Genomic DNA, 140,630 nt, shown 5'->3' on the forward strand with positions numbered 1-140,630 from the left:
TATAAATATTTTTATATTTTACATATTTATTTATACACGGATTTTTGGTTATATTTAAATGTTACTAATAATACTAATGATCTTTTCAAACTTGGAATTGTTAATGGATTTAGTAAACACATGTATGAAAGTAAGAGGATGTTTAATTTATTAACTTATTATAATGTTTAATAATTAATCTATTGATTAATAAATTATTTAGAACCACAAGTTTATTTTATATCAAATCTGGTAAATTTAAATAGCAAACTTCATCAATTTCAAGAAAATGACATAAATAGGTAAATGAATGTTATACATTTTAAAAATTGAGGTAAATTTTTTAACTTTAAATTTCTTAGTTTATCAGAAAAGATAATAAATTCAAAAAATGAAGAACTTCATTTGAATTTGCCCAGGCTACATTTTAAGCTGTGGGATTATGGAATTATTTGGAAAATAAATGTTAAAGAAATACTAAATAAAGATTGTTTTATAAAATTTATAATTAAAAGCACTGTAAGTCTTATTAATTGCTAAAATCTTTTTTTACTATTAAAAATGTTATTTTTAATTAATATATAGATTTATTATAGGATTCTGAATGGGATAAATATCCTGATCTAGTAGAATATCATGAATATGTGTTAAAATATGAAGATGTGTTAAAACTTGAGGGATTAGGTTGGATTGAATATCAGCTTCCAATAAGTGTATTTGGATCTTATGTACAACCTTCAATTGAAATAAATGGTTCTATTAATATGGTATGTTTCTAGTATTTTACTTGTAACTTTTTATTTTAAAAGAAAATTGATTTAAGCAACTCATCATTATTATTTATTCGCATAGCAAATAGATTATTTTCGACGTGGGCATAATAAAGAAGAGATAACTTATATTCCTACTAGCATTTCTAGCATGGGTGATTTATTACCAAATTTTCATAAAATTTGTCCAAATGTTCCAGAAACTTTTAAAGATAAATATTTTTCAAGAAAAGTAATGGAAAATTTGCTTGAGCTGAAAGATATAATTAACCACCTATGACTGTTTTTTTAAAATTAATACTGTTTTATTTTTTTCATTTTTTTCATTTTGCTTTTATTTGTAATATTTTAAAATTAATAAATTCATTTTATTTATTATAAAAAAAAATTCAATTTAAAAATAATTAAACTAATATTTTAAAACTTTAGACATCACTGACCTTGACCAAAACCTAAAAGGTAAAAGAACAAAAAATAATAGAAAGAAAAAAAATAGTAAAAAATAACTAGGGAAAAAAAATATTATTAAAATAAAAATTGGAGGTATTTACTATAACATCACAGCATCTTTCCGATCACTGATCCAATATTAAATATTAGCAAAAAAAATAGAGATAAAAAAAAAATTATTATTGAAAACAAGGATTGAAAAAAATGTGCTTACCATAACAATCCGATCATTGATATAGATTCAAGTCAAAAAAAAAATATTAATTAAAAATGTACTTATATAACAATAATAGAAAAATAGTATATAAAATTAAATGAAAAAAATCATATAAAAAAATAGTATAGATTATAAAGGAAAAAAAAATAAAAAAAATTGGCTCAAAAAAAAACAAAAATTAAAAGAAAAAATTTTCAGTTTTAGAAAAAAAACCTAACTAAAAAAAGAAATTAAAAAAAAATCAGTTAAAAGAAAGCCAAAATAAAAAAAAATCGGTTTTAAAAATAAAATAAAAAAAAAGGAGAAAAGGATGGTTAAAAAAAAAACTGAAAAATAAGTTTATAAAGAATTTCGAATCATTTATTCATGTACGATAAAAGTTATATATTAGACTTACTTTATATTATTAGGATTAAGAAAAAATAATTTTATAAGCGAAAATCCGTTGATATAAATAGGTTATAATATAATTTTTTTATCATAGTTGTTCTTTTATATGACTCATTGATCCATCCATGTAGCTGTAGATATTAATCCTACTAAAATTATTAAAAGAATTCGAAATAAAGAAGAATTATTATTTTTAAACTTTTCAATAAAAACGCCAGAAAACCGCCGGTTAACTCATTAAAATACTTATATGAAAACATAGTCATAACAACTTTTTAATATATAGTATATATAAGTATATATATGTATATGAATACTATATAAGAGAGGATTTAAAAAAAACATAAAATATTCATTTATATATTCACCATATAATTACAATTATTTCATACTAAAGAATTTTTATTAATTAATGAATTTATTTTTAAGAATATTTTTCTTTTTCTTGCCTAAAGCAGGACATGTAAAGACCAATATAATAAATATTGTACCTATTAAGCCTCTTATCATACAATATTCTCTTCTTTATTTAACGTGTATATAATATATACAAGTATATACTGTATATGTGTATGAATGAATGTACATAACGTAAAAGTTTGTAACTAAAAGTGAATTGTTATACATAATTTATTATTAAAGTAATAATTTCGTTATTTCTATTTTTTTTAACTACGTATTGTAAGCCACTTTAGATTAGCGATTTTCTTTTTATTTACTTTTTTTTATAGCTGTATATACACAAAATAAGGCTTAGTAGAAAAAGAAAAAATTTATAAATTCGGTATTAATTTTACGCGTTTTCTATCAGGAAAAAATTCAAAAAGTAATCAAAAAAAAAAAATAGTAATGATAACAAAAATAAAAAAAAGCATAAAAAATGTTTTTTAAAAATAATTAAAAATTAATCAAAAAAAAAAGAATTTAAACAATAAAGCTCTATACGTTTTATCTAATTATGTTTATAATTTCATTTTCATAAAAAATTCGATAATTTCTATATATAATAATAAATATCGTATCGTTTATTTTATTTATTTATTTTAAGGTAAGCCAGGAGAATAATAAATACTGTATCGTAGAAATCTAAGCCTGAAAGTATTTCACATAATCCACGTGATAGACAAACCTTGGTGTGGCTTTGTAAGTAATTACACAATAATAGTCCTTTTAGTTAAAAAAAACCAAAAAAATTGTTACAAACAACAAACAAAATTAAACATTTTCAACTACAAATCATGTAGAAAACCCATAATTAATCTATAGAAATTTCTAGATTCTTTAATGAGATCATTAATCATTATCATAAAATAATAAAACTATAGATTAAAAACAATTAATAATAATAACAAAAATGATTTTATTTACCAAATTTTATAGATATAATAATATTCTATATTAAAAAAAATTTTTAGGCCTTCTCAATACTCTTAATAATATGAATCAATGATATTATTATTTATTTTTATAAATACTACTTTGGTCATAATTCCTTATTAAATACTTTCTAGTATATCTCATTGATACACATATTATAAAATGTGATAAATGCGTATCAGTAAATGATAAAATATTTTTACCTATATTTCTCAAATTTTTTATCAATTAAATTAATATACATCAAATATAAGTTTATATTCTATTATTTATGTTAAAATAATTATAGTCTTAATATTAAACTAGATAACTGTCAAATAAAAATGCTCTTTCATAATGAAATTGCCTAGTTCATAAATATATTTATATAATAGTATATTAGAGATACTCTTTTTTTCCTTTATAAATGGATATATTGAATTTTATTATATAGATTACAAAATGTATATTCTCAAAGAAGTAGGCCCGAGAAGAAAGGTATATCAGATAAAATTCAGCAACATAGAAGATATACTGGCCATTCATGTGAAAGAAAGTAGTGAAATTTAGTATAGGAATTTCATGTAAAAAAATCCGCATTACTATACAAAATACATTACGCAAAATCCACAAAAGATATATGGTTAACATATGGACACTTTTTATTCATTTATAATTTAAAAAGTTTAATATTATTATAGACATGTTAATATATTGAATAGATTTTATATATGCACTACTTATTCTAACTGAAGGTTTTAGTCTGAATCCTACAAATTAAAAGAAATAAAAAAAGAAATCTTAATGAATCATACATGAAAATACTGTATAGAACTGATGGAAAAAATTACTATTGACCTTTATTAGATACCTCCACTTTTCATCTACAGGATTCAACCTTCTACCTAAAGAATTAGTAGACAAATTATGTGCAAATTTTGAAAATTATGAATTAATGAAAGATTATTAAACTAATTAATGATGACCTAAAATATATAAATGAAGAATATATTTAAATCTATATTATTAATTTATATTATCTTCAAAAGTCTAAAATTTTGGATACAAATATTATAATAATTAAAATACCAATTATTTAATATATTTGAAACAATTATTATGCTTACAATATATTATAATAAATTATTAGGTTTATAAGTATTATGTATAAACCAAATTTATGATATATGCATGAATAAAAATGATATAATTTATTTTAATATCAAATATATAAAAAATACATAACAAACAACTCTATTTTCGGTATCAAAATATTCATAATCTATAATTGTAAAAGTTCAAGCAGGGACTGAATAGTAACAGTAATAGGGGATGAATAAATAAACTTGTCAGTCTTCTTAAAAGTAATCATAGAAGTATTGGGAATCTTAAATAAATATTATTAACAATAATAGAAAGCAATCACGATATCATATCATTGAAACCATAACAGATATCATATAATAATATAATCTATATCTTTTATATTAAAAATGATTAAAAAATTGCAAATAAAATAATTACAATATATTACGTATCTCTTTAAATAAGGCACATACAAAAAAATGCCATGATTACTTAAAGGAAATTTCATCAAACATAAGAGAGTAAAAAAATTATTATTTGCAAAATAATCTTTGAAATATTTAGAAATAATCTGTGGAAATTAAATGGTATAATGATATAATACCCTTTAATAATTGATCAGGAATACCTTTTAATAGTTAGCTGAATAGTAATTATCCAAGCCATTCCAAATTTTTATCATCATATACTTGAATGGATTATTAATAATACTAAATTCTTTTTCATATAAGTCAAAAAATAGTGATGACCATAATGAATACAATTCATTTTATAATTTATTTATATTAATACAATGGATTATTTATAATATGAAATTTATTTGTAATATACTGACCCAGTCAAACTCTTTTTTATTTTATAATAATCATTGAGAAATCAAAGAAGAAGATGTTATAACGATCTATAGATCAATTTATAATTTGTGAAGAATGTAACAAATATTAATAGATTACAATATATTTACTGATGGTAGTTTTTTAAAATTTTTTAATACTCTAAAATTAAATTTACATCTGGATAAAGTGAAGAAAACCATTATAGTCCATTTTGATGTTCTTCTCAAAGACAATAAAATTCCAGATGGATGTTTGTAGATCAACTGCTATTTTCCAACAAAACATTTATTATTTTTTAAAATTATATAGAAAAAAAAAAATAATAATTTATTATAATGATAATTAAGATTTAATTAAATTATAATCATAACAATTGTTGCAAAATACAAATCATTGTATATTAGAAAATAGAAAAATTTTCTCACAACACTTCCAGATTTCTTCTTATTGAATAGAATTAATTGTTATTATTATTATTATTATTAAGTTAGTATTATTAATCAAATTTAAGATTGTAGTAAAAAGAAAAAAACACTAAAGATTAGTAGTAGTGCTAATATAGTATTTAGCACTGCAAAATAACATTAATGGATGCTATATACTACTTGTTATTATAAACTATAAATTTAATTAGGTAATAATTAAATCTAACATTGCAAAAAACACAAGTGGGTATACTAATTGTTAATAAATTCACTACAAAAAAAAATTTAATTTTATAGAAATTATCTTTGAAAATGGATAAAAAGATTAATGAAGAAATATAACTATAACATTTTTATCTCAAAATTGAAAAATGAGCAATAAATAAAGTCATAATATTATAATTCTAATGACAATAATCAATTAATTTATGAGAAATTTAGTAAAACAATTTTTTCATAATACAGTATACTTATATATGTTTGATTATATTAGTTAATTCTATTGTGATCATACATCAATTTGTAAATTAATTTATTTTTATAGTAATAATCTTTAAAAATAACAAAAATCTTGAGAAAATTATAAATTGACAAAAGTGTGCTTTGAAAAAAAAAAAATTATCAAAAAACAAATCTATCAATTGGAGAATAACAAATATTTTTTGATTTTATAACATCACTGAATTCAATTGTTAAAATATAAATGTTAAAAAAAACAGATAAGAAAGAATATTAATGGATATTTTTAATATACATTACGGGCTTAATAATCATAAATTAGTAACTGTGAAAAAATATTAATGGATGTATTATATTTTACTCAAGATTGATAAATAGTGTAGAGTATGCACTTACTATGTGATATTCACTACAATATCATAATTTAACTTTTACTATGATGATTTTGGAACATATAGAAGATTATCACTAAAATATTTATGACTTCCAATCAAACATAACTCCATACAACACAATGGTGAGATTTAAACAATAACCTGATAATCAATAATATTAATAATTATTATTGATTATTAAAGAATATAATAAATATTTAATAATATATGTAGTTTCAAAATACAAGAATTTTTTAAAATTTAAATATATGAAAGAAGAAACAGAAATACAGAATATTGGGGGATAACTGGGTGTAGTAAAGTTGTGTTTTGGACAAGTGTGGCAGGGAAATTAATAGCAATTTTAGAACTTCTTTCACTAGTGTAGGGAAAAATTTCAAAATATAGTAAAACAAAAATAAGGCAAGAAAATTACAGAATGATATGATTTAATTTAATTATTCATTAGGAATTTAATTTCTACATTTTTTCATTGATTAGTTGATAAGGGCGTTCTTAAGAGGAGAGGGGCAGAAAGATTTTGAAGAACGGAGAAGTATATTATATTGACAAATCTATTTATGAAAGAAAAACCAACTGATATCTATAATTAAAAATACCATTTACTGTAGAGTATATAGTACTAGAATTTTGCATGATTTATTCATTACTCTCAAATATAAAAATTAAAACTTAATTCATCATTTAAATCCATTCGGGATCCTATCTTAGCATCAAATAGTCCAATTTCAATGGACTCTTTTTTATTTTGTAGCTCTTATTTAACTCTACAATTTAAAAGAGTTCATTCACTTGATGCTGAAATAGCAAAAAACAACTTTTTGAAAAGAACATAATCTTGTGAGATATTGAAAATATAAATTTATTATAATTAATATATACTATATTAAATGCTTGCTTTTCATAATATAAGTTTAAAGTCAATAAAAGTTTCTTTAATACTGATATGTCAAATGTTAAGGTGTTCTTATTATTGATCACTAAATGACTGAAAAGATAAATATATGTCCCATTGTGTCAAATGGCAATAATTTTGTGTCTTAACTCAATGGTAAGTATTGAACATTTACTGTATATGAAATTGACAACTGACCGAAAAAAATATAACCTACTGAAAAGCCATAAACTTACCAAAAAAAGCTGATAGAAACTAAATATGATACCAAAAACTTATCAGCAAAACACTCTAGTAAAAGAGCCAAGAAGAAAACGATTTAAAGTTGAAAATCATGCCATTTGAAAATCAAAATTCTCTTTCAAACAGAATACATAAACCGAACGGCATAACAGTAAATTCATAAGTATTGATTATTAAAAAAAATTCAATGGTTATGAAACGATGTAAAAAATTTACGAAAGAATTATTAGAATAATTTTATCACGAATTTTTCAGCCGCAAGAAGTACCTGATTCATTGATCAGTTGGACCCGGTTTAAGAAAAAATTTTTGTGCAGATTGGCAATAAAAATCTCTGATCATTATTATTGTGTGTTTTGATCTATAACTTTAGGCAAACCACATAAAATATTCTTGAACTAATCAGATTTATACATAAAATAATTAAAGATAAGCCAAATATTGTAATGTTACTTCCCTTTATCGGTAGGTTATTATATTAAGTGATAATACTGTTTCTACTATTTTCTCAAAATTATTGCCTTATTTTTAGATAGAATTGCTCGTTAATTATGACAAAATAAAGACATCCCGAGTTATCTTAGAATTAAACACAGAACTGGGAGAAACTATCAGATGAACTACTTGAGTCCGAGTGAAGTGCAAGAGGCACTACGTCTTTGAATAAAATTGATCAATTATAATTTAGTGAATTATTGTAATGTAAGCATATCTTATTATGAAGGTAAGATATTTAAAACTGAAATACTTTAAGATTTGACAGATTAGTTAATATTTGTGAAGACAATTATTTAAAAATAAACCTGAGTGGATAGAAAAATTTAGAAATTTGAATTTTGTTTTTGCAGTTCAGAGAATATTTTGCATAATAAATTTGCTAAAATTCTACATTTACAGAATATATTCCCACTAAAATGGAGACAAATGAATGTGAAGTGTTATTATATAAAGTTGTTTCTAGTAAATTACAATTTTAAATTCAAAATTTATAATCTAAATCAGTAAAATTATCAAATAATCCAAATAAAAAGATCAATGATCAGAATATTGCATAGCAGTAGTATATATTTAAAGTCAGGAATAAATACCTACTAAATGTTCTGTCACAAAATTTATAAAATGACATTTATATTATTTTTATATAATTAAAGCATTAATTGTTAAAATGAAGATTTTTTCCTAATGATATAATAATATATTTTATTTTTATTAAATGTGGTAAGAATCCAATATACAAATAAACCAGAAATTTAAAGTGCTTTTAAAATCTTTTCTTAAAAAAGTATATAGAGTAAATATAATTTAAAAAGTTAAATTATAAGATTGCACCTAAATAATATCATCTAATATATAGTTTATTTCCTTTTGATTTGGAATACTTCATAATCTTCCATAGAAAATGGATCCTTGGTTTCTCTTATATTTTTTTCATAACTACTAGTCCATTCACACGTAATGTAATTGTAATCCACAGATTCACTAGAAGCACATATAACAATGCCACTACCAAAACATGGACCATATTCTATGCTATAAAGTAATGCATATTCCGCATATTTTACATTACTAATAATTGTATCCTCAGTATTCTTATTTTTAAAAGAAAAAATAAAAGTTTCTTTAGTTTCAGCCCATTCGCCATAAGATTCCCATTTTAAGGGATTATAGCCACCAATAATTTCTTCTGTTCCTTTTATTTTAATAAAAGTAGCAGTATTATGTTTTCCATCACATAACTCATGGAATTTTTTAGGTGTAAAACCATCTCGGCTTCCTCTTAATAACAATTCAAATTTATAATCAAATTTGCTTTTAGCTGTTTTATCAATTCGACTTGTAATAGTTGAAACAATACTAGAATCAACTATCTGTGAATCAATAATTTGTTCAGTAGAGATTATTTTTCTAGGACGGTAAATGTTATAAATTGATTTACTATCGGGATCCAAATAAAAATTTAATAAATCTTCATAGAGTCGATTATTTAAGAGTTTTTGATATGGTCGAACTTTATGTGAAAATTCTTTAGATGATAAATGAAAAAATCTAATTGAAAGCAAAAAATTTTGTAAAGTAGTATGCATTTTCTCGAAATCATCATCCGTCCAAGTAATAGGATCTGGAATTAGAGTTGGATTTTGCGCAAGTCCCCATTTTAAAACATGTTCCCATACTTCAACCTCTTTCATTTGTAAATCATCACTCTTAACGAGTGAAATTAAAGAGTTTTCAGAAAGTGAAGTAAAATCGAATGATTTAAATATTTCTTCAGGCGATTGAATCATTAAATTTGTACAAAATTCTTGAAGTTCTAATAAATTATTAGATTGTGAACTTATTTGTTGAGTGAATCCAAAATGTTGTTTCATCCACTCAGACTTATTTTCGATTAAATATTTTTGTAAATAATTAACTAGTTCTTGAAGACAAAGTTCATCTGCAGCTACCAAAATTTTAAGATAGTCTAAAGTGTCTTGACCGTTCAACGAAAGAATACCGCCATAAATATATCTACAATAAAACAAGTGTTTAATAAATATTGGAAATTAAACTACAGAATATATTGAATTTATACTTACTCTAAAACAAACTGAAATATTTCTGGTGATATATTTGGTATTTTAATATGAACTAAGTTGTAGTCATTCTTTTTATTGGAAGTCAAATTTCGTCGTAAGTATGGAGAACGGTAACACAAAATGTTCATATGAGCACGAAATATTTTTACGTCAGGATCTTCACCGACTTCAATTGTAACATCATAATATTCATCATCTTTTAATAATTCAATATAATTTTGACTTAATTTTGAAAAAAAATTGGGTAGACATTTTTAAAAAATGAATAAAAAAAAAAAAAAAAGTTTAGGACAAAATACTTTATAACATGTATTAATTTTTCGGATGTGTCAGTGCGTTACGGCCGTTACGCCACATGCATGCAACGTTTTACATTAGTGACGTCAACAACTATCAGCTGGTTAGCTGGATGCGCAGCTAAATATTATAGCAATTTTAACATTTAATTATAACTATACATTATACATAATAAAAAATATATATATTTTAATACAAAAAATATATATAGGTGATATTACAAAGCAAAATAAAATGTAATAAATATTTCAATTAATAATTTCAGTTTGTTGAATTACTCCAACGTTATAGTAGTATATTTTATTAAAATTTAGCTATCGCTGTTTCCAATATTTTAAGAAGTTTACTAATAAATTGGAAATATTTGATAATAATGATAATATTTTGAAATTATTATTAGTTACTACCATCATTCTAAACATTTTATTTTAAATTTCTTAAGACAACGTAATATAATGCGAAAGATGCGAATTTATAAGGAACATTATTCACTAACGAAGAAATTGTACGGAAAAGGTTAGTTCTCTAAAATTTTTATCAATTTTTACACTTTCCGGATTTGAAGAATTTTTTACAACAATTATTGTTCAATCAATTGTAGCCAATTAAATTCTTTATTTTAGCTCTTTTATAAAATTAAGAAATCCTGTTTTTGGTTCAGACAGTAACAAAAGATTTTAGATTTATGTTTCCTGGATATTAAAATATCACACATCAGGCACAGGAACTGGGACCAATAAATATTAATTGACTAGGTTCTTTAAAAAACAAAATAACTATCAAAATAGTTAGGCATAAAAAACAATGTTCAGCCTACGATGAACTGATCTTAAGGTAAAAATCTTGAGGATAATGTTGATGTACGTTAAATATGTTACGTAAAAAGGTTTGAATAAAGTTTATTTAAAGCATTATCACGAGTTTCCATTAAAAAAAATTTTTATTATAAGCAAATTGCATTGTGCGACGTTTCAATGTACGTCTGACAATTAATATATGAAATTTTAATTCTTACATTTTTTAAACTAATTTATTTTTTATTTTTATAATAAAAAATGGCTTGCCAACTTACATCTGACTGTTTAAATAATATACTCATTCATGTTTGTTAGTTAGTAATCATCGTAAAGTTTCTATTAGAATTTATGACGAAATATTTGAATTTTATGAGTTATGTAAAAATGAAATTTTTATTCCAACGCTCACTTCTATTTAATTATGTAGCATTTTGCATAATTCCTTCAATCGATAATGTCCCTGGAGATGCGAAAAAGTAAATTTGTAACTATAATCATTATCAATATCGTAATAATTTTTATATTGTATCCCAAATTGTCTTTCAATTTTATTATTTAAAACGAGTTAAATGAATTAATTTCTTTACAGAAAAATTTGAAAAGTTAACTTTAATAAATTTTTATGTTGGGATTATAAGAAAAATTTGAAAATAATTAAAATATATGTAATTAAATTTAATATATATTGTTTAATTAACTATTAATATATTTAAATAATAATATTTATTAATGCTTTTTTCATTTCTTGTACTTCTTGTATTCATAATTCTCTCATAAATTATTTTTCATTTATGTTAGTTTAATAAATTGATTAATTTTATTAAACTATGTATTGAAATTATTTTTTTACGAAATTATTTTTGTGAAATATTTTTTTTTTTTAAAAAAAAGAAAAATTATTACAATTAAGCTAATTTTATTTTACAATACGATATCAATCTATATGAGTTTGTGGAAAAGATTTGTATTTCAATTACTTTAAAACAATTCAAAATTCCTAAATTCTCTCTTTGGATAAATATTCTAAAATACATTGAATATAATAGATTTCTTAAAGTTTAGCCTTCAATTACGTCAATAAATTATATTACCTACCATGATTTTTTCACTTGTTATTTGCCTTTCGTTAATTACTATATTTAGTTAAACTTTATTTATTTTATTTGTCATTTAATCTTACCTATGCCAAAATTGAATAAATTTAATTGCCGATCAGGATTGTTGTGTTTCACATGGTATTTTAACTAGTCTTTTTTGATAATTTTGTTGCCGATCTTGAAATCAATTGCAACATAAAATAACGTTTCAGTCGTTTCACCTCATTATTTTTTTTTTGTAATTTTTACATACGAATTAATAACATATTTTTTATTTAATAAATTATATTTTTTATTAAAATGGATGAAATTAAATTAAGTGATGATGTATTTGAACAAATAAAAGACTTCACATTTTGGAATTTGACTAAAAAAACTGAAATAGTTAATTGATAAACTAATAACAGACAAAGAATTAAAAGAACGTTATAAAATAAATGGTTTATGTAAACATTGTAAACAGCCTAATACTGATCGATATTCTTATTGTCAGCCATGTTATACTAAAAATTTTCAACAAAATTTCAAAAATTGGACAAGTGGAAATCATGACGTTGATGAATTTATTCAAAAAGCACAATTAAAAGTTGAAAAATTCAAAAGTGTTATAGAATGGATTGAATTTGATAAATTTGAATATGTTGAATATTTAGCAAAAGGGGGATTTTGAACTACTTTCAAGCAGTTTGGAAAGATGGATATATTGATGATTGGGATTATGTCAATAATCAATGGAAAAGAATTGGTGAAACAAAAGTTGCTTTAAAATGTTTACATAACTCACAAAACATTACAACAGATTTTTTAAATGAAGTAAGATGTTTTCTTATAAATCTTCATTAGCCTTTATAAATGTTAAACTAACTATAATTTCTTTTAAGATTGAATCTAATATTATAGTATGTAAACTTTCAAGTGGTCATGTAGTTCGTTGTTTTGGAATTACCAAAGATCCAAAAACAAATGACTTTATAATGGTGATGAAGTTAATAAATGGTAGTTTAAGACAATATTTAAGTAATAATTTCATTTCACTGAGTTGGAAGAAAAAATTGGGGTATTTAATTGATATTGCACATGTTCTTAGAGATATTCATAATAAAGGATTAATTCATCGTGATTTTCATTGTGAAAATATATTAAGCGATTTTAATACAATTGTTTATATTGCTGATTTGGGTTTATATCAACCGGCAAATGTCAAATCCTCTCAAAATAGTAATAAAAAAATATATGGAATATTACCTTATGTAGCTCCAGAAGTTTTAAGAGGAAAAGAATATACTCAATCAAGTGATATTTATGGATTCGGAATTATTGCATATAAAATTTGTACAGTATTATGATATAGCTCATGATAATTTCTTAGCATTGAAAATTTGTAAGGGTTTGAGGCCAAAGTCTAATTATAAAATTCCTCAATTAATTTTTGATCTTATTAATCAATGTTGGGATGCTGCTCCTTTAAAACGACCTAAAGCAGATGAATTACTGAAGTTATTAGAGAATTTATATGATGATATTATTGATAATGTTGAAGGTTTTGTGATCATTAAGCAAATTAAAGAAACAGATGAAATTAATAAAAAATCATCATTTTCAATACCGTCATCATCTACTAGTAGTACTCTCATATACTATATGACACATCCTCAAGCAATTTATACAAGTAGACTTTTAGATTTTAAAAATCTTCCCGAACCGAAAAATGCAGATAATGATGACTTAGAATATTCAGGTAATTTTAATTCAAAATAATTATTCAAATCTAATCTATTTGTAAATAATAATTATTCTTTATTTTACAGATTCCTTAAGAATGGATTTTACTAAACTTGATATTAATTCTAAAGGTAATTACTTTTTCACGTAACTTTTTTATTAAATTTTAATTAAACTATGTTTTTTTTTATTATAGATGAAAGAAATTAAATCCATTTTACTTTGAAGAAAATATTTAGTATATTAAAAAAAACATTACGGATATATTTTATTTTAAATTTAAGGATAATTGTTAATTTTATTCTGGGACATTTCATGGTAATAAGGCTCATATTTATCAATTTAAAAAAAATTGAAGATTAGCATTATAATAAATTTATAAATTATGTTTTTATTTGATCATATTAAATATCTAAAATCAATAATAAATAAATCATTAACTAACTTTAAGTTTACTGTAAAAATTACTTTTCAATTATACCTTATTGCAGTAAAATAGATAAAATAAACCACTAAAAGTTCAATATATTAAATATGACTTGAAAAGATATACCATGTGTACATTGTATTAGGTATGATTCTTTTGCATTATATAAATTGTGAAATGAAAAATTATTCTTTATAAATATTCATTACATAGTAATTGAAAACATAAAAAGAGGTTAAAATATTTTGAAGTTAATAATTTTTCAAAAATTTGATCATTCTATTTTTACCTTGTCCTTTTACTCGCTATATAAGTGAAATACAAAAATGAATATAACGAATGTAATAGTAATAAATCTAGTAATCTCGAAGAATTTGAATAAATTTTATGTTAGCTAATAAAGAACTTTTAATGGATCTATAAATAAAATTTACATATTGTTATTTATTTTTTTAAAAAAAAATATATATACACGTACATAAAATATAACCAAAAAATTTATTAAAGCTGACTTTCGTTTCTGGAAACTTCTATTAACTGGTTTACTTCATTTCTTAAATGCTTTTAAAGGTTGATTATTCCATTAATTAGTAAATATGTATAATTAATTTTTTTTATTTCAAAAAAAAAATATTTATTAAAATTAAAATAAGTTACGTACCATCCTAACTATCATATTCCTTATATTTATTTTTTAATTATCATAAATTTTTTCTGCAATATATGGAACTATTGGTGAATAATCACATAATATATATTTAAATTCCACACAAAAATAAACTCTGATGTACATTTTTATATAAATTAAAATATAATTACTGAAAAAATGGTTAAAACATCTCTTTTATTTTGAACTTACAGTAAGTGATCTATTTTTTTATATTTATTAATAAAAATAAATTAATAGGCTATTAATATTGAATGTCTAAAACCAATATTTTCAAAACACCTTTATTAAATGCATATTCACCATAAAAAATCTTTATTTTTACAAAATGATAAATTTCATACATGTAACATTGTAACATATTTATTAATCAACAAAACAATTAAATTAGTTTTTAACCATAACTTTTAGTAAACTACTAACAAAATCAAAGTTCCTCATATACAACTAATTAATTATATTCAATCATCTAACATAAATCTTATTGTATTAAAATATGTTCAAATATTTCATTCACAGTATAGAAATATTCTTCATCCAATAATAACCAGGAAAATATTTCAGATGTGGTCACTCGTACTTCTGCAATTGTTCATCATATCTTCTTTCACATATCAATTTTGTCTTATTTGAAGAATGTGAATTGAGTATATTTTATAGTAAATCTTTCAGCCAAAAAAAAAACAATAAAATATAAAAATTAAATCCAGGATAAGTCAGTTTATCATTCTGCCAAAGTATCAGTTTAATTGGAGAAGGCACATAACTAATTCCTCCTTCAAATCAGTGAAAAACTTGCATTTCAATAAAATTGCTTTTTTGGGTTTAAAGGCTCTCTTTCTTTCTTTATTTTGCATTGTAGTATTGTACTCATCATCACCTTAACTTTTGTACTCATTTCACTCATGAAAAATCCATCAAATCTGTAAGTATGCCCAAATAAAGTTACCTGAAAATCTCCATAATTTGAGTGCAATAAGGTAGATCCTCAAGTATTGGGCCTACTTGATTGTACAATCCCCAAATGTCCTATTTCCTTATGTGTTAATCCGATCAACTTCATTGCTATTGATTTTGGATTAACTGTACCCACTCACTGTCTTAATTTTTTTTTCATTTTAATATCTAATGCTTATAATACTATAATAAATAATGATGAGGATAATTAAGTTTATTGTTTATAAAATATTTAACTTTAAAATTTTAAAAATTATGTGGAAGTTGGGTGATATTGGGAACATCCACCTATGATCAACTGATACTTATATATATATTTATTTATTTATTTTGTTAAAAATTGTGGGATAAGGAATAATGATAAAATCGCAGATTTTATAAGTAGATAGTTGATTTTTTCTAATGCTAATTTTTTTCTTTTTTTAAAATTTGCTTTCTTCTTTTTTATAGTATTGTTTGACTATTAATTCTTTTTTTTTTTAAGAAAAAAAGCAATTCAAAAAAATTATTCATTTTTTTTTCTTTAGGTTCAGTTGGAAATCTTATACAAGCATGCTGTAACAAATCAGTAAATACAGGATTTTTACCTTTTTTTTAATGATAATTGATTATTAATCGATTTTTTTATTTATTTTTAAAAAAACTCATTCTATCATTAATATGTGAATATTCACATGAATATAATATTAGTAAAACCAATTAATTTTGCTGATGATCAGGAATCATTAAACCAAAAATGATTAACAAGTAACCAGTTATGACCCTTAAACATATTATTTTGGGCCTAGCCGACTAAGTCATTTAATGTTCGCGGTCAAATAGCTAGCATTTTTATGTACGTTTGGAATATGTCAGATGGCGGCGTAGCGGTTGGCGCAGCTACCCAATTGCGATTTACCCACAAAAATGTCACGTGATTTTTCGTGACATTTTTGTAGGGTACGCTGGGTAAATCCCAATTGCTAACGGAGACCTTTTTTTTAATATAAATGTCTTTATGGAAAAATATAACGAAATTGGCGTATTTTTGCCATGCTGTAAGTTTATTTAAAGTAGGTTGCTTTGAATTCCATTTATAACTAAATTAGTAAAATTAATTTATTCAATTTTTGAAAAGATCAACAAAGTCGACTCTTTTTCATATGTAAAAGTCAAAAAACGGCACTCAATGACTCAAAAGAGCCTTTACGTAAACTTGCAAATTTGGTCACTTCCAAAACGATTATAAATACTGTTCTCCATATTTAAAACCTTAATTTTTTTTTTATTTGTTTTTTTTTTAAAAAAAAAATGTCTGTAAAATTTTTTTCAAAATTAAGTCAAAATTATATTGAATTATTGAAAGATGATGAATATTATGATGTTACAATTGAAGTTGGCGAAGATCCCGACGTAAAAATATTTCGTGCTCACATGAATATCTTGTGTCACCGTTCCCCATATTTACGAAGAAGTTTGGCTTCTAATAAAAAGAATAACGACAACTTTTTAGTTCATATTAAATTACCAAATATATCATCAGAAATATTTCAATATATTTTAGAGTAAGTTATAAGTTTAATCATATTTAATTTTAATAAGAAATTTTCAATATATATTAAATATTTGTTTTATTATAGATATATTTATGGTGGTATTCTTTCGTTGAACGGTCGAGATATTTTAGACTTTCTTAAAATTTTAGCAGCTGCAGATGAACTTTGTCTTCAAGAACTAATTGATTATTTACAAAAACATTTAATTGAAAATAAGTCTGAGTGGATAGAACAACATTTTGAGTTTATTCAACAAATAAGTTCACAATCTAATAATTTATTAGAACTTCATGAACTTTGTACAAATTTAATTATCCAATCTCCTGAAAAAATATTTAAATCATTTGATTTTACTTCACTTTCTGAAAAGTCTTTAATTTCACTTATTAAAAGGGATGATTTACAAATGAAAGAGGTTGAAGTATGGGAACATGTTTTAAAATGGGGTCTTGCACAAAATTCAAATCTAATTCAAGATTCTAATACTTGGACAGATGATGATTTTAAGAAAATGAAAGCTACTTTACAAAATTGTATACCTTTAATCAGATTTTTTTGTTTATCATCTAAAGAATTTACACATAAAGTTCGACCATATCAAAAACTTTTAAATAATCAACTCTATGAAGATTTATTGAATTCTTATTTAGATCCCGATAGTGTATCAACCTATAACATTCTACGTCCTAGAAAAATAATCTCGACTGAAAGTACCGCTCGAATTATTGATTCACAGATAGTTGATTCTAGTATTGTTTCAACTATTTTAAGTCGAATTGATAAAACAGCTAAAAGCAAATTTGAATATAAATTTGAATTATTATTAAGAGGAAGTCGAGATGGATTTACTCCTAAAAAATTTCATGAATTATGTGATGGTAAATCTAAAACTCTTACTTTTATTAAAATAAAAGGAACAGAGGAAGTTGTTGGCGGATACAATCCTTTAACATGGGAATCTTCTGAATCTTCTGGTGAATGGGGTGAAACCAAAGAAAGTTTTATTTTTTCTTTTAAAAATAAGAATATTAAAAATGCAATTATTAGTAATGTAAAAAAAACAGAATGTGCAATATTATATAATAGTATAGGTGGTCCCCTTTTTGGTAGTGACATTATCGTAAAGGCTTCTAGCGAATCTGCGGTTTACGATATTATTTGGTGTAGAAAGCTTTATTATGAAAAAAAGATAAGAGAAACCACGGATCCATTTTTTATAGAAGATTATGAAGTATTTCAAATCAAAAGAGATAATTAGAGTATCTCTACATTAGGTGATATATATTCGAAACAGGAAAAGCGTTTTAATTACTTGTTAATTTTAAATTATATTTAAATATTATAAAGATGTGTCAATTACGCCAAATTTCTATCTTATTTGTATGTTGTGTCGACATTATATTTTATTTAATAAATTGTTTTTAAATTTTAAATTGATCTTATGACATTAGAAAAATTTTATGTTAATGCTTTAATTTCATATCACAATTCACAAATGTTTAATTTTTGTACTTTTCTATTTATACATTATTATAATACTAAAATATATTCTCCTATTTTGCGTAACAATTAAAATTACATTACTAATATTTACAGCCGAATGTGACTTATTATTAGTCTAAAGCCTGTATAAACTGAATTAATTTTATAGTTGATCATGAAAATTGTCTAATAGTGGAAAGATAAACATTTATTAGTTATGGCCTACAATTTATTTACAACTGGAAAAGCGTAAACAATATATATTAAACTGCAAAATGAAAATTATAAATATTAAAAAAAATCTCAAAGCAAAAACTTTCTTATGAATAAAATTAATAATTTTATTAATAATTACAAACTATGGTATGAATAGAGTTCGGTTTAAAACATTATGTTAATATGTCTTTAAATTTAAAAGTCGAAATTTTATGTATAAACGCCATTCAATATTTACTAATTAAATAATAAAATATTTCCAGGCAAAATTGTTAAAAAGATTAAATTAATCATAAGATTGTGCGGTAAATGATAATTCTAAAGATATAAACTATTGCATGTTCAAAGAAATGCGACGATAATCATGTGATGCGATTTTTATCCGCGAAGTTACGTCATTGAGAATTTAGAGAATTTAATTGAACGTGACTTAAAAAATGAATTACATAGATTTCGTGTTTTGATTTCTGAAATTTTACTAGTTGGAGTAAAATAACCAAAGTTTATCAGCATGAACTCCAACAAATCATTTTTCTTATTATTATTATAGATTTCTTGAGGTCAATATCATTATTCGTTCAATATTGAACTGATTGATTGGTGCAATTCGGTGGTTTTTAAGCAGAGAAAGTTTGAAACATGTTTCGATGACATCACATCCTTACTTTCTTTCTACACGGAAAAAGGTGATAAAATAAATTTATCTGAATCAAGTGGTTTGATTAAATCCTGAAAGTATAAATTAACCAAAAAAGCTTAATTTATCAGGCGATTTTACAAAATACGGACAATTTTAACAGTAATTACCATTGTTTCGTATTTAAGCTGCAGCAAGACAAAGGATGTTGCATGGAAGGTTATTATTTTTATGTTATAATATATTACGTTATAAAATACCATTAAATAATAAATTGACTTACATTTTAGTATTAACATCGTACAAATAAAACGTGTTGGTTCACTGATTGGTTTTTTTGTAAGTAAAAAATGAATCATTTTCTTGGTAGTTTTTGCTTGATAATAAAAATTGAAAGATCAATAATACGAAAACGAAAGAATTTACAATGCAATTTTTTATGTTTGTTTACATTTATAATTTTATTTATTAATATATTAGAGTGATTACGTTATCAATTTTGTCAATTTTCTGGTGAATTTGTCTTAAAGTCATCTCGATTTCATTCACATAAACTTCAATCATTTCAATCATTTAATCATTTAGAAAATACTCACTCAAAATAAGTATGAAATAATAATGTATACATTTAATTATCATTATAAACTCAATTATTTACATAATATCATATTGAAAATGAATCTTGCATAAATGCACAAAAATTGTACTAGAAAACGAAATAAAATTCTTTTATTCATTTATATAAATTTGATGTTTTTTATTTTATTTTTTAATTAGTACTTGAAATACTTCATAATCTTCTACTTCAAAATTTTCTGGGATTCCTATTTTAGGATAACGTTCTCCATTATCATAATTAGCGTAATACCAAACATTATTTTCACAGTATATGTTGCCCATAGTTGGTCCACGATTAGTGTTACAACAAACAGCGTAATTCCTCTTACTAACATAACTCCTTTTTGCGGTAGAAATATCTCTTCCATTTGTAAAATTAAACAAAAAACTGTCTGCTGTAGATTTCCAAGTCTGACTTTGATCCCAGTCAAGTGGATTATACCCACCAATTAATTGAGTAGAATTTTTAATTTTTGCGATCCAAATAGTAGCTCCTTTATTATCACAATTTCTATGAAATGATAAAACATCATTTCCGTCCTGACTTGAGCGATATAATAATTTTAAGTAATAAGGAATAATTTTTCTATTATAATGTGAAGAATCATCTTTTCTATCAATCCAAGAAGCAAAAATAGGAATATGGTCTGATTTAATCAAGGTTGAATCAAGTTGATATTTTGGTTTTCTCGGTGTCAGATGAGATTTAGGTTTCATATCGGGAACTATATGAAATTCTAAAAGATTATGAATTAAATCTTGTGGTAAGACATCCTTATAACAATAAACTTTATAAAAGAAATCTGTAGGTTCAATATCATAAAATCGAATTAAAGGAATAAATCTGTACAATGCCCTTTCAATCTTTGTAATATCTTCTTTATTCCATTTCGATGGTTCATTCTTTATATTTTGCTGAGCAAAACACCATTTTAACAAATTCTCCCAAATTTCAATTTCATCCATATCTAAATCATCTCTCTTTAACAATGATTCTAACAAAGGCGCTTTTAAATCAGTAAAACTATTAGAACTGAATAAAGCTTCAGTTTCTTCACAAATTTTTTCAAGACAAAAATTCCACAAATCTGTAAATGTTTCATGTTGATAAACAGTTTCAAGAATTCCAATTGGATTTTGGTATAAAAATTCAGTTTGGTGTTCAATCAAAAATTCTTGAATATGAGAAACCAAAGGATGAATATTGAGCTCTTCGACTGCTATTAACAATTTCAATACATCAGGACCTTGTAAATTCTTTAATTCAATATTTCCACAATAAATAAACCTAATAAATAATAATATAATATTAATTTGACTTTCTTTTTATAACATGAGGTTAATATATATATATGTGTATTATAAACATTATAAATACCTAAGAATAATATTAAACAATTGCGGAGAAATATTAGGCTTTTTTAAAATAAATTTTCCATCTTTTTTCTCAGCCCATTCATTAGAAAATGCTGAACGAAAATATTGAGACCTAATAGATAAAATATTTGAATGAGCATGAATTTCCTTAACATATTGTTCTTCACCAGCATAAATAATAACGTCATATCCAATTTCTGTCTCAAAAAGTTTTTCGTAATCATTAGATAATTCTGCCCAAAATTTTGAAGACATTGTTATTAATTTTTAATATTACTAATTCATAAGAATAAGCAAAAATGCCGAAAAAAATTTAAGTTTGAAGTGCAAACCCTTTTATATTTGTTTTTATGATGATCAATTTCTATAACCGGAAACATAGCGAGATGAACTCTTCCGGACGATCTTTCGGACCAAATTTTTTACGAAAGAAAAATTTTATTTTATTAAAACAAAACATATAATAATACACAAATACACATATTAAATATGGAAGAGACGCTCAAACAATACATAACAGAGTACTATAGAGGCTTTATAGGTTTTGAGATAGAACATATAGAAGACTTTTATCAGGCTTCCAAAACTTACAAACGTATAAATTTGGGAGACAGTCTTGGACAGAGATATATTATATCCACTAGGCGAAATAAGGATAGGAGTACGAGACGCAAGGTGTATGGCAACAAGGCCAGTCCAAAAGCACTTTTTAATGGACCTTGCCATCTTTACAATGAAACTAGGTGGCGAAACCGTCAAAAAAAATACTCCGTGAGAATCCTCGAGAAGGCGCAGCAAACGAAAAGATGAACAACGAATTAGATTCACTCAAAAAGAGAAGTTTAGAAGATAGTGAAAAAATAGAAGAATTGAAAAAGGAAATAAAAAAGGCAGAAGAACGAATAAAATTCTTAGAAAATGAGGCAATAAGTCAGAGAAGAAAATGACAACGGGCGAGATTGCCACTTCTAGTAAACAGAAAAGTAAGACAAAAAGCCAAGATCCGATAACAAAAATCAAAAAAGAAGAAATCATCGACACAAGATATCAAAAAGGGGAAGATCACCAAAATTCCGGTTCAAACAACTTCCGATGATGATCATTTGGAAAAACATTTTGCCAAACGGTCACGTGACTCGAAATTCTACGATTTTCCAGCTTATTGAAGGACACAGAAATTTATGAAAGCCTTAAAAAAGTAGGATACATAGAAAGGCTAGAAGTCAAATGGAATTATAAATATAGAACTGTTCGGGCTAGAATCCGCTTAACAAAAGAAACGGAAGAATCATTTATCAAAGGAGGATCCAATATAGTCATAGCAAAAAACGATCAGTACTATTTTTTTAGGATGTTTGACGCGAAGTTAAATGCCTCAGAATTAAAAAGAGATACGAATGGCAGGCGTATAAAAAAAATTAAACGAAGAAGAATGCAAGAAACAAGATTATGTAACGCTAAAAATGCATAAGTTCAAATATGGCGGTCATTTTTCAAAAATCATCAAAGCCAACAAAATTAAATACAGATGTATTTTAACAACGAAAATGATTTTCTACAAGCGGTATATAAATCAACAATGGATGAGTCATTAGGAGATGGATTAAAGATTAAAAGTCAACACGAGTTGATAGGAGTAGAGGGAACGTACAAGAAAAAATTTGGAATCAACAGATTTAAGCTGCCACAACAAGAAAAAACTTCAAAATCAAAAGACAAATTTTTTGACGCTCCTTCTGATCCAATTTCAACGATTCCCAGGACTTTGGAAGAACACAAAGAATTAGACAATTTAAATAAAAACTTTAGTAAAAATCTCGAAGAAGTTAATAAAGAGAGACAAAGCTTGCCATCAACGAAGGGAAAGAAAGTAGAAAGAAGCGAAGAAAATGAAGAGAAGATTAATGAAAACAAAAAGCGTATGGGCGTAAGCAGGGAGAAAGGAAAGATTCTGACACAGAATAAACAAATTATCCCAAAATTTCCTCACAAGTTTGGTAAATTTTCTAGGCGATCAACACTTGAATTTGATCGAAGATAATATAGGCCAAGAACATCGATTTGGACCAATTTCTTAGATATTTTCAATATATAGTGTAGTTTTTTTCTTTAGAATTGTTCTCAAATGTAAAAATTTATTGCTTAATTTTGAACGCTTTTTATATATTATATATTTTAGTTTTTATTATCTTTCTTCAATTCATAGATAGAATGATTAATATAGTAAAGCCTCAAAACAGATAAAACATTAAAAATCTAAAAACATCGTAAAATTAGTATAGTAACGTAGTTTAGAAACAAACAATATTAATTTTTAATCAAGCACAAAATTTAGTTAGATTTTAAATTAGTAATTTTAGATCCGAATACTTAGTTATAGGGTTTAGAAAGTTTTATCTTTCTTTGCTTAAAGTGCTTTTGTATTTAATTATCAGATCTTTTATGATCGTTTATAATTAATAAAGCGCGTTACTATTTAAAAAAAAAACCGGAAACATAGCGATTCGAAATGGCCGGCATTAGGATTAGGAATAGGCCTAAAACTACCCGTTAAAATATAGTACAAAGTATGTTGATCAAATTAAGTAACTCTCCGCAGCAATTATTCTTGGACTGGAATAAGGCATTGGAATTGATTCTACTAAAATCAAATTAATCGAGTCAATATCGTTATGGCATTGGATTTAAAGAAATATTAAAAAAAGAAATCTGCTTTAAAATTTTTTAAAATTTAAAAAAAAAAAATAAATTAATGTCTTTCTATAGCCGAAATAAAGTGTTAAGATAGAAACTAAATATATAAAAAAATTTTTTAAAAAAAAATCTGTTTTAAATAGCAACACTTAATCTCTTTTTAATACTTCATTCTTGTCTTTGCAACCTACCTCTCTGCAAGACTAGCCTAAGAAACATGATTGGAACATTAATTAAGGGCAAGATGCCACTCCGTCTGCGTATGTCCTTTTACTAATGTAACATGTGATTCTCAAAACTTATGCCCCGGCCGCTGCCACTGTTTATTTGTGAGGTTCTAATCAACCTTAATGTAACAGTTGCTGGAAAGAAACAACTTGAATAAAAATGATATGAATGGTGTTTAGGAAGTCAAGTCAATTTATTAAGAGTATTTTTTTTATTATGTTCTTATTTTTTATCATCATCAAAACATTTTAGGAATTATAGTGCTAAATTATTTTATTTTTCTCAATGTATTATAGACTGAATAAAATTTCTCTAGTCTATAGATGCAATACTATTAATGCAATTGTTAAAAAATTTTTTATTACAAGCTAAGTTAAATAAATTTGTGCGATTCTCAAATGTTTTTCGCTACGAATACAACATGTTTCAAATTACATAAAATTTATTTAAATTCTTCATTAAATTCGTGACCAATGGGTGAAGATAAATGTTATAATATAATTATTAATACTTTACTGTAATGTCTGGCACGTAAAGTTAGTTGTATTAATTCATACAGTAATTGGAAGATACTTCAAATCTCATATTTTTCCAAATTTCAATTAGTTAATATACACTATTATACATGAATGATAGATAAAATCATATTGTTTGAAATCTATCAAAACGTAATCCATAAGAAGAAAAATGAGTAGCGGTACTCAGATAGAGCAAAGCGTGAAAAACAAAATTATGCCTGCAGTCTTCTAGACCATAAATTAGTAAGTAATTGCAATCCATAAAAAATCAGTAATAATCACATCTAATTTAATAATGTAATCTTGATAATTACTCAATGTTTAATTGAGATGAATATACAATAAAAAAATTCGCACCACACATAACAGTTCATAAAAACCGGAATATTAAGAAATATATCATATGGAATCTTTCAAATCATTTAATGTAAATTCATAAATACCGAGCATAGGTATGCTATGATGATGGTATTCCCTCGTTGAATTAACAGATACTTCAGAAATTCTTAAGGATTTGAAGGATTTGGCAAACTTGTTAATTATTTAATTATTTGCAAAAATAATTTTAAAATTAAAAAATAAATCTGAGTAGATAAGAAAATTGAATTCGTGCTTTGCCTTTATATATTCCAACTAAGTGGAAACTAATAAAGGGTGAGGTACATAAAAAATTATAGTAAATGATAAATCCTTAAATTATCGTTCAAAGAAATCAATGATTCACGTTTAGCTACAAATATATTAGTAATATAATTGTTATTCAATGTAAAATAGGAGAATATTCCCACAATTGTAATGTATTGACCAGAGTACACGAACGAACTACTACGTTTAAAAAATAAAAATATTTAGATTTAAGATTAGGATGAGTACAACAACCGGTAATTTGAAAAAGTGCTTTCTATGCTTTGCCATATTTTATAAAAATTGCTTAAAGAAATATAAAGTTGTAAACATTGTTTTCGTTTACCGACGAATGTGTTATCATTTGACACGAATCGACAGTCAACGCCTAGATGGATGATTTACATGTTTAGTAATCACCTCCATGCGGGAGGTTGGGTTTTTTTGTTTCACATTTTTCCCATAGCAGTACTTTTTTATAGAATATAATCATTTATTTGCTTATTAAAGTTTTTTTTCTTCTTTTTTTTTGATTTAGATTGTTTTATTTTTTGTTTTAATATTCGCCACTATAGATTTAGATAAGACTGGTTACCCCTTTTGGTCTTGGTTAGTAATTGGAGGAACGACTCCCTTAGAGTGACTTATATATTGATGTAGTCTGCCCTTTTTGGGGTTAGCAATTTTTGTTTTGTACACTACTCTGTTCTTGTCGTAATATCAAAAATAAAATAAAAATAAAAAAGTAAAATAGAAGAATATAATTCAGGCTAAGAATAAATACCCGTGAGGAAGTGAAGGATTAAGAGCAAGTGAAAAACATCAAAGCATACCTACCTAGATCTGTTAAGATAATAATAAAAATAATAAAATCTTTATCATCATATAATGAATACTTAGTTTCATAAAGCGATATGTGTAGCTTATTTATTCATATAATAAAATTAAAGCATTAATATGTAATGAAATAAGATTAATTTCAGAAATATTTTAAATATGATAATAATCCAACATATAAATAACCAAAATTTTTAAGTGTATTTAAATTAACCAAATTGTAATCTGATATAAAAAACGTGCGCTCATTGCTTTTTAATTTGAAATACTTCATAATCTTCCATAGAAAATTTATCTGGTGTTTCCCTTATCTCTTTTTCATAATAACACTTTCTACACCAACTATTAGTGTAATCTACAGATTCGCTATAAGCCCCTATAATAATGTCACTGCCAAAATAGGGACCAACTGTACTATTATACAATATTGCATATTCCTCATATTTTACATTGCTAATAATTGCATCTTTAATATTCTTATCTTTGAAAGAAAAAATAAAACTTTCTTTAGTTTTACTCCAAGTACCACGATTAGGAGATTCCCATTTTAAAGGATTATATCCACCAATAATTTCTTCTGTTCCTCTTATTTTAATAAAAGTAATAGTATTATGTTTGCCATCACATAATTCATGAAATTTTTTAGGAGTAAATCCATCTCGGCTTCCTCTTAATAATAATTCAAATTTATATTCATTTACATTAGCAAATTTTTTGTCAACTGTTTTATCAATCCAACTTGAAATCGTTGAAACAATACCGGAATCAACTATCTGTGAATCGATGATTTGAGCGGTATTTTTAAGTGGTGGCGATCGTGTGACTATTTTTCTAGGACGTAATACGTTATAAATTGATACACTATCGGGGTCCAAATAAGAGTTTAATAATTCTTCATAGAATTGATTACTTAAAAGTTTTTGATATGGTCGAACTTTATATGTAAATTCTTTAGATGATAAACAAAAAAATCTAACTAAAGGTATACAATTTTGTAGAGTAACTTTCATTTTCTTAAAATCATCATCTGTCCAAGTAATAGGATCCGGAATTAAGGTTGAATTTTGTGCAAGACCCCATTTTAAAATATTTTCCCATACTTCAACCTCATTCATTTGTAAATCATCTCTTTTAATAAGTGAAATTAAAGATTTTTCAGAAAGTGAGGTAAAATCAAATGATTGAAACACTTTTTCAGGAGATTGAACCATTAAATTTGTACAAAATTCTTGAAGCTCTGATAAATTATTAGATCGTGAACTTATTTGTTGAGTAAATTCAAAATGTTGTTCCATCCACTCAGATTTATTTTCAATTAAATATTTTTGTAAATAATTAACTAGTTCTTGAAGACAAAGTTCATCTGCAGCTACCAAAATTTTAAGAAAGTCTAAAGTATCTTGGCCATCCAACGAAAGAATACCACCATATATGTATCTATAATAAAAATTTTATAAATATTGGAATTAAAATTATCTTTTATATAATATATTAAACTTATAACTTACTCTAAAATAATTTGAAATATTTCCGGTGATATATTTGGTAATTTAATATGAACCAAAAAGTTGTCGTTATTCCTTTTATTGGAAGCCAAATTTCGTTGTAAATATGGAGAACGGTAACACAAAATGTTCATATGGGCACGAAATATTTTTACGTTAGGATCTTCACCAACTTCAATTGTAACATCATAATATTTATCATCTTTCAATAATTCAATATAGTTTTGACTTAATTTTGAAAGAAATTGGGTAGACATTTCGTTTTTTTTTTTAAAAAAAAAGGATAATTCAGTATTTATAATTATTTTGGATATGGCCAAATTTGTACAGTGCATTACGCCAATCTGCGGCTTGTTCCACCATAAATTTTCATTTATGTAAACTCCTCCGTGATTGACGATCACTATTAAAATTGACCCGGCATACGAACTTGGCTGATTACGACATTACGGCGTTACGGCACGTGCCGTAACCGTTCTAACGGCACTTATAAAGTTATGTGTAATTATTTTTGTGATACCGTTACTCAAAATAACGCTCGGACCGTAGTTTTTCCGGCTGCAATTGTATTATAAATTCATACCGTAAAAAGTTTGTTATTTTCGGAAATTTAAAACTTCCATTTTTATTAAATATAACGATGAGTGGCATGGAATGTGAAATTTGTAGCAAAAAGTATACAATGGTGTTTTCTAAATGGTGTAAACAATGCGAAACAAATAAATTAAGAAAAAATTTTACAAACTGGACTAGTGGAAATGAGAAAATTGATAATTTTATCCAAGAAAAACAATTAGAGATTAATAACTCATGGAATATTGTATTTGAATGGATACCATATAATAAATTTCTTGACATCAAAAAAGTAGATAAAGATGATATTTCTACAATATACTCGGTAAAATGGGAAGATGGTCCATTAGAGTGGAATAATTATAGTAAAAAATATATAAGAAACCCAAAGGAAGTTGAATTTAAAGAATTAAAATTAAAATATTCACATAATTTACAAAATGTTGTTGAATTTCTAAATGAGGTAAAATTATTTTATTTGAATTGAAATTCACTTTTAATATAATACTAATTTAAAATTATTTTGTATTTTATAGATTAAAGTATATTCAACTAATTTCGAGATATTTGGCATATCTCAAAATCCACATACAAAGGATTATATTATAGCTTTACAAAATAATTATTCTTACTGTATAAAATGTAACTATAAGTATACTAATATAATCCAAGAATGGTGTAAACAATGTGAAACAAATAAGTTAATTACAAACTGGACTAGTGGAAATGAGAAAATTGATAATTTTATCCAAGAAAAGCAATTAGAGATTTATAGCTCACGGAATATTGTATTTGAATGGATACCATATAATAAATTTCTTGACATCAAAGAAGTAAATAAAGATGATATTTCTACAATATATTCGGCAAAATGGGAAGATGGTCCATTAAAGTGGAATAATTATAGTAAAAAATATATAAGAAACCCAAAGGAAGTTGAATTAAAAGAATTAAAATTAAAATATTCACATAATTTAGTTGTTGAATTTCTAAATGAGGTAATTTTATTGAATTGAAATTCACTTTTAATTAATACTAATATATTATTTTGTATTTTATAGATTAAAGTAACTAATTTTACGATATTTGGAATATCTCAAAATCCAGATACAAAGGATTATATTATAGTTTTGCAGAATTATTATCATTACTACTGTATAAAATGCAGCAATGGTATAATCCATGGGTGGTGTAAACAATGTGAAACAAATAAATTAAAAAATTTTACAAACTGGAGTAGTGGAAATAAAAAAATTGATAATTTTATCCAAAAAAGGCGATCAAAAATTAATAACTCATGGAATATTGTATTTGAATGGATACCATATAATAAATTTTTTAACATCAAAGAGGTGAATAAAGATGATTTTTCTGCAGTATATTTAGCACAATGGAAGGACGGTCCATTATATTGGGATAAAAATAGTAATAAATATATAAGAGAACCAGAAAAGGTTGCTTTAAAATGTCCATACGATTCACAAAATATTGATAATTTTTTAAATAAGGTACGAAATTTTTCTACTAAATAGAAATTCATTTTATTATAATAATTTGTTGTTTTGTATTTAATAGGTTTAAATATATTTAATGAAAATTGAAATATATGGAATATCTCAAAATCCAAATACAAAGGATTATATTATGGTCTTACAAGATAAGAATTATTGTTTAATATGTAATTATAAATATAGCGATATAAATTGTAAATGGTGTAAACGATGTGAAACAAATAAATTAATTACAAACTGGACTAGTGGAAATAAAAAAATTGATAATTTTATCCAAGAAAAGCAATTAAAGATTTATAACTCACGGAATATTGTATTTGAATGGATACCATACAATCAGTTTAGTGAAATTAAAGAAATAGGAACACATGATCATATTACAGTATATTCAGCAAAATGGAATAATGGCCCGTTAATGTATGACGCAAATATAAGGAAATATAAAAGAACTCCAGATGCGTTAGTTAGATTTAAATGTCTATTGTTTAAGCAGGAGTCATTAACATTTTTCGAAAACCTACTATTATTATTTAAGGAGCAAAATACAACTAATGAATTCTTAAATAAGGTATGAAAATTTTATAAACCTAATTTACTTGGTTCTTTTTTAATATTCAGTAGCATTTTTTCTTTTTTACTTTAATAGATTAAAAGATATTTTATGGTAAATAGTAATAAGATATATGGAATATCTCAAAATCCAAATTCAAAAGAATATTTAGTTATTCTTAATGGTGGTTGTGTAAAGTGTGGTGAAATATATACTAATATATTATATGGATGGTGCAATCTGTGTCATATAAGTTCTTTTAAAAATAATTTTGTAAATTGGAGTAGAAATGAACTAATTGATAATTTCATTCAAAAAATGAAATTAAAAATTAAAAAATATGATGATATAATATTTGAATGGATACCATACAATCAGTTTATTAATGTTAAAAAAATAGGTCAAAATAATTTTACTACAATATATTTAGCAAAATGGGAAGATGGTCCATTAGAGTATAATATAAATACAATGCAATATGAAAGGGATCCAAACAGAGCAATTACTTTAAAATGTTTAAATAATACACGAAATATGATCAATGAATTCTTGGACAAAGTATGTATACATAAATTTAATTTACTTGATTTACTTATAACTGATAATAATAATTATTTATCTGTCTTATATTATTAATAGATTAAAGTAAATTCAATAGTGAAGGGAAGTAATGTTCTTAATAATATATATGGAATCTCTCAAAATCCTGATACAGGTAATTATATTATGGTTCTCCATGGCAAATATTTTGAAAAATATTTTGAAGGACATTGTATAAAGTGTGATAAGATATATACAGATATACGTAATAAATGGTGTAAACCATGTCAAATAGATTATTTTAAAAAATTCTTTACTAGTATAAACAAAGAAATTGATAATTTTATTCAAGAAATGCAATTGAAAATCAATAATCATGATGATATAGTATTTGAATGGATACCATACAATCAGTTTAATGATATTAAAAGAATAGGTAAAGGTGGTTTTGCTACAGTATATTCAGCAATATGGAAAGATGGTTTATTAAAGTATGATATAAATAAAAACCAATATATAAGAAATTTTGATACAAAAGTTGCTTTAAAATATTTATATAATTCTCAAAATATTACCAGTGAATTTCTCCATGAGGTACAGTATGTAATTTTTCTATAAATAAACTAGTACAGTACTTTATATTGTATAATAATCAATTTTTTTTTTCATTAGGTTAAAGCTTATTCAATAAATAATTCTGGTAAAATACTTAAAGTTTATGGAATATCACAAGATCCAAACACAAAGGATTTTATCATGGTTCTTCAATATGCAGAAGGTAGAAACTTTGATTATTGGATATATAACAATTACAAATATTTTAATTGGTCAACTAAATTAAAAATATTAAATGATATTATTAGTGGCCTTAAAGAAATCCATCAAAAACAAATGGTTCATCATGATTTTCATGTAGGAAATATATTATTTAATGAAATTTTTGTAATTTCTTCAAATATTAAAATATATATTTCAGACATGGGATTGTGCAGAGAAGTTGGTAATGTAGATAAAACAACTATTTATGGGGTTATGCCTTATGTGGCGCCCGAAGTATTAAGAGGAAAACCTTATACTCTAGCGTCAGATATATATAGCTTTGGAATGATTATGTATTTTGTAGCAACGGAAAAACAACCTTTTGCTAACTGTGCTCATGACGAACTTTTAGCATTAGATATATGCAAAGGAATTAGACCCGAAATAAATGAGTCTGAGGCACCAAAATGTTATATTGATTTAATGAAAAAGTGTTGGGATACAGATCCTAACAATAGACCAGATGCTATTAAAGTAGAAGATTCTATTAGATTCTTATATAATTCATATTTTGGTCATAGTTCAATTAACAAAGATTATGAAATTGAGAAACAATTCAAAGAAGCAGAGACATATAGAAGAAATAATCTTTCATTTTTTAAATATAGCCAGTTAGATACTCATCCACAAGCTATTTATACATCTCGGTTACTTAATCCATTCACTAAAGTTCTTGAAAAGTATGATAAATCTGAATGTTTGGAATGTGAAATTATAAATTAGATAAAAAAACTTATTCATTAAAAAGATATTTCATTTTACTATCTCTACAAAAAAAATTCTAGAATAAGCTCCAATAAATGATCATTTTTCTAGTTTTTATTCCGGAGAAACTCAGACATGTGATGTACCTTTATGTAAATGCTATAATGTATTGAGCAATACAAAACGTGCTTTTGATAAATGGTATAAGATCTACAGTCACGTGATTAAAATTAACATATAAAATAAAATTTATGATTTGAGCCGAAATTAAGATCGGCGATTACGAGAACCATTTTTTTTTATTTGCTACGCCTTAGGCTGAAAATTATTTTTATTTGGTTTCATTCAATCCGATTGTTTATTGAAAATTTCCTTTTTTTTTTATGCCGATCAATAACGTAACAAAGTATTTTATTTTTATCAATCAGATTAATACTATATGTAGAATTTTTGTATTCAAAATTTTGGATGTTACACATGTTGCACAGAGGCTTATTTGTTGAATAAATTTATCCGAACTCCGTAATTTTTAAAAAAATTTTTTTTTTTTACGTTTCATTTTATTATATTGTTAACGTTTATCTTTGAATTTACTAAGTAAATTGTAATCTACATATACACAATCCAAATTAATTTAGTATGGGTATGAAAATATCAAAAATGAATCCTAAAAAAAATAAAAGAAATTTATGGAAAAAAAGTGTTGATAATGATAAATATCAGGTAAAACAATTCATTTTGTCACTTAATAATATAACATTATTGAATTTTTAATTTGAATAATAATGTTTTTTTAAATCATTTATTTTAAAAGTTACATGTTACAATTTCTACTATTGGTTCAACTACTGAATCAGCAGAAGAGATAGTTTATATGGAAGATTTAGAAAAAAGAAAACAAGTATATGGAATATGTGGAGAATGTAATGAACCTGGTACAGGATGGTGTTGGTGTCAACCTTGTAATGCTAAAAGATTTAAAGATAACTTTAAAAATTGGACTAGTGGAAATAAAGATATTGATGAATTTATACAACAATCACAACTTAATGCTGTGTATTATGGAAAATATCTTGAATGGATACCTTTTGAAAATTTTAAAGATATTACTTATATTACCAGAGGTGGATTTGGTAAAATCTATTCAGCTGAATGGCCTGAAGGATCTATTAGTTTCTGGGATATTGAAAATCAAAAATGGAAAAGGTATAGCAGAAAAGTTGCATTAAAAAGTTTGGACAATTCATCTTGTATAAGTGCAGAATTTTTAAATGAGGTAATTAAAATAAGAAATGTAATCTATTTACTTTTATTTTTATTTATGTATTACTTATAATATTAAAAATTTTCACTTTCAATATTTTCATTAGATTAAAACTCATCTTCAGATTTATCTTTATAATGTTATTCAATGTTATGGAATAACTCAAGATCCAAATACCAAAGATTATATGATGGTTTTAGAATATTGTGAAGATGGAAATTTGAGAAATTACTATCTCAATAATGAATCAGATTATTATTCAAAAATTGAAGAATTACAAAAAATTGCAAGAGGACTTTTAGACATTCATAATGCTGGAAAAGTTCATAAAGATTTTCATTCAGGGAATATATTACTTGGTAGGTATACACTTATAAGTGATTTAGGAATGTGCCAACCAGCAAATAATGAAAAGCAATCAGATAAACAAGAAGGAATTTATGGAGTATTACCTTACATGGCACCAGAAGTTTTACGTGGATATCAATATACAAAAGAATCTGATATTTATTCATTTGGAATAATGATGAATGAATTTATATCTGAAGAAACTCCTTATAATAATATTCCTCATAATCATGCTTTATCTATTAAAATATGTAAAGGACTTAGACCAAATATTTTTAAATATACACCAAAATTACTTGCAGATTTGATTACTAAATGTTGGGATGCTAAAGCAGACAATAGACCAACTGCTAAAGAATTGTATCAAACATTAAATAAATGGAAAAATAATAAATATGATGATAGTGATATTAAATCTTTTAAATCTCAAATGAAAGAGTATAATGATAAAATCAAATTAAACAGAACAAGTGAAAAAAGAGCTAACAACATTCAAACACATCCACAAGCAATCTATACTAGTAGACTTTTAAATTTCAAAAATCTTCCAGAACCAGTAAATTCAGGTAATTAATTTAACTTTACTTTGGTAACCAAAAAAAATGTTTACATTACTAATAACTTTATTTTTTAATAGATGCTACTAAAACAACATTACGTAAGTAATTATTTGTAACCAATATAATAAATAAATCTTTATATTGTTTTAATATCATGTTAATTAATTTATAGGTTCAGAATGTTTGGATTGTCAATTAGACGAATTAGGTAAAGATATTTATTCTATAGTTCTTTATTTTGCTAATACTTATTAATTTACTTATTTTTGTAGATCTTAACGAAAGTGATCAAGATGAAGAAAATAATACTGAATGATTTTTTTTATAAGAATCAAAGAATTTAGTTTAATTAAAATTATACTATTAAATTATTCTTTTATACTAGTTATTATTTATGATTTTGTATGTAATATTTGGTTTTAACAAAAATAAATTACAATTGGTTAGCTATTGGCTGTTCAATTTATGTAAATTAGTTTGATTATTTCTAACTATCCAGTAACTATTTTGATGCAAAAGATTTAACATACAGTACATACATACAGTACATAAAAGTAATATCAAATTAAGGCGATTCTGCCATTTTCAAAAATCTCTTTCAATTTTACCAGATAGTGATGTAATTGTGTTCAAGTAACAGATTCAATAATAATGAAATCAATAGAATTATGAGTTTGACATAAATTCATTTTTTTGAAAACTTGGATAAAAGTTAAAAGGACATTTGTTTAATTTAATTTTTAATTTTATTGAAGTTATAGAAAACTGAAATATAATTAAATAATTCTAAAAGTGATCCTGTAATTTTGCAAATATATATATATATTTTTTTTTTATTAGTAACATATTCCCTTTATTAAGCAAATATAAAAATAAATTTATACAAAATTAAGGAAATATATAGCAGTATACTACCGTGGCAGTAATAAATTAATCTACGATACACCATAACTAACTCCGTTTCCAAGAACGGAAAAAGAAAATTTATAATAGATTCATTTTGTATCTACTACCCTTGTACCCTAAAATCAAACAAAAACTCTACAAATTTCGTTTGGAAACCTTTTTACGTTAAATCATGTGACTTAAAACTGATGAAAAATAATCTTTGGCCTGAGTTATTTATAATTCTGCATAATGTTGGCCCTATTTTTCGGCGAAATGTACCGTAACCTCACTAATTAATATGAAAAGAAAATTCCCAGAAAAACTAATTATAAGGATTCTATTGTTATGAAAAAAAAAAATCCCCAGAAATATTAATTATAATGATCTATTGTTATAAAAAATAAATAAATAAGTCTATTATTGAGTTTGATACAGCCTAAAAAATAATATTATCATTAAATAATAAGAATTGGGAAAAAAGGCAATTGCCGTGGCACTGCAGCATTGGTCTAAACTTAAATGGTGAATGCATTTGGGAAAAAAAAATTCGGTTTGAAAAGAAAAGCCAAACCGAAAAAGGAAAAGGGGAAAAAAAATTTCGGATTGGAGAAAAAGTCATCCAGAAAAAAACGGAAAATAAAAATAAAAATAAAAATAATTCGAAAAAATAAAACGAAAAAAAAAATTTGGGGGAGGGAAATAGAGAAAAATCGGGTTGAAAAAGAAACCGAAAAGGAAAAAAGAAAAAAGAAAAAAAAATCCGAAAGAAAAAGAAAAAAAATACGAACAATAATTTGGAGAAAAGAAAGATAAAGAAAGAAATCAGTTTAAAAAAGGGAATTTTCGAAAAAAAAGGAATCCGAAATAAAATAGTAAGTACCGAAAAAAAGGACAATAATTCGGTCTAAAAAGACTGAAAAAAAAATTCAAAAAAAAACAATAGTCTAAAAATCGGTTTTAAAGGACCGAAACAATAGGATTATTTAACAAAAAAAAAAAAAAATTTTAAAAGAATGAGAAAAAACAAATTTTTCGGTTTGAAAAAAAGATGAAATATTTTTAAAAAAAAAGGAACCAAAAAATGCTAAAATATTTGAAAAGAAAATCGGACAAAAAAAATTAATAATAAAAAAAAAATTCAGGATTGGAATGCACACGGATCGATTAGTTTTTGACTATAGCCTATAGGCATGTCACGGGTTTTAAATCTTAATTATATGGCATGTGATTTCAAGTTACACAATCACGGAGACTAATCCATTAAATCCAAACGTCAGACAAATTTTTTTAGAGATAACCGGGAAAAAATTTATTGTTTTTTTTAAATACCTTTTTCTGGTTCTTATAGACCAAAATTTTTAAAAAATTTTTTTCAAACCGAAAAAAAATGAAATTGATTTTTTTTTTCGGATTTTTTTTCAAACTAAAAAAAAGATGATTTTAACTGGTTTCAATTTTTTTAAAAAATATTTTATTTTTCAGTTTCTTAAAGTTGAATTTTTTTTTTATTATTTATTCAATTTTTATTTACTTCTCAATTTTTTTTTTATTATTCATTTTTTCATTGTATTTATTTATTTATAATTAACATTAATATATCTAATTTACCTAAATATTGATTTGTTATATTTGATTTAAACTACATTAATCCTGTTGGCAACGGCAACTAGTTACAACCTAGTTATTAGGCTGAAAATTATTTTTATTTGGTTTCATTCAATCCGATTGTTTATTTGAAAATTTCCTTTTTTTTTATGCCGATCAATAGCGTAACAAAGTATTCTATTTTTATCAATCAGATTAATACTATATGTAGAATTTTTGTATTCAAAATTTTGGATGTTACACATGTTGCACAGGGGCTTATTTGTTGAATAAATTTATCCGAACTCCGTAATTTTAAAAAAAATTTTTTTTTTTTACGTTTCATTTTATTATATTATTAACGTTTATCTTTGAATTTACTAAGTAAATTGTAATCTACACATATACAATCAAAATTAATTTAGTATGGAATTATCAAAAATGAATCCTAAAAAAAATAAAAGAAATTTATGGAAAAAAAGTGTTGATAATGATAAATATCAGGTAAAACAATTCATTTGTCACTTAATAATATAACATTATTGAATTTTTAATTTGAATAATAATGTTTTTTTAAATCATTTATTTTAAAAGTTACATGTTACAATTTCTACTATTGGTTCAACTACTGAATCAGCAGAAGAGATAGTTTATATGGAAGATTTAGAAAAAAGAAAACAAGTATATGGAATATGTGGAGAATGTAATGAACCTGGTACAGGATGGTGTTGGTGTCAACCTTGTAATGCTAAAAGATTTAAGGATAACTTTAAAAATTGGACTAGTGGAAATAAAGATATTGATGAATTTATACAACAATCACAACTTAATGCTGTGTGTTTTAATAAATATCTTGAATGGATACCTTTTGAAAATTTTAAAGATATTACATATATTACCAGAGGTGGATTTGGTAAAATCTATTCAGCAGAATGGCCTGAAGGATATATTTATTCTTGGAATATTGAAAATCAAGAATGGGTAAGGTATAGCAAAAAAGTTGCATTAAAAAGTTTGGATAATTCATCTTGTATAAGTACAGAATTTTTAAATGAGGTAATTAAAATAAGAAATGTAATCTACTTACTTTTATTTTTATTTATGTATTACTTATATTATTAAAAATTTTCACTTTCAATATTTTTATTAGATTAAAACTCATCTTCAGATTTATCTTTTTAATGTTATTCAATGTTATGGAATAACTCAAGATTTAAATACCAAAGATTATATGATGGTTTTAGAATATTGTAAAGATGGAAATTTGAGAAATTACTATCTCAATAATGAATCAGATTATTATTCAAAAATTGAAGAATTACAAGAAATTGCAAGAGGACTTCTAGATATTCATAATGCTGGAAAAGTTCATAAAGATTTTCATTCAGGCAATATATTACATAAAAATTATCCACTTATAAGTGATTTAGGAATGTGCCAACCAGCAAATAATGAAAAGCAATCAGTTAAACAAGAAGGAATTTATGGAGTATTACCTTATATGGCACCAGAAGTTTTACGTGGATATCAATATACAAAAGAATCTGATATTTATTCATTTGGAATAATGATGAATGAATTTATATCTGAAGAAACTCCTTATAATAATATTCCTCATAATCATGCTTTATCTATTAAAATATGTAAAGGACTTAGACCAAATATTTTTAAATATACACCAAAATTACTTGCAGATTTGATTACTAAATGTTGGGATGCTAAAGCAGAAAATAGACCAACTGCTAAAGAATTATATCAAACATTATTTGAATGGCATAATAGTAAAAATAAAGAAGATAATGATACCAAATCTCAAATAAATGAATATGATGATAAAATCGGATTAAACAGAACAGATGAAAAAAGATCTAATAACATTCAAACACATCCACAAGCAATATATACTAGTAGACTTTTAAATTTCAAAAATCTTCCAGAACCAGTAAATTCAGGTAATTTAATCTTTGATAACCAAAAAAAAGTTTACATTACTAATAACTTTATTTTTTAATAGATGCTACTAAAACAACATCAATACGTAAGTAATTATTTGTAACCAATATAATTAATAAATCTTTATATTGTTTTAATACTATATAAATTAATTTATACTAGGTTCAGAATGTTTTGATTGTCAATTAGATGAATTAGGTAAAGATACTACTTATTCTTTGGTTCTTTATTTTGCTAATACTTATTAATTTACTTATTTTTGTAGATCTTAACGAAAGTGATCAAGATGAAGAAAATAATACTGAATGATTTTTTTTTTTGAGAATCAAAAGAATTTAGTTTAATTAAAATTATATTATTAAATTATTTCTTTTATATTAGTTATTATTTATGGTTTTGTATGTAATAGTATTTGGTTTTAGCAAAAATAAATTAAAAATTGGTTAGCTATTGGTGAATATATAGATAGCTATTGGCTGTTAATTTATGTAAATTAGTTTTATTTCTAACTATCTAGTAACTATTTTGATGCAAAAGATTTAACATACAATACATGAAGGTAATGCCAAGTTAAGACGATTCTACCATTCTCAAACATCTCTTTCAATTTGATCAGATAGTGATGTAATTGTGTTCAAGTAACACATTCAATAATGAGATCAATAAAATTATGAGTTTGACATAAATTTATTTTTTTTTGTGATAATGAAAACTTGGATAAAAGTTAAAAGGGCTTTTGTTCAATTTAATTTTTAATTTTATTGAAGTTATAGAAAACTGAAATATAATTTAAATTATAAAAATGAACCTGTAATTTTGCATATTCTCTTTATTAAGCAAATATAAAAATAAATTTATACAATAAAATTAAGGAAATATATACAGTATACTACCGTGATTATTCTACGATACTCCATAACTCCGTTTCTAAGAACGGAAAAAGAAAATTTATAATAGGCTCATTTTATATCTACTACTCTAAAATCAAAGAAAAACTCTACAAGAAAAAATTTTTTGTGCTAAATCGCGTGACTTAAAACTGTTGTAGAGTTATCTCCGAAATTTCAGCCGGAATTTCTGAAATTTGGCCGGCATTATTGAATGCCGATTTTTTTTATATTGACTTGAATTACTGGGAAATTAATACTTTTTCAGTTCTTATAACCGGAAATTTTATTATTTTTCAAATACTTTTTTCTAGTTCTTATAGACCGAAATTTTTAAAAATTTTTTTTTCGGATTTTTTTTCAAACTAAAAAAAAGATGATTTTAATTGGTTTCAATTTTTTTAAAAAATATTTTATTTTTCAGTTTCTTAAAGTTGAATTTTTTTTTTATATTCAATTTTTATTTACTTCTCAATTTATTTATTTTTTTTATTATTCATTTTTTCATTGTATTTATTTATTTATAATTAACATTAATATATCTAATTTACCTAAATATTGATTTGTTATATTTGATTTAAACTACATTAATCCTGTTGGCAACGCAACAAGTTACAACCTAGTTATTAGGCTGAAAATTATTTTTATTTGGTTTCATTCAATCCGATTGTTTATTGAAAATTTCCTTTTTTTCTTTTATGCCGATCAATAGCGTAACAAAGTATTTTTATTTTTATCAACTAGGGTAATTTGGTATTGTTAGTGAGTTATAATATAATTATTGCATTATTCAGTAATTATTTATATATATTTTAAGTAATATAATAGGGTTTATATTAAAAAGTTGATTTGTATTTTGTATATTTATCAAATAATAAATTTTATGGTTTATTTTGAGTTTATTAGTTTTATTAAAGAAATATTATATTTAATGATCAAAATGAATTAATCCTGTAACATGTTAAATGGTAATAATATAAAGATAAATATAAATATAATAGTTTGTATTGATTTTAATAAAATATTAGATATGATGATAATGTTAAGTATACGTCAAGGTTGCATGGGATGATCTCCCTCCTGAATATTATCGAAAATTAATTGATAGTATGCCTCAGAGGGTCAATGCTGTTATTTTCGCGAATGGATATAGAATTAATTATTAAATTTTTGTAAAATTCAATAAAGGAAGGCGTAATGAACATGTTAAATTTTTATTTTCATTTTATAAAACATATAAAAATTTTCTAATTTTGAAAAGTGGCCGGATCATTTAGGCCACCATCTGTATGTAACATGATCTGTCCATGTTATTTGATTGGCGGTCGGGTCATATTATACACAATTCTTTATTGCTAATATAATTTTCCGGTTAATGAAATTTTAATCACTTTTTTTACAAAAAAACTTAGTTTGTATTAATAATAATTTTTCTATTCCCATCCTCTTGGAATGAATGATGCAGCTATCCAGTTATTTTCAGTTTTTGTAATTACAAATTTTTTTTAAATGAATATTATTCCTTTTTCAGTCAAAGCCAATTTTTTTTCCATCATTGTAATTCTTTTATTTATTTAGTGTTTTTAATAATTTTTTTATCACTATAAAAATTTGTTTTTAAATTTTCTATTAATAAAATAGTGGCAAAAAAAAAAATAATAAAAATTGATATGAAAATATAGAAACATAATATGGACGAAATTATATTTATTTTGTAAAAGATATTTTGCGATGTGATTTTAACATGATTTATATAAAGAAAAAAACTCCATTAATCCATTTATATTTTGAAACAATAAAATGATATATCTTTTTTTTATACTGTATATTCATACTGTATGCTTATAAAAAAATAAAATCTCCATATTTTTTAATATTCCACATTTTAAAGTACTTAATTAAATTCATATATTTATTATTAAATTCAAATAATAGAATAGCATCTGTTTTTTAATACTAATATATTTCATTAATTTATAATGTTTTATACATTGCATTTATTTATTAAGTTTCATTTATTCACATTTATTGTTAACCTTTTGTATACATGCAATTTACTTTATATATACTGCCTATTATCAGAATAAGTATGTTAATTATGTAATCATTTATGAACTTAATAAATAAACGCGTTAAAAAAAGAATCAGAATAAGTAAAAATTGGCAAAAAATCAGATAGCCAGTTTTTGGCTACATCTGTCCAATTTGTGACTTTTACAGCCGATTTCATAGATCGTTAGTGTATTACCAATATAAAAATGTAGATTCCATAATCCATATACAATTTTTTTGTATGGTAAAAAATAAAGAAAAATTTATATTGTAATATTAAATTTAATTTTAAATAATAATGCTTTATTAAGTAATATTAAATAAAAATTTAAATTTTAAAAATACATTAAAGAATGTAAATTTATTTGCAATTCAGTATAGTATGATCATAAAAAATATAAATTACTCCACTGCATTTTCATGAAAATTGGATTTTGACTGCTAAACAACTTTTAATTAATAAAAGAAGTCGATTTCCTTTGACCAAAATGTTCAAAATACGTTCTGAAGTGACAAAACAGAAAAAATAAAATTCATGAATGAGTACCGTTGTGAAAAACGTGAATAACCCTTCAAGTATTAACTGTACCTTCATGAAAATTAATATCCAAGCAGATTATGACCCACTGAAAAACTTTCAATTAATATAAGAAGTCAATTTACTTTGACTAAAATGCTCAAAATACGCTCTGAAGTGACAAAACGGAAAAAATAAAATTCGTGAATGAGTATCGTTGTGAAAAACGTGAATAACCCTTCAAGTATTAACTGTACCTTCATGAAAACTAATATTCAAACAGATTATAACTCGCTGAACAACTTTCAATTAATATAATAAGTTGATTTACTTTGACTAAAGTGCCTAAAATACGCTCTGAAGTGACAAAACAGAAAAAATAAAATTCGTGAATGAGTACCGTTGTGAAAAACGTGAATAACCCTTCAAGTATTAACTGTACCTTCATGAAAATTAATATCCAGGTAGATTATGACCCGCTGAACAACTTTCAATTAATATAAGAAGTCGATTTACATTGACTAAAGTGCTCAAAATACGCTCTGAAGTGACAAAACGGAAAAAATAAAATTCGTGAATGAGTACCGTTGTGACAAACGTGAATAACTCATCCAGTATTAACTGTACCTTCTTGAAAATTAATATCCAAGTAGATTATCACCTGCTGAACAATATTCAATTAATATAAGAAGTCGATTTACTTTGACTAAACTGCCCAAAATACGCTCTGAAGGTAAAATAAATTTGTAACTTAGTACTATCATGTAAAAATGTAAATAACTCCAAAAATATTAACTGTGCTTTCATGTAGATTAATATCTTAACAGCTTCAAACTTGCTGAACTACTTTTAATTAAAGAGCAAGATTTACTTTGACCAAAATGCTCAAACCATAATTTGAAATATGTGTAAACAAACTATAATATTTGTTTATATTTAAATTCTGAGTTATTTAATTTAAATATGTTTGTGTTTATATTTAAGGAAAAAAAATAAAATTTTACTTCTATTTTATTAGGTTTTTGTAAATGAAAAGACAAAAAAATAATCAGCTGAAAAAATAAAAAAATTCTTTGTTAATAACCGTAATACATGATCACATGTTGCAATATTAAAATCGGAAATCCTATATTTAAATTGGTAATACGTATTACATATATGACCGATAGGCCAAATTATATCTCCTGCTATTACAATTGTAAAATAATATTAAAATTATGAATAAATTAAAAGTTTTTCTAATTTGAAAAATGCAAATCTTTCTGAATTACTCAAATTTTCAAATCTGTTTATTATAGTATAATCAATAGTTAATTTTCACTGCAAAATCTCCTAGGAATGGATAAATAAATACATATAAATTTACTACCCAGTAAGGTTTTTTTGGATGGTTCTAACCTCTACTTATTATTTATTTTATTTTTTTTTATTTTTTTTATAGAGAGAAATTGTCATAATACATGTATTATTTTAAAATTAACATTTTAAAAATTAAATTGAAAAACTATAATTTATTAATTAACAATAAAATGTTTTTTGTTAAAATTATTTAAAAATTTTTTAAATTATAGCGAAAATGCTACAACAGTAAATAATATTATAATAGCGAAATTGATCAGCAAACAAATGAAAACATGCAAATATTGAATGATGTCTCAATTTAACAGGTATTTTCAGTGGCACAGGAAGAGTTTTTGCGAAAAGTTGGCATTAGAAGTTTTTTTCATTGTCATTGTCATTGTCATTGACATTGACATTGACATTGACATTGACATTGTCATTGTCATTGTCATTGTCACTGACATTGACATTGTCATTGTCATTTACATAAAGTTATATAAGATTAATTTGAGAGTTTTTTACCAAAAAGGAAATTTTTTTATAAAAAGAGAAATGATTTTCAATTTCGAGGCAATTCAGCAGGTGTTTTAATAACAAATTGAGAAATGATTTCCATAGAAAATCTCGTGACAAAATTTATAATAAATTTAAAAATAAATGATCAACAAATGATCAACAAAATTGTTACTAGTTTTATAAAAAACGCCCAATAATATCTTTTTATTGTTTTAACACCCCAGCCAAATGATCGACATAGTTTCTAAGCTAAGTGGGCGTGCACTACATCCTAGCTTATAAACTGCCCATGGGCCAGATTAGCCCACGAGATCTGATTGGTCCAAACAACTTACCAACATTTAATTACAAATAAGGCAATTTTATAACTTTTGACCGGATATTTACTTATAAACTCATGGTTAAGGATTGCATTAATGTACATTTTGTACCACCTTGTAACTATAAAAAAGGCAAAAAAATTTTCAAGGTTACACATTAATTTGGCCAGAATTAAGATAATTTCGCCCAGCAAAATTTGGCCGGAATTATAAAACGGACATAAATGTCCATTTGCAAATTTGGCCAGAATTATAAAAATGGACATAATTTGGCCGGAATTATAAAAACGGACATTAATGTCCATTTTTGTAAATTTGGTCAGCATTATAAATGCAAATATTATAAATTGCATCAATTTATCATAATCCAGTAATCATAGAAAAAATAAATTATAACTTGTTAGCTTTGTCTCATCAAGACATGTTAAATTGTTAAATTGTGGTTTCTATCATCAATAGATGGAAAGTTATTGGCATTTGGAAATATTTAAGAATTCAAAAAAATTCTTTTCAAACAATGTAAATATCTTATTATTTATTAATCCTAAAGGTATAAAACTCCTACCATTTAATACATCTCAATACAATCCAACAAGCTGTGTATTATTTTTTTACAATTACTTGATGACAAGTTAATGCAATTTAACTTTTAGCAATTTGGTATATTTTAACCAAAAAAAAATTTTTTTATTGTAAATTTAAGTTATTTAACATTTAAAAAATGATTTTTTGTTTTTATTTTTCACTATTAAATACAAATTATTTCAAAAATGCAGAAAATTAAATCTTTTAATTATTATTTAAAAATTATGCTATTAAATAAAACATTAATTTTTTTGTTTTTTATTTACTTTTTTACTATTAGATCTAAAAATTGTCAGAAATTTAAATCCTTCAATTATTAATACATTACATATTTATGGAAGTTAAATAAACATACTTATTTAATGTAATTTAGCAATTAACATTGATTAATTTTGATTTTATTAATTTTTTTTTATTTGATGATTTTGATCTAAATTATTTCAAAAATTAATAGAAAATTAAATGATTTGGCTCTTTTAATTATTAATACATTACATATTTATGGAAGTTAAATAAATATACTTATTTATTAATCTATTTAATGTAATTTAGCAATTAACATTTTATTTTAATTTTATTTATTTTTTTATTGATCCAAATTATTTAAAATTAATAGAAAATTAAATGATTTATTTGGCTCTTTTAATTATTAATATATTATATATTTATAGAAGTTAAATAAACATACTTATTTAATCTATTTAATGTAATTTAGCAATTAACATTGATTTTATTTTAATTTTATTTTATTTTTTTATTTGATCTAAATTATTTAAAATTTGATAGAAAATTAAAGGATTTGATTCTTAATTATTAGTACATGGAATCTAAGAAGATTAATTTCAAAAAAAATGGTTATATATTTATGGAAGTTAGATAAACATACCTATTTAATAATGGAATTTAATATTTAAAATTATTTTATTAATATAAAACTTAATTTTTGTTTTGTTTTTTATTTACAGTATTTTTTTATTTTTTTATTTTTATTTTTTTTATTAGATACAAATTATTTTAAATATTGTTAGAAATAGGATCAACAAAATCATTTATTAAAAAAATTTGGATTTGCAAATATTGCAGTAAATGTTTATCAGTACATTTCGCAAATCCAAATTTTTTTTAATGAATGATTTTGTTGATCCAATTTCTAACAATATTTAAAATAATTTGTATCTAATAAAAAATAAATAAAAAGAAAAAAAGAAAAAAATACTGTAAATAAAAACAAAACAAAAATTAAGTTTTATATTAATAAAATAATTTAAATATTAAATTCCATTAAATAGATATGTTTATTCAACTTCTATAGATATAATAATATACTAATAATTAAAAGAATCAAATCATTTAATTTTCTAATAATATTTAAAATAAATTATATCTAATTAAAAAAAAGAATAAAACTAAAATAAAATCAATGGCCTATTAATAAAATAATTTTTCAATTGCTAAATTGCATATATAATGTACTAATAATTAAAAAATCTAATTTTTTGACAATTTTTAAAATAATTTGTATCTAATAATAAAAAAAATATTTTAATTAATAAAATAATTTTAAATACCAAATTACATTAAATACCAATATGTTTATGTAACTTTCACATATATTTAATTTACTACTAAATACTAGATAGGTATATTTATATATGTAACTTCCACATATATTTAATATACTAATAATTGAAAGATCTAATTTTTTGGCAATTTTAAAAATAAAAAAACCAAAAGTCAATATTTTTTCAATAAACCAATTTTTTAAATGCCAAATAACATTAAATAAATAGTATATTTATTATCTACAAAGATAGTATATAATGAATTGGATAATTAAATAATTTATTTATATATTCTTAATGTAATATATATATATTATATTAAAGTAAACTTCTATAAATAGCATGTGATGTATTATTTTATAACAATTAGAATAATAAATTAAATTATTAATTAATTATATCAATTATAAATTTTTGTAAATTTTCTTTATAAAATTTTCGTATAATATTTATAAAACACAATGTTCATATAACTTTTATATATTAAATAAATAATAAAACAATATCTAGTATTCTGATTTAAAAAAAAACAAATGTCTATTATCTGATTAAATATTTACATTAAATTGCTGAAAGCTAAACTGCTTTAGCTTGAAATCAAGTAATTACAAATAGAAAGATAAAATATATATAGCTTGTTGGATTGTTTTTTTGAGATATTTTAAATGGTAGCAGTTTTATACCTTTAGGATTAATAAATAAATAATAAAATATTAACATTTTCTTGAAATAATTTTTTATATTTTTAAATATTTATAAATGCTAATAACTTTTATTTATTGATAATAGAAATTCCACTATTTAGCATATTTTGATGAGACAAAGACAACAAAATATAATTTATTTATTTATGATTACTGAATAATTAGTTAAAATATTTACATTCATAATGCTGGCCAAATTTACAAAAACGGACATAAATGTCCGTTTTTATAATTCCGGCCAAATTTATATCCGTTTTTATAATTCTGGCCAAATTTGCAAACGGACATAAATGTCCGTTTTATAATTCCGGCCAAATTTTGCTGGGCGAAATTATCTTAATTCCGGCCAAATTAATGTGTAACCTTGAAAAAAATTTTGCCTTTTTTATAGTTACAAGGTGGTACAAAATGTACATTAATGCAATCCTTGACCATGAGTTTATAAGTAAATATCCGGTCAAAAGTTATAAAATTGCCTTATTTGTAATTAAATGTTGGTAAGTTGTTTGGACCAATCAGATCTCGTGGGCTAATCTGGCCCATGGGCAGTTTATAAGCTAGGATGTAGTGCACGCCCACTTAGCTTAGAAACTATGCCGATCATTTGGCTGGGGTGTGTTTTAATCAGATTAATACTATATGTAGAATTTTTGTATTCAAAATTTTGGATGTTACACATGTTGCACAAAGGCTTATTTGTTGAATAAATTTATCCGAACTCCGTAATTTTAAAAAAAAATTTTTTTTTTACGTTTCATTTTATTATATTGTTAACGTTTATCTTTGAATTTACTAAGTAAATTGTAATCTACATATACACAATCCAAATTAATTTAGTATGGGTATGAAAATATCAAAAATGAATCCTAAAAAAAATAAAAGAAATTTATGGAAAAAAAGTGTTGATAATGATAAATATCAGGTAAAACAATTCATTTTGTCACTTAATAATATAACATTATTGAATTTTTAATTTGAATAATAATGTTTTTTTAAATCATTTATTTAAAAGTTACATGTTACAATTTCTACTATTGGTTCAACTACTGAATCAGCAGAAGAGATAGATGATAAAATAGTTTATATGGAAGATTTAAAAAAAAGAAAACAAGCATATGGAATATGTGGAGAATGTAATGAACCTGGCACAGGACTAAAATGGTGTCAACCTTGTAATGCTAAAAGATTTAAGGATAACTTTAAAAATTGGACTAGTGGAAATAAAGATATTGATGAATTTATACAGCAATCACAACTTAATGCTGTGCATTATATGAAATATCTTGAATGGATACCTTTTGAAAATTTTAAAAATATTACTTATATTACCAGAGGTGGATTTGGTAAAATCTATTCAGCAGAATGGCCTGAAGGATGTATTACATATTGGAATATTGAAAATCAAGAATGGGTAAGGTATAGCAAAAAAGTTGCATTAAAAAGTTTGGATAATTCATCTTGTATAAGTACAGAATTTTTAAATGAGGTAATTAAAATAAGAAATGTAATCTACTTACTTTTATTTTTATTTATGTATTAGTACTTATATTATTAAAATTTTCCACTTTCAATATTTTCATTAGATTAAAACTCATCTTCAGATTTATCTTTATAATGTTATTCAATGTTATGGAATAACTCAAGATCCAAATACCAAAGATTATATGATGGTTTTAGAATATTGTGAAGATGGAAATTTGAGAAATTACTATCTCAATAATGAATCAGATTATTATTCAAAAATTAATGAATTACAAGAAATTGCAAGAGGACTTCTAGACATTCATAATTCTGGAAAAGTTCATAAAGATTTTCATTCAGGGAATATATTACTTGGTACTTTTACACTTATAAGTGATTTAGGAATGTGCCAACCAGCAAATAATGAAAAGCAATCAGTTAAACAAGAAGGAATTTATGGAGTATTACCTTATATGGCACCAGAAGTTTTACGTGGATATCAATATACAAAAGCATCTGATATTTATTCATTTGGAATAATGATGAATGAATTTATATCTGAAGAAACTCCTTATAATAATATTCCTCATAATCATGCTTTATCTATTAAAATATGTAAAGGACTTAGACCAAATATTTTTAAATATACACCAAAATTACATGCAGATTTGATTACTAAATGTTGGGATGCTAAAGCAGAAAATAGACCAACTGCTAAGGAATTGTATCAAGAACTTGAGGTTAATTTTTTTTATGAAGATTCCTCTCAGAGAAAGGAATATAACGATAAGATCAAATTAAACAGAACAAGTGAAAAAAGATCTAGCAACATTCAAACACATCCACAAGCAATCTATACTAGTAGACTTTTAAATTTCAAAAATCTTCCTGAACCAGTAAATTCAGGTAATTTAATCTAACTTTACTTTGGTAACCAAAAAAAAGTTTACATTACTAATAACTTTATTTTTTAATAGATGCTACTAAAACATCATCATTACGTAAGTAATTATTTGTAACAAATATAGTTAATAAATAAATCTTTATATTGTTTTAATATTATGTTAATTAATTTATAGGTTCAGAATGTTTTGATTGTCAATTAGACGAATTAGGTAAAGATATTTATTCTTTAATCCTTTATTTCGCTAATACTTATTAACTTATTTTGTAGATCTTAACGAAAGTGATCAAGATGAAGAAAATAATACTGAATGATTTTTTTTTATGAGAATCAAAGAATTTAGTTTAATTAAAATTATATTATTAATTATTTCTTTTATATTACTAGCTATTATTTAAGGGTTTTGTATGTAATATTTTGGTTTAGCGTTAATAAAAATAAATTATAAATTGATTATCTATTGATTGTTTATTTATGTAAATTAATGTTATTTTTAAACTATCCATAATATTAATAGTAACTTTATTTTTGGCGTAAAGGATTTAAACATACAGTATATAATGTAATGTCAAATTAAATTATCAATTATTGAATAAATTTATCATTGGTTTTATTATAAACGAAAAATAATTTTGTTATTTATACAAAAATATTTTAAAATATTTTAATTATCGAATTATAAAACGAAAAATTATACTAAATCGCTTGAAATATTTTTTTTGCAAATTATCCTGAAAAATAATGGAAAAACTGAACGAAAATGCAAATAAAAGGATTATTAAATTAAACAAGGATCAAAAATGAAACAAATCAAAATAATAAGAAAGATAAAGGATCAAATGATGAAGTTGAATCGACAAAAAAGGGAAACTAAGTGAAAATACAACTGAAATAAAAATTCAAGCACAAAGTATAAAACGAATATACAGCAAGACGTAAGTCTAATAAGTTATAATAAGCGATTCGATCCTGATCAATATATTGATTGTTTCATGTTATCTTGTTCACTGATAAAATTATTGGTGAAATAAATGATTTTTGATGTGTCAAACATGATCCGACAATTTTAGTATCGTACCAGACTTAAGTAATCATCCGCAGGAAAGTAAATATATGTCGTAATACATGTGAGCAACAGACATTAGAACATGAGTCATAGCCATACAGTGACAATCTTCATGTGTCTTGGCAAGTATTTCCGCAGCAAGCGCAACTTAATAATACTGATTAGTCCATAGGAGAATATAATATTAGACAAGTTATAACTCATTTCATAATCTCAAGTGACTCAATGACACCACATTATTTATATAATTCAATATTATTTTTTCGATGAAAAAAAAAAATTGGTTAAACTTGCAGTCAAACCTCTCATAGGCGCGTGTGTTCTTTGTTTCATGTAATCAATCGAACCGCCTGTTGAAATAATTTTTGTAGAAAATTCGTGTTACACGTTCGTTAGTAATGCAAATATTAACATCGTAACCAGGACTCGAATGCAATAATAATTTTTTTTGAAACGATGACATATCGATATAGTTATCTCGGACATTTTGGGATATATTAGGACTTTTTTTTTTTTTGGTTTGCGTCTTAAAAGTTCTTTTATTTTTTTTAATTAATTTCAAAAAAAAAAAGATTAGATCCCGGTACAATAATAATTTGTCCAAAACAAAAAGAAAAAAAATTAAACTGTCATAATTTTGCGCGTATAATCCGTATTATCTCATCAAACTATTTACCGATCAATATAAATATAATAATTCTGTGGATTTAACGATTTTAACGCGTCTATAGTGTTGTCGATCGAATACACAAACCACATGACTAATTGATCTTGAATTAAGTTACACACTGAAATTAGGGTTGGACAATTGGACATGTTGAAATTACCGTAATATCACACTTTTGATTAATATATGCACAGTTAAAAAAATTTCGTTTCGATCAATATTTATTAAAAATTTTATTAAAACTAGAACATCAGTTGGTATAGCATATTCTAAATAAACTACAAAAATCTTCTTAAAATCCCAAAAATTCATAAACTTTCACGTAAAAACTATACTATTGAAATAAAAATTACGTGGTGTTATTATACTTATATAAAATCGCTAACCCAACTATTATTTTTATAAAATTTATTGCTTCATTTCTTCTTTGACAGGTTGTGCTGGTTCGTCTTTCATTTGTTCATCACTATTTTTTACTTCCTGATTACCGGTTAATTTATTTACACCTTCCGATACCGCTCCAACGGTAGCCTCAGTTAATTTTTCCGTCGGCGCTTCCTGTTTTGTATTATAAGCTTGATTTTCTCCTCCTTTCTTAACCTGGGGCTCGGTACAAGGACCATATCCTCCTTGATTGCCAATATTACCATAACTCAATTCAGGATATAAATTTTGGTTTTCCATCTCTGAAAGTATTTTTGTTTAGGATTATATTTGCGTTTGTTTTAAATTTTTATTATATTTGATGTTTTGGTTTCGTTTTGAAATTAATTCAGACTAATTTTTTGAAGATTTTTGGGGTGTATATATATGTAAAATTATATTGGTAATCTCATCATATTTTGTCATCACCAAATAATAAATTACATCAAGAGATAAAGAAGTTTAGCGATTAACGCCATTTTTATGATAAGATTATACGTATGTGGAGTTATTTTAACACGCGAAAGAGAAAAGATTGAATAAAATATTCATCATCGCCTAACTAAAATTTATCAAAACTTGGTTAAAAAAAGATGTATATGAAAAATAAGTTGATAATAATTTTCAGCCATAATATGATACCAAGTAAAAATGATTAAAATTTTTCATGTGCGTGTAAACGCGGAAACGCCACGAAAAGTAATCAATAAATTTTTTATTCCCAGATGAATTTAATCAGAACACTAGAACACTATCGGTAATCCATTTTTCAAGAATGGTATGTATAAATTCCTGACCAAATAATGACATACTCACTTTCATCTTAAAATTAATATACCACGCTTTCTTCTATTAAAAAATCCTTATCGCTTTTTACGGTTAGCTTTTTACTTCTAATATCATTGTTTCTTTTAAAATTTCGGAAATATTACAATCATTGGTATATTTACTACTATTAGTTGGATTTCTTAAAAATGATGTTAAAAAAAGATTTCTTTTAAATAATAGCATAAAAATCAATCAAGGGATTCGAGGATTGCGAAAAAAAAAATTAACGTAAACATGTAAAAAATTTAGTTATAATAAATTTAAACCTTTATTAGGCAAATCAAATTGCCATTCAAATTATGCTCGCCGCCATATCCAATTCTCATTGGTGTGACAATAGCAGTTCACGAATATTGTTTGAACGTGTCGTGAGAGGCGTGCTTTGTCAACGTCATCGCTGTACTTTTTACATTAAATAAAGTATAGTAGTCAAATCGCCAAAAACTGAGACTGGCCATGACATAAGTGTGGCTTATATTATTAATAATTAAGTTTAAGATTTACGATCCCTTTTGTTGGAAGTCATCAAAATATGACTTATTGCTAATTTCTTTTCTTATATAATATGATAAATTTACAAAAAATTAATAACTCTATTGTATGAGCGATTATAGGCGCAGAGCGCAGTAATAAACATTGCTTATCTAAATAATTGACTTTTTTTTTCATAAGATTTTTGCTAAGCCGCAAATTAATTAACTAAAATAATTATAGTGTACCAAATTAAATATTCGTTTAGTTTAGTGAATGATCTACATCAATTTACATGACTAATCCTAATAATCAGCCGGAAAATACTTATCCAATTTTGTATAACAAAAGATTGTACACCAAAAAAAATTAACAAAATTTTTCCATGATTTTTTATTAATTTTTTTCCCTTACCAAATTTTTTTTTTAAAAAGAAATACGGGAAAAAAAAATGGAAAAACTTAATTTAGATTGTTTCGTAATAATTTTTAATGAATTACGAGATAAAAAATCCTTACATTCATGTTTATTGGTTAATAAAGAATGGTGTCATTTAATAGTACCAATTTTATGGAAGAATTTTTTTTATTATGAAGAAATTGAAGAAGATAAAACAATTTTTTATAATACAATACTTTCTTTATTATCATCATCAACAAAACAAATTTTAAATGATAATGATATAAAATTACCTTTAACAAAATTTTTAAAACCTCCATTATTTAATTATATTAGTTTTTGTAAATTTCCAAAATATGATATCGTAAATGGTATTATAAGTATGATATTAAAGAATAATAATAATCATGATAAAAGATATCTTTTAGAACAAGAAATTTATAAATCATTTATTATTCAATGTAAAAATATTAAAGAATTATATTGGAAAACTTCTCAACCTTTACCATTATTTCCTGGAGCTTCAACTTGTTTTTCTCAATTACATAAATTAAATATTAATCTTGATTATGTAAATTCCAATTCACTTCAAGAGATGGCAAAATATTGTAAAAGTTTAAATGAATTATCTGTTAGAAATCCTAAAGATTCCACAGGATTAATTTCTTTAATTGATGCACAAAAAAATTTAAAAGAAATATTTCTTTATTCTATTAAATTTAGGGAAAGAACTTATGAAAAATTAAGTAATACATTATCGAGAAAAGTTAATCTTCTTAAATTAGAATTATCTAATATTATTATTATACCACCTTCATTCTTAAAATCATTAATTAATTTAACAACTATTTATATATTTTTTAATGAAGTTGATGAACAAGATGATGATATTAAAAAAATTAAAGAATTTCAAAGATGTCTCGCAATTTCAGAATTTCCAAATCTTCAATTTCTTAGTATTTATTGGTTATTAAGTTTTAAAGAATTGGCGAAATTAATTGAAAAAACAAATGAAAATCTTTTACATCTTGATATTTATAATACTCATAGAAATGTTAAAAATACTGGAATGTTAATTATATCAATTGCAAATAATTGTCCAAAGATTAAAACTTTACGTACTTATATTGAACCTAAAGATTTTATTTATGTAAAATCATTATTATTAAATTGTAAATATTTAGAAGTAGTAAAATTTGATAGTTTATACGCTTTTATTAATTTAAATGATAATATATTAGGTGATGAATTATTGAATATTTTGGCTGAATTTTCTCCAAAATTTTTAACTAATATAACAATTAGTGCAATTTGGAAATATTCTATTGATGGTTTTATACGACTTTTTGAAAGTTATAAAGAACGTAATTTACGACATTTTAATTTATGTAAAAATTATGATTATGATATAACTGAGGATCATAAAGTAATTATTAAAAAATATATTGATGAAGGTATTATAAGAAATTCAACTTGTACTTTTTATTAAGTATATTAATATGGGGAGTTACTACGAAAGTCATGTGGCGTTAAACCATCGTACGATATTATTAGATTATTTATTACCTTTTTTATAGTTATAGAAATTTGTACGATTTATTTTAAATTTTTACTCGATATTTAATATCTGTATAAATTGTTGAATTTCTAATAAAGAATTGAAAACTTGCTTGAAAATAAGAAATTCAAAATGCCATTATTCTGAAGTGTCTTACCCGTTCGCCTATATAAGTATTATAAATATCATAAATTATTTTCCTAGATTGTAAATTATGAAAATTCACGCAAATTTATTTATCATTACTAAAAATTAATAAATTATTGTAAAGGTACAAAATATCAATAATGTTTCAACGTTTACGTAAAGAAAATTGTACTATTGTTATGTATGTAAAGTTACAAAAAAAATAAAGGGTCTCAAAATCCAAATGCTCATATCAACAAATGAACTACACGATTCGAGATGGACCGTTAGCAATTCTTACGCTCAGGCTCTTGGTATTCTCATAGATCCACATATAATTTTGAATTTATATTACGAAAGAACTTTTTCCGTTTTCATATTGGTAGATGGTCGCTTATGTAAGCTTTGTATCAGTTTTTTAAGTTTTTTAAATTCTACTTTACGTACTTGTTTTATTTTGTACGTGTAGCTTGTACTTGGCGTGAGTTCTACTATAAAAATAACAAGCGTTGATATAAATAATATAGTTGGAAATGTTATTATTTAATTATCAGTCCGTGAACGAATGAAATAAAGATGTGAAAATTAATAATTTTACTGATTCAATTTCGTCGAATTTATGATACTGTACAATTCAAAAATTGAAATATTGCTAGTCGTATAATATTAATCATAAATTTGGTACCGCTGTTACACACCAAGTTCTAATAACTAAAAAACATGAATAAAGAGATTTTTTATTATTTATAATACTTCAAATATTAGGATAAGCACATCTTCGTTGAACCGCAGCATTTTTTTTTTCCTTAACAGATAACTTTTTTTTTTAAAAAAAACGAGTATTTATATTTGATTGACCAAATCATCAATAGATAGTTTGCTAAAATATTGTGAATGAACTAATTGAAATTTACCTGTGAAACTCGTAAAAATTTGGGTTAAAAATTTTATATAGTTTGCATATATACCTTATGGTTCGTACTACTTTATAAGATAATATTCCATTAACCGATTTAGGAAATAAAGACTTCAAGTGGCAGGATTCTTAACACTTCGAAAAAATTGGAAAAAATTAATTTCGCTTTATTGAGCTAATAACTTGTAGAATAATTGTGAACATACGCAATAAACGAAGAAAATATCGGAAACTCAAGAAAAAAAAACACAATTTCTTTACAAAACGATGTCCAAAGGAGATTGTTCAATATGAAGTAATACCAATCATAATAATGAATCTAAATAAATTCCTTTCTGACCATGAGGTAAATTATTTTCAATATAAAATTTCCAATTAGTGAATTAGATCATATATTTATTATTTTTGTCCTTTTTGTATAATTTACATAAATCAAAAAATAAAAATATTCATTTTATTGTTTTGTAGGATCATTCTCCTATTTATTAGGTTTGAAAAAGCCATAGTCCCAGGCTTGCCAGCCAGTATTAGCAAATATTCAGATTTCAATATTTGCCTATTTATTTGTGTCAGTTAATAATTGACGCGTGTCGAGTGTTGATTGACACCTGACGCGCGTCACCTAAGGAGTAATTCGCATATTATACTTGTGAAAAGTTGCTTATGAAGATATGCTAAATAATGTGAAAATTAACAATTTTAGTATCATAGCATGCATAACATGCCAAATATGAACAAAATAAACAAAATATAAGCATAATCGTGCCACACCCCGTAAACAATTCACTTAATTCACTACTACCCCTATTTCTTTCTTGTTGCACAGTCGTACAGCTTGTATAGCTTGATCGTTGTTATTAATTGCAGTAACGCAGACCCATAACCTTTGTGAAAAAAAAAAATTTTTTTCTCCCTCTATTTTTTTTTCAAAAAAAAAGAAAAATGTCCAAGCTAAATAAAGATATTCTTTATTTGATTTTTGATGAACTGCATGATAAAAACACACTTTTTTCGTGTCTTCTAGTTAATAAAACTTGGTGTGAAATGATTATTAGAAATTTATGGAGAGATCCTTGGAAATTTAAAGAGGATAGAAACGGTAAATTATTATTAAATACAATCGTTACACACTTATCAGAAGAATCAAAAAATTACTTAAAAAGTCAAGGTATTAACATTCGATCAAGATCATATAACAAAATTTTATTTAATTATATCACATTTTGTAAACACTTAAACTTAAGTGTGATCAAAATGATTTTAAATAAAATTATTGAAAATAAATCAAAAATAATTATTATTATGAATGAAATACTTAAACTTTTTATTAATGATAAAACAAAATTTACTCACCTTTATATACCTGAAAAATTTGATTATCAATTAAATCTTATACCAGAAGCAAAAAATTGTTTATCAGAAATTCAATTTCTTAGTTGTGATACTTCTATAAATGATAAATCTTTAATTAGATTAATGGAAATTTGTGATTCAATTAAAGAATTGGAACTTTTTATGGAATTAGAGAATAATAATTATGGTTTTACAAAATTAATTAAACAACAAAAAAAATTATTAAAGATTCATTTTTTTCCTAATAGTAAATATCCCATATATTATCCATGTGATGATTCATATTATGATGCTATTGAAAATTCTTTGATTAAACATTCAAGTACTATAGAATATTTAAAGACACCCAGACATATTAATACGAAAATTCTTTCATCTTTTGTAAATTTAAAAGTATTAGATATGAGTAATCATTATATGAATTGGGAATTTAAATGGAATCAGAATCTAATTTTTCCTCACTTGGAAATTCTCAAAGTTAGCAGATTCTCAATTCATACAGTTATAAATATAATTGAAAATACAAGTGGACATCTTATTGAAATAAGTATTGAGAAAGTATATTGGAATAATGAAACTATTATTCAAGCTATTTATCAAAATTGTCCAAAGCTAAAGTATCTTAAAATGATGCTTGAACATAAAGATCTTTTAGAATTTAAAAATATATTAATTAATTGTCAAGATTTGAATGAATTATATATTGCAGCTGGACATTATTTTTGGGGTGATTTATTTGAAATATTAGCTGAATATTCACCAATAAATTTATACAAGTTTACATTTACAATAATGATTATTATATCAGAATCTTTAGATGACTTTTTTAAACTTTGGGAAGGTAGACGTCCTATGATATTAAAATTCTTTTCTAATTCTAAAAATATAAAAAAAATGATGAAATATTATAAAGCAAAAGGTATAATTGAAGATTATGACTATAAATTGGATTATAAAGAAGATTTAATCTGGGTTAGAATGTGTAGATGAGATGTTAACATCTTATAAAGGAAAAGAATAAATTAGTAAAATTGTTTAGAATTTGATTGGTAGCTTCTCAGCATAATAATGAGATACATAATTTTTAGATTTCTGTATATCAAATTTTGTTATATCGAGGCTCTTTTATTGAATAAAACATATAAATAAATATTTTAAATCCTTACCCATTATTAATGAATAATGATACAGTCAGTAGCGTGTTTATTCAAACAATGAGTATATAACTACAATTTACAGTAAGTTGTTATTTCATTCATCACGGCATTAACGCTAAACTCTAAAGGTAATCTTTCAGCCTAAACCCAACCTTCCTAATCCTTACCCTAATCCTATGCTTATCTCAACTTTCAAATGTCAGTTTAACTATAGGTGGCACTGAAATTGATTTTTATAGTAAAGCTGTGTCTCACCAAAATCTAAAATCTGAAATAATAAACAACTTAATTTACTCATATCTGAATTACATCCGAAATTATTTTATTAATTGTTAATTGTTTTAGTTTTTTTATATGAAAAAAATATTTCAAATCTGAAGTTCTTACCAAAATTATATTTTTTAAAAATCAATTTAGGGGCCATCTGTAGTGTTAACTGTAAGATAAGTATTTCAGGTTATAAGTAAAGCAATTTAAATTAAATAATTTGAATTGTGTAACATTGAAAAGTGTGCGTTCGAGCCGTTCGATTTATTTCGTAATTATCATATCATAAATATATCATAATTAACTGACTATGATAACAAATCTTTATACTAATACATTTACAGTTAATTAAAATTTTAACTGGATTTTTTTTTATTCTGATGGATTAATACTAACAAAAAAAAGTATAATTTCTCTTATGCATTTATTTGTGGTTATTTCCGCTCTCTTAGTTACCACGAACCATTTCTATAATAATAATTTTTTTCGAAACTACCTTTTTAGTCTTTTTTTTTATTAATTTTTTTATCCCTCTTTTTATCACTATTGTTTCTTTTGGTTAACTTAACCAAAATTTTTTATTCTTATTGGATTTTTTTTTAGGGGATTTTTTTTTAATCGGAATTTATCAAAATTTTGGATTTTTTTTTAACCCAAAAAATAGTTTATTCTATGTCCTACGGGATTTTTTTTAGTCAATGATATTGTTTCTGACTAATAAATTCGTGTGAAAATTTTTTTTTAGTGAGAATTTTTTCAATATTATTTCCAACTAATAAATTTGTGAAAATTTTTTGTGAGATTGATTCTAATTATATAGATATTTTGTAATTAAATCAATAAATTTTTCGAAAAAAATATATAACTAAAAAAATTTGTCTGACGTTTGGATTAGTCTCTTCATAATAATTAACTTGAAATCCATGCCATATAATTAAAACCCGTGACATGCCTCCACCTGATCTATTTATCCGTGTACATTCCAATCCAATCAACTAATACAATTTCATTTTACCTTAATCGGAATTTTTTTTTTTTTGATTATTAATTTTTAAATTTTTCGTTTTTTTCAAACTGAAAAAAAATTTTCTCCCTTTCTTCTTTCGGTTTAGTTTTTTTTTTCAAACCGAAAAATTTGTTTTTTTCTCATTCTTTCCCTGGATAAATAGTTTAATTTTCAAATTCATAAAAATCAAAAAAAAATTGATATTTTTACAATATTTTATAAATTAATTAATTAAAGAAATTGTTTGCCCTATAAAAAAATCGGATACGTTTTTTATAAAGTTTTTATACGATTTTTTTTCCTTAGAAATAACGTATCATGAAAGGATACGGAAAAATGCACAATTCCGTATCACTAAAAATATGGTTTGGATACGGAATTTACACGGGATTCGTATGGAATTTACATGATTTGATCACTGATTTTATCATGAAATTTATACGATTTTGTTACTGAATTTACCATTATATTACAGTTTATTATAGTTGTATTTACATAAATTTAATTCTACTTTATTAAATTAAATATAAATTAAAAATTAAACAAATAAAAATATATTAAATACATTATTAAAATTCCCTTCCTTATCAAAACCACCTATTGCAACCTAAATTATCTATAATATGTTCAGATTCATTCAGAGTCAAAAAACCTAAAAAGAAAAAAGAAACATGAGAATGTTTAACTTAACCGGAAACCAAAACACCCTCATATAGTATCTGCAATCGTCCAAGTCACCAAGGGTCAGTATTCCTACAAAAAAGAAAAAGAACTCCAAAATGTCTGACCTACATAAAAGAAAAGAATCATAAAACGTCTGATGAAAAGAAACCAAAACAACTTACAAGAAAAAAATCCAGAATCTGAACCAAACTTACAAAGAAAAAAGAAAATTTGAACTGACCTAAAAAAGAAAAAAATCCTGTACCATCCTACAAAAAGAAAAGGAATCCCAAACTAATTTACAAAAAAAAGAAAAAAGAAACTTTCAAAAAAAACCTGTTGGCCTATGAAAAAAAAGAGATAATATAAATAAAAAAGAAGGGTAGTGAGTGGTGAATAAAAGAACAAATCAAAAAAATATTTTTCTTTAAAAAGAGGGGTGACGAGTTAAAAAAATTTTTTTTAAAAAAAAGGGAGGATGTCAAAGTTAGAAAAATAAAAATTTTTTATAAAGAATAGAAAGAAAATTTTTTTTAAAAAAAAAAGGAAAGGGTGGTGAGTGGGGAATAAAAGAATAAAGTCAAAAAAAAATTTTTTTAAAGGAGTGACGAAAAAAATTTTTTTTTAAAAGGAGAGTGATGAAAACAAATTTTTTAAAGGAGTGATGAAAAAAAAAATTTTTTTTAAAGGAGAGTGACGAAAAAAAAATCTGAAAAATTTTTTAAAATAAAAAAAAAAAAACAAAATAACAAAAGACAAAAGAAAGGAAAGATAAAAAGGAAGATCAAAGTAATTGTTAAGGGTTTATATAAAAAACAAAAAAACGTACCATAACAAAACAATAAACAATCACGTGATCACGTGTTATGATACGGGATGATTGTAAAATTATTTTCTAAAATATTAAGTTTAAAAATTCCGTATACATTCCACATTATTAATTTTTTCCGTATACATTTCGTATACGTTAGTTTTTTAAAAAAATGTTCAAAAATGAATTTCTTATTAAATATACGGAATTTGTATACGGAATCTATAGAAACGTACATAAAATGTATACAAAACGTATCCATTCCATATACAGATTTCTTATAGGGTTAGATTTAATAATAGACTATTATAACCCAAATCCATATCAGAAATTCTCTAAATAATCACCAGATTTTTGATTAAACATTTCAATTCAAATGGTTTAGTTAAATTAATAATTTATCGAATAAAATGAGTATTCAAAAGAATAATAATAAATGAAATGAACAAGATTTCTAGTACATTTAATTATTTAAATATTTTTCCTAAGTTGATTATAAGTTTAAAATTGACGTAATATAAAAATAATAAGAAATAATTAATCAATTAATAAAAATATTTGTAATATTTTCATAATATTAAAGTTTTTTCTAAAAATACTCCTAAAAAAATTAATCAATTTTTATTGATAATTATTTTTTTCACAATTCCTAATTAATCTGAATTTCACTCTACACTCAAACATCAAATCATTAAATATAAATAGTTACATTATTCTAAAAATAGTAATTTATTTATTTATATCATTCTAATATTATAAATATAATTTAATACATATTTTTTATTACGTAATTATTATCATATTAAATTCCTATTTATAAACAAAAAACTTCTTTAATTTACTTAGTATTATATTATAATACTAAATCTTTCTATTTAAAAAAAAACTCATTGGTCCCGGTGCGAAGCAACGGGTGACAGCTAGTTAGTTATTAAAATAAATGTAATATAGTAAATTATTATCCTTTAAATGGTTTTGCAGCAAAATTTGGCTGCAATTTTAAAAAATATAACTTTATTACTATTAATTTAATAATATTTAAAGTGTTATAAGATTATTATATGTTAAAAGTTAAATCTAGATGATAATAAAAAAAATATTAACATCGGTTAATGATAGACAAATTTTACTGTCAAAGATTAGTGTATATCTTAAGATGAATTTCGTTGGTGTCAAGTTTTTGAACACCTAAATTCACTAAATTCATAGATCTTGTTATAACCGGTTTTAGAGGCAGACGTTACGTGAAATTTTTTGAAAGAGACGAGAAAAGAATTATCCACAATAGTTTGAGTAGGAAGTAAAGGAAAGGAAATATCTGAAGGAATATCATCTTTAGGAAAAATATCAACAGAAGTAGGTTTAGACACTAAAGGTGTGTGGTTAAAGACAAAGTTGTCTGGGCCAAGGCCATAAAGTCGTCTGGAGGAATATATCCTATGTCTGCTCGAGGAAAAAAACTCATGGTTTTGAGTGAAAAGGTAACAAAAACTCCGTATATACCTGGAGCGCCCTACTGTGGCCTCCTTCCCCCCAAAGTTATCACTAGATAACTGAAAAAAAACGAAACCAAAAGTTGCGAAACTTATTTACTGTGGAAAATTAACAAAATAAAAAAGGGGGAAAGAGTTTTTTCTGTCTACATTCTTTTTCTTTTAATAATTAAGAGATAATTTTACAACAGTTTAAGTCATGTGATTTAACGTAAAAAATTTTTCTGAATGAAATTGTTGTATTTTGTATTTGTCTTTTAATTTTATCATGGGATAGTAGAAAAAAATATTTGCAAAATTACAGGATCATTTTAAAATAATTTAAATTATATTTCAGTTTTCTATAACCAATAAAATTAAAAATTAAATTAAACAAATGGGCGTGCGTCAGTTAAAAAGGGGGAAATCTACGTTTTCATCATTTTGAGAAAAATGAAATTAACTTATTTGCAAGAAAAAACATTTTGCTTTCGTGCGTCAGTTAAAAGGGGGGAAATTTGGTGGCTAAACTTTTATCCATATCATGTGACTTTACCTTCATCATTTACGTCATGCTATTGCTAAATAAGTCAATGATCGTCAAATAATCAAATGATCGTCCCTATAGCATATTTCAGTTATTTGATTTTATTTCGATAATTTATTATGCTTATCGGCATACAATATTAAGTGAAAATAGTGTACATTGATGGTTTACACAATATAAGCCAAAAACCTCAAATTTGGTTTTGAGGTAGATTTCCCCCTTTTTAACTGACGCACGCCCAAATGCTTTTTTGACTTTATCCAGATTTTCACTATCATAAAAAATAATGAATTTATGTCAAATTCATCATAATTCTATTGAATTCGTTATTGTATATGATACTTAAACACAATTACATTACTATCTGATCAAATTGAAAGAGATGTTTGAGAATGGTAGAATCGCCTTAATTTGGTATTACATTCATGTGCTGTATGTTAATCTTTTATGTCAAAAATAAATATTCTGGGTAGTTTAAAGATAACATTAATTTACATAAATGAATAATCAATAGATAATCAATTTATAATTTATTTTTATTAATGTTAAACCAAAATATTACATACAAAACCCATAAATAATAGCTAATATAAAAGAACTAATTTAATAATATAATTTTAATTAAACTAAATTCTTTGATTCTCATAAAAAAAAATCATTCAGTATTATTTTCTTCATCTTGATCACTTTCATTAAGATCTACAAAATAAGTATATTAATAAGTATTAGCAAATTAAAGAACTAAACAATAAATATCTTTACCTAATTCATCTAATTGACAATCAAAACATTCTGAACCTATAAATTAATTTATATAGTATTAAAACAATATAAAGATTTATTAATTATATTGATTACAAATAATTACTTACGTAATGATGTTGTTTTAGTAGCATCTATTAAAAAATAAAGCTATTAGTAATGTAAACATTTTTTTTTAGTTACCAAAGAAAGGTTAAATTAGATTACCTGAATTTACTGGTTCTGGAAGATTTTTGAAATTTAAAAGTCTACTAGTATAGATTGCTTGTGGATGTGTTTGAATGTTACTAGTTCTTTTTTCACTTGTTCTGTTTAATTTAATTTTATCATTATATTCATTTACTTGAGATCTAATATCAACATTCTTAAACTTACATTCATCTAATTTTTGATACAATTCTTTAGCAGTTGGTCTATTTTCTGCTTTAGCATCCCAACATTTAGTAATCAAATCAGTAAGTAATTTTGGTGTACATTTAAAAATATTTGGTCTCTGTCCTTTACATATTTTAATAGATAAAGCATGATTATGAGGAATATTATTATAAGGAGTTTCTTCAGATATAAATTCATTCATCATTATTCCAAATGAATAAATATCAGATGCTTTTGTATATTGATATCCACGTAAAACTTCTGGTGCCATATAAGGTAATACTCCATAAATTCCTTCTTGTTTAACTAATTGCTTTTCATTATTTGCTGGTTGGCACATTCCTAAATCACTTATAACTGGATATACTCCATATAATATATTGCCTGAATGAAAATCTTTATGAACCTTTCCAGCATTATGAATGTCTAGAAGTCCTCTTGCAATTTCTTGTAATTTATCAATTTTTGAATAATAATCTAATTCATTATTGAGATAGTAATTTCTCAAATTTCCATATTCACAATATTCTAAAACCATCATATAATCTTTGGTATTTGGATCTTGAGTTATTCCATAACATAGAACAACATTATAAAGATAAATCTGAAGATGAGTTTTAATCTAATGAAAATATTGAAAATGAAAATATAAGTAATACATAAATAAAAATAAACATTTCTTATTTTAATTACCTCATTTAAAAATTCTGTACTTATACAAGAAGAATTGTCCAAACTTTTTAATGCAACTTTTGTATTACTATTCCTTTTCCATTCTTGATTTTCAATATCCCAAGAATAAATACATCCTTCAGGCCATTCTGCTGAATAAATTTTGCCAAATCCACCTCTGGTAATATAAGTAATATCTTCAAAATTTTCAAAAGGTATCCATTCAAGATATTTAAGAAAATGCACAGCATTAAGTTGTGATTGTTGTATAAATTCATCAATATCTTTATTTCCACTAGTCCAATTTTTAAAGTTATCCTTAAATCTTTTAGCATTACAAGGTTGACACCATTTATATCCTGTACCAGGTTCATTACATTCTCCACATATTCCATATACTTGTTTTCTTTTTTCTAAATCTTCCATATAAACTATTTTATTATCTATCTCTTCTGCTGATTCAGTAGTTGAACCAATAGTAGAAATTGTAACATGTAACTTTTAAAATAAATGATTTAAAAAAACATTATTATTCAAATTAAAAATTCAATAATTTTATATTATTAAGTGATAAAATGAATTGTTTTACCTGATATTCATCATAATCAAAACTTTCTTTCCATAAATTTCTTTTATTTTCTTTAGGAATCATTTTTGATAATTTCATACTAAATTAATTTGGATTGTATATATGTAGATTACAATTTACTTAGTAAATTCAAAGATAAACGTTAACCATATAATAAAATGAAACGTAAAAAAATTTTTTTTAAAAATTACGGAGTTCGGATAAAATTTATTCAACAAATAAGCCCCTGTGCAACATGTGTAACATTCAAAATTTTGAATACAAAAATTCTATATATAGTATTAATCTGATTGATAAAAATAAAATACTTTGTTACGCTATTGATCGGCATAAAAGAAAAAAAGGACATTTTCAATAAACAATCGGATTGAATGAAACCAAATAAAAATAATTTTCAGCCTAATAACTAGGTTGTAACTTGTTGCGTTGCCAACAGGATTAATGTAGTTTAAATCAAATATAACAATTAATATTTAGGTAAATTATATATATTAATGTTAATTATTAATAATAATGAAAAAATGATAATAAAAAAAAATAAATTGAGAAGTAAATAAATAATGAAAAAAAAAAATTCAACTTAAAGAAACTGAAAAATAAAATATTTTTAAAAAAAAATTAAAACCAATTAAAATCATCTTTTTTTTTTAGTTTGAAAAAAAAAACTGAAAATAAAAAACCAATTTTTTTTCGGTTTGAAAAAAAAATTTTTTAAATTTCGGACTATAAGAACTAGAAAAAGGTATTTAAAAATTAATAAAATTTCCGGTTATAAGAACTAAAAAAGTATTAATTTTCCCAGTTTATAAGTACTGACATTTAACTATAATAAATATGGAATAAATTGGGCGCAGAAGTATCACCCGTACATTAACCCCAGTGACACCCGAAAAAATTCCGCAATAGTAATTTTATTCATCACATGTGTCACGACTGTCACGTCCCTCTGTTTTCCATTTTCTACAAGTATCTGAGGGACTTAGTTTTTTTCGATTAGTCAAAATCCTATTTGTCACGCCCTTAGTCGTCACTGTTTATTCACGTGTTACTGCATAGTGCCGGCCCTGTGCGGAATTTTTTGGGCAGATTTTCGGGTGTCATAGGGGCAGTTCACGCATACAATTCAAGTCGAAATAAAAAAAATCGGCAGTCAATGATGCCGGCCAAATTTCAGCAATTCCGGCTGAAATTTTGGTAAAATTTCGACCAGCATTAAAAACCGGTTAAAAAATTGGCCAAAATTATATTTGCCAATTTTAATCTCATGTGATATGTGAAATTATCCAGATCATCTACTTGAAAAATTCATATATCGGAAAAACGTTTGTCTATATGTAAAATTAAAATCTTCCTTCTTCCTTCTTAGTCTTTTTTGAAGGCTTAAGTAAAGTTATAGTATAAGATAATAAAATACACATTCTGTGAAGTTTTCAAGTTCTTAGATATATATGAAGAATACCTTTTTAAAATTTGCCGATTTTTACAGAAAAAAAAATATTCCTATAAGATAACTACTAAATAAATTAGTTTATTTCAAAATTAATATTTTTATCATATATTTTATAATATTTTTAATACAAAAATCAAAAAAAAATATTTGGTTAATTAGTAGAATTTTATGTATATAAATAATTAACAATGTTGAAAATTGCTTGCAAAATTGTATGCAATTTTTTTAAAAAATGTTTGTATGTAAAGTCAAAATCGGACTTCAAAACATTCTTTAAAAGCTTTAAGTAATAAAGCAAGAAAAATTACACTTAATAGGTAAATTTTAAGATTATAGGGTAGGTTATGAGGAATGCAATATAATTAATAATTGATTTTTCTGAAACTCCAATTTTTAAATATAAAACTTTTACCTATAAAATAATTATATTTTCTAGTGGTTTAATATAAAAAATTTAAAAAATTTTGGGTTAGTAGAATTTTAATGTAAATAAAGGTTTAAACACTTTTACACGCAATTTATACCAAATATTTATCAATATATAAATTCAAAATCTGACATCTAAACATCCTTTATAATCCAAGTAAATTTGTAGAATTAAAGCAAAATACACATAATATCTAAATTTCAAGATTCTAGATTATATACATAAGGAATGTGATACAAATAACTTCTTAAAATTTATCAATTTTTACATAAACAAAAATTCACCTATAAAAGACAACTATTGAAATAATTGTTTATATAAACAAATAATATTTTTATCACATATTTTATAGTGTTATTAGGTTAATTAATGAAATTTACATATATAGATAATTAAACAATGTTGTGATAATAGAAAAATATATAAAATAAAGAAAAATTATATAGAAAAATATAAATATAGATTATAAATATTTGAAAAAAAAATCAGTTTTAAAAAAAGAAAAAAAATCAAAAAAATTAAGTAACATGCATTCCTTTATTCAGAATCAGTATGTATAAAGTAGGCAATTTTCTTTACTTTATTCATTAAATCAAAAATTTTTTTTGATTATTTAATAAAAAAGAATATAAATAAATTATTATTTTAGATGTCACTAAACCGATGTTTGAGTCATTTATGATTAACGCATTTTTAATTTTTTTTACTTTACAATTTGATTTTTTTTTTTACTTTACAATCTTCTAAATTTACTTTAATAAAACCTTTCTTTTTAAATTTTCTTGTTTAACAAAATAATTATGAGTGAACTATATCCTGGACATAAGGATAAACACATAACTTTGTAATTATGAAATTCGCGTATTAAATGTCATTTGTGATAAAATTTTTTTTTGGTAATGTACTAAAATATATAAAAAGTGTTCGGGTGAACATCAAAAATTCTCAGGCAACCCGAAATATGAACCGATTAAATTTCTTATTCAGATATCCAGTACATTTTACATTACTGATTCAACAAGAATCAAATTAATCAAATTGCTGTAATTAAATATTTTTTTTCATGAACCCTTAATTGGGGATCTACTTTTTTTATTATCTTTTTTAGATCAGTAATCGGTAACGTAAATTTTTTATTTGTTTCATCTATACTAAAACAGACGACTTCTGTAAATGAAAGACTACATAACTGAATTCACATCATCCAGTGATCCAAAGTCGACATACGAAAATTTTCTTTCAATTGCAATTTTTACAAGTTATATATGCTTAACTAATAAGTGTGAATTTAAACATGAGAATTCACTTCTATTATAAAATTATTATAAGATGAAATAAATATAAAATTTATAATTACAATACACGTTCAGTTAAAAATTTCCATTTATAATAACTATTTATTACCATAAATAAAATTTTTGAATTATATACAAACATAACTTAATTGTAATTATCATTAACATTATTAGCCCTGTTCAACTCCGGTCGGTTGCAATTTTCGGCCATACGCAGAATAAACCATTCTATTGGTGAAATGCGTTCAGTCAAAAAAACCAAAAAATTTTATGGAACAAAGGTCGGATATTTCATGTGTAATAATTTTCAAATTAAATACGTGTTATTCACATATTAATTTTATTTCCCAGTGATCTACCGTTCAAAATAAATCATTTACGCTTGTAAAATAAACAAATATACTCAGAAACCTTTAAACCTTTTGAAAAAGTTTTCAAACTTATTAAATATTGATTAAGTTATATAGACATGATTAGTCATGTGATATTATTAGTCACAACGTATATTTTATGACATTCGTTAAGCATTACATGTTATTAAAATATTATAAGTTATCAATAGAAATAAAAATTTATAAAAATTTTATTATTTAAAGTTTCAAACGATACTTTATTCACTTTATTAAATACAAAAAAAAAAAGCTAAGTGAATTAACGATCTAATTCTTCTTGACTATTACTTTATATAATATATTCCATAAGAAAGGTACGGCTATCCGAGACCAGGATCTATTTACAATGTCGCAAGAATGTAAAGATGAAATATCATCTTGTAATTCAAGCATAATCAATAAATTGAACCATAGTTATATTCCTTTTATTAGATCTAGAATTAATAATCTAATTCTTCTTGGCTATTACTTTATATAATTTTACATGTGATTTCCTATCAGAGAGATAATATATTTCCATAATAAAGGTACAGCTATCCGAGACCAGGATCTATTTACAAGGATGCAAGAATGTAAAGATGAAATATCATCTTGTAATTCAAGCATAATCAATAAAAGGATATCTGCATAAAGTTGAACCATAGCTATATCCCTTTTATTAGATCTAGAATTAATAGTCTAATTCTTCTAGACTGTTACTTTATACAGTTTTACATGTGATTTCCTATCAGAGAGATAATATATTTCCATAGGAAAAATACTGCAATCCGAGACCAGGATCTATTTATTCATAAGGATGCAAGAATGTAAAGATGAAATATCATCTTGTAATTTAAGATCAATAAAAGAATATCTGCGTAAAGCTGATCCATAGCATTTTCTTATTGCTTTGCGGAGAGATCCAAAGCCAAAGTATTTCAAATCCGTCTGGTATATTATCTACTGAGATAGAGTCTACTGGAGAGCACTGATTACAATAAAGTTGTCTTTGTACCTCATAATGCTCATTATCAAAATCATCGCTAAGAATCATTGTTAATGTAAACAACTTTCTTGAATGTACAAAGTCAAACTCTGAATTGTATATCATCAATTCATTTAAGTCATTAAAATCATCTCCATATTGAATTTTAATGAATTCCAAGTATTGACAATTAATTAATATAGTTTTCAATACAATACTCATTGGTTGATAAGTAACGTTAACACTATATTCAACAACAACCCTCCACAAAATTCTAACAGAAATTTCACACAAAAGACGATTAACTGATAAACATGAATGTAAGGCAGTTATGTCATTCTCTAAATTTTCCAAAATTTCATGTAAACAGTCGAATAAAAGTTTTTTAATAAGCTTATTGGCCATTTTATATCAATGAAAGATTTTTGAGTTTAAAATTTAAAATTTTTAAAAAACGCAACGCATTAACTCCTTAATGTATTATATACAGCGTTGTGCATTATGATGTAATTTGCTGCATAATAAATGAATTGCATTGTGTGACATTTGTGACATTTCTTTCTTTCACGAAATTTTTTCCGATGTAGATCAATTTGACATATGATCAGTAATCATGATCATTTGGCCAAAATTAGCGTTAATTTTAGCCAAAATGATTGACATTCCGATCATCAAGTGAGTCAAATCCGCCCATATGTTCTGGTCCAAATTTAATTCTGTCACAAATTAACTCTGGCCGACTTAAACTTCATATAAAAAATAAAAGTTGTATTTTTTTCAAATTAGTATTAGGTAATATCGAAAATGCAGTTGAATATTACATATCCAAAACCACCTAACTATTTGTAAACTTATTTGAATCGTTGTCATTTTCAGTTTTTGAATATATTATTGGTATTTTTTTTTTTTAAAAAAAATGTATATATAATAGGTTGGCGCTAATGATATCTATAACGAGTAATTTAGAATTGGAAAGATAATGATTACAAAATTTGGCTTCCAATTATTTTCATATCATTAACCAGTGAATCCGATAATGTCGCACAAATAATGATTAGGCGCAGTAAGTTCAAAAAATCACAAGTCACGTGAGATCAGATACAATATTACGATAACCATTTAACAAATAAGGGATTACGGTACATTTTCGCCGAAATCCATCTAAGTTCAGTAGTCGCCTACGGCCTTCGAGGACAATCAGACCTTTCAGTTGGTAAGGAGCTAGGAAAAAGTACGAGGAGAAAGTAGAAAGTAAACTTGGCTGCTGGGACGAACTACCGGCGGAAGGAGTAATAAAAGGATTAGGTTCAACTAAGTATTTATGCGACTTGATGTTTATATTCAAAGAAAACTTTCTTGACAAAAATACTTACATTTTCCTTGGACGAACGAAAATGATTTGAATCACGTAAGTACGAGGATCGTTGAAGTAACCAAGGAACGAATAATAGAGGGGAAATTAAGAAACTAGGAACAAAAAAATAATTATCGTCGATTTTTCAGTATGTGCAACGTCGGATTCAGAGAAAAATTTTCCGATAAATCACGTAAAATATCCGACCATCCCGTGGTATTGGAAATAAGTTACAGCAAATATGATATATAGAGAAATTTAGTATCAAAAGATCCTTTGAATATAAAACTGTGAAGGCAAAAATATGTTTTACGAAACAACAAGATGACAAATATATTAATGGTGGAGCGAATATTGTTGTTTAAACGTAACCAACGTTTTTATTTTTAAGGGTTTTAGATGCTAATCTACCAGCAAGCGAAGTGAAAAATATATATAAGTGGCAGGTAGCGAAGAAATTAGAGGAGAATGTCACGAAGGATCATAATGAAACGAATTAATTAAAGAATACATTAGAAAGTACAAGGGTCATTTTACAAACATTATTAAAGTATACAAAACAAATTATATTTTAATATACTTTAGTAATGAAAATGACATGATGAAAGCTATTTACGAATCCGTCAACGACCACGAATAAGATAGGAACGGGTTTACAAATAAAAGTTAAGATGAATTACTGGATAGAAACGGCAAATCCGGGCAGTTGAAGCGGCAAACAAAATCTGAATAAGCGTCGTTAGTACGTCGTCTAGTTTGGACGAACAATTTTTTGAAGCGGCGGAAGACTTGCCGTGAATAGATAATAAATAATAAATTAATATTATAATTTTTGATGTGACCTGCATTCATTATCTTAAAATAGTTCTGTGTGAAATTTGGGAAGGCTACTTGGGTAAATTTACTAAGGGTTATTACATTGTTTTACATTATATTTCAATTTAACAAATCTTTTCTTTCTTTATTATTCAGGAATGTTTCTAGTGTAAATTCAGGAGGAATATCTTGGCTTAGATTTAAGAGAAAATATAACAAAGCATTAGAAAATGGAAATGAAGAAATACTATATAATTTATATAACTGCTACAAATTGGGAAAAGAATTGAAAAAATAAATTTAAATTTGTTATTTATTATAAAGAAGCAAAAAGATTAGGTATTTTAACAAATTATTCGAATTCATATTTTTTTATTATATTATCTAGGATCTATCGATGTGGGAGATGCTGCCCTGATCAGGAAACGATAGTACCGAACTTCTAGATTGGAAAGGGAATTTATCTTGCCTGAAAATTGACCAAATGTTACATTTCTACAATAATCCTTTTTCTAACATAAGATTGTTTATATTGTATTTTCATTGTAAAATTCAAGGGCTAAGTTGCTTAGTTAAAGCCTTAGTTTTGTTTTATATTTTTGCAAATTCTATTAATATTATTAAGATTTAACATTTATTGCTTTATTCATCATTTAAAATTGTGTTTTTATTGAAATTTAGTTTTATTTTTTATGAATATAATGGTATGCACCCTAAAACATCCAAATCGTGCCGTAACCAAAACATCATCCCTAGTTAAAAAAAAAAGAAAAAGTATATCTGCCTTTACATTTTTGTAACTCTTGAAAATCTAATTTTATTAATTATTGTTCAACACTTTGTTCCAGTCAACTAAATATAATAAAGCATAAAATATTAGTTCAATACTATATCTTAATAAGTAAAGAATTATACTATACTACTTACCGTGCAAACTTGAAAAGGATTGAACATATTCAAAAGATTCGTCACTAGCTTGTGATTGCGAAGTTGCATTATCATTATCCATAATAATAAACATTCCATTTTATTTTTAACAATATATTATTGGTATAAATAAATATATAAATATGAATAATAAATAAATACCCTTGACTAATTTGCTTGTAACATCATTTACAAAACCCATTTTTTTAAATTCATCTAATATTTCATTAATAGTTGGTCTTTGTTTGGGTTCTTGATTCCAACAATTTCTATAGAGATTTTCATATTCTTTAGGAGTACCAAAAACTGTAGCCTTATGAATATTAATAATAGGAAAAATAATATTACTATTATCTGGAGGCTTTCCTCTAGAAATTTCCCACATCAATACACCAAAGCTATAAATATCTGAAGACTTGGTATATTCAAAATTTGGATCAATAAAACGGTTTGGCTCCATATAAGCAATAACACCAAAATTACCAACATAAGCTGTTGAAGCTAAACTATTTTGATTTTTTGAAATACCAAAATCCGTGATTTTAACATTACTTTCATGAATAACTATATTTTTAGAATGCTAGGAGAAAATAAATTAGATAAATACATTATTATTACTAGTACTATTATTATATAAAGAATAACTACTTAAATACTACTTACAAGATCTCTATGCAAAATATTTTCATTGTGTAAGTAATTTAATCCATCAGCAATTTGAAATGCTAATTTTTTCTTATCATTCCATGTCAAATTCTCAAAATTATTTTTGAGATAATTTTGGAGATCTCCGTCATTAGCATACTCCATAATAAGAAGATATTCATTTGTTTTTGGTTCTAAAAAAAAAAATTTATAGGAAGTTAAAAAAAATAACAAAAGATACAATGCAAAAAAATATATCAATTACCTAAACTGATACCAAAGCAACGTATAATTCTGTCACTATAATTAAGGTGCAAATGCATTTTTAGTTCATGAATAAATGCATCTAACAAATCATTCTTAATATAAGTTGTATTAGTCAATTTTTTACAAATTACATAATTATTAGTCTTAATCCAAATTGCTTTTGATATTTTTCCAAACCCCCCTGCCTGAAGTGGCTCTACCTTTTTTAGTTCTTTATAAGATATAAATTTAACTTTTTCATACTTTAATGCTTTTTCAATCCATTCGGATGCACTTAAAACTCCATTTTCTGCTCTTTGAAACCAATAAATAGATTTTTCCAAATCTTTTTCTACTCCTTTACCAGTCTTATAAAGAAATCCAAGTTTATACTGTGCATCATTAATTCCTTGTTGAGCTGCTTTTTCATACCAACAACAGGCTTTTTCTATATTCTTTTCTGTTCCTATTCCATTTTCATAACATGTGGCTAAATTAAACCATGCAACATTATCACCATGTTCTGCTGATTTTTGATACCAATAAAAGGCTTTTTCTAAATTAATTCCTGTTCCATTCCCCCTTTTATAAAATAAGCCTAAATAATTCATTCCAACTTTATTACCATTTTCTGCTGCTTTTTGATACCAATAAAAAGCTTTTTTGAAATCTTTTGCTGTACCTTCTCCATTTTTATAACATTCAGCAAAATAAACCATTGCATTTATATCATCATTTTCTGCTGCTTTTTGATACCAATAAAAAGCTTTTTCGAAATTCTTTTCTGTTCCTACTCCTTTTTTATAACATTCGGCTAAATAAACCATTGCAACTATATCACCATTTTCTGCTGCTTTTTGATACCAATAAAAGGTTTTATCTAAATTCTTTTCTGTACCTTCTCCATTCTTATAACATATGGCTAAATCAAACATTGCAACTTTATTACCAGTTTCTGCTGCTTTTTGATACCAATAAAAAGCTTTTTCTAAATTCTTTTCTGTCCCTTTTCCATTTTTATAGCATATGGCTAAATCAAACATTGCAACTTTATCACCATTTTCTGCTGCTTTTTGATACCAATAAAAGGCTTTTTCTAAAACCTTTTCTGTATTTTCGTAAAATATGGATAAATTAAACATTGCAGCTTTATCACCAATTTCTGCTGCTTTTTGATACCAATAATAGGCTTTTTCTAAAACCTTTTCTGTACCTTCTCCATTTTCGTAACATATGGCTAAATTAAACATTGCAACTTTATTCCCATTTTCTGCTGCTTTTTGATACCAATAAAAGGCTTTTTTTAAATTTTTTTCTACTCCTTCTCCATTTCTATATCTGTTGGCTAAATTATTCATTGCTCTAATATAATCTTTATCCGCTGCTTTTTGATACCAATAAAAGGCTTTTCCTAAATTCTTTTCTGTTCCTTCTCCATTTTCATAACACATGGCTAAATTAAACATTGCAATTTTATCACTATTCTCTGCTGCTTTTTGATACCAATAAAAGGCTTTTTCTAAATTCTTTCCTGTTCCTTTTCCATTATTATAACATATGGCTAAATTAATCATTGCAACTGTATCGCCATTTTCCGCTGCTTTATGATACAAATAAAAGTTTTTTTCTAAAGTTTTTTTATTTTCATAATTTGTAGCTAAATTAAATATTTCAACATTATCACCATCTTTTGCTGCCTTTTGATACCAATAAAAAGCCTTTCCTAAATTCTTTTCTGTTCCTTCTCCATTTTCATAACATGTGGCTAAATTAAACATTGCAACTTTATCACCATTTTCTGCTGCTTTTTGATACCAATAAAAGGCTTTTTCTAAATTCTTTTCTGTTCCTTCTCCGTTCTTATAACATACAGCTGAAATATACATTGCAACTTTATCACCATTTTCTGCTGATTTTTGATACCAATAAAATGCTTTTTCTAAATTCTTTTTTGTTCCTTTTCCATTGTTATAGCATATGGCAAAATTATACATTGCAATTATATCACCATTTTCTGCTGCTTTTTGGTACCAATAAAAGGCTTTTTCTAGATTACTTTCTGTCCCCACTCCATTTTCATAACATATGGCTAAACTATTCATAGCTTTAATATAATCTTTTTCTGCTGCTTTTTGATACCAATAAAAGGCTTTTTCTAAATTATTTTCTATTCCTTTTCCATTTTTATAACATATGGCTAAATTAAACATTGCAACATTATTACCATTTTCTGCTGCTTTTTGATACCAATAAAATGCTTTTTTATAAATCCTTTCTGTTCCTTCTCCATTTTCATAACATATGGCTAAATTAAGCATTGCAACTATATCACCAATTTCTGCTGCTTTTTGATACCAACAGAAGGCTTTTTCCAAATTCTTTTCTGTTCCTTCTCCGTTCTTATAACATATAGCTAAATTAAACATTGCAACTTTATCACCATTTTTTGCTGCTTTTTGGTACCAATAAAAGGTTTTTTCTAAATTTTTTTCTGTTCCGTTCCCTTTTTCATAACATATGGCTGAATTAAACATTGTAACATTATAACCATTTTCTGCTGCTTTTTGACACCAATAAAAGGCTTTTTCTAAATTCTTTTCTGTTCCTTTTCCATTTTTAAAAGATATAGCTAAATTAAACATTGCAACTTTATCTCCACTTTCTGCTGCTTTTTGATACCAATAAAATGCTTTTTCTAATTTTTTTTCTGTTCCTTCTCCATTTTCATAACATATGGCTAAATTAAACATTGCGAATTTATCACCATTTTCTGCTGCTTTTTGATACCAATAAATAGCTTTTTTTAAATTCTTTTCTGTTCCTAATCCATTGTCATAACACATGGCTAAATTATTCATTGCTTTAATATAATCTTTTTCTGCTGCTTTTTGATACCAATAAAAAGTTTTTTCTAAGTTCTTTTCTGTTCCTTTTCCATTTTTATAACATGTGGCTAAATTAAACATTGCAAATATATCATTATTTTCTGCTGCTTTTTGATACAAATAAAAGGCTTTTTCTAAATTTTTTTCTGTTCCTTCTCCATTTTCGTAACATATGGCTAAACTATTCATCGCTTTAATATAATCTTTTTCTGTTGCTTTTTGATACCAATAAAAAGCTATTTCTAAATTCTTTTCTGTTCCTTTTCCATTTTTATAACATATAGCTAATTTAAACATTGCAATTTTATCACCATTTTCTGCCGCTTTTTGATACAAATAAAAGGCTTTTTCTTTATTCTCTTCTGTTCCTTTTCCATTTTTATAACATATGGCTAAATTAAACATTGCAACATAATTACCATTTTCTGCCGCTTTTTGATACCAATAAAAAGCTTTTTCTAAATTTTTTTCTGTACCTTCTCCATTTCTATATCTATTGGCTAAATTAAACATTGCAATTTTATCACCATTTTCTGCTGCTTTTTGATACCAATAAAAAGCTTTTTCTATATTCTTTTCTATTCCTTTTCCATTTTTATAACATATAGCTAAATTATTCATTGCAACTTTATCACCATTTTCTGCTGCTTTTTGGTACCAATAAAATACTCTTTCTAATTTTTTTTCCGTTCCTTTTTCATTTTTATAACATATAGTTAAACTATTCATTGAAACTTCATCATCATTTTCTGCTGTTTTTTGATTCTGATGAATTTCATTTTTTTCGATATTAATTACATTTTTATAAAAAATGTCAATTTCATTTTGCGTTTTACTGCGTTTTTGTTCAGACATTTTTTTTTTAATAATGAATTAAAACAATTATCTTTGTGAGCTTTATTATATTATAGTAGATCAACAGTTTGGTGTAATAGACGTTCTTGCTTTATAGAAGGATATTCAGTACGGTGCAATTTTGTAAATCAGTACGGTACAGTTGATCAGTTGGTACCGGTATCGTTACTCTCGACGCAGATCGTACTCTATAGCTTAGTATATAGGATAACATAGTAATTATTCGGACATCAATGTCCATTTCACATGTGGTTATTCGGACATCAATATCCACTTCACATGTGGTTATTCGGACATCAATATCCATTTCACATGTAGTTATTTGTACATTAATGTCTATTTAACCATAATGGTAATTTGGACACCAATGTCCATTTTTGAGTATATATAGGACAAATATGGTACGGTACGGAATTTTTGGAATTTTTGAAAATTTGATCAATCGTATCAGAAATGGTTGAAGAAAAACGCACAGAAAAAATGTGATCGGCAATCATATAATCGACGAATCAAATGATATTTATCGGTTTTCAATAATTCATACGCCGAATAATTTTTTTATTGTTGCGAGTTGCGACGCAGCGTCTTATAGTAAACCAACTGTTACAACACTTAAAACTCCTATAATTGCGTATACATACCTTACAGTGCATATACAATTGAAAACTTCAGTTTTTATTTTAAAAAGGACTACACGACCTTAGAAGAAGCTTCCGCCTCATACATTTTCGCCCACAGCGGCAAGAGTTTTTCAGCCTCATTCTATTCTTGAAAACATACTTTTATACAACTATGCATATTTTTAACTTTATTCTAGAAATAACTATAAACTTATTACACATTTATTATGTCACTCTCAAGGCCAAATTCGTCTAAAAATGATCCTTGATAGCCAATCATAATTTTATTAATTGATCGTGTCTTAGCGCCTTAATTTCGCATGTAGATTATATTTCCTTAGTGAAACCAAAATGGAACCAACGATGAGTTGAAATAGAACCGGACTATCCACTCCCATTCATATGAAAGTTCTTTTAATGATACCATCTTTAATATCAAGAGGTATTGTCATAAATTATGTATAAAAGGTGATTTTATACCAGATAAATTCGGGAGAAATCGAATTGAAAGAAACTTAGGATAATTGTTGTAACTTATAACGAACTTTCCATGTCGAGTATTGATTTCATGAGCATTAATTATTACTTTTAATGTAAAGAATTCCTCGTGATAAAAAAAAATGCAAATTTTTTTTTTCATGCTTACACCGTAGTATTCAATTTCCCCTGAGTTGAGGGTAATGCAGTATTAAATTATGTAAATTAAGAGATGAGAGATGAAGTTACTTAGAACATATTAATAAAAAAAGAACTTTTGTTTTTATTTTTATATCTTGGAAGAACATAATTTAGGTACAGACTACAGGTAACTATAAAATTATTAAGTAGAAGCCTCCCGTCTTTCGATGGAAAAAATAAAATATAACTATTTAATACATAGATTTTCGTAATATTCATAATATTTTTGAATAGTTAAAAAGAATTCTTAATAATTTTTTAGTCAATAACGATCTTTGTACGATAACATTTGACAAATAAATATTATTTTTAGAATGAAAATACTTGAAAAATCGCTTTAAATTTTCTTCAGAGTAAGTAGAAAATCAAAAATTACGTTTTGGATATTTATTATTGTGTAAAACAAAAAAAATTAGTTTACGTCATATAATGGTATGTGAATACATAAGAGAAAGCATTATGTATAAAATAGGTGCTAATTAAGCTATTATACAGTATAATCATATATTTTAGCGCCTATAGGATACTCTCGTCATATAAATGTACAATGAAACATATCCATGAAAAGAAAACGTGCATCTTACTCCCTAAATAGTAAATACTGGTATTAAATGAATCTAAAAGATATTGAAATACAAACACAATGTAATATAATGATTAAGTATTTTTATCATAAAAAAAAAAGACAAATAAAGATCAATGGATATTAATTGAATCAATTGAATCACAAAAAAGAGACCTAATTTTATACATTTACAAACCTATTTTTTAACTAAAGTTAAAATCAAAATTGAACCAAAAAGGATAAAAACAAACCAAAAATTGTATAAACTAAAAAAGACTAACCTGATTATATATATAAGCTATCTTCAATTTATTGGTTAATTATTAGGTTACAGCACGATTTCCCGACAGAACATTTGCCCGACAGGTTTGGCTAGAGTTATCCAGAGTTATGCACGAACACGTGATCAGACGTTAGGCTGTCGTGAAAATATCCCGTCGGGAAACAGTCCGTAAGCGAATTATACAAGACATTCTTGGAAATTGGAAAAAAATGAGAGATTTTATTTTTATAATTTTATAATAAAGTTACAGTAATCATTAATTTTTTGATGAGATCAATAGGTACTGTGAGCCTCTGAATGAGCTTAAAGACTTGGATATTAATGTCCAAAGAAAGAAATTGAAATGATGTTTAATTTGTAAATTTTTCCTGCAAAATTTGATGTTGATAATTAAATTCGTATTTGAAAAAACATTATTATTAACTCAGCTTTTTATTGTCAATTAATCATACAGTCTTTCATATTCGGTGAATAAATTTTGTAGTAATCGTGTTGCAAGTACATATAAATAAAATTGTCGATTGTGATAGGGACAAAACGGGGGTTAAACCAAATTTTGCTAATTCAGTACAGTAATAATTTTTTTAATGTAATACTGTACTTAGGTGTCACAGGTGTCACATTTCATCATGTCTTAAAACGAGTTTCTTACTTACTGCGGTCGTATTACGCGATTATCTATAAAAAGTTAAACTGTTAACGTTAAAATAATTTCTATCTGGTCGCAGCAGTAAAAAATGAACATCCTTTTTCAAATATAGATCATCAGTTTGTTTTGATCACGATGTTCTTTTTATGCTATTGTTTATTTACAAACTTGATATCATTCTTTATTTCTTTTATTCTTTTATTCTTTTATAACTTATTGTGGACTCATTGTACTTCCGATTAGTAATTCTTTTATTAACTGCGGTCAAAAAAACCTTAATTCTTGTAACAAAAAAAAAAAATTGCTTTTGTTTATATCATTCATTGTTATTTTTCTTTTTCTTTTCAACGCTTGATACGTCATAATCTCATTAAATAAAAAATTGTATATATAAATGAATAAAATTTCTCCCTTACATGCAATAAAAAAAAAAATTTCCTGTTTGACAATAAAAAACGAAAAAATATTATTCAAATAATTTGTAATATTTAAACCATGTCTACAAACTCAAATACATCCTCAACTTCAAATAATAACAATCCATCGTCTTCATCTCAAACTCAACCTAATAATAACGTTTATAGTGGCGTTAATAGCCAAGGAAACAGTTGGACTCATCGTGGAGACTCAGTAGCACCTGGCGGTTCTTTTCATTACTCAAACAATGATGGTTCCTATTATTATCAAAATCCTAACGGTTCGAGGTATTACAACGATGGAAAAGGAAATTCTTATTATGAAAGAGAATGAATTTTTAATATTTATTTAGCATTATCTCTTTTTCCTTTTCTCTTTGAAATTTCTCTTTTTTTTTCTTTTTTTCTATTATTCCTTTTATTTATTTATTTATTTATTTATTTTATTTTATATCCATTTTTTTTCTTGATGTATGTATGTCATTTTATTATATGCAGTTATTTTTATGAAATAAAGTTATAAATTTTAAATTTTAAGTTTTAAAATTTTGAAGTTACATTTCTAATGCATTATTAACCAACTGCAACTGCTTATTGCAGTAATATTGCAAATATCTTCTGCTACTTTGAAAAATTGTTTCTAAAATTGATTGCAAAAATCATACCTTGTTAGTTTCACTCATGTGAAATTATCAAGATGATACCAAATTATGCAGAATATACAAAAAATATTATCGGGTTATAGTAAAGTTCATCTGTCTCGTGATTGTATTCCTCAATTCTGCTGCGACAGCCTTTGTACCACGCTTGACATCATTTTTTATTTATTAAATCTACTTGTGAATGATAAGTTACTTATTACGGTATTTAAAAGAACATCGTGATCAAAATAATGTGTAACAGTTAATCGTTGCTTATTATTAAATATATTGAACTTTCATAGAATTTACTTTTAAAGATATATTGCACAAAACGAGTTTCTGTTATTGTTGGTGTTATTTTGATTTTATGACTGAACGTATCTTAAAATCTTATCGAAGCGTGTGAAAATTCTGAAAATTCCTCTATCTCATCAATAATATATAAAACCTCCTACTTGCACGAAATTTCCCTCCAATAAAAAAAATTCTTCCGCGAAACAATTCAAATCTTATTCAAGTAATTTGTGATATAAAATCATGTCTACGAACTCCGATACTTCATCAACATCAAATAATAATACTTCATCTCAAACTCAACCTTCAAATAGTAACGATAACGTTTATAAAGGCGTTAATGATCAAGGAAATAAATGGACTCATCGTGGAGACTCAGTAGCACCTGGCGGTTCTTTTCGTTACTCCAACAATGATGGTTCTTATTATTATCAAAATCCTAACGGTTCGAGGTATTTTAACGATGGAAAAGGAAATTCTTTTTTCAAAGAATTTTGAAATATTATGAATTTTTTTAGTATTTTTTTTTTCTTTAGAATTTTTTCCCCCTCAAAATTTATCATTTCCGTCTTTTTTCTCATTTTTTTTTTTTGATAATGATAGTTTTTTTTTTATACCTCTCATGTTCTGTTATTTTTGTCATTATATTTCTATTAATGTCCTTTTTTTATCGTTTTAACTATGTCTAGAAAGCTATCATGAAATAAAGTTTTGAATTTTAAAATGTTGACGTTTTATTAAAAATATACATGAACATTATATACACTTGTTGCTGCGTGTGCAATACCATGTAATACCAAACACAATTAATAACTATATCTATAAGTGATACTGTTGATAGGGAACTGTCGTAGTATACTTTATAACGTATCATCGCTATTTTCATTTCACATGTGGTTACTTAAAAAACTCGATTTATTACAAAATGCCGATGAGATTATATTTCACTGATGGTATCATCTTTTAAAAATAGCAGGATCAAAGACAGGAAATACCCAAATTGCTTTTGAATTTACATCAACTAAAAAAGAAACTGATGTAGATGTAATGGTATCAACAGAAAATAATTTTGGTGAATCTAAAAATCTTGGGAAAGCGGCAACGATCTCCATCAAAAGAAGCTTATTTTCTCAAGTGTACGAATTATATTTGAATAGGTAGTATCCAGGTCATTGGACTCTAAAGGAACGTAAAGAACGTGAAATATTTCAAGCGTTGATCTAAAATATTTTGATGATATGAACGAAGATCTATTGCCAACAAAATTAACAAATACTTGTCGAACATAGAATATTTGAATTTGTTGCGACTTAAAATAACTTTTTGATTAGAATGAATTGCGAGAAGATATAAAGATATATGTTGTGCCTCAAGTGTTTGATTCACGTCAGTTGATAACTGACGCGCGTCACTTATCGATTGTCAATTTTTCCCTGACGCAAATTAATTTTATAATACAATATTTTTTTAACTACCAAATTTTTTTTACTAGAATTCTTTTACAAATAAGGACACATACTTGTAATTACTCTTAGTTTTTGTAAGTATTAGGTTTAAAGGCTTGAAATTGACGTTCAGATCTCTTGAAAATTGTATTTTTGAAAGTATCGTTGTTAAATTTTTGTATTTTAATACTAAGAACATTTACTGATGCTTTTTTTTGTAGATTTCAAACTTGAAGATTTGAAATTAACGTCCAGAATTATTGGAAGGATATTTGAAGATATGGATTATCGTTAAAAGGTATTTTGAGTGTTGAATGTTTTCTTTATTATAAGACAACCTTTGATTTTGTATTTGCTGTATATTTGTATTAGAAATAAAGCTTTATTGAGAAACAATGTTATGTATAATTTTTATTTTACAAATTTTATTTAGTTGCATTTGTTTTACATGAACGACCACCATGACATCTATTTCCACAAAACTACATTTCATGCAATTACATTTACTTGGACAGGTTACAAACGCAGAAATTAAGGCAAATTGTTAAGTTCAGGAAAAGACATTGTACCAAGTGGCTCAATTAATCAATTTTTCCAGGTGAATAATATGAATTAATAATCCCAAATCTTGATATTGATTATTTTCTGTAATTTATATAATTTTACATGGAAGTATAGGACGAACGATCAATTTTGAAATAGAAATTCCCACTGATTCCCCTACTTCATATTCTTTAGACTTTTATTTTCATATTAATTTGATTTGCCATTTGGTTGGTATAAATTTGAAGGTCCCGGCGTACAGCCTCTTAAAATTTCATGTCCTGTTAATGTAGCTTCAAGACCTTTGATGATGAGGCTGCATTTGTAATATTTTCAAGGATCGGATGGTAGGTTTTTAGGGTTGATTCGTCCAAATGTATTTAATTTATCGTTTCAATAGTTTCAATAATATTAATACTCATATTATCATCATTTGACCGCTATTCAATATATTATCTGCAATTGGATTTATATCTAAGCGCAACAGCGTAGATGTAGATGATGATGATGAAGCTGTAGTAGGTTTTGCTGAAGTGACTGATGGTAGTGGAGTAAGATGCTAGTGTTGGAGAAAAAGTTGTGCCTACTGGTAATAGGAAAGTAGAGTTTAAAATTATTGAAAAAACGTAAGTTAATTTTTATTTTATTTTTCTTTTTAACTTTCTGTATTTTTCATTATTTCTAGTTTTTTAATTTTTACACTGTTTAATTAAATTTTTTACTTTTAAAAAAATATTTCAATTATTGTTATTTTTTTTTCTTAATTTCACATTTTTTAATTAATTTTGTATTTTAATTAAATTGTTTTTTTAGATTTTATATTATTAATTTTTTAATTTTTATATTTTTGGGGTATCAAATTTTTTTCAAAGAATAATAAAAATTATTAATGTCGTGAATGTTCACCAATCATAGCATCATCCAAGTTTTCAGTTAAAATATTTTAAAAAATCTTTGACATCAATTGCTTCAAGTATTGTTTCTTCATCATAAATATCTTCGTTAAACAATTCTTCAACCTCCACGAGTCTTACCACTAGATACAGGCTCATGAGAAGTTTTTTTGTTAGAACGGCAATATGAAGAATGATTAACTACCGAACGAAGCCCAACAGATCAATTGTTTCCTCTCGCCATTTTCCTGATTTTTGTTTCAATATTCAATTTGCTCTTCCTACAAGACCTTGGCTTTGAGGATGACATGGACGGCCATTAATTATTTTTACTGTTAGCCATCATTTTTAGGTTTTCCACCTACAATTCTTCAATCAGATAATGGAAAAAAGTTTATTGCTACAATAATAAAAAAGGTTAAATAAATAAGCAGCCACCTGATGTTAAAGCTTTTACCCGGGAAAAACGTGTAAAATGTATGATAAATCGATTAAATCCATCTGTTAATACAAAACAAACATTTATTTTAATGAAAATGAATATTAATTTTTAAAAATATACTAGAACGCACTTTTCGCAATAATTGGCGAATAGCACAATTATTACAATTATTAACAAAATTTTCAACTAAATCTTGCTTTATCCAACTCCATCTTTCTTTAATTGATTTCAAAATCTGCTTTACCCTCCATGCTGTTGCTGCATGTGTTTGGCATAACACTTCATCATACATATTTTCGACCACAAGAACTGGTTTGTTATCTGCTTTGACTAATACTCTAAATTTCTCCAGGAACAACTAAGTTCTTCAGGATGAAATATTTTATTGCCAAACATTGGATATTTTTTTCATAAGTAAGGATATTTTGGGATTTGATAAAACCAGTTTGAAACGTTATTTATTAAGGTTTCACTAATAAAAGTATACTCCATGAGCCTATGTTAAAAAGCCACTGTAGAATATATGGGAGGGTTGAATGATAACTAACGCAACATTATTTGTCAATCGATAAGTGGCGCGAATCAACACTTGAGGCACAACATATATGAAGAATACATTATGAAAGAAAAGAATATTTAGCCATTCTTTTCGAAGTGGTGTTTATTATCGATTGTTATTTAATTTTGAAAAGATGAATTTTTTATTGAAAATTTTTTTTCTTTTTATATAATCGACAACATATGAAATGTTTTGCTTGGCCGTCTGAAAAAATTCATTTCTTATTATAAAAAAAAAGTTTTATATATACTTTATAATGTTAAACAATTAAATATTTCATACCAGCAATAATTTATTTTTTTTATAATATTATAATCGTTTCTAATTGTGTCCACAAATTTTATATAAGATAGTCTATATAAAATATATTTTATGTATCTTGATTTAGCGTAAGTGTTGAAGTATTTTAAATAAATAAATATATATATATATAATGGTATACATACAAGTTAATTATTCTTTTTTCCTGCCATTACTATTAAATTTATACACTATCAATATCTTGATTTCTCTATGATTGATGTCAAAATAAAATTTATTGAAATTTAAATTTTCTTAAAAGAACTATTTAAAATTATGGTTTAAAAAAATAAATATAATTTTTTTAACATTTATCTCTAACTTATTTCTTTTGTAATAAAAAAATGAAATGAAACAAATTGTAAACTTTTTTATGAATATAAACCAATAAATTACCTATTATTTAAAAATGGGAAATGATACTATAAATCATAACTAATTATGTTTAAAGAATATCTTTTAATTCAAGCTGAAAAATATTTAAAAGCTTCTGGAACATTATTTTTCTAATAAAATATATTATTTCTTATATTTTTTCTTAAATAATAGAAATATTATTGAAATTTAATAAAAACCAACTATTTAGAAAGAAAAAAACTTTAATTGTAATATTATTGATTCTAATTTACTAAAAAAAATAACAAGACATATTCTTGAATTCATACAAGGAAACAAATAGAAATATATATATATATAAAGGATAAAAGTTAAAGAGATTAATAGTATAATTATTCGAACTCTATTTCTTCTTCCTTTATATATACTACTTTACTTTTAAATCTAATGATACCCAAATTTTCATATTTTTCTATTATTTCCATATTTTGATGATAAATAAAATCACAACAATCCTCATAATTTTTATAATCAATATACTCATAATTCTCATAATCCTCATCATTCTTCTCATGTTTACAATTATTTATTATATCATAAACAATATTCTTATAATATTCATTATTATATACTTCATAATACTCATCAATAGCTTCATTACTAATCATTATTAATGTAAGTAATTTTACTGATTTTCTATTCTTCCAGCTTATAAAAAATGATTCCAAATTTTTTGGATGTATAAAGTCTAATTTTGAATTGTATAATGTCAATTCACAAAAATCTTTTGGTGAATAATTTGCAACAATTTCAAGTATTGTTTCACTCATACATTTTGCTTCACATAGAATTTTAATGAATTTTAAATATTGACAACTAATAAATATTGATTTCAGCATATCTATTTCATCATCATTAATTCTTATAATAAGTTTGTTAAGGTTTAGACAAAAATTTGCAATAGACAAGTTCAAATCATTATTTAAATCACTCTTTAGAATAGGTTTTGATATCCCTTCACTTATGTAAAGCTTATTAAGATTTTTTCCATTGATTTCTAAAAATTTCATTAAATATTCAGGTTTTGGACATTGATAAGGAATTTTTAAAATTTTTAATTTAGGAAAATTAACATATTGTAGTTTTTCAAAATCTTTAACATTAATATATGGTCTAAAATCAGATGAGAAGAAAGAAAATATAACTTCTTGTAAATTTTTAAATAATTCTATAAATGAAAATGGTATATCAACATAATCACTATTACAATAAAGATGTAATTTTGTTAATATATTCATTATGTTGGAGTGTTTTGTTAAAGTAGGTATAATATTTACCCAACCAGTATAATTACAAACTCTTAAAGTTAAGCTTTTCAAATTATTTTGTAAAAAAATTAATTTTTTTAACTCATTTGAAGCATTATTGTTATCATTAAATAATATGGAAATCGATTGTATGTTATGACATGTTTGAGATAACTGATGACAAAAATCAGAAGGGAGATTTGAATCGCAGTATAATTTTGAAAGATTTCTCATTCCAGGAAAACAAGGGAAAGAAAGGTTATTAAAGTTATTTACTTGGTTATAATAAGTAAATACTTTCAAAGAAGATTGATTTACAAACATTTTGACAATTTCATTTATGACTAAATAATTTAATGAAACATGTAGTGAATATTGTATAGATAGTATTTTAAGGGAATCATACACTATACTCTTAATCCCAGGAATTGAAAGGACTTTGCAAAATGTTGCATAATTAAAAAATGGTGACTTTAAAGAAGTTGTTGGAATAAAAATTTCATTTTTATATAAATGTTCTTTTGATTCATTGGGAAGACAGGCAATTAATGTATTGAAAAATGATAATCTTACACTCGATGATTTTGAAGTATGATAAATATTGTCAACAATGTTGTTAATATCCCTCCACAAAATTCTGACAAAAATTTCGCACAAAAGATGATTAGCTAACAAACATGAATGTATAGTAGGTATATCTTTTTCTAAATATTCAGAGATTTCATATAAACAGTCAATTGGAAGTGTTGTAAATTGACGTGCCATTTTTTATTAATGAAAGCTATTCGTGTTTAAATTTTCATTGACCAACTCATTGTGTGAATAAACTATATACGCTTTTACGCCATTATGATGTCATTTTCTAGCAAAATAATCCGATTGGTAAGTGGTAACGCAATGCATCGTATGACATTTCCAAAGTTTTTTTCGATGTTGATCAATTGACATGTGATTTGTAATTCTGGCCTAAATTTATCTCTGGGCAGCTTTTAAGCTTCGTACTTTGCTTAATTAGTACTAAACTATACAAGGAATAATGTTGGGCAAATATTTAAATTTCGGCCAAATTAATGTCAGATGCTTATCGAAAATGCGATTGGGTATTGCTATGTGATAAGAACTTACGCTTTTTTAAACTCACAATTTAATTTTTATAAATGAAAATTACTATATTTTTAATGATCTCTAATACTTTTTTCAACTTCAAAAATATTATTTTATTATATATAGAAATACAGTACATTTATTGATTTGGAAAGAAACAAAAATTTATTCATGAAATAAAATTACATGAATTATTTTATTTACTCAATCTAAATTAAGATATAAAGTATTTTAGTATTGTACGACATATTTTCATTTAAAGTATTCATTATCAAGTTATAATATAAATGAATTTAATTGTTACAAATTTTTTGATTAGTCACGCGATTTCCAAAATTTAAAATTCGATTAAGAACAGATCGTATAATTATTAAACATTATATAGTATTTGTTCAAGACTAACTTCATACATATTTATTTTTTAAAATCATCTGTCACTGTTTATAATTTTACTATTATTTCATTTATTTTATTTTATTTTATTTTTTTAAATAAATTAAATATTCAAATTATAAAGTTTACTATAAGATCGAAATTATTTTAATAACAAATAATTCTTACAAATCCCACTTAAAAACATCTCTCATAAATCACTTTAATTTGCAAAATGTAACTGGAGACTACAAAATGCTAATTTGTAAAGTAATAAGTAGGCTAATTACTTGTAGCAATATTTATAAAAGCTGTGCAAGTAAGCCTAGTATAACAACTGTCCGGAATGACACAAACTCACATGACTATTATTTTCACCATTTTATTTTAATAATTTGACTAAGTAGAGATTAAAAGCTCACTGGCATCAATTAAACCATGAAGGTTAAATACGCTGGGGAAGTAATTGTTAATGTGCAATTATTTTAACCGTTTAACAATTTATTTCAAGGGATGTAACTAGTATTAGTATAATACATTAATGAATGAAAAATATTAAAACTACAAAGCAAAGAGGAGAAGTATCATTCAATTAACTATAACAAATTACCCCTAGTAAAAAAATAATAAGTGCAGTAGTACTGCAAATTTAAAATGATAGTTAATGAGATGAGGAAAAATTAGACTATTTTCAACATGATTCATGACTTTTTAATGAACAATTTAGCTATTCCTTGTTCTGTATTTACTGTTATTTCATTCGTTGGATCAACTGAAACAAGAAATTAGTATATATTAACTAAGGCAAAATGCCAAAATATATAATAAAATACTCAGTTTTTATTACAACTTACTTTATAGGTAAGAGAATCTTCAAATCAAATCCTGGGGACTTATTGTAATCAATTCTGATTGTTAATTGTTTCTTTGAAATGATACAACTACAGAATTATTAAAGTATACTTGCCTAGTTGTGGAGAGTGAAGAGTAAAAAAATTATTGAAAAGTATCCAGAGTATTCATGCAAATGCACTTAAAACAAAAAGAAATTGAGATTACAATTGCTATATTTATAGTAATAAGCATCATTAAACTTTATATACATACAATATATATAAATAAATGATTATATAATAAATTAAATAAATATTAAAAAATAAATTAAGTAAATAAATATATAAAATAAATTTTCAAGGATTCCTTGATGAAATTTACTGTACTGTACTATATGAACTTCTGTTAAAATACCGTACAGTACAGTTTAGCTGACTACTCTGAGGGTAACAATTTTATAACAAAATTTATCATGAACTAATAAGCTTAGAGGTAAAATTTATTATAATATTTTTGCAAATTTTGCAATAAATCTATACGGGAAGAGGATTTATGGTAGAACATTCAGCTTACAATTGATTATCGCATATAAATTAATTGTATGAGGATTCTATAAATTTTTTTAATCAAGGATCTGCTGAGGCTTATTAATTATGGAGAATAAAGGATTCTTTGTGGACGGTGGACCCGACCATTAAAGTATTACTGATGGCGATCAGAATTATCCGGCCACTTTTCAAGTTGGAAAAACTTCTATATATATAATACAGCAATAATAAAAATTTAAGTTAAACAAATTCATTATGTCTTTGTTTATTAATTTAGGTAAATTTTTAATAATAAATTCTATCTCCATTTGAAAAATAACTCTCCAATTCGATGAGATATGCTATTTATATATTTTTTATAATATTCTGGAGGAATACCTTTCAATGCATAGAAAATAACCATCATTGATTAATACACTCATTACACGTTTTGGACATATGTAATGACAATTCTGGGATTCCTGGCTTATGAGTTACGAGTAAAAATGTCATTATATACGGTAGCTTATATTTGTCTTATTAACTTAGCCTGTTATTTATGTGATTCACGTGATTTATCATAAATATATGATTATTATCTAATTATTCTATTATTAAGTGATAATACAATGCAATATAGCGTGGTGGACCATACAAAAATAAATTACAAAAAATCGTGCATACCCCGTGATATATGAGTTTACGATTATTTTATCACCCTGTGGCTGTGGTGCATCTCCTCTCCGTAAAAAAAGTTGATCCCGTTTTTTATATTCCAACTTTTTTCCATAAAAGGCTCATATTTCCGGAATTAATAACCTTATATCACGGAATCAAAATATCATCATTTTCCGTGAATGGATCCGTGAAAGGTACTTATCTGTATCCGTTTAACATGTGATAAATTATATCAGATGTACGGGTGAATCGCTTAAGAAAATAAATAGTTATAATAGTTTATATTATAATAAAATAAACATAGAATCGCAGTTACCACGTTCTGTAAAACTCCGTAAAAGTGAGCATTATTTTTACCAATCCAGTAAATAATTTATTACGCTCTATGCGGAAAGAAGAAAAACTTTGCCAGAAAACTTCAAATCTGTAAAAGGGTAGAAGCTTCCATGTTATATATTTTGTATTTTTAAATAAAGATATATTTTATATCATGATGAGTCAAAGAGTCGTATTAAACTCTCTAGATAGTGTTATAAAATGCGCACTATATTGACTTAAAAAATAAAAATAAAAATGGGAAATTTTAATTATTGACATTTACAGTCGTATATTACATAAGATTACATACCAATTGGCTTGCGTGTTATTAAGTACATTCTGTACATTCTGTACATTCGCACTTTGTAACATATCTAAAACGTCGTTACCAATTATCTTGTGTTATGTACAATATATCTAACATCATAAACTTTACTACAATCTAACAACAAAATATATTCATTTTTTTTTCTTTTGATCTCATGTGCACTAATCGGATTTTTTACTCCATTTTTACATCGAATAAATTATAAGCATAAGTATTATAATTTGTATTTAATTGAAGAGAATTAAGGCGACGAGATGATGAAGGCTGTGATATATTTTGATGATTTAAATTAAAATCGTAACGAGATGATGAAGGCTGTGATATGTTTTGATGATTCAAATTAAAATCACGAGATGATAAAGCGTGTGAAATAGTTTGTTGATTTGAAGTAAATTCATATGTCATATTATCAACAAACTCTTTCAATGTGCTAAAGACTTTTGTATTAAATCTGACTTCGCTATGCTTATCCCAAACATGTTTCCTCATGGCTATAAGACGATTTTGGTATTGGTAAATTGGTAACTTGGGTAACTTGGCAATCATATAAGCTAAAAAGACAAATTCTACCGTAGAAAATTTATGACCATAACGGAATAATTCAGCATCAACATTGATCATCTCTTCTATAATTGTATAAACATGTTTAGTTAATGCCTTGAAACCTTCAGAAACTTCACGATCTCTTTTTAAATATTTAGTAATTGTGATGGGAGTGGCATTAAATCTTTCTGGTTCAGTTTCAATCATGTGTAAAGATTGTGAAATAATTTGAAAAGGTCGAGAACGCTTATTATCCAATATTAAAGAAAGGGTTGTTGAATATTGATTGTGGATTGCATGAGCAAAATCAGCTATTGGGCTGCTAATAGCCTGAAGTCTTTCTGCGGGAGTTAATGCAATTCCCAATTGTACACGACTGAATATTTCTTGTTCTTGTTGCAGAGTAAGATCGTAGTATTCAACTAAATATTAAAAAAGATCATTAGGAAAAATGATAAGCCCGCTATCATCAGAAAATTTTTTTTATCGACAACTTACCACAAATAAATTCTGAACATTCAAATAATTCACGTTCAGAATCTGTTAATGAATCTTTATCATTAGGACCTTTATAAAAACGCTTGTTTGCATAACCACTTGAAGGATTAATATGAGGTATCTCGTTATTTATAAACCTATAATGATTTGATTAATAATGTATTTGTCATAAGAGTGAAATATTGTAAAAAAAATATATTATACTTACTTTCTGATTGATGTGAGACGTTGTTTACCATCAATACAAACACGCACCCATCTTTTATCATCCAACTTTTTACAAGAGAAAATTACAGGTGGGATATAAAAGTTGTTAAGCATAGAGTCAATCAAGTGTGACTGCTTGGTATTTGTCCATACTACATCTATTATAAAGTAAGTAGAGGTTAAACATATATATATTGTTTTTACATGCACATGCATGCATTTTTCTTTTTTTTTTTTGGTAGAAATAATAATAAAAAGAAGAGAAATTATATAATATTATTTTAAAGCATAAGTACCTCTTTGAAATTCAGGATCCAAGTCGATCAAGCCCTTTTGTAACCAGTTATACAACTTATATATGGTATGGGAAACATTTCTTGGTTTTGTGAGTGCTTCATCCATAGTTTCGATAGGTTAGATAGGTTTGAGTATTTTAATAATTTTTAGAAAAATGTTTATGAGAAAATAGCAATAGCAATTTTTTTCCAACTTTTTATTATTTATATTTGTTTTTTGAAATGGCCATTATTTATACTTTTTCTGAAAGTCTATAATCTTCGATTGATTGATTTACACAATATTAGTCAAATGTTAATTTTTTAAGGAAAAATATTTATCATCAATTAGTCATACTTATGGTCATATATAAATTTCTTTCAAGGAATTAAAAAAAAGTATAAGTTGATGAATGGTCTGAGTATGTAATAATTTTCATTTACATCAATCATATAAAGTATTAGTCATAATAATAGTCAAATTTCAAAATATTAGTCATATTAAGTTTCATAATAATAAATTGCTGGAAATATTTTATTGGTTACTTCAGTGTTACTTCATATCATACTCATATTCGATGTAATGACACAAGTTACACAAAAAAAGTTACTTTTCTGGCTTATTTATTTTTAATTATAACGAAAAACTATCAGTATGTCAGACTCTTTATGACACAAATGAGCTTACAGACCTCACCTTTTTTCGTAATCTAAAATTATTGAGTCAGCAACATTTTTTTGAAGTTGTAATAGGATAAATATTTTCTTTTAACTTCAAAAATTAAAGAGTATTTTGATTATAGAATCTGTACGATAAAAGAGTGGAAGAAGTGAAAGAATCATTTGAAGAACATGATGAAGTTTTAGGTATTTATTAAAATCATTATAGAACTTTCACAAAATCATTATAGTACGTTCACAAAATCTTAAATAGATCAAAACTCATCTATTAAATTTTTAGCACATTTAGAATATGTGAAAAGTGAAGTTTATAAAAATGAAACCAAATTCACATCAGTTAATGCTACTGGAAGGATATCAATTAGTAAGACTATTAGTGCTTTCTTGATTAGTTAAAGCAAAAGTCACAAGATTTTTTCAGCATTTTAGAGGGACCAGTGGACATAATTTTTTCACTGAAGAACCAAATATTGGAAATATGTCTAGGTTCGCGCCAACAATCATTAGAAGATCAGGAAGGAGAGTGCATTTTTTTACTTGCAACCTGCTAAATACGAGAACAATAAAAATCCCAAGATGAATTACCATCTCTGAAATTTTTATCTGAGTGAAATGCACAAGAACAAAACTCTAAATAATTTTTATGAATTTCACAAAAATTCCATAGAAATCCACAAGAATTTCATGTAATATAGCAAAAAAAAAATTTTGCCATTCACGCGGCAATTATTATATTTTAACAAAGTACTTTAAAAATAAGTTACACAATATAAATAAATGAAATTTTAAATTTTGGACTTTGTTGTGTATAGATGACCACCACCATATTTAATTTTAAAATTGCTATAGATAAAGAAATCAAGAAGCATGTAAAGAAAAAATAAGGAACGCGCAGTGACATGGAATACGAAGAGAATGAAGACGGTTTCAGAGAAGTTAAAAAAGAAAGAAGACCTTAGGCCGGGAAGCCTGAAAGCAGGATGGGCCGAAAAAAGAAAAAGGGTCAAAACAACAAGTAGACTAGGTTTGTTAGTATAGAATAATGAGATATACCCATGTATGTAGATAGTTTTAGATAGGTTGGAGTGGGGTTAAAGGTGTTGATCGGGGATGGTAGTTGCCTTGATATGGAGAGAATGAGTAGTTTTAGATTGCTCATTTTCAATGGGTATATTGAAGTTATTCTACTGCTTATGTTTGTACTAGTGCGCAAAATACTAACATTAGCTTTTTTTAATAAATAAATATGCGTTTGTTATTGTAAAAAAAAAAAAAAAAAATTGCTACGGATCGCTGGAAGCAATTGCAATTTCACAACAATTTGTTTTTAATCAAAAATGGAATGCATTACATAAGATTGCAAAAAAAGAATTTGTATGACGATTAAAGTTGCTTGCCGAAACCTAGGGGTTTAGGCAAGATGGCATTTCGCCGAAAAGCGAAATTCTGCCAAAACTATATTAAAGTTATATTAAAAAACTGGCAAAACTTTAGAGAAAGGTAAAACTGCCAAAACTTATTATAAATGCCGAAACTGCTGAAACTCTGCCAAAACTATAATAAATCTATAGTAAAATTTTGACGAAACTAATCATAGGATTTTGAAAAAGTTTAGACAAGCAACCTTAATGACGATCACCAATTTTAGCCAAATTAAAAAATCACGTTGTAACTAAGGATGGCAACGGTCGGTCATGGTCGGTCATCGGTCAGTTATAACTGGTCAAGAACCTTTGACTGACTGACCGACCATTTGACCGACCGTTTGACCGACTGGTTAACCGATCCTGAAAATGTTTGTGAAATGTAATTTAATTGAAATACTTAATAAAAAATGTTTTTGCAACGTTTTCTATTAAAATAATTAAAAAAACGTTTGCGAAACATTTTTTTTTATTAAATTACATTTCGCAAACGTTTTCAGGATTGGTTAAACAGTCGGTCAAATGGTTGGTTAACCGGTCGGTCAGACCAGTCGGTCAAATGGTTGGTCAGAGGTCTTTGACCGACCGATATCGGTCATGGTCATAACCGGTCATAACCGGTTAATGACCGTAACCGTTGCCATCCCTAGTTGTAACCATGGATATCGAACTTAATAGAATAGATGAATAATATATTTGAATAGAAGATTACATAGTAGAAAATCACATGATTGGATAAATAATTAGCTGGAAAGGATAAATATTTAGGAGAAGAAATGATCTACATGATGTAATGTTTATTAAATGATTAATGACGAACCAATAGATCAATAAGGGGTCGATCGATGCGGCTTAGCAACCAGTTTATCAAGTTCGTCAACAGGAATAATTAGGAGGAGTAACTATAAGCCACAAAAGATAGATTATGGGATAATATGAAAAGATAATATAAAAGATAATATGAAAAGATGATACAAAAAGATAGCACAGCTACAAAAGATGGATTATTTCTTTACAATATAATATTTGAAAGATTATGTTATTTTAAAGAAAAGATAGCACAGCCACAAAAGATGGGTTATAAATTATTTCTTTACGATGTAATATTTGAAAGATAGAAAAGATACATAAAATAGCATATTAAAAATAGCATATTAAAAAAGATAGCATATTAGAAATAGCATATTAGAAAGATAGTACATAAAAGATAACATATAACATAAAATATTAGAAAGAAATAAGAAGTAAGAAAAGAAAGAATAAGAAAGTTGGTTTAAATAAGAGCGGAATGGGAAGTGAATTCGACAGTCGCCAGTGAGGATTTTGAATTTTAGGTAATTTAGTTATTTGTGAATTTTACGAAGATCAAAATATAAATAAAGTACTCTTTACCCATTAATTAATGATTATCGACTCTTTTATACTGTTTTCTTATGATGAAAAAGTATGTTAAATAATGGATTCCTTTACCATTTGATATATGAGAAACGCACGAACATAATAGTTTGGTTAGTCAGAATGTACACAATCATATGGGTGAAGGGTTCATAAATGTTTGTAAAAACATTAATTATTAAAAGTTATTTCGAATATACTTATCTGTTATGGTTCGCCTAAGTTTTAATTAATGTTAAATAAGTATTAAAATGATGAAGTAAATATGAATATAAAGAATTAAGGAGACCCAAGTGTAACTCGTATTATTTTGAGAAACCCAAGTGTGGTTTATTGAGAAGCCCAAGTGTGACTTGTATGTTAAGAAAGTCTGAGACCAGTGACTTTAGAGTCCAAGTGTGGCTAATGTATATTGAGAAGTCCGTGTGTGACTTAGAAAATGATGAAAATTAAAAGTTAAAGATTTAAAACTAAACCAAGCAAGAATATTAATATTTCGCTGAGAGCACATAGAGCTCCGAATGGGTCAGGTCAGGTCAGGTTAATTGATAAACCTGACCTGAAATTTTTTTTCAGGTCAGGTCAGGTCAGGTTATATCAGGTTGTCTGTTTGACCTGACCTGACCTGAAACCTGAAAATTTTCAGGGGTCCCTTTCAGTTACTGATGAATTTTCATCAGATGAGATGCATCGATTTTGGCTGAATTCACAAAATATTAAAGATTCACAGATTTCTGGCAAAGAAGGCTTCCCAGGTGAATTTCTTAAGCCGGTATCTCATAATATACTACTTTCAAGTGAAATGTTAAATTTAATGGTCGAATATTACAATACGACTTACGAATCATTTGGATTTCAGAGGCCTCTTGTAGAAGGTTTAGATAACGATATAATAATTAGGGTCAAAATTAACCAATTCGGAAGGTGTCAGATTGGTTCAGAAGTCTTTGGATCGTCATTATCGTTAAGACATGTAAAAAGTTCGTACGTCTTAGCGAAATTTATTATGGATGATGAAGATGTCGACACCTACCCAGGTCAAATTCAGTATTATTTTACTCACGTAGTAGACTTTCCGGATGGTCCCATCGAACATTTTCTAGCATACGTTGTCACCCCCGTCTGCCACCCGGTGGTAAACAAAATTCCCTGCTTTAATGTATATTCGTTCTCCACGAAACATTAATATTCTTGCTTGGTTTAGTTTTATTACTACTTAACTTTCAAATTGCGATAGCTCTCGCCACGATATTTCATCCATTATCTTCTTTCAAAATACGATAGTTCTCTTTACAAAAGTTTATATTTTATTCATTTCATAATTCTCGTTATGACATTAAATTCACCATGAATTTGTCCAATTAAAATTAATTAAGCGAACATTACAGTAAAGTTTAGGGCGAACCTATTACCTTTAAAATAACATTACGCTTTACTAACAATTAATTAAACAAAATTACTTTTTCATCATAAGAAAATAGTAACAAAAACAATCGAAACAATTAATTTTCATATAAAGGGTATTTTATTTATTCTTCATAAAATTCACAATTAACTAATTTACTTAAAGTTTTACATCGTATCTGACGACTGTGGAATTCACTTCCCATTCCGCTCCTATTTAAACCAACTTTCTTATTCTTTCTTTTCCTACTTCTTATTTCTTTCTAATATTTTATATGTTATCTTTTATGCGCTATCTTATATGCTATTTTATATGTTATCTTTTCTAATATGTTATACTATTTTAATATGCTATCTTTTCTTTAAAATAATCTTTCGCATATTATGTCGTAAAGATATAATCCATCTTTTGTGGCTGTGCTATCTTTTCTTTAAAATAAAATAATCTTTCAAATATTATATCGTAAAGATCCATCTTTTGTGGCTGTGCTATCTTTTCTTTAAAATAAAATAATCTTTCAAATATTATATCGTAAAGATCCATCTTTTGTGGCTGTGCTATCTTTTCTTTAAAATAAAATAATCTTTCAAATATTATATCGTAAAGATCCATCTTTTGTGGCTGTGCTATCTTTTCTTTAAAATAAAATAATCTTTCAAATATTATATCATAAAGATCCATCTTTTGTGGCTGTGCTATCTTTTCTACTGCGTCTCGTCAGCTATTCTTCTACTGCGGCTGCAGTTCATCAATATTTTACATGTTCCTATTTTTTTTGTTCCTTTAATTCGCTATCCTTCCTTTTTATATGATTTATCATTTGTGGCTTATGATTACTCCTCCTAATTGTTCCTATTGTTGAACTTGATAAACTGGTTGCTAAGCCACATCGATCAACTCCCCACTTGATCTATTGGTTCTCCGTTAATCATTTAATAAACATTACATCATGTAGATCATTCCTTCTCCTAAAAGTTTATCCTTTCCGGTTAATTTTATCCAATCATGTGACTTTCTATCGTTTGATCTTTTATTCCATATTATTCCTCCATATTATGCGATTACTTCAGTATCTATGGCTACAACGTTCGTTGGTATAAACACGCAAATTCAACCAATATTCGATACTATTTCAGCAGTGATGAAATTTGTAATGTTAGAGTTGTAGAATACCGAATTTTATCCAATAAGTCGTGATTGTATAATACCTGTGCATCATATTTTAGGTAGATTTGTACCAGTAAGTTACCAAATCTCAAACCGGCAAAATGCAAGAGAGTATTTAGCCGTAAATCCAATTAGTAGAAAATACCAATTATAAACTTATAAGTTTTAGACATAAATTTATAATAAATTGAGTAATTGACTATAAATTTGGTGTTGATTTTTCCGAATTTCTGAATTTTAATGACAAATCATGTTTTTCAAAAGTTAATTTTGATGACTTTTTTTGTATCAATCAGCCGTCAATCAAATATAATGATTTTTTGCCAAATTTTTATTGAATTTTTATTGAATTTTTATTGAATTGTCAATTTTCCATAAATTGGAAGTACATATTTGAATATTGGGCAAATTTTAGGTTGATTTGCCATTTGTCTGATTTTTTTTTTGATTTCAACCAGCATCAATCAGCCGTCAATCAAATATAATGATTTTTTTCTGGATTTTTATTGAATTTTTATTGAATTTTTATTGAATTGTCAATTTTCCATAAATTGGAAGTACATATTTGAATATTGGGCAAATTTTAGGTTGATTTGCCATTTGTCTGATTTTTTTTTTGATTTCAACTAGCATCAATCAGCCGTCAATCAAATATGATGATTTTTTTCTGGATTTTCATTAAATTGTCCGATTGGCATCAATCAGATGTGCCGATTTGTAATGTCAGTCGATTTTGGTCTGATTTTTAGCTGATTTTCCATATGTCCGATTTTTTTGATTTCGACCAGTGTCAAAGTCAGCTCGGTCGTCTATAAGAGAAATCTTGAAAAGATTCAATTTTTGATTCCAATCCCTAGCTACTATTTTCAATGTTTCAGGTTGATCAAACCCAATTGTATGTTTTAATGATGTAAGTATTTGTAATTATTTAAAATAAATAACTTTTAAGTAGATTGTCATGTATTATTATTTTTTGTATGCTAAAAATTCATACATGTATGGTTTATTGCAAGTCTGTATGGATTTTCATACATAGATTGAAAACCATACTGCGTAAAACCATACATACCATACAGTACATACATAAAAAACTATACCATACAGGTTTAAGTAGAGTATACATATAAACTGTACAGTACGATCAGCTGAACTGTACTGTACATTTGTGGTTGTACGATCATTTATGTAACAATAAAATTTTAGTACAGTGTACAGTATAAGTGTATAACACTTGTATAACCAAACGATCTATGATCAGACTTTTTTTTTTTCTCACTCTCCCAAAGAAACACGTCAAAGAAACACGTCTAAAAGTCAACAAAGACTTTATACATATAAATCTTACAACAAAAATGGCAGAAATTTCTACCGAAGTCAATAAAGAAATTATCGAAAAGGTATATAACCTGGGTTAAACATGCTGAAAAGGTCAAAATAGTTGTTTCAGCAGGTGGTCAATTTCGGAAAGTGCCGCAATAAACCAATTTTAGTATTTATTTTTTATATAACAGATATTTTACACGAATAGATTCCTTAGAAATATGTTTCTAATGCTAAAATTAGCATTTATCCTTGTATTTAGTACCATTAAAATTACCAAAATAATTTTTTAAATTAAACTTTATATTTATTAATTATTATTTCTATATTTTATATATTCAATAGTGGCCTACCCAAAATACTGCTAAATTTGGTAGAAATTTAACGGCATCTGAGGTTCACTATTATTTAGAATTTCAAGAATATCCTAATACATCTGAAACTGGTTTCGCAAGTATTTATAATGTATCAGGTTGGGATGAGAATGAAGCACAAAAAGCGTTTGCTATGAATAATATTCAATATTCATATGGAGGCAATGGTACAATTCGCAAAGTACAAAATTGTGATTTTTTTCCTGGAATCAGAGTATCCAAGGAACAACGTAATTGCCTTAGTGTTAAAGTATGTGAATTTGCGTCCAAAGAATTAGATGTTGGTCATACATCTGTGGATTTTTCTAAATCCTTTTTCAAAAATATATTTGACGCCAATGAAAAATTTCATGAGAAAACAACTCTTTGGTTAGTAATTCATATATTTATTTTAATTTATAAATACTATATAATAATATATTAAAGTTCATAAAATAACTAATTTATTTTGTAGTGTGTTCGCTAAAGCATATGAATGTCATTGTGAATATATTGATCAAAATGGAGTAAAATGTAACGGTATACCAAAATTATGTGAATTTAATCAAGTACGTATAAATTATATAATAAGTTCTTTTAAAATTATAATTATTATTATTTAATTATCTAAAATTTATAATATTTTCAGGTGGCTGGTTTAATAACATCAAAAAAAAAGTTTATTGGATGTACTAATTGGAAACCAAAAGAAAAACACCGATATTTAACAATTCCAAATAATGTTGATCTGGAATTATTAGAAACGATGTTTAGTGAATATTCCTATCATCCTTATGGTATCGATTTTAAGGTAAAAATCTGGTGATCCATTTCACTAAAAAGTAATTTTATACAAAAATGTTTTTAACTAAATTTGGCAATTAGCATAGTGGATTTTAATTCTAAATTCGATAGAAAATGATTTTTTATGTAATTTTATTTTTTTCGCACAAAAATTTTAGTTCAAATTTATTTTTATAAATATTTTTTTGCTGTGTTATACATATATTTTTAAAATAAATAAATTAATTTAATATTTAAATTGCAGAACGATGAAGTTAATACGGTAGATGAGTGTTTTATGGTACGACCTAATATTGCACGATCTGATGAATGTCGTAAGTAAATTAATTAATAACTGTATTCTTTTTGTTATCTAAAATAATTAATAATTATTGTTTCATTAGCATTTTTGCATAAAGTCAAAAATCGAATTGTTAAAGGATCTGTGAGTAAGAAGGCTAGTGCATGTCCGGTTACATTCTACCATATAATTCCAGAAAATTTAAAGGAATGCCCATTTATTGCAACTGTATCAGTGGGAAAACATAATCATCCACCTCCACCACCTTATAAAACCCCATATAATATTAAAAATCAACTTCAAAATATAATCAATAATGAACATACTCTTGATTTAACAAGAAGAAAGTTTTTAACTGGTAAGTTAAATTACACAAATATAAATCATAATTATTTATATAAGCTAATTAAAATAATATAAAATAAATAGGAACAATGATTCAAAACTACTTAAATGGAAAACAATTAAGTGAATTACATCCATCATTGAATAATCAATCTAAAATTGATTATTATATTGGCAAAACTCGGCGTTCACAATATCCATATGGACAAAATATCTTGGGAGTTACACATGAATTTATGAAACATGAAAAAAGTGAAGATCCATATATTCGATCAATTCGTAAGTAAATTGTATTACGCGTAATACGTTTATATCACTTTTTTAATCGTAATTTAATTTTTTATATTTAATTTATTTTATTTACAGGATTTCTTGATAGTGGCCAATATATTGTTGTATGTGCTACAAAGCAACAACTTAAAGCAATTCCTGAATTGACATATTTTGAAATTGATATGGCATTCAAAAGAATTCATGGTGTTACAAATGAATGGGAAGTATCAGCATATGTATCACGAATACAAAAAAGTGAGTTAAATTTTATTTACTTTAATTTATTTAATTTTTTATAATTTTAATTTAATTGCTTTAAAAATATATATAGCTTTAACTTTTGCACGAATATTTACAAATATTGAGACGGCTGATGCATATCAAAACCTATTTGAAGACTTGTTTAATTGCATAGAAAAAGATACGGGTGAAATATTTAATTTTATCATATTCATGGAAGGGGTTTGGGATGTATTATCGCAGATCAACACAAAGGGCAAGCTTTAGGTAAGCTAAACTACAGTATAAATTCGAATTATTTGAGTATAGGTATTAATAAATTTAATATTTAATTAGGTTTAGGTCGATATTTAAATTCAAAGTATCCAAATTTAACGCCAGTTGAGCATTTACAACATATATATAAACTTTGCCAAGTTCATTATAAGCGGTAATTAGATGCATTAATAATTTTTTATAATCTAATTGAATTAATTACTAATTTATAATCATATTTTATTTTTTTTTTATTTAGAAATATTGACAAAAATAAGCAGATATCAAGTGAAATTCGAAGTGCTATGTATTTAGTACCAACTTTAGATACACAAGAAGAAGTGTTAATAGTATTAGATAAAATACAATCTAGTGGCGAATTAGGAGCAGAAGGTAATCATTAAATTTAACTTTTCATCAAAATTCAAACAAATATTAAAGTATTTTTTTTATAGCTTGGGTAAAAGATAAACGTGTTTCATGGGTACTATCGGGTATATCAATTGCATTTACCAAAATGGATCATATTATTTGGAATCAAACACCAAATAATACCAATGTGGGAGAAAGTGCACATGCAAACGTAAATCATGATGGACGTAATTTATCACTTCTTGCCGGAATTGTTAGGTAAAACTTTTTATTTGTTTGTATATAAAACTTATTAAATATTTATTAAAATTCCTTTTTTTTAGAGGATGTAACTTTGATAAACGACAGTGGGAAAGTGGAAATGTCTATGAAAAATATAATATTCCTGATTCTTATAGAGATAAATCTGAATTGGCACGATCAATTCAAGCTGAGAAAAGAGCGGGTAAGTATAATTAATTATTTTAATTATTTTTAAAATATATTTAACGTAATAATTTGTATTTTAATTATTTTAGCAAAAAAGCGTAAATGTAAACAAACTTCATCCTTGAGTACAGTAAAAAAACAAAAAAGTAATTCTCATAATAAGGAAAATGATACTATTGAAATTATTGAATCAAACGGAGATCCATGTTTTGATCAACAAAGAAAAGTTAATACTTTGGCGCAAGAAACACTAGCTATTCGAAAGCAGGCAAATGATGAGCTTGAAAGGGAAATTGCACTGCTTGAGAAAAGAAACAAACTCTTAGGTTTATAATTTTTTCAACATGATTTTCAATTACTTTTATAGAGAGTGCAGCATGTTCGAAGTAAAATAAAGTAATTTTCCAATGACAATAATAAAAATATTTGCGCACGTTAACAGTTAATATAACTATTTATTTATTTATAATTTTATTAATAAAGAACTTTTTTAATTGTGAATTTAATATAAGAATCACGTGATAATCATTTATTTTTACAATTGTACTGTACGAAATTTGTTACAATTTAACTGTACGGTACAATACAAGACTTATATGTATATATATATATATAAGTGCTGTACTGTACTGTATGGATTTTATTATAATTAATCGTACCGTACAGTTCAGCTGATCGTACCGTACAGTTTGTCTATCTACCTCAATATCAATATCAATATCAATAATATAAAAAACGTACCCTATACTTAGCGCATAAGAGCTAACCAAATTAGTAAAATTTTCCTTCCTTTCCAGGATAGTACAATTAGCAGAACAACCAATCACAAGGAATATCACTATTAAAATGAAGATCACCTGATATTATTAACTATATAGCGTGATCTGTATATGGTGTCAAATAGTAGCAGAAAAGATTTTTTTTTTAGTATTATTTAACAAAATGCATAATATTAAATAAACCAACCAAAAATAAAAAAAAAACTAATCAAATAAGATTTATGTTTCAGTATGAACTGAAAAAGCGAAAAAAAAATGATTATAAAACTTGGTATTGAGCTAAAAATCAAAATAAAAACAAAATAAAAATTTTTTTTTGCGGTTTGAAAAAAAACCAAAAAAAATCAGAAAAAAAATCAGAAAAAATAAATAGTAAAAAAAAGAACAATATTAAAATAAGTATTAATATATAAGTATTAATTATATTAAAATTTAAAAGGTGAAAAAGCAAAAAAAAAATAATGAAAAAATAGCGCTTGCCATAGCACCGCAGCGTCAATCTGATCACTGATCCAAATCTTAAAGGAAAAAACAACAAATAAAAATGGAAAGAATAAAGAAAAAGAAAAATAAATTAATTAAAAAAACCAAAAAAAATATTAAAAATCCAGTCTTAAAAGAACCAGAAGGAAGGGAAGAAAACTTTTAAAAAACTGAAGAGAACAAAAGAAAAATTTTTAAAAAAAGAAAAAGAACCAGTCTTTAAGAACGAAAAAAAAAAAACAATAAATCTGGTTTCAAAAGCCGGAAAAAGAGAAAAAATAAAAATAATAAAATTTGAAAAAATGGTTTTAACCATTAAAAAAAAAAGTTTTCAGCTTAATAATAAAAAATAAATAAATTCGGTTTACCATTAAAGGAAAAACCAACGGGAAAAAAATCAAAAAAAATTTCTTTAACTATGAATGAGCTTATATGAAAGTTTATATTATTATTCTATACTTCTGTTAAGTTAAATAATTATACCATAATGTCAGAAATTGCAAAATGTTTCTTTTAACTGAATTTATTAGTATAATCTCTTGATAAGAATTTTTTATAAATTTTAAGGTATCACACTTCTTACACCATGATGCCTATCGAGATTTTAAAACTTCTTGTATAACATTAATATAATTCGTTCTTCTTATATTTCATTAATTTACAAATATTTGCATCGACTATTTCTTAACTATTTGGAGTTTAGTGTAAATTTCGCGTACTAACCTTATTAAAAACCCTTGTGTACAGCTATTGATAGTCTTCCCTGACCTCTATATATATATTTCCGGTCCACTTTGAGTTCTGATTTTGAATTCTGGGTTTCTAAGGAGGAAAAAAAAGGGATGGCTATATTAATCTTGTTTCGCTGCAAAATTACATTTCTTGTTTATGTAAATGACGATTTATTTAACTTTTAGTTACTTTGAAACTATAGTATCCATAATTCCATATAACTTGTGATATGTAATGATTTTGGTTTATTCACAATAGTAAATAGGAAAATTACACAATGCTTTACGACTTAACACAAAATTTTTAATGATTCGTAAAATTTTTAATGATTAGTAATATTTTTAGTAATTGGGTTAAGAGTAAAAAAAAAATTTCAGTCATCTTGTTATTCAAATTTGGTAATAAAACACAGTCATCAATGGCATCATGCATGATTTTTTTTTCGGATCAGCTTCCGGATCAAGCTTCCATCTCATCTTCTTATTTCCCTTAAAATAATATATTTAGCTAATAATGACATAATAATTCGTTCATTATAAAAGGTCAGCCTTAAATACGAGCTTGATTATTGAGTTATCATAGAAAAATTTTATTTTATTTTCTTAAACATAAATAAATAAATAAATAAAAAACTAGCACGACAAACATGGAACTTCAAACTGTTCACAGAGCAATAGGATTATTAGATACTATAGAAATTTTGCAAAATGCTATTTTACGTCTGGCTATTGATAATTTTTCTCAAGGAAAAAGCAAAGATCGATTTATTAGTGAACATAAAATTCTAGAGAATTTCTGTGATAAGAATAAACATATTGTTCATAATATAAAAAAACAAGAGAATTTAACTCTAAATATTCAACTTCGGATATCAATATCAAATTTACGAGTTGATATAAATGTACCCACTGGAAGATTCTTGTTATGTCGAGTGATTTCTAAATTTATAAAATTAAGTGCCCTTTTAGCTCTTGTAGAAGATCCAGAGGGTAATGTTGAAAGACTTGCTTTGTATAATTGGACAAAGATTCCAAAACAAAATCAATCAAATACTAAATCTATTGATGAATCATTTTTACCAATTGGAACTTTACTTGTTATCAAGAATATATCTTATAAATTTGCCACTGGTAAAATACCCATAATTCGTTCTAATAATCCTGATGATGTTATCATCATCGATCATAATAACAAGTTGTTTAATGATATAAAATGGTCCACAAATAAAAAGATTGTTGAATTAAAGACTGTCGATGATTTCCGTCGTCGTGGAAATGATTATTTTGCTTCAAATAATTATATTGCAGCTATTTATGAATATACAAATGGTATCAAATTGGAGCCACAAAATGTTACTTTACTTACTAACCGAGCAGAAGCTTACCTTCGATTGGATCAATTTTATAATGCTCTCAAGGATACATATATTGCTCTCACGCATGATCCCAATAATTTAAAAGCAGCCTATCGTAAGGGTAAAGCTCTTTGTGGTCTCAAATGTTATAAAGATGCCTCTAATACACTTCAAAATTTAAATAAAAGAACAAAAGGTAATAATACTTTAATTAAACAAATTACGGAACATGCAGAAATGTTATCTTATGAAAATAAATATGGAAAATATGACTATTTACGTATTATTGATGAATTCTATGAGAGGGCTAAAATTAAAAAGGATAGTAAGGGTAATGATGTTTGGATTTACGAAGCAGGTCCAAGATTAGATCATGCTGATTTTTTAAATGAAAATATTAAGATTGATCTTATTGAAGGAAAAGGAAGAGGTTGGGTCGCTAAATGTGACATTCCTGAACATACTTTGCTGATGGTCTCTAAACCATTAAAATTAGTTTTTAGTAACGAAGCTATTGGAACTATGATAAGTGATAAATCAAATGATGAAATACCAACTGGTTCATATTTATCTGCTGAAGAATTAGCAATATGTATTACTAAAAAACTTTTTGAAGAATCTAATTATTGTAGTGAAGTGTATCAGCTTTATACTGGTCACGATATTAGCATAAATGAAAAAATGAATAATAATTTAGTGAATATTTTAATAATTGTAAGTGCTATCAAACACAATTCTTTTGGTTTAGGTTATGGAGATTTTAATCTTGAAACTGAATTAACCGGTGTTGGGTTGTGGATCTTACCATCTTTTTTTAATCATGCATGTATTGATGAAAATGTATGCCATTTTTTTCTTGGTGATTTGTTGTTCTTTCGAACTAATCGGCCTATTTCTAAAGGTGAAGAGTTAATCGTTAATTATAGAGATGCTTCATTTAGCTATAAGGCACGATCAAGGTATTTAAAAGCTGTAAACATAGATTGTCAATGTAGAATGTGCAAATTGGAAAGTTCTGAATCACAAGAAATTAAACTTAGAATGGCTCAGTTATTGACAACTTATAATGAATCAATCAAACCAAAAACAAAATCACGTAAGGTTGATCCTTCTCTTATTAAAAAATTGGAAGATATAATTGCTGAATTACGTAACCTTCGAAAAGAACATCCAGATCTAGGATTCAATACAATAGAACTTATTAAAACCTTGGCATCTATTTATAGTAAAAATGGAAACAAAAAAAAGGCTCTTTCCATTTCGAAAGAAACATATGATTTATATAAGGTAGTTCGACCAAAAGAAATTCGTCCCCTCATCCTTAATATTGTAAATCTTAGTTTAGAACTCAATTTGGTTGAAGAAGCTAAGAAATGGGTTGATATATTATTGAAAAATATTGTAGAACCCATAATGGGCAAACTTAAGGATGATAAACCTGAATGGAGAAAAGAAGCATTACTTTTGGCAGGAAAAATCTTACCGGAAGTGAATTCATTTTCTGAAATTTAAATCACCTAATATCTGAACAGAGTGTACAATTACTTTATATTGCTGAAACTTATGCTATGAATATTATAAATCCACAAAATGCAATAGTAGTATACCATTCAAATTTATATATTCTAAATAAATAAAATAAATCAAAATTTTTATATTTCTGCAATTAAAATGATTTTTTAATTGATTTGTATAAATATGTAATATAATATATCATTAAACTTACGATCCTATAACATATATAAGCAGCATATTTGATAGTTGTTTATTTAAATCATATATACCAGGATAACTTCTAATTACATCTATTTTGCATGAATATAATCTTCGAATTTTTATAACTATAATGCTTATACGTACAAAGGAAAACAATTAAAATCCGCCTTTATTTTCATGATATCTATTTTACGGACAGTTACGTATAATCACATTTCATTTTAATTTGTAATATTACAATTATTATTATTACATTCACTCGAAAATGAAAAAAAGCGAGGATCGTTCATAAAATTAAATAATCAGTCCTATAATTAGTTATTACTGTACTTAAATTTTAAGGGAAAGAAAAAATCATTTATTTATTTTAATTTATTCAATGATTTTTCGCGTTCGATAAATTATTTTTATTCAACATACAGTCATTATTTTATTATTACATTTAAATCATAATTCATTAATACAGTAAATAATTTATTTAAATTAAAAAATAAAATTTCTCATTCTATAGTTATGTGAATATGAAGTATTTATCTACAAATATTTTATGTATCAAATGTAACGTATCACCGATAAATATTTATATTCTTAAAATATACTTTAATCACTCGGCCCTATAGGATCATGCTAATTTTATTTAACCGATATTTTCATTATCGTATAATATTGAACTATAGTTTATTTGAGCATGATCTGCATTAGCTTTACGATAATATAGATATTCATGACGTCATAAACCAATATAAATACAACACCGTACAATATCCATAAATTATATAATTATGTAATGAAACATTGGTATTTCGTTAATAAAAAAAATGGCTAAAAATTAAAGTTTTGAAAATCGAAACTTTGGAGAGATCCATTTCCTATAAAAAAGAGAAAGGAAACATTAATAATATTTTCTTCAAAAAGGTTTTTTCGAAAAAAGTAAATCCTGCAAAATAAAAAAAAGGAAAAAGTTAATAAATCGTCCCTCTAACTAAAAGATTAAAAATTTTTGAAGTTAGCTAAAGCTCCAAATTTACCTGATCCACTTATCCTAAAGGTGACCACATCCCTACTAAATAGAATAAAAAAAAATATCAATAAAAAGCATTCTCTAAAGTTTTCAAATTTTTGGTTATTTTTAAAAATTTACCAGTAAAAGCGTGAAACCCCAAAAAAAGTTTTTTTTTGAAAATGATTCTGGGTTTTATCATTATCTATAAAATTTAGATAACGACGAATTTGATTGCCAATAGTCCAACAGCCCAATAATACATAATGGGAACGAGAATTATCGTCTTAGTGCGATCAGCCTGATTGTATAACCACATGGAAATCACCAAATTTTACGATAAAACTTTTTTTGTTATGTCAATTTCTCTATGATTACTCACGTTTTCATAAAATTTTTACTGTAAACTATACACTTACAAAATTATTAGTATAATATTTACCAAGTAAGAGTTGGTATTCAAGCTATGAAGCTTTGCAGATTTCCATTGATTTCTCTTTTATACTTGTTTGAAAGTAAACTTTTTTAATAATAAAGTTTACATTTAAGTTATTAATGATTATAAAGCTATTTGAAGTTTCAATTAATAACTTTAACTTATATTTTTATAGGGTTTTGAGAATACCAAATAGTTTATATTTAATTATATATTTTTTTATAGATTTTTTTTTCGACCAATTTAATCACGTGAATCATTTGGCTCTTTAATATTTATTATTACATGATAAGTATTTCCATATGATGATGCGTTGGTGTGACGATCAAAATATTATTGTATAAAAATAATTTAATAAAAAAAATGGAGATTGATTGATTCATCCCGATGATTTATTCTTTATGAAAAATAATAAGAAAATCTTAACTATCTATTATTTATTTTACTGTATATTTTTACGTAATCAGATATCTGGTGGTAAAGTTAGAATCTAATCAAGTTTTTCATGTCATTAATTTAAGAATCAAAATTTTTTTTATTACGCTATAATTTTAGCAAATTATTATGATGGAATATTACCTCTCACTCAAATAATCTACATTTTGATTTCAAATATTAACGCATGGTGTTCAAAGAAAAACATGGAAATTTTGTTCAATGTTCCAATTTAACATAAAAGAAAAATCTCGTTATGCCGATTTTAAATTCGCATGTCTTATATATAATAACTTTTTTGCTAAAAAACAATACAAACGAAGATTTACAAAGTAAATATTACCATAAAGGAGAATGTAATACAATTTCTATGAGATCATTCTTAATAAATAATTCCACGTAGTGGATGATTTACGTCCTTTATCTTGATTCTCTTAATTAATTATATCATTATTATACTGGGGTTTATTACCAACAAACCTTCTGGGCGGAGGACGTCTTGCCACAAGCTTTAATTCAACAGAATATCAATATACATATGATTTGTGTTCATGGATTGACAATGCGCATAATTTTTAGCCCAACTGCATTAACTTGTTGCTAGTACAAATTTTATTAAATTGTATTACATTACGAAAATTTTTTTCCTCCTAAATATCATTTTAAACAACAATGTCTTCGAAATTTTTGACAGAGTTATCTAGTGATTATGAAAAACTTTTTGAAACGGAATTAGGATACGATGTTATCATTTATGCTGGAGAAGAACCAAACGTTAAAGAAATTCATGCTCATTCTAATATTTTGTGTATCAGGTCTCAATATTTTCGTTCCGCATTTTCTAATGAATGGGCTGAGAAAAAACATGGGAAATTTATTTTAAAGAAACCAAATATTTCGTCTCACTTATTTAATATCATTCTCAGGTATAAATTTATAATATTAATAATGAAAATTTTCTTTGACATTTATTTATATTTTATATTTATTTATAATTAATTAACTTTTAACAATAGATTTATTTATTGTGGAAATATTGAATTAAAGAATTTACAAGGTCCTGAAGTATTGAAACTTTTGATAGCTGTGGATGAGCTTAATATTCAACAATTGGTTTCTCATATTCAAGAATATTTGATCGAGCATCAAACTGAATTTTTGAATCAAAATCCAACTGGTATTCTTGAAGTTATTTATCAACATGAAACATTTACAGATTTATGGAATTTTTGTCTTGAAAAAATTTGTGAAGAACCTGAAATTTTATTTAATTCAGATAAATTTATCAATTTAAAGGCTCCTTTGTTGGAATTATTATTAAAACGAGATGACTTAAATATAGATGAAATTATAATTTGGGAAAGTTTATTAAAATGGTGTTTTTCTCAACAAAATATCATAAATGATCCAACAAAATGGAATAAGGAAGATATTACAAAGATTGAAAGGTCATTACATAGATTTATTCCTTTAATTAGATTTTATGATATTGAACCTACAGATTTCTTTTACAAAATTTATTGTTATAAAGAAGTATTGCCTCAGGATTTAATTCATAATCTTTTGGAATTTCATATAGTTCCTAATATGAAACCCAAAACTAATGTAGCACCTTCAAGAAAACTAAACTTGAAATTTAAACTTGATTCAACATTAATTGAATCAAATCACATTCCTTTATTCGCTTCATGGATTGATAAAAAGGATTCCTCTTATAATAAAAATAAGACCCCTTATGAATTTAAATTATTATATCGTTCAAGTAGAGATGGATTTAATGGTAAGACTTTTCATAAAAATTGTGACAATAAAGGAGCTACTATTTGGGTAGCAAAAATTCAAGGTTCAACACAACTAGTTGGAGGATATAATCCACTTGATTGGAATGACTTGAGTGGAAATGGCGTTTGGAAAAAAACTGCAAATAGTTTTTTATTTAATTTTACGGATGGAAAAGATATTTCTACAGCAAAATTAGGTTATGTTAATAATACAAATTATTCTATTTTCTGCTATAATGATTATGGGCCATATACAGGTGATTTATATTGCCCGGGTTCTAATAATTGGATTTGCAATAATGGTAATTGTTATCCTAAGATAGGTATTCCAGGAAATTTTATAGTAGAAAATTATGAAGTATTCCAAGTGATAAGACAGTAAATTTTACTATTTGTTATATAAAACTAACAGAAGTATTTTACTTGATATTCGTTCGTTTAAAGAAATTCTTTATTGTAAAAAGATTTGAATAAAAATAAATTATAAATACTATGCTTTTCCATCAATCAACTTTAAATTTAAGAATGAGCCAATGAGAATATTGCTAATAAAATTTGATTCTCTTAATTTATAATCTGAAGAAGTTGGTTATTTAATTTAAATTTATTTCGAATAATTTTTTCTAAAATTAAAATCTTCGAACATTTACCTCTTCAATTATATTTGGCTATGATACGAGAAATTTTTAATTATTATTTATTTTATTTATTAACTTTGTATGGGTATAAAACTAACGTTATAATTTACAATTTCTTTATATTTTATATTTATTTTAATAAAATATTTAATAACATTTGCAAAATATAGTGGGTTAAATATTAAATACTGATCCAAATATAAAAGCGTTATAAATTTTACTGGAAAAAAAGTTTTTAGAAGATAACCACCATTCTGATAATTTTCGAGAAATATGTAAATGATTTTAAATTTGTTTTTTAATGTATAAAATTCTATAACGATGAAATTTCCTTTTTTTTAACTAGTGTTCCAAAGGGATCGAGTCGGGTCGGGTTTTGAGGTCTATTCGAAGTTTCGAACTTCGACTTGATCCGATTATAGTCTGACTCGGATAACCCGGGTTCGACCCGTCCCTTTCGGAACTCTATAATTTTATAACAAAGAAATATAAATGATTTAACGCAATATTTCTAATATACAACAAGAAACACTTAAATTCACAAGTACAATATAATAAGGTTTATAATGAGATTAACAATGTAATTGACCAATTATCTCTCACTTTTATTCGCCTTATATAATTACTTTATTAATTAACTTGAAAACGATTACATTAAAACCTAAACTTTGGCCAGGACCCGAGCAGATCTGCAACATTTAAATAAAATCATGTCCCATCAAGGCAAGCGACGTATAATTCTGGTCGGAGTTATTCAAAAAAGTAAAAATCTACATGGTAATTCTATCATTATAACAAGAACCGGTCGCACTAATTGCGTAATCGATTTGCTCTTATATTCACGCAGTAAATGATCGACAGTTGCTAAAAATGCTGCATTACCATAATAACCGATCATTTCCTAGCTTATTCGGTCACAAAGTCATGCTGACAGCATGATGTAACGATTGTAACGTTAATTTAATAAACAAAAAGTTTCACAAAATAATTCTCATTAACACTTAAAAAATGTCTTCAAATAATACTTTAAATGATGATGAAAATTTTTTAAAAAATTTCTTAAAAGATTTTTATCGTCAAATTATAAAAATAGAATGTTATAAAAATTTTGAAAATATTTTAATAGAATGGATACAAGATTATTTAAATCATTATGAAAAAAATTCTAAAAAAATTTTAAAATTAATGGAAAATCATAAAGAAAATGAAAATTGGTTTTCAAGTTTAATAGGATTTTTTTATGAAAAAAGTATAGGTTTTGATGATGATGATGATGATGATATAAATATTATTAATAAGGATAATAAATTTTTAAAATTATATTTATTATCAATTAATAATTATAAGAATAAAAATTCAATTTCTTTATATCAATTACTTAATATTATTATTGCAAAATATTTATTATCATTTTATTATTATAAGGATATTATTTTGAATAAAAGGAAATTGATTATAAAGGAGTTAAATGTAATGTCACATAACCAAATTGAAAATTTTTATGGATTAGAATTAAATTTATGTAAAGATGAAATAAATACTATAGAAGAATTTTTTAAGTCATCGAATAAAGATTCTAATGAAAAGCAAAAAGATTATGTTAAAAAGAAAGAATTAGAAAAACTAAATAATTTAGGTTACTACTATCAATACGGATTAGGAAAAATTCAAAATGAATTTAAAGCGTTTGAATGTTATTTAAAATCAGCGGAAGGCGGAAATTCTGATGCACAAAATAATTTGGGATATTGTTACCAAAATGGTATTGGAATTACAAAGGATAAAAGAAAAGCATTTGAATTATACTTAAAAGCTGCTAATGAGGGAAATTTACATGCACAATATAATTTGGGAATTTGTTATCAAAATGGAATAGGGATAGATAAGGATGATAAGAAAGCTCTTGAATATTACAGTAAATCTGCTAAAGAAGAATTTTCATCTGCACAAAATAAATTAGGTAATTATTATCAGAATGAAATTGGAGCAGAAAGAGATTTAAAAAAGGCCATTTACTGGTACATCAAGGCTGCTAAAAATGGAAATAAAATTGCTCAATATAATTTAGGTAATTTTTACAAGAATGGAAAAGATGTAATAAAGGATGAAAGAAAAGCTTTTGCGTATTATAAAAAATCAGCTAATCAAGAATATTTGGATGCTCAATTTGAGATTGGGTATTGTTATGATAATGGAATTGGAGTTGATATTAATAAATCAAAGGCGTTTGAATTTTATAGAATTGCTGCTGAAAGAGAACATACTATTGCACAATGTAATCTTGGAATCTTGTATGAATATGGTGAAGGTACAAAAGTGGATTTAGAAAAATCCATTTACTGGTTTAACAAAGCAGCAGAAAGTGGGAATGAAACAGCCTTATACAATCTTGGTCTATACTACCAATCTGGAAATGGTGTAGAAAAAGATGAAGTTAAAGCACTTGAATACTTTAAAAAATCAGTTGATCAAGGATATTTAAATGCTCAACTTGAACTTGGATATTGTTATGATAAAGGGATTGGAACTGAAATTGACGAAGTAAAAGCATTTGAATTATACAAGAAAGCAGCTGATAATGAACATAAAGTTGCACAATATAATCTTGGAATTTTTTATAAAAGTGGTAAAGGTACCGAAAAAAATGAAAAAAAAGCATTTGAGTATTTTAAAAAATCAGCAGATCAAAAATATTTAAACGCTCAATATCAACTTGGATTTTGTTATCTTCATGGAATAGGAACTGAAACTAATTTTATAAGAGCATTTGATTTATGTAAAATAGCAGCTGAAAATGAACATAGTTTCGCTCAAAATGAATTGGGACTTTTATATGAAAATGGTGAAGGTACCAATAAAGATTTAGAAAAAGCTTTTTATTGGTATAATAAAGCGGCAGAAAATGGAAATAAATATGCACAATATAATATTGGTGAGTATTACGAGTTGGGAAAAATTGTTGATAAGAATGAAATTAAAGCAATTGAGTTTTATAAGAAATCAGCAGAAAATGGACTTATAGAAGCAAAATTTCAACTTGGGTATTGTTATGTAAATGGTATTGGAACTGAAATCAATAAGGAGAAAGGATTTAAATTATATGATGAGGCAGCTGGCAGTAATTTCCAAGTTAATTTTATTGAAAGTGATGAGGTGTTGGTAAATGATTTAGATAAAGTTAATTACTGGTACCATAAAGCTGCGGAAAATGATGATAAATTTGCATTATACAAGTTGGGCGAATTTAATGAATTGGGCAAGGGTATCGGAAAGAATAAAGTTAGAGCATTTGAGTTTTATAAGAAATCAGCTAATCAAGGATTTATTGACGCTCACTATAAACTTGGATGTTGTTATGAGTATGGGATTGGAACTGATATAGATAAAGGAAAGGCATTTGATTCATATAAAATGGCAGCAGAAGGAGGAAATTTTGATGCACAAAAAAGTCTTGCATATTTATATGAACATGGTGAAAAGACTGCCAAAAATTTAGAAAATGCTATCTATTGGTATAAGAAAGTTATAGAAAATGGATGTTTAGATGTTCAAGAAATTCTAGATGTTCTTTTAAAGCAACAAAAAACTCAAGAACTACTATAAATTATTCCTTTACCGCCGATTTAAAATTTTGTATTATTTTTATCAAAATAGTAGTTAACGAATTCGCTTTTAAATTAATCATTTTTTCATTTTTATTCACTCTTTACATTCGCTAATTGTTTATAATTCTTTGTAGTATTTCTTTTTTTTCTATTGTGTCTAATAAATATATGCTTATCCATTTTTTTTTAATATAAAGTCATATTTCCAGCAGATCATCCATCATCCATGACGACCCTAGCATCGCCACCGAAAAGTGGTAGCCGGATTTATTTTCCTGTTACACATGCTGGTTACATGTGATTTCACCATTTGCGTCATTTAGATAAATAATCGATTTTCAAATTAAATATTTTTTTTTTGTAGCTTTTTTTTAATAAACTAGCATATTTAAAAAGGAGAGTCACATAATAAGCCAAAATTATATTTATAGTAAAAAATATTCGCTCAAATTTTAAATCATTAGAGAATGAGTAACGAAATTATACAGTAGTTTTAAAAACCGCCAAACCATAAGGATTTTAATAAGAATACGATGTATATTAGAAGCATAAAGAACATCATAGAGTTAAAATATTGCATCAAATATCAATTCAAACCTATAATTATGTAAAACAAATCTTTAAAATGTTATTTGTAAAAAAAATGAAGCTCAATAATTTTTTAATCCTAAAATTATACCAAAGATGATTATCCAAAATCACATGTAACAGCCATGTATAACGGCGGGCAATATAATTTTTTTTCAAAAAATCCATTCTCTGCATATTCCAATAATTATTACAAGTTAGATGAAAAACAAATACAAATCATCAGATTTTATTATTATTAATTAATATCATTTTTTCTAATTTCCTTGACATAATGATTTTGAATGATCAAAAGAAAATTCACCTTTCATATTATTACCAATATCAAATGTAATTAAAAATATGTAAAGACGACTAGTAATTATATAATGATGATGAATATGTGAATATGTAACCCACATATCATTTCGCTAAATCATTAAGATTAAAAATTATTTAGTAGTTAAATATTTTAATCTTGCAAAAATTATAAAAATTATTGTAGCTTAAAAAGAATTTAAAAACTAAGTTTAAAATGCTATACTGTATATGACTGTACCAAAGTACTAATTTCGTAATTGAGTAAATATTGGATGTCAGTAATTCTCCGCTCTTTTCCGTTATCGAAAAAAAACATACGAAAAAATTCTTTTGCTTTTCGTATTTAAATTTTTTATAATTTATTGCTCGAGTTTGTGAAGTCAAAAATAGACTAATGTTTCACTTTTCGAAAAAGTAGTCTCAAAACTTTTAGAAAGTAGAAGTGATAATGGTGTTTTAAGCCATATATTAATTACTTTTTAATTTTAAAATTGCTACGAATCTCCGGAAGCGATTTTGCTGGCGATTTTGTTATCAAAAAATGAAATGCGTCACATAAGATTCCAAAAAAGGAGTTTTTATGACGATCACCTAATTCCGGCCAAATTTAAAAAATCACGTGACACCGACGAAGATCGCTTTCGGCAATGACCTTTGTTAAACTTATTTGTTATTTGTTTTTAATAAGTTAAATAAACAAAAGAAAATAAGCATTATAAAGTTTCTTTGTAATTTATTCGATTGACAATTTTAGATCTTGGAAGTTATTTAATCAAAATGACAAATATTATTTAAGCAGTATATTCAAACAATATATTCAAGTACTTTATATACTTGATTTGTTTATCTTGTACTGTACTATATTATAGTAGAAGCAGGACCGCCAGGACGGCCATCATTTTATTTCTTAAATTTTGCCGACCATTTGTCAATCATTTATATAAATTTTTTTTTACTTCATTGAAATTTCATATATCAAATTACTACCAAAATTTACTGGAAATCTTATATCAAATTTTAATAAATAGATCTTTATACAAATCAAATCATTATTGGCCAACTTTTATAAGTAACAACCTTTTAATTTTAATAAGCAAAAATTATAATTAGCCGAATTCTTTACAAGTAAAAAAGTGTACTATAAGCACAAATGTTGGTCAATTTTTTTTAATATAAGCTAATGACGATCTAGATTTAAATATTATGAATTTTTCTCCTGTTTAAGTAACTTAATCACGTGCAATGATAAAACCATGGTGAAAATAGAACTCCAGGTTTAGTATAAAGTCAATTCAACATATATATATTGTAATTTTTTTTTATAGATTATGCATGATGCAAAGAATATTTATACAAAGATTAGTTTAAACTTCTTCCGTGTATAACCATCGATTTTTAGTGCCATTATTCGATTTTATCACATAATACATAAATCTGTTATTTTTGCTCCAATTGAAAGATATTAATCTGTCTTCAAATTTTATTCATAAATTTATTTTTTTTTTTAACCAAATCATAGCATTATTGGCCAAGTTTATAAATAGTTTTATTGCGTTAAATGATCGGCAGGTAAATTATTGTGATAGACCATTTGATTGGTCGATTATCATGTGATCATTGATCATTCGTCTGTTCCTTTTTTTTTTGTGCGACATCCATTTTAGAAAACACTCAATTACACAAATTGTTGATCTACTGTAATTAATACGCCCACAAACATAATTGTTTTAACTTTCAATATTTCGTCTGTCTTAGATAGTTTTTTTGTTAATAGTTAGGGAAGCCAGGTTTACATTGTAATTTTTTGTAAGCAAAAAAAAAATAATTATTTTAACTTTCATTATTAAAATGTCTGAAAATGAAACTGAATTATTTCATCAAAATAAAAAAGCAGCAGAAAATGGTGAAGAAGTTGCAATGTATAATTTAGCAACTAGTTATTATAATGGAAAAGGGACAGAAAAGAATTTAGTAAAAGCCTTCCATTGGTATCAAAAAGCAGCAGGAAAAGGTTATTTTGATGCAATGAATAATTTAGCTATATGTTATACAGATGGAGAGGGAACAGAAAAAAACTTAGAAAAAGCCTTCTATTGGTATCAAAAATCAGCAGAAAATGGTAATCAATATGGAATGAATTGTTTAGCCAAGTGTTATATTAATGGAATAGGAATAGAAAAGAATTTAGAAAAGGCCTTCTATTGGTATCAAAAATCAGCAGAAAATGGTAATCAATCTGGAATGAATTATTTAGCCATGTGTTATATGAGTGGAACAGGAACAGAAGAGAATTTAGTAAAAGCCTTCTATTGGTATCAAAAATCAGCAGAAAATGGTAATCAATCTGGAATGAATTATTTAGCCATATGTTATAAAATTGGAAGAGGAACCGAAAATGACTTAGAGAAAGCCTTCTATTGGTATCAAAAAGCAGCAGAGAATGATCCATTTATAATGAATGAATTAGCCGAATGTTATAAAAATGGAGAAGGAACAGAAAAAAACTTAGAAAAAGCCTTCTATTGGTATCAAAAATCAGCAGAAAATGGTAATCAATTTGGAATGGATAATTTAGCCATATGTTATAAAAATGGAGAAGGAACAGAAAAAAACTTAGAAAAAGCCTTCTATTGGTATCAAAAATCAGCAGAAAATGGTTATCAATTTGGAATGAATAATTTAGCCAAATGTTATAAAAATGGAGAAGGAACAGAAAAGAATTTAGAAAAAGCCTTCTATTGGTATCAAAAAGCAGCAGAAAAAGGTTATAATGAAGCGATGAATAATTTAGCTATCCCTATAAAAAAAGAAAATTCGGAATTTGTCCTGAAAAGTATGGAAAATGTCCGGAAATTTTCCGTGCGTCCGGAAAACATTTGGAAACGGTCACGTTTTGGAACACTTTCCGGACACACAAATTCCAGACATTTTCTTGACACTCCAGAATTTGTCCAGAATTTGTCCAGAATCGAGCGTCCGGAAAATGTTCCAAAACATGACCGTTTCCGAATGTTTTCCGGACGCACGGAAAATTTCTGGACATTTTCCATACTTTTCAGGACAAATTCCGAATTTTCTTTTTTTATAGGGTATATGTTATAAAAATGGAGAAGGAACAGAAAAAAACTTAGAAAAAGCCTTCAATTGGTATCAAAAAGCAGCAGTAAATGGTGTTGTAGATGCAATGGTTTATTTAGCCATGTATTATGAATATGGACTAGGAACAGAAAGAAATTTTATAAAAGCTTTCTATTGGTATCAAGAAGGGGCAGAAAATGGTAGTGGGTTTGGAATTAGTAAATTAGCCATGTGTTATAAAAATGGAACAGGAACAGAAAAGAATTTAGAAAAAGCCTTCTATTGGTATCAAAAAGAAGCAGAAAAAGGTCATTTTGATGAAATGAATAATTTAGCCATATGTTATAAAAATGGAGAAGGAACAGTAAAGAATTTAGAAAAAGCCTTCCATTGGTATCAAAAAGCAGCAGGAAATGGTCATTTTGATGCAATGAATAATTTAGCCATATGTTATAAAAATGGAGAAGGAACAGTAAAGAATTTAGAAAAAGCCTTCCATTGGTATCAAAAAGCAGCAGGAAATGGTTATATTGATGCAATGAATAATTTAGCCAAATGTTATAGATATGGAAAAGGAACAGAAAAGAATTTAGAAAAAGCCTTCCATTTATATCAAAAAGCAGCAGAAAAAGGTCATATTGTTGCAATGGCTTGTTTAGCTGGATGTTATAAACATGGAACTGGAACAGAAAAAAATTTAGAAAAAGCCTTCTATTGGTATCAAAAAGAAGCAGAAAATGGTTGTCAATATGGAATGATTAAATTAGCCATGTGTTATGAAGATGGAAAAGGAACAGAAAAGAATTTAGAAAAAGCCTTCTATTGGTATCAAAAAGGAGCAGAAAATGGTAGTCAATTTGGAATGAATAATTTAGCCATGTGTTATGAATATGGAAAAGGAACAGAAAAGAATTTAGAAAAAGCCTTCTATTGGTATCAAAAAGGAGCAGAATATGGGGATGGAAAAGCAATGAATAATCTAGCCATATGTAATAAAAATGGAAAAGGGACAGAAAAGAATTTAGAAAAAGCCTTCTATTGGTATCAAAAAGCAGCAGAAAAAGGTTATATTGATGCAATGAATAGTTTAGCCATATGTTATAAAAATGGAGAAGGAACAGAAAAAAACTTAGAAAAAGCCTTTTATTGGTATCAAAAAGCAGCAGAAAAAGGTTATATTGATGCAATGAATAATTTAGCCATATGTTATGAAAATGGAGAAGGAACAGAAAAAAACTTAGAAAAAGCCTTCCATTTATATCAAAAAGCAGCAGAAAATGGAGATAAAGAAGCCCAATTTAATTTAGGTGTATGTTATGAAGAAGGAATTGGTATTGAAAAAGATGAAGTTAAAGCCTCTTATTGGTATCAAAAAGCAGCTCAACAAGGATTTAGCAATGCACAATATAGACTTGGATTCTTTTACAAGATTGTTAAAGGAGTGAAAGAAGTTTTAAAAAATCCGTTTAAAATAGTAGAAAAAGAAAGTTTGAGCGCAAATAAATGGATTGAAAATGCTTTAAAATGTGAAAAAGTTAAATTTATATCTTATAAAGAATTAAAAAATGTAGAACCACTTGATGCAGGAAAGTTTGGAGAAATATCAAAAGCAATTTGGACTAAAACTAATAGTTATGTTGTTTGTAAAAAATTATTTAATTCAACTTATATTAAGAATGATAAGTTAGATGCATTTACTCATGAACTAAAAATGCATATGCAACTTGATTATAGTGAAAGAATTATACGTTGCTTTGGTATTAGTTTAGGTAATTTGAAACATTTTTTTTTTACATTGCATTTTTTGTCATTTTCTTCTAATATCTCATAAATTATTTTTAGATCCAAATACAAATGATTATCTTCTTATTATGCAGTATGCTAATGGTGGAAATCTTCAAAATTATCTCAAAAATAATTTTAAGAATTTGATATGGAATGATAAGAAAAAATTAGCATTTTAAATTGCAGATGGATTAAATTATTTGCATTATGAAAATATTTTACATAGAGATCTTGTAAGTATTTGTATTTATTATTTAATACCTTATTAGTACTAGCAACAATAATTTATTTATGTAATTTATTTTTTTTAGCATTCTAAGAATATAGTCATTCATGAAAGTAATGCTAAAATCACAGATTTTGGTATTTCAAAAAACCAAAATAATCAAACTTCAGCTTATATTGGTAATTTTGGTGTTGTTGCTTATATGGGACCAGAACGTCTTAAAAATTCAGAATCTCCATCTCCATATACTAAATCTTCAGACATCTATAGCTTTGGTGTATTAATGTGGGAAATTTCTAGTGGTCATCTTCCATTTAAAGATAATGATAATATAGTTACACTTACTGTTTCTATTATTACTGGTATTCGTGAAGTTACAGTTCCTGATACTCCTGAAGAATATGAGAAACTCTATAAAAAATGTTGGAATCAAGAACCTGAAAAAAGACCATCTATTAATGAAATATTAGATGAATTTGAAAGGATGGGTTTCGGGAATAATGCTACAAGCAAATTGGTTGAAGGTATTTATTCATTATTTGTGTTCATATGGGAACACCACAGCAAAAGGTGGCCTCGGCACAATTACGTGATTTTAAGAAAATCGCACATGATCATTTTGCCAATCATCACAAAAAAAATTGATTTTTCAAAAATGGTCTTTTAACACAAAACGAAATTTTGCAAGGAATTAATTGAAAATATTACCTCTCTACGTTATAAAAGCTTTCAATAATATGGAACATAGTATTTAATTTTTAATAATAAAGGCAAACAAAGCTAGATTTACATCTTTTTCGTTTATGAAAAAATGATCTTAAAATCTAATCTGTTAATCTGAAGCCACCTCTTACTGTGATGGTCCCTATATATTCATTTATTTTAGTAATATATTAATTAAAATGGAATGCTTATTATAGATAATGATAAATTAACTTCAGAATCACAGGCTAGTGCCGAATCTTTAGAATCTCTTCAAATTTGATTATATATATATATTTACTCATTAGGCTAAGATATGAAATAATATTTTTAATATTTTATATTTTATTAAATGAACCTTTTTTTATTTCTTATTTAAAATGCATAATGTAAAACAAAGGTATACATGGATTTACAAATTACTGTGATTTAAACTTGTTTTTAACATATTAATTTCTATTATTGCGAGGTAATTTTGAGTAACACTAAACACGTGCGAAACTAGAAACTCAAAATCATGTGTAACACTGAAATTTATCCAATCATTTACTGGTCTTGTCATGTGCAAATTATTGTATGAATTATAAATTGAGTTCGTGATTTTCGTGAACGTGTAAAACTTTGAAGATGAGCAAAAAAAAAAACTTTAATAATACTGCTAAAGAATGGGAATACGAAATAGGAACTTGTTTTGTGTGTCAGAAATGCTTAAACCAACGAATAGCAGTAAAACTAAAAAGTTCCAAGTTGGTTATTTTAGAATGAAATGGAGTTAATAAACCTAATGCAAGTCATCCTATATTGGTTGCTTTATTACAGTCTTAATGATATACATAAATATCAATATTATTTATCAAAAAAATTTAATTTTACTTTATGTGCGAAGTGTAACAGCTAACTTGTAAGAGATCAAAATATTTATAATAAAACAATTTAATTTCAATTGATAAGAAAGAAAACCAAACTGCTAAGACACCTACAAAGCCACTCAAACCCTCAAAACTAAATATTGTACTTAATTCTGATATTTCTTTCCGTTTCAAACTAGTAATTAAAACACCTGATTTGACTAAACCAGCACTTTAAAAAATACCAGATTACTTTGAATTTGACGATTTAGTATTACAAATGTTTGCGAAACAGTTTGTTAAGTGGTTCGTACTTCGTACTGAATATGAATTGTCTTATAAAGCAGAAAAAGGAACAGGAGCTGGTACAATTTTGGAAGAAGAAGAGGAATTTGAAGAATTTATAGGAGAGTATCATAGATTAACTAACTCTGATAAGGCTTTATTGATTACAATAACTGTTAAAAAAAAGAAAAAGAAAAAAGAAAAATAAGGTATCTGTTGTTTTTTTTAAAGGATACTGCTAATTTATAATAATAAATTATTTGTATCTTTGTTAGAAAAGTTTAGAGATATCAGAGATACTGAATCTGTGAGCGAAGATGATGAATCTGAACTAACTGCCAAGCAAAAAAATAAATAAAAAGCTGTATTCCTTGAATGTTTTTTATACACAATTTTAATTCAGACACTAAATTCCAATACTCGCAAATGTACAGTTCATATTAGAAACCACCTTTAAATAATATGATAAAGGATATTTTAGGGGTGGGTTAGGCAAAATCTTACGTGACACAAAATTAAATATTTTATTGGTTAAAATAGTATTATATATATAATTGAATATTATTGGTTAAAAAAAATCTTATCTGGAGGTGGGGTAAGTTTCCTTATGAAACTAATATTAGCTAATATATGTCACTGCCCTAAGAACCGTTTGATATTTTTCACTTAAATAATTATTAATATTGTTTCTTGATCGTATTTTTTTTTCAAAGTTATAACCTATTTGACTCATCTAAGTCGATCATTTTGGCTAAAATTAACATTAATTTTGGCCAAAATGATAGACATTCCGATCATCAAGTGAGCTATATGTTTTTCTTACAAAAAGAAAAAATGATAAAAATAAGGAAGTGGTTTGAATTTTGAGCCAAAAAAAATTTAGACGTTAATACTAAAAGTATCCGAGAGTTTTTCGTCTGATTGGGAATTATGGTAGGTTAAATAACTTAATCCAAATTTTTCATTTTCAAGATATGATTCATCGATATAAATCTCCGTTACGTGACATCCTACAAATCAAATATCATATATAAGATAAATAAAAAAATTAATCTTTTTTTATGATTGGTGGGTGTTTATTTTAAATTACAAATTTATAATCTTTAGTAAGAGACTACCTACTCATGCAGAAATATCTTCAGTATCCTCCCTAGCTAGGAAATAAGAACACAAGTCACTACATACTTTTTTTTATACAGTACAATAAATTAAAAATCCTGTATAAAAAAAATAGCAATAATGATAAATTATTATTTGAATCGACTTCGTATCGCTATACCATACAAAAGATCTAAATTTCAAGAAAGAATACTAAACTAACTTTCACTTATAATATCAATAATCCAATATGAGTGAATAAGCTTTATAACATTATTATAAAATCAATTCTACCAAATTTTTAACATGTATATTACGTTTATTGGTTTTAGTGCATAATTATTACGAGAATACAATTAAATAATTTATTTAAGTTAATAAATAATCAGGGTGAAAAAAAAATTTTTATTATACTTACTTCTTTTTTTCTTATCCGATAATTGTATATATTATGACAATGTTTACACACTCTAACCCTTCCTAATGACTATTGTACTTGAAAAGATTATGAATGATGGCAAAAATATACGTATAATTACGTCATTATGACATCTTACTTAATCACTAAAATACGTTTAATTATGGTATCTTTCAATTTATGTGGGAATCTCTTTCAAAACATTAAAATCTCTAAATAATGGAACAAATCAATCTTGATTGTCTTATTCTTATCTTTAATATGTTTGAATTAATTGAATATGATAAGAAGTCTTTACATTCTTGTCTTTTAGTTAATAAAAAGTGGTGTAACATTGTAGTTCCGATCTTATGGGAGAGATATTACCCATCTAAAATAAATGAAAAACTTTGCAATGTTATACTTTCTTTCTTACCATCCTCTTCAAAAAAACTTTTATCAGATAATAATATTAAATTACCTTCTTCAACACTTTCAAAATTTCCATTATTTAATTATATCAGTTTTTGCAGATATATATGCTCTGATAATATATACAAAATCATTAGTATAGTGTTAAAGAACCCTAATAATGATCATGGAAGAAAACTTTTGGAACAAGAAATTTACAAGTTATTTATTAGTCAATGTAAAAATGTTAAATATTTATTTTGGAAAACTCGTCAGCCTTTAACTTTATTTCCAAGAGCATCAATTTTCTTCTCGCAGCTTCATCATTTATGTATTGATATTGATTATGTGAATTCTGATGTTCTTTATGAGTTGGCACACATTTGTAAAGATTTAAATAGTTTATCTATTAGAAGTTTTTCTCATAATCTTTCTGAATTAATTTACTTGATTGATGCCCAGAGGAATTTAAAAGAACTAATTCTTGATGCTGTGGTTGATGAAAAGATTGGCAAAGAACTAAGCAAAGCATTAGTAAGAAATGGAACTACTATAAATATTCTTTGTCTAAACTCGATTGATAATATTGTGCTTTCATCTTTAACAAAACTTGTAAATCTAAAAGAGTTATCAATTTATTGTCGGAAAAATAATAAAAAAATTCAACAACTTGCAATTTATGGATTTCCAAACCTTCAACGCCTAATGTTATGTGGTCATTTATCTAGTTTTAAAGAGATCTCTTTATTAATTGAAAAAACTATAGGAAATATTTCGGAAATTTACATTGACAATATCAATAAAACTGCCAAAGAAACAGGAACTCTAATTAAAGCAATTGCTAATAATTGTCCAAAGATTAATTGCTTATATACATATCTTGAACCTAAAGATTTTATTCATGTAAAAACGTTATTATTAAATTGTAGATTTTTAAAAACAATAGTTTTAGAAAGTTTGGAATTTTCTATAAATAAAAATGATAATAATATAGGAGATGAATTATTAAATATTTTTATCTTATTTTCTCCAAAATTTTTAAATGAGATATTTGTTAGCGGACTATGGGAGTATTCAATCAATACTTTTATCCAATTTTTTGAAAGTTTTAGAGGAAAAACTTTGTATCGTTTCGCTATTATTGATACAGTTAATTATATTACAAATGATCATGAAATTATAGCTAGAAAATATATTGATGAAGGAGTGGTGAAATGTGCTTGGGTATGAAAATTAAATCAAGTATAAGAGAATTTATTATAGTTGCTTTAGTATTAGATGATCAATAAAGCTTTATTTTTTATTTTTTGTGATACTGATATATGAGTATATTTTATTTTTACATTCAAAAAAGTTTAAAAGTCATTTTAATTAAAAAATTAATTATTAACCATTTAATGCAAATAATGTTAAATTATCTTAATACAATATGTAAGAATTTAAACTTTGATGATTTTACTTGAGAAATTACTCTTATAATATCATGTATTATCACTTTGTCATTTCGTCATTGATCGGATACACGCGAGTCACATGTAGAAAAGCTTTATCATAAAGGCATTATTGTATTTCAGCCAAATACTGTATTATTTGATGGGGATAATTGCAAAATAGAACTTTGATAATATGCCGTTGATATTGAAGTGGCTGATTTTGATCAGATTATTGAGCATCATACCTATCACACTAAGACTATCTGATATTGAGTTATAGGAGTAAAGAAAGGTTACTAATTTCGAATGTTTCAAATGATTCTACAATGTGTAGGAACTAAAAAGTTTTATGGAAATCGGAATCATTATCTTATATGTAAGTCCTATAAATGAGCATTTGAATGATCTATAGACTAAATTTTATTTGAATTGCGGTACTACTGTTTTTGGGTTCAGATCAACTCAAAATGAACGAATAAATTATTAACATAACTGCAGATAAATTAATATTCTTTAAGGTTTTATTAAAAAAGATGTATCTAAATATTAATCTTTCTTGTAAATAAAGAATGTTATTTCGTTAAATTATTTTTCGTTGCTTTTTTTACTCATATTTACGGAATTTCTTACAGAAATAGCGGATTGTCTTCTTTAAAAACATATGTTAATATTTCTTATGAATTTGTTAATGCAAGAGCCATTTACTATTGAGCATTATTTTTTACACTTCATTCGCTTTAATTTTTTTATACCTCATCACAGATTAGTGTAAAGGTAATATGGAAGATATGATTGATTATCATGATCTCAATTCAAAAAATACAGTAATCAATTTAAAACTGTATAATAAAACTTCAAAATTATTATTGATTCACGTATGTGCAATAAAATTTTCGAACCTTTAATATTGGTCACCTTCATAATAATAACTTCTCTATACGGATATTATGAAATACCTTACATTTCTTTTATTTACCATATTTACTAGACAAGGTTCATTTAACCAATCATATAATATTATTATTAAACTAAAAATTATTTTCCTAGCGTGAAGACAAAAAAAGCTTATGTAAAAAAAATAAGCAAATGTCATCATCTAACTTTGATTATCGTTAATTAAAATAATTTTTTATTCTTCTAAATTTATTTTTGATAAATATATAAATTTGGCAGTATAAAGTTTTTATTATAGGCTTGTTACTATTTTTATTTTTTTTTTAGAAATACAGAAAAAAAATTGTATGATGTACGTATACAAGTCGTATACATTACCGAAAAAATAATACTGAAAATGTGAAGTAAAAATGTAAATTATGTACTTCACAAAACGTACAAAGCATTGCCTAAATTTAGCCTCCTTATTTAATCATCATTTTAACCATTTCGGGTTAGATTTATTTTCTTTCTTATGATGATCAGCAGCTGCTTACGAATTTTCTTTGTCACAAAATCACAAAAATAGTAATGTTTATATAAAATAGTTGTACAAATTGTCATACAAATAGAAATACAAATTATTGAATTTCGTTCAATTCATAATTTTTTTTCTTTTGCTTTTAATAACCCTAAAATTTATTTTGAGTAACGTAGTTATTTATTTATATAACTAAAATCAAAATTATAATTCACAACTCAAATTAATTAATATAGATGAAAACCCAAAAAATTTATGGAAAAAGGAAGTTGATCGTAATAAATATCAGGTAATAGCAATTTAATATTTTTTAATAATTATAATTATTTATTGGAATTTTTGTAATTAAAAATATTAATAATTTTTTTGTCTATTAAAAGTTCCATGTTACAATTACTACTATTGATTTAACTATTGAATCAGAAAATGTAGATGAAAGTATAGTTTATATAGAAGATTTAGAAAAAAGAAGACAAGCATATGGAATATGTAGAGAATGTAATGAACCTGGCACAGGAGACCATTGGTGTCAATCTTGTAATGCTAAAAGATTTAAGGATAACGACTAGTGGAAATAAACATATTGATGAATTTATACAACAATCACAACTTAATGCTGTACACTATTCAAAATATCTTGAATGGATACTTTTTGAAAAATTTCAAAATGTCACTTATATTGCAGATGGTGGTTTTGGTAGGATTTATTCAGCAGAATGGCTTGAAGGAAATATTGATCATTGGGATATTGAAAATCAAAGTTGGTATAGATACAGGTTTAATAAATATGCATTGAAAAGTTTGAATAATTCTTCTGATATATGTTCAGATTTTTTAAATGAGGTATTTTAAAACTTACTTTGTCTTATATATAAAGATTATTATTTGCATTTATTTATTAATAAAATTTTCCTTTTTGATGATAATTAGATTAAATCTCATCTTCAGATTTATTTTGATAATATTGTTTCATGTTTTGGAATTACTCAAGATCCAAATAATAAAGAGTATATGATGGTTTTATATTATTGTGATGGAAATTTAAGAAATTATTTAAATAAATCTAAAATTTATATCAATTATAAATCAAAAATTGATAAATTACAACAAATTGCAAGAGGACTTTTAGATATTCATAATGCTGAAAAAGTTCACAAAGATGTTCATTCAGGTAATATATTATTTTATAGAGCTATTCCATTTATAAGTGATTTAGGTATGTGTAAACCAGAAAATTTAAAGAAATCAGTTAAAGAAGAAGGAATTTATGGAGTATTACCATACATGGCACCAGAAGTTTTAGGTGAATACCAATATACAAAAGCAGCAGATATTTACTCATTTGGAATAATAATGATTCCTTTTAATGATATTCCTCATGATAAATTTTTAGCTATTAAAATATGTAAAGGACTTAGACCAACAATTTCTAAAGATGTACCAAAGTTACTTGCAGATTTGATAATAAAATGTTGGGATGCTGAAATAAAAAATAGACCAACCACTAAAGAATTGTATCAGATATTAACAACATGGAATAACGAAACTAAAGATATTAAAGATAGTGAATATAGTGAATATATATAGCGAATATGATGAAGATAGTTAAGATGATGTAGATAGTGAGAATGGTGACAATAGTCAAAATAGTGAAATATATTTTCAAATAAAAGAATGTGATAAAATTAGAAAAGAAAAATTCAAAAACAGGTCAAATGAAAATAAATCCAAAAGCTTTTAAATACACCCACAAGCATTTTATACTAGTAGACTTTTAAATTATAAAAATCTTCCAAAACCAGTAAATTATTTAGATTTATCATCTTTTCAATTCAGTTCAGGTAATTAAATTTAATTTTGATTTATCATATAATCCATTTTACATTATTTATGTTATTTTTTTAATAGATGCTAATTATACTACTCAATCAACATTAGTAAATCCAAGTAAGTATTCTCTTAATTATCATTATTATAATTATTTTATTTTACATATTATATTCACAGTTTAATGATGCTTGGTATATTAGTGATCTTGGATTTGTGGTCCTGCAAATAAATCATCAACATATACTATATATGGAAATCTTCCTTACATCACTTCTGAAGTTATTAATGGAAAAGAATATACTTTTAAATCTGACTTTATAGTATTACAATGCTTATGTGTGAAATTTCATCTGGACAACTCACCATTTATAATTATGAACATTATTGTAATCTTGCAATTAATATTATTAATAGTATGAGACCAAAAACTATATCAGAAATTCCTTCAGAATATAAAAGTTTAATTGGAGCGAAGTGCGTGTGATGTAAGTATAACAAGCTCACTACAGGTTGATTATAGGTATAACTAACTTGCTTTGCCACTCCAGATGAAAAAGATATGAAAAAGAAAAAGCGAAAGGTTGCATTTGCATTGACAGAAGACACTTTCGAGGATTTAACCAAGTTGCGCAAGAGTGTAAAAAGGATTGATTTGTAGGTTAGGGTTGTTAATGGATGGGTATCAGCTGGGGAAGAACCTGCGACTAAGAAGCGTCGTGCAGAAGAAAAAATAGGTGATTGTAGCCCAATAATTAATTTATTATTTTGTATAACATTACTTAGTATTGTATATACAATTATCAAATTTATTCTTTTCATTGTAATGTTATTACCTTTAAAATGCATGTTTTACTTGTATTAAAATTTTATATAAATAAATTAATCGAATATTCTATCCTACAATAATATAAATAGTCATGGAATAGTTAATTAATACATAATTATAAATTGAAGATTTAGAACTAACCGGTTAAAACAAGTTGATTAGCTTGTTTATAAATGACAGTTTAATTTATACATGGTGATAATTATCTTTTTTTGATGAATTTTGTCAAACGGAAAGAAAACAAGAAAAACTCAATCAAGAAAGGTTAACAAGATTTGATATTTTTGGTTTCAATTTATTTTTTTTTCTTTATTCTTTTCGGGTAAAATGTCATAGAATTTAGAATGCAATTCATTAATTAACATGGTTTTACATTTTTATTATGATTGCAAGTTTCGTTCTGGCTGGTTGAAATAATGTAATACAATCTTTAAGTCGATTTTTTAAAGAATAACAACATTTGGCGTAATTTATTTGGTTTAAATAGCATGACTAAATTGAAGTTTTAAAAAAGAGAATGATCCTAAAATGGAAAAATAATATAACAATTGATTTATTTGTCAAACCAAATGATTGTTGTACAGACTGAGAAGTAAGAACTCTTAAAAATACATATTTTTTTATAGAAACTAAGACTATTTTTGACAATTTGGTATTTATTTTAGTCATAAAAGTGATCTGAAAAAAAGTAAAGCACGGACGATAAAAATACAAGAAGTTAAACACTCGGAGTAAATTTTAATAAATGGTACGTAACATACAATGAAATAAGATAATAAATGGGAACCTCTTTGATGGAAATTTTCGTTTTAATTTTAAAAGTACGAGTCAATATTCATATTTTATAGACATTAATGTACTTTCCTAACATGTTTAAAAAACCAAAATAAGGATATGATCTCAAGTTTTAGACATTTATAAGCTTATTAAATGTATGAAGATTCCTATAAAAGAATTTCAGCATTCTAATAATTTTTAGTTACAGTTGATTGAACCCGATTGAATTGTTTAAAGGATTATTCTTGTTTTCTTAAGCGTATTCTGCATGTGTTTGCAATATTCCTTTCTATATAGAAAAGTTATCATGTTAAAATTATAAAATGTCATAATTTGTATTAATGAATGAATAATTAGATATGAAAAAGTCTTTGAAAGGAATTATTCTTATCTTTATATTAAATAACAAAGAAAACCTTGTACGTTAATGAAAACTTTGAGAAATCAAATATTATATATTCCTTATATTCCTTTCAATTGTATACTGTACTATAAATAATTTTGTATTTATACGTATATTTAGAACAAGTTCATACATATGTCATTATATACTGTAAAAATGACAAAGAATTAGAACAATGAAGCCAATGTGTTATCTAAAATATTGCGAAGAGTATTGTTATATTAATGCTTATTTATTCCTTCTACAGATAAAACATAATAAAAATTTTCCAATTACCGGCACTTTATATTTTTTGTATGGCAATGTAAATTATAAAATGTAATACGTTTTTGTGATAGGTAAATCAGTAAATATTAATGTCACGTGATCGCTCCTGTCACATGAGTATAAACTAGGTATACTAATGAAGTTTTCGATAGCCAACCTTGGTTGAAAGGAAAATACGGATCTTAATTTTTATATTTTGATTGCCTTTAACTTTCTTTTTTGTAGATAGTTGCTAGTTTGTCCGATGGTTTTTTAACGGTTCCCATTTGATTTATTAGCGTAGTCCTACTTTATCAAATAGTACAGATCGAAGAGTGGGGTCCCGTAGGGGATGAAGAACAAAGGTCTATACACACATATTAGTTTTAAGTCTTTTCGAACTCTTCTTTCTTTTATTTGTAATAGTCTGGGTTCTAACACTCTTTTAGTAATAAAATAAATAAATAAATAAATAAGTTTTCGATAGCCTTCGGAAGTTGGGTTTATACTAGCTTTGGTAGCTTCTTTTCTAAGGACTCAACTCCCATTTTTGTATGACTCTTGTCGTTGTCTAAATTTTTAAAATAAATTAAAATAAAAATAAAAGTTTTCGATATTAACTATATAAACTATAAACATGTGTAATACCTCATAACTGTCAATATGTTTAAAATAAAAAAAAAACCTATATAAACTATGAAAAGAACTTGATTCTTTTTTTTTTTTTTTTTTTTTCTTGTTCATTTCATATGAACTCTCGAGCTGTTTTATTTATTACAATATATATGAAAGGCAATAATGTGGAGAATTGCTTCAACATACTCATTCCATATGCAATGTATAAAAATTTGTCACTATCTTAGGATTTTGTGAATTAAGGTAGTATTTTTTCAAGACTATGAAAGTATGAATTATACTAAATCACATGTTTAATAATGATCAACATAAATTTCATATGAATTTTTTGCTGCGATTTTCTGAAAACTGATTGGTTAAATGATAATTCCTTGTTATCTATAAATGGAATAGGTATTTCACCTGATCACCATATATGTAAAAGTACTCCTTTTTTTCTTTCTTCGTTTGCAATATCATGGCATGCTCAAAAGTATTGTTAGGAAATTTTCCCGAATTAACAGATGATATTATTCAATATTTTCGGGATGATATTCCAACATTACGTTCATGTATTTTAGTTAATAAATTTTGGTGTCAAATTGCGATTCCATTATTATGGAAAGATCCGTTTTCAATGAAAAATCCTAAAAATTTTCACTTTATTGAAATTTATTTACAAAAAATAAATGAAAAGGACAAAGCACAATTAAATAGATGTGGAATTAATAATAATGTATTTCCTTCAAAAACATTATTTAATTATTCCAATTTTATTAAATGTATAAATACACGAAACATATGTTCCAATATTGTAAATTGGATTGAAACTAACAAAACGTTTACCTGTTCAAAAGGACGTATTTTTTTATTATTAATTAAAGTATTTATAGAAAATGAAGCTAAATTACATACTTTTGAAATTGAAATTGCATTTAATTACCTTATGAGCAGAAATTTTTTTGATTCTATTTTTAAATTAATCTTACAAAATCCAAAATTCATTAGTAATATAAAAAATTTAAAACTTTATTTTAAAGAAGAAATTGTAATATATAAATTAGATTATGAATTTTTGAAATGTTTTTATTATCATTGCAATTTAATTTCATCACTTCATATTAGATTTTTTGAATATGAAAGTTTTATACATAACCACATGACAATTGAAAACCAATTATCACAAATTATTAATTCACAAAAAAATCTTAAAAAAATTATTTTTGCAAATGATAGAAAATATTCAAGCCCTCGTTATCCTGGTATACCATTATATAATATCATAGGTAATTCTAATAGTTCAAAATCTTTAAAGATGATTATATTTTATGGAATTGATTTTAGGAATATATTACATATAAAAGAGGCATTTAATCAATTAAATGGTTTAGAATTTATTCATATAATTGAGTGTTCTATTTTTAATTCTAATTTTATTCAACAAATCATTGATCTTAATAATGAACCATTTAAATTAATATCTTTATTTATAAAGAATGAGTTTTATAGTAATGAAAGTAGAAATTTACAAATTGAATTAATGCAATTATTATTTCAAAAATTTGGTGAATATTTAGAAAATATTAGATTTACCCCAAATGTAAATGATGTAATACAATGCAGAGCATTAGAATTTATTAATAATTATTGTAAGAGAATTAAATTTTTTGATATATATACATATAATATTCAGAAAGCTCATATTGTATTAGATTCAGTCAAAATTTTCGGACAAAACCTTAATTATTTTTCCATATATGTTTCTATTTGTCATAATGAAACAAATGAATCTATAATAGAAATGTTTTTAAGATTAGTACATGTTCTTCCTTGTAAGTTAGAATATTTGAATTTACATTTTAATACTCTGATTAGAAAAAATATTTGGGAAGAATTTTTAAAAAATTTAAAACATATTTTTATTAAGAAATTATTAATCAAAAGTAATGATTTATTTGATAATATCTTACCATATATAAAGGAATATATTATGAAAGATAAAAGAGTTAAATATTTAGCTATTAAAGGATGTATAGCAAACCAAACAAATAAAATTAGTACACATTTGGATAAAAAAGAGTTGTTTACTATGACAGATGAATTGAAGGAATTTGAATCATATAACATTAAAGTTAAAGAATATGATAATTTATATATTAAAGCCTATGATAAATTTATAGATGAGATGTATTAGGTATATGTATAATGTATATTCATATTAAATTTATATTTACTGTATATCTATTAAGGGAATTATTATATTATTATTCATTTGTATTCAATTTTATATTAAATTAAAAACAGAATAAAACAAATATTATTGGATTTAAAAATTACACTATTTTTATGTGATTAATTAATACTAGTGATGACAAAAAAGAATGCATAATTGAATGAACAAAAAAGAAATAGTGTATAATATAATTATTTTTTAAAAGAATAGAAGATATCTTGATAGACTTGATCTTTATCCAAATAAAATTATCAGGTTTGCCCTATTATCTGGATAAAAAAGTCTTTTTTTAAAAAAAATGTTTAAAATTATTATTGAATATCAAAAAAATAAATAAAATTCCAACAAAATATATAATTTAATAAAATTAATAATAATAAATAGTGATGATTTTAATATATTACAGTCTTATTACAGATATTAATAAATGATGTTGATAGTTAATGAGATTTGATGAATAAATTAATTGATGATTTAAAAATTATGCTACTATATGTAAATATTGAGATTTGATTAATGGTCATCCTAGTTTTAGTATATTGGTATAAAATTGTAAAAATTTAAATTAAAACTTAGATATGTTAATATTTAGTAAAAAATTTTATTGTAATTTACATATTATATAGTAAGAAAATCACCTCCAAGAATTGAACTTAGACACAGAAATTGTAAAACCAATGGTATTGGATAATGTTGAGTTAATAAGTTATTAAGGAAAGAACTCAACAAAGGAATGAAATAAAGAGTATCATGTGAAGAATAAAATCACATGAGATAAATCAAATGATTGAGAAAGGGTAAATTTTTGCAAGACAAAGGATCTCTGACACCAATTGGCATGATGCAATGCTTCATGGGTGATGCAAATGATCCCCTTGTAAAAATTATCTAAGAATGGCCAAGTAATTTCAAGTTGACAAAGGGTAAAGATTACATCTGGTACTTCCTTCATATCTCTCTAATATATTACTATATATATCATTATCAATTATTCTTTATATACTATCTTGACTCTATTTCAACAGAAATTATAGAAAATTACAAATAGTTTATTGCTGTTTATGATGAAACTATTTTAATTTAAAAAAATGAATTTTTTAACCATTTATCATCAAAATAAAAAAAAATTATATATATAATTCTTTATAGATTTTTCCGATCTATTTTTTTTTTTTGATAAAATGATCTTTAATAAATACAAGGTTAGATGTAATATTTTGCAGTAAAATTACGAAATCTGTATATTATGTATAATTAGATTTTATAATATTTAGAATTATATAGAAAATTCTTATGAATAATATTTTTAATTTTATAATGATGTGTCACATTTATCATATCAATTAATTCAAGCTATTTGATCTGAAACTAGTACTGTAATATGAATCTTAACAGTCACATTATTAAATTAAAAAAAAAATTGAAATCCAAATTAATATTGATAATGGGCTTTTGCTTTGGTATATCCGGTCATAGTCATTGGATATAATGACACAGATTTAACTTATAGTATCGATAAATTTTATACTGTACATTATTTATTTATTATACAGTATATAATATCGGGAAAATACATTTTATTGATTCATATTAGAATAATATTGCAATATTAAAAGCAAAAATTTTTAATAGTCTAAACAATAATAGTCTGAACAATAATAATACTATAAATATTTTCTGTTATAATATGTGGGTGGATTAATGGTTATCGGCTATAAAGTTTGCCACTGACGTAGCAAAATTTGATATTGTATGCACATTCTCTCAATCCACAACGGAGTGAAATGTGTTGACCGTTTAATTGCGTTCGGGTATAGAGATTTGATGATGGCGTCGCGTGGGTGTCATCGGCTCATCGTAAAACAGTGTGCATCAGTAATAATGTCGTTGGTTCTTCGGTTTCGATGGGATGGTGATGATAGGATTTTTTGTGATAATTCCCAGTCTTTGAGGCAACGGTTATGAGCCATCCATATTTTTTCGAATATATCCTTTGAATCGCTTGAACCATGTATAAAATAACCTTTTTTAATAATAAAATTTTTTTAACGTAACTTTGGACAAAGTCAATTGGAGAAGTAGGTATAAATTGATGAAATAATAAATAAATTAGATGAGCCGCTGTGGTAACAAGAAGGAATAAATATATCTTCGTCATTTCTGATTTAATAAAAATGGTGATAACGCTTCCTCGACAATGTAATCGTGAAGTGTAGTTTGATGAGAGGTTAATCGATCATAGTAGGACCGAAGCCTAGATGTTGATTCGTATCTTCAGCTTGGTGACAATTAGGGCATATTATAGTGTCGTTGGAGTATAGGTTTGGGTAGAGAAGTTTGAGGATATCGCCACATGCCCTATGAAAAAAAATTTCTTTAAAATATACTTAAAATGTACTTATATATTTTAAAATATATCTAAAATGTACTTAAAATTTTTAAATGTACTTATAATATACTTAAAATTGCAATTTTAAGTATATTTAAAGTATAAAATTTTATACTTAAATTACATTTAAAATATACTTAATTGCAATTTAAATATAATTTAAGTATAATTTAAGTGCAAAATTTTATACTTTAAATATACTTAAAATTGCAATTTTAAGTATATTTTAAGTATATTTTAAAATGTTAAGTATATTTTAGGTATATTTTAAAAATATATAAGTATATTTTAAGTACATTTTAAAGAATTTTTTTTTTATAGGGATGGTAAAATGTGGTTGAGACTTTTTATTTTGAAGGTGACTAATTTGGATTTTAAATTTCCAAATGGTTCCGTGGTGCTGTTATGGTGGATCCAGGATTTTGCCATGGTCCGTCATGTGTTGAGCGTATTTTCGTATATCTCAATAGGACTATAACGGTGTCATTAACGCGTCCGGGATAACCTTTGTATTGATGGGTCATGGGGATCGGTGGTAATAGTCAA

The 140,630-nt window shown here is 25.2% G+C and overlaps 31 protein-coding genes across 31 annotated transcripts in view; 22 read left to right on the forward strand and 9 right to left on the reverse strand.

Moving 5' to 3' along the window:
* Positions 1-1,029, forward strand: part of OCT59_028790 (uncharacterized protein) — a gene marked incomplete at both ends in the record, with an annotated part of 4,056 nt that extends 3,027 nt beyond the window's left edge. Inside the window, 5 exons of the mRNA XM_025322439.2 lie at positions 1-130; positions 203-281; positions 342-498; positions 576-746; positions 832-1,029. The exon at positions 1-130 is cut by the window's left edge and continues 904 nt beyond it. Coding sequence (XP_025166244.2) covers positions 1-130; positions 203-281; positions 342-498; positions 576-746; positions 832-1,029 — 735 coding nt within the window. The remainder of the gene's footprint in view (positions 131-202; positions 282-341; positions 499-575; positions 747-831) is intronic.
* Positions 1,030-8,856: 7,827 nt separating this feature from the next.
* OCT59_028791 (uncharacterized protein) lies at positions 8,857-10,208 on the reverse strand (the record flags this gene model as incomplete). Its single annotated transcript, XM_066147559.1, has 2 exons — positions 8,857-10,012; positions 10,081-10,208. 2 exons carry the CDS (start codon positions 10,206-10,208, stop codon positions 8,857-8,859), a joined length of 1,284 nt encoding a protein of 427 aa, XP_065994257.1.
* A 3,037-nt stretch (positions 10,209-13,245) lies between these two features.
* OCT59_028792 (uncharacterized protein) lies at positions 13,246-14,203 on the forward strand (the record flags this gene model as incomplete). The annotated part of the gene is made up of 5 exons (XM_066147560.1): positions 13,246-13,267; positions 13,526-13,603; positions 13,755-14,009; positions 14,080-14,124; positions 14,190-14,203. The coding sequence occupies 5 exons, from the start codon at positions 13,246-13,248 to the stop codon at positions 14,201-14,203; spliced, it is 414 nt and encodes a 137-aa protein (XP_065994258.1).
* Positions 14,204-17,985: 3,782 nt separating this feature from the next.
* On the forward strand, positions 17,986-18,837 carry OCT59_028793 (uncharacterized protein; the record flags this gene model as incomplete). The annotated part of the gene is made up of 1 exon (XM_066147561.1): positions 17,986-18,837. One exon carries the CDS (start codon positions 17,986-17,988, stop codon positions 18,835-18,837), a length of 852 nt encoding a protein of 283 aa, XP_065994259.1.
* Positions 18,838-22,398: 3,561 nt separating this feature from the next.
* OCT59_028794 (uncharacterized protein) lies at positions 22,399-22,856 on the forward strand (the record flags this gene model as incomplete). Its single annotated transcript, XM_025330916.1, has 2 exons — positions 22,399-22,584; positions 22,653-22,856. 2 exons carry the CDS (start codon positions 22,399-22,401, stop codon positions 22,854-22,856), a joined length of 390 nt encoding a protein of 129 aa, XP_025166250.1.
* Positions 22,857-23,437: 581 nt separating this feature from the next.
* On the forward strand, positions 23,438-23,950 carry OCT59_028795 (uncharacterized protein; the record flags this gene model as incomplete). The annotated part of the gene is made up of 1 exon (XM_066147562.1): positions 23,438-23,950. The coding sequence occupies one exon, from the start codon at positions 23,438-23,440 to the stop codon at positions 23,948-23,950; it is 513 nt and encodes a 170-aa protein (XP_065994260.1).
* Positions 23,951-27,055: 3,105 nt separating this feature from the next.
* OCT59_028796 (uncharacterized protein) lies at positions 27,056-28,572 on the reverse strand (the record flags this gene model as incomplete). The annotated part of the gene is made up of 3 exons (XM_066147563.1): positions 27,056-27,583; positions 28,184-28,247; positions 28,319-28,572. 3 exons carry the CDS (start codon positions 28,570-28,572, stop codon positions 27,056-27,058), a joined length of 846 nt encoding a protein of 281 aa, XP_065994261.1.
* Positions 28,573-30,814: 2,242 nt separating this feature from the next.
* OCT59_028797 (uncharacterized protein) lies at positions 30,815-33,031 on the forward strand (the record flags this gene model as incomplete). Its single annotated transcript, XM_066147564.1, has 5 exons — positions 30,815-30,967; positions 31,046-31,507; positions 31,589-31,664; positions 32,028-32,083; positions 32,162-33,031. 5 exons carry the CDS (start codon positions 30,815-30,817, stop codon positions 33,029-33,031), a joined length of 1,617 nt encoding a protein of 538 aa, XP_065994262.1.
* Positions 33,032-33,652: 621 nt separating this feature from the next.
* On the forward strand, positions 33,653-35,650 carry OCT59_028798 (uncharacterized protein; the record flags this gene model as incomplete). Its single annotated transcript, XM_066147565.1, has 6 exons — positions 33,653-33,736; positions 33,828-34,289; positions 34,384-35,191; positions 35,263-35,283; positions 35,358-35,393; positions 35,458-35,650. The coding sequence occupies 6 exons, from the start codon at positions 33,653-33,655 to the stop codon at positions 35,499-35,501; spliced, it is 1,455 nt and encodes a 484-aa protein (XP_065994263.1). The 3' UTR covers positions 35,502-35,650.
* Positions 35,651-38,083: 2,433 nt separating this feature from the next.
* OCT59_028799 (uncharacterized protein) lies at positions 38,084-39,919 on the forward strand (the record flags this gene model as incomplete). Its single annotated transcript, XM_066147566.1, has 6 exons — positions 38,084-38,161; positions 38,252-38,638; positions 38,808-39,609; positions 39,672-39,695; positions 39,773-39,808; positions 39,876-39,919. The coding sequence occupies 6 exons, from the start codon at positions 38,084-38,086 to the stop codon at positions 39,917-39,919; spliced, it is 1,371 nt and encodes a 456-aa protein (XP_065994264.1).
* Positions 39,920-48,843: 8,924 nt separating this feature from the next.
* Positions 48,844-50,773, forward strand: OCT59_028800 (uncharacterized protein; the record flags this gene model as incomplete). The annotated part of the gene is made up of 6 exons (XM_066147567.1): positions 48,844-49,016; positions 49,107-49,505; positions 49,678-50,461; positions 50,533-50,556; positions 50,635-50,670; positions 50,730-50,773. The coding sequence occupies exons 1-6, from the start codon at positions 48,933-48,935 to the stop codon at positions 50,771-50,773; spliced, it is 1,371 nt and encodes a 456-aa protein (XP_065994265.1). The 5' UTR covers positions 48,844-48,932.
* A 1,606-nt stretch (positions 50,774-52,379) lies between these two features.
* OCT59_028801 (uncharacterized protein) lies at positions 52,380-52,942 on the reverse strand. The gene has a single exon (XM_066147568.1). The coding sequence runs from the start codon at positions 52,874-52,876 to the stop codon at positions 52,601-52,603; it is 276 nt and encodes a 91-aa protein (XP_065994266.1). The 5' UTR covers positions 52,877-52,942; the 3' UTR covers positions 52,380-52,600.
* Positions 52,943-54,311: 1,369 nt separating this feature from the next.
* Positions 54,312-55,995, forward strand: OCT59_028802 (uncharacterized protein). Its single transcript, XM_025328801.2, has one exon. It carries the CDS (start codon positions 54,366-54,368, stop codon positions 55,800-55,802), a length of 1,437 nt encoding a protein of 478 aa, XP_025165103.1. The 5' UTR covers positions 54,312-54,365; the 3' UTR covers positions 55,803-55,995.
* Positions 55,996-58,215: 2,220 nt separating this feature from the next.
* OCT59_028803 (uncharacterized protein) lies at positions 58,216-59,256 on the forward strand (the record flags this gene model as incomplete). Its single annotated transcript, XM_025332935.2, has 1 exon — positions 58,216-59,256. The coding sequence occupies one exon, from the start codon at positions 58,216-58,218 to the stop codon at positions 59,254-59,256; it is 1,041 nt and encodes a 346-aa protein (XP_025165104.2).
* A 5,435-nt stretch (positions 59,257-64,691) lies between these two features.
* On the reverse strand, positions 64,692-66,650 carry OCT59_028804 (uncharacterized protein; the record flags this gene model as incomplete). The annotated part of the gene is made up of 6 exons (XM_066147569.1): positions 64,692-64,888; positions 64,952-64,987; positions 65,062-65,085; positions 65,159-65,948; positions 66,020-66,496; positions 66,588-66,650. The coding sequence occupies 6 exons, from the start codon at positions 66,648-66,650 to the stop codon at positions 64,845-64,847; spliced, it is 1,434 nt and encodes a 477-aa protein (XP_065994267.1). The 3' UTR covers positions 64,692-64,844.
* A 4,281-nt stretch (positions 66,651-70,931) lies between these two features.
* OCT59_028805 (uncharacterized protein) lies at positions 70,932-71,520 on the reverse strand (the record flags this gene model as incomplete). The annotated part of the gene is made up of 2 exons (XM_066147571.1): positions 70,932-71,038; positions 71,127-71,520. The coding sequence occupies 2 exons, from the start codon at positions 71,518-71,520 to the stop codon at positions 70,932-70,934; spliced, it is 501 nt and encodes a 166-aa protein (XP_065994268.1).
* A 2,585-nt stretch (positions 71,521-74,105) lies between these two features.
* On the reverse strand, positions 74,106-78,843 carry OCT59_028806 (uncharacterized protein; the record flags this gene model as incomplete). The annotated part of the gene is made up of 5 exons (XM_025329673.2): positions 74,106-74,137; positions 74,213-74,260; positions 74,375-74,792; positions 74,876-75,051; positions 75,123-78,843. 5 exons carry the CDS (start codon positions 78,841-78,843, stop codon positions 74,106-74,108), a joined length of 4,395 nt encoding a protein of 1,464 aa, XP_025165108.2.
* Positions 78,844-81,714: 2,871 nt separating this feature from the next.
* On the forward strand, positions 81,715-82,598 carry OCT59_028807 (uncharacterized protein). The gene has a single exon (XM_025322876.2). The coding sequence runs from the start codon at positions 82,134-82,136 to the stop codon at positions 82,386-82,388; it is 255 nt and encodes an 84-aa protein (XP_025165109.1). The 5' UTR covers positions 81,715-82,133; the 3' UTR covers positions 82,389-82,598.
* Positions 82,599-83,152: 554 nt separating this feature from the next.
* Positions 83,153-83,742, forward strand: OCT59_028808 (uncharacterized protein). Its single transcript, XM_066147572.1, has one exon. It carries the CDS (start codon positions 83,233-83,235, stop codon positions 83,485-83,487), a length of 255 nt encoding a protein of 84 aa, XP_065994269.1. The 5' UTR covers positions 83,153-83,232; the 3' UTR covers positions 83,488-83,742.
* Positions 83,743-87,899: 4,157 nt separating this feature from the next.
* OCT59_028809 (uncharacterized protein) lies at positions 87,900-89,579 on the reverse strand (the record flags this gene model as incomplete). The annotated part of the gene is made up of 1 exon (XM_066147573.1): positions 87,900-89,579. One exon carries the CDS (start codon positions 89,577-89,579, stop codon positions 87,900-87,902), a length of 1,680 nt encoding a protein of 559 aa, XP_065994270.1.
* Positions 89,580-93,149: 3,570 nt separating this feature from the next.
* Positions 93,150-94,625, reverse strand: OCT59_028810 (uncharacterized protein; the record flags this gene model as incomplete). Its single annotated transcript, XM_066147574.1, has 4 exons — positions 93,150-93,940; positions 94,017-94,153; positions 94,225-94,381; positions 94,520-94,625. 4 exons carry the CDS (start codon positions 94,623-94,625, stop codon positions 93,150-93,152), a joined length of 1,191 nt encoding a protein of 396 aa, XP_065994271.1.
* Positions 94,626-99,784: 5,159 nt separating this feature from the next.
* On the reverse strand, positions 99,785-100,084 carry OCT59_028811 (uncharacterized protein; the record flags this gene model as incomplete). Its single annotated transcript, XM_066147575.1, has 1 exon — positions 99,785-100,084. One exon carries the CDS (start codon positions 100,082-100,084, stop codon positions 99,785-99,787), a length of 300 nt encoding a protein of 99 aa, XP_065994272.1.
* Positions 100,085-103,908: 3,824 nt separating this feature from the next.
* On the forward strand, positions 103,909-105,631 carry OCT59_028812 (uncharacterized protein; the record flags this gene model as incomplete). Its single annotated transcript, XM_066147576.1, has 10 exons — positions 103,909-103,951; positions 104,039-104,200; positions 104,277-104,372; positions 104,429-104,452; positions 104,522-104,615; positions 104,700-104,833; positions 104,896-105,070; positions 105,136-105,257; positions 105,331-105,339; positions 105,609-105,631. The coding sequence occupies 10 exons, from the start codon at positions 103,909-103,911 to the stop codon at positions 105,629-105,631; spliced, it is 882 nt and encodes a 293-aa protein (XP_065994273.1).
* A 2,250-nt stretch (positions 105,632-107,881) lies between these two features.
* OCT59_028813 (uncharacterized protein) lies at positions 107,882-110,101 on the forward strand (the record flags this gene model as incomplete). Its single annotated transcript, XM_025322108.2, has 1 exon — positions 107,882-110,101. The coding sequence occupies one exon, from the start codon at positions 107,882-107,884 to the stop codon at positions 110,099-110,101; it is 2,220 nt and encodes a 739-aa protein (XP_025167141.1).
* A 5,502-nt stretch (positions 110,102-115,603) lies between these two features.
* On the forward strand, positions 115,604-118,198 carry OCT59_028814 (uncharacterized protein; the record flags this gene model as incomplete). The annotated part of the gene is made up of 1 exon (XM_066147577.1): positions 115,604-118,198. One exon carries the CDS (start codon positions 115,604-115,606, stop codon positions 118,196-118,198), a length of 2,595 nt encoding a protein of 864 aa, XP_065994274.1.
* Positions 118,199-120,936: 2,738 nt separating this feature from the next.
* OCT59_028815 (uncharacterized protein) lies at positions 120,937-125,162 on the forward strand (the record flags this gene model as incomplete). The annotated part of the gene is made up of 6 exons (XM_066147579.1): positions 120,937-121,932; positions 122,177-123,935; positions 124,009-124,042; positions 124,178-124,184; positions 124,263-124,701; positions 125,098-125,162. The coding sequence occupies 6 exons, from the start codon at positions 120,937-120,939 to the stop codon at positions 125,160-125,162; spliced, it is 3,300 nt and encodes a 1,099-aa protein (XP_065994275.1).
* An 845-nt stretch (positions 125,163-126,007) lies between these two features.
* On the forward strand, positions 126,008-126,220 carry OCT59_028816 (uncharacterized protein; the record flags this gene model as incomplete). The annotated part of the gene is made up of 1 exon (XM_066147580.1): positions 126,008-126,220. The coding sequence occupies one exon, from the start codon at positions 126,008-126,010 to the stop codon at positions 126,218-126,220; it is 213 nt and encodes a 70-aa protein (XP_065994276.1).
* Positions 126,221-127,747: 1,527 nt separating this feature from the next.
* OCT59_028817 (uncharacterized protein) lies at positions 127,748-129,148 on the forward strand (the record flags this gene model as incomplete). The annotated part of the gene is made up of 1 exon (XM_025311915.1): positions 127,748-129,148. The coding sequence occupies one exon, from the start codon at positions 127,748-127,750 to the stop codon at positions 129,146-129,148; it is 1,401 nt and encodes a 466-aa protein (XP_025167138.1).
* A 1,853-nt stretch (positions 129,149-131,001) lies between these two features.
* Positions 131,002-131,334, forward strand: OCT59_028818 (uncharacterized protein; the record flags this gene model as incomplete). The annotated part of the gene is made up of 2 exons (XM_066147581.1): positions 131,002-131,040; positions 131,146-131,334. 2 exons carry the CDS (start codon positions 131,002-131,004, stop codon positions 131,332-131,334), a joined length of 228 nt encoding a protein of 75 aa, XP_065994277.1.
* Positions 131,335-131,779: 445 nt separating this feature from the next.
* Positions 131,780-132,352, forward strand: OCT59_028819 (uncharacterized protein; the record flags this gene model as incomplete). Its single annotated transcript, XM_066147582.1, has 1 exon — positions 131,780-132,352. One exon carries the CDS (start codon positions 131,780-131,782, stop codon positions 132,350-132,352), a length of 573 nt encoding a protein of 190 aa, XP_065994278.1.
* Positions 132,353-135,940: 3,588 nt separating this feature from the next.
* On the forward strand, positions 135,941-137,656 carry OCT59_028820 (uncharacterized protein; the record flags this gene model as incomplete). Its single annotated transcript, XM_025322107.2, has 1 exon — positions 135,941-137,656. One exon carries the CDS (start codon positions 135,941-135,943, stop codon positions 137,654-137,656), a length of 1,716 nt encoding a protein of 571 aa, XP_025167136.2.
* Positions 137,657-140,630: the final 2,974 nt, after the last annotated feature.

The sequence above is a fragment of the Rhizophagus irregularis genome, chromosome 8 (assembly GCF_026210795.1).
Source record: "Rhizophagus irregularis chromosome 8, complete sequence".
Lineage (NCBI taxonomy): Eukaryota > Fungi > Glomeromycota > Glomeromycetes > Glomerales > Glomeraceae > Rhizophagus > Rhizophagus irregularis.

Excerpts from the sequence above, each read along its gene's own strand:
- OCT59_028801 (XM_066147568.1), bottom strand. The coding sequence starts at position 52,876 with ATGGAAAACCAAAATTTATATCCTGAATTGAGTTATGGTAATATTGGC.
- OCT59_028802 (XM_025328801.2), top strand. The coding sequence starts at position 54,366 with ATGGAAAAACTTAATTTAGATTGTTTCGTAATAATTTTTAATGAATTA.
- OCT59_028807 (XM_025322876.2), top strand. The coding sequence starts at position 82,134 with ATGTCTACAAACTCAAATACATCCTCAACTTCAAATAATAACAATCCA.
- OCT59_028808 (XM_066147572.1), top strand. The coding sequence starts at position 83,233 with ATGTCTACGAACTCCGATACTTCATCAACATCAAATAATAATACTTCA.